Genomic DNA, 132,172 nt, shown 5'->3' on the forward strand with positions numbered 1-132,172 from the left:
AGTGACATCTGGCTAAAATTGTAAGACACAATTATCGTTGAAGACATGCACCCTGTTCAATGAAATATGGAAATAACTCAGTTCTACATCATTGTGGGTGTGATCCTGTCACTTTATAGAAGCCTGCATTAAATTTATACACTTTTGGCAATGGTCTCCCAGGCTTTTGGCTGCACATAATGACAGTGTCAGTGAGGTGCAGATCCTTAACTTGGTTTATCACTACCACTCTACTTCAAACTGTGAAGTACGAATAAGAACTGACAAAACCATAGGCCCTGCATAAATAAACACTAAAAGTCTAAAGTGCTGCGAGGTTTTAAAGTGATACTCCGGAGTAGATTCAACCTGGGGTCATTTGAACCGTGATATCCAGCCAAGTAGCCCACCCGCAGTTTTTTCGATATTGGCTGAACATCAGCTGAGTTACTGAGTTATCCCGAATAGCTTCGTACAAGGGTTAATGGATCCTGGCAGTATCTCCAAAATTACCACACTAAAATCACATGCCATGACATCAAACTTCTACAGTAGTACAAATATGGTCTGTACTCACAAAGCGATGCATTTGGAAGTTTGAAAATAGTCCAGGAGTTTATTATTATCAACACAAGCCTGATAGCTTCTCTGCAGCTAAAGCTGCGTCGACGTCACTTCAGGGAGCTGGGAGCTTCAAAGTAAGATGAGGGTTGATCTACTACTGTAGACAACAAAGTATATGCTATATTCTACATGTTTTTTTTATGAATTTTTATGTTGTAGAGTTGTGAAATTATTTTATCAATGGAGAAATTGAGCAGCCTTGCTTTGTTGTCTACAGTAGTAGATCAACCCTCATCTTACTTTGAAGCTCCCAGCTCCCTGAAGTGACGTCGACGCAGCTTTAGCTGCAGAGAAGCTATCAGGCTTGTGTTGATAATAATAAACTCCTGGACTATTTTCAAACTTCCAAATGCATCGTTTGGTGAGTACAGACCATATTTGTACTACTGTAGAAGTTTGGTGTCATGGCATGTGATTTTAGTGTAGTAATTTTGGAGATACAGACCAGGATCCATTAACCCTTGTACAAAGCTATTCGGGATAACTCAGTAACTCAGCTGATGTTCAGCCAATATCGAAAAAACTGTGGGTGGGCTACTTGGCTGGATATCACGGTTCAAATGACCCTAGGGTGAATCTACTCTGGAGTATCGCTTTAAGTCAAAAGAGGACCCAGAAAAACACTGTCTTAAAGCTCATTGACACTTAGATCCCCAAAAACTATTTATTCAGCTTGTCTTTAGTTTACTTTTAGCTTGAGCAAATTTTGAAGTGAAAGATGGGCATATATTTAACAAATATGAAATACATTAATCAGCCTTAGAGTACAATGGAGCATATGTTGGACTTATCCTTCATGCTGATTAAAAAAAACATTTCAAAGGTGAAGGAAAACTTTGACAGATTTACTGGACAACAAAGGATCTTATAGTTTTTTTTCACATGTTGACATGATTTTCTGAGGTGTTGTGACATGCTTTGTCACAATACAAACACAGTACAACAATACCTCTGTTCATAGCAGCTGGTTTTCAGAGATGAAATCGGTCACTTGACACGGCTTCATCCCAGTTTCCAGCAGGGTGGACCTTTTTCAAGATCAGTCATACAGCTTTGCTATCATGCAAACATGTATTTGGACACAAATTATGATGATGACAAAACATACTTGATAACTCACAGCTTGAGAACTCATCCACAACTAAATTTCAAACTGATGTAGAATTGACTGTAATTTTATTCTCATACTTACATTTATGTTGCCAGCTACAGTTGATCATTCATTCATGTGTTCAACTGGCTCAAGATGTGCAAACAATGCAGAGCAGACAGGACCGCTGAAATAATACAACAAGCAGCCAGACACACATCAGCTTAAAAAACACTGTTTGTCTCCTCCTGTGTGTTTTGTTTAGGATTATAGAGGCTGTTAAGATTTATTGCTTTCATGTGCACTTTTCACTGATGATTATCAGTTTTATAAAAGATATAAGATATAAAACATTTGTAGAACTGATTGAGGCATGATATGAAGTTGGGGAAGAATTAAAGATTAGAAAGATGAATAATTCTACCCTGAGCTCAAACACAACCCTACAAATCTGAATGGCAATAGTTTGACATACACTGTATGTCAAAAGTGCCAATAAGTTTCTTCTATTACTGCTGTTGTTATGTTCACGTGTGGGAAGACACCAAATGTGTACTGTTGCTAAACACAAAACAGCACGGCCTTTGTAGCTGGACTCCACAACTTTCCTAGTTTCATTGTTTGCCAAAATGAAGTGAAGCACACCTGTGTTATGAGAAGAGGAGTCTAAGTGGAAAGAACAGTGCAAGTATTCCAGTCCAATAAGAAAGGCCAGGCACCATGTTGAGCTCAGATCATGGGAGCAGACCCTCCGTGCAGACATGTGAGAAACATCACAGGGACGGGTCTTTTGCTTGTCAGCAGGGGCTGAATTGTGGGGGCGGTTGGAATCTAAACACACTGTGCTACCCCTTCCACATGGTAATATTTACAGGTCGTCTTTGTTGTTGAGAGATCAAAGCATGGGAGATGCATTTGAATAGATTTCATGACACATTTTAGCAAATTTGCAGTGGCAGACTAAATGCCCTGTAAAACTGTCCCACAGCATGCAAGACCACCCTATGAGGTCTAATATTTGCATGAATACAAAGGAAATCTCACAGAGCTTTGTCTCTATCTATTTTTCTTTTTTTGTTTTCTTAATCTGTGACGTGCATGAATTAGTCTCCGATCTAAAAAAAAAAAAAGAACCCAAGAGAGCAGGACACATAAATTTATTGTGAAAAAAAAGCAACGTAGGGAAGAAAAAGTTTACTCTGGCACATCATTCATTCTTATATTACAAAGAAGAGAAAGGGCTACAGAGCATGATAATTTATACAAATACAACAACTTTTAAAAAATACATTTTAATTTAGTAAACGCTCTGTGAACTCGTTTCTGCAATAGCCCACTGCTTGAGATCCCTGAGCAGAGACAGACTGAAAACTTTTTTTACATCGTCACTCAGCAATTTTCACTTTCTCACAAACACCATCTTACTTAACATCTCCCTATCGCCATTATAGTCAAAAACAGAACATTGTTGACAGCAATATGACTGCAACAGGTGACACATTGAATATCAAAGTCTTAACCTTCCATGTGCAGATGTTAATCTATTATAAACTAAAGTATAGTGGATCACAAACATATACACAACTTCCAACTTCCTTCTGACAAAGTTCCTTCATTTTACAGGTAAAAACACAGTGCCAGCTGGTTCTGTTGCTACGTAACACGGAGCAATAATTTACAACGTAATGAACTGATGACAAAGATAAATGACGGGGGATTGTGGCCAACTGCAAACAAATAATTACAAATATTGTTCAATCTCCAACTTGCAGGAAGGTGCTGTTTCGGCTACTGAATGATAGCAATTAACAAACAAACTGATGTTAACTACACAAAATATGTATGAATGAGACCTAAAGACAGAGTTTTGACAATATTGGAAATACCTGTAGTGTAATGGAACAAACTATACTTGCCCAGTAACTGAGCTCCCAATTTACTTGTGGCTACTTTTGCTGCAATATTTTCGGCATACTATAAACATTGTACATATATATTAGGATTAATTTATACAAACACAATGACAGAACTTTATTCCAAACCAAAGGCATTAAAATATTTCCCTTGAATTCACTGTGACTGGGCATTGTACTATAGTTAAACGTTTTGCATCAGTATAGCTATTGTTTTTGGCTAGAAGGACTCATCCATATCTGGTCTACACACTTCTTTATAAAAGCTTCAGGCTGAGGCTGTGAACCTGAAACTTAAACATCTGCCTTTTTTTTTTTTTGTCTGAAAGATAGCTTCATATTTCTAATGATAGCTTTATAATGCTGTTGCCCAAAAATATGACCATCGTGACTTCTTAAGAACTGCAGAACAGAAAGCAGCAGTGATAAAAACACAGCTTATATGCGCCTTGTATGCTATACCAACAAAGATTTCTCACCTTTTTAATGACTTAAAATGAGCACTTTAAGTCATTAAAATGATTGTTTTCTTTTGTTCTCTAAACATATGGCAAATATTCAGCCTTTTTAGAAGCTTTTAGGGGCTAATGTTGTGCAGGAATGGCTAACAAATTAAATTCCCTTTTTTCACTGAATATCAGGACATCCATTACAAATGCTTTTCTAATGGTTATAGTTATTTGTAACTTCACTATGAAGTGTGTGTAATCTCATGAGCAAATCAAAGTGACCCACTTAGGATGCGAAACAGTACAGAGACTGGAGATCAAAGTGATATTAAATGATTTGGGGATTTTGGGTAGTATTCAGGTCTCCAGATATTCTCTATTACCAAGATGGAACACCTGGTCAAATAACTGACAGAAACTACCCTTAGTGCAGTGCATGAGATTCTTTTAATAATTTTTGTGATATCTCAAACTGCTGGAAGGATGTACCTATTGTCTCACTTTGAGTTCAGGAGCTCGAAAAGGAACAAAAAAAGAAAAAAGGATTCTGTGAGAGCTCTCACTTTAAAGAGGGTTTTTAAGAGTCCAAATACCAAGTAGCGCCTGCCTAACTGTAAGCAATATTGAGGAAAGCTGCCTGAGGTGTTTGCAAAGCTCAGGAGTTATTAGGAGGGCTGTGCAGCACAGTCATGCCCTCTCTGTGCAAACATCTTTCCTCATTCTCATCCATCTCTCCTGGATGAAAAACCGGAATGAGCAGCGTGTAGGCTGTTCTTCCCTCGGGTCTGGCACGCAGATGGCAGGTAGGCGGACTGGGAGAATTCAGGGGCTTGTGGTCCTCAGGCCCTGTTTCTCCATGATGTTCCACAGCTTACGCAAATTCGACTGAGTAATAGTGTCATCCGGTTTCAGTTGAAGTGCTCGGAGGTAATTGGCTTCAGCTTCTTGCAGTTTCCCATTGAGGTGGAGGATGGCTCCGAGGTTCATCAAGGCTGCAGGGTACTGGAACAAAAAAAATAAAAAAGGAGATCATTTTAGGACACTGTCAGCTTGAAAATAAGACTTTAAGATAGTCTAAAGCTATGATCCAAAGATACATTCACTACTCTGCTCTGAAAAAAGAACCAAAGCAAAAGTCGTTCCCTGTTTTTGAGAAGTACATACAGTAAGTATAGACACATTGATTCAGTTCACTGGGACATGGCGAGAGTGAGCATACAAAGACATAACAGTCATTTGCTGACCTAAAATGGTTTGTTTGGACTGCAAACATAATTTGATTAAAAATTAAAATTTCACCACATCAGGGGGTTGATGAATAATGCAGCCTATCTATTCACACTTTGAGGGCATGAATAATTTAACAGGAAATGGAATTTGACTTGAGGTTTTTTACGACTGAGCACATGCAGGGATGAAGCTCCAAACAAATTTTGCATTATTTCTGAAAGCCGTAGCTATTGTTCCAAAAGTCCAAGAAAAACATCAAAGTTGCTGACTAAATAAAGTTATGCAGCAACATTTTTTCACTGTAATAAAACACTCTTTCATCATTTGAGTCTATAGAGCAAACCTGAAGTCAGATCACCCAGAATGTGTTTGGAGTTTGGTAACCAAGCCGCTTTGCGTGTCCCTGCGTCCGCTTTGTGGCCTTAGATGTCAGAGAGAGCAATCACCTCTTTGAAGTTGGTCTAGAATAATATAAAGTTTATTCTTGCTGGTGCCAAGGGGTAAAATCATCATCTGTGCAACGGATGAGTCATGAGGACATAAGTACAGGAAAAGTGCCTGGGGTGCAATCAAGTCAAGAACATGAAGTTTGCAAGCTAAGGGAGGGGTCACATCTGATCACCATTTTGGTTTGAAATGTGGAAAAAAAGCTCTAATCCTGCAGAGAAGCTTCTGTTTTACTTCTTAAGACTATTATAATTTATGAAACTGTAATTTATGGGCACAAAGGAATATTCAAAGAACACTGCTTTAATAAAATGACCAGTCGTGCTTTTCTCTCAATGCTTGAGACTTTTTCCTGTCATTATCACATGAGAGAGTGGCACATGACTATAGGATTTTGGCATTTTGATTAGTTGATTTTGTCATCTGACATAGTCAAAATCATTAGTCATAATTTCTAATTAAATTTAAAATTTAAATTAAGAATTTAAATCAAGAATAATTATCAAAGCAACATAATTTGACGATGAGAAAAGTGTATTTAATAAACTGTTTTGACATCCAGTATGGTGCAAAAGTCTCAATCTTCCCCTCTCTCTTTATATGTTTTTTTTCTTTGAATATTGGTTGCTTTTTCTCTTATTTTCAGTCCAGTCCTTACCACTCTCAGATGCATGGTTGTTTTTTTTTGTCTTTAGAGTCACTAAACACTAACAATCAAGTCATTCAAGCGCTTAAAATGTCGCTTAACTAAAGGAACGAGACAGTGTTTTTGTCTATACCTATCAGATAACTCAGCAAAGGACCAATTTTAATACTTTTTAAAAAAATAATTACAAAAGTTTGCATATATCAATAAGTCGGTGCCCTTATTTCCCATTTTTCTGACAAATTATAAAGAAATGAGGGCTGGCTCACGAGCAGTGCTCAGTACTGTTGCAAGCAGTTTGACCATGAGCACTTTGGTGAAGCTGGTGATGTTTACACTTTCTTCCCATTTATCTTACTTTTTGGACATTGCCCACTTTTTCTGGGCTGTTCCACCCAGTACACTTAGAAAACTTTCAAAACATTCCTCTGTTTATCCAATGTCAAGGTGGGATGAGTGATGTTCCATGCATGAGAAATTGAGTGGGAACAATATGACCAATTTTGCTGCTTTTCCTAGGCAGAATTACCTAGTTGCATAAATCAAGACAGCGATAGGTAATCAAATTGTCTCTTGGAGCCATATTTTCCTTCAACATGTAAAAGACATGCAATGGATGCCTTTCCTCAAGTTAAGACTGACAAAGACCAAACCTTCCACCATTTGTAATGCACATGATTGAAGTTTACATTTTAAGTTTTGAATTTACAACCCCTTGCTGCAAAACCCTCCTCCCCATTTTTCTGCCACAGTTCTTGAATTTAATGGCCGGGGTAATTCTGAGGCTGTTTATGCTATGAATTACCTTCTATTTGACCCCACCGTTTTAAGGTCAAGCCACAAAATAACGCTTGGGGATCAATTTGCAAGTTAGTGATTTCTACCAGTCAGAAAATTTCTGGCAAAAATATAACTGTTTATACATATGGATATAATTTAAAGTGGAGTGAGAGGGCCACACATGAAAACTGTATTCAAGATTTGTAGGTGAAAAGTAGGTGCATATTGGAAAATTATAGCTTACATACAATAATGTGGAGTTTGTGAAGATCCTATGTCAGGAGAGGTGAGGTTATTCCTTAGCCTCAGTCTGTGAGGTGAATGGGTTCATAATTTAACATAATTCATAACTCTGTGAGTCTTTGAAATAACTAACTGAGAGAATGGCCAAAAAAGTATCCTGCTTGGCTTTCTAAGACATTTTACTGTTGAGATTCTTCTGTTTTAGAGACAATGCAATCTTTTTTTTATTTTATTTTGCCCAGAGCGATACAGTGAACTTGTCATATCAAAAGACTAAACAAATGTTCCCTTAAGAGATTACACAGGTTGTAGGAAAGGCTAATAAACTATAAGCCGTTAGCTGGATTTCCATTCCTGTTTACCTACACAGGAGAATGGTCAGATTCTAAAGCAACTCATGTGATGATGTCTGAGAGTGTGGAAAGCTAGGTTAGAGACTGACCTGACTGTAATGACTTCAGATTGAATTCAAGCAAAGAATATTTATATTAAATGGGAAATGCTCAAAGGAGAAATGTCAAAGGTTGCAGAGAGCAATTCATTTGACCTGAGAATCAGGACAGGAAGACAGAAAGAGTATAAAAGGACGGAGGGACTTAATCTCTTAAATGGAGGAAATGGCTCTCTCTTAGTTAGACTGGGCAAACATATGTACTTTAATATAAAACACAAGTTCCTTTAGAGACGCAAGAGTCAAACTGTGGTAAAGCACAAAATGACAAATGAAGATAGACAGGGTACATGGCTTAAGGCAAGTAACATTGGATGGAACAAAGAATAATATTGAGAAATGGTATCTCAGCTATAAAATACAACTGGCACTGAAACAAAAGTGACCCTGTAAGAACAAAAAAACTCCCACTGTTTGGATGAGGACATCAGTGTGTGTGTGTGTGTGTGTGTGTGTGTAATTGATACTACAAAACAGTCATGTGAATGTGGCACTAATCTTGCCCTGAATATGAATTCTAGGGAAGGACAAAACATGCAACGCATGCATTTTATAGATCTAAATGTACTTGAAGTGGTGACTCTTAAATGGTTTAAGATGAAAAGAAAAAAAGGTCAACTTAATCAAATGAAGATTTACAACAAATCCAGAATCTGTACGTTCGTTATTAATGCATGCATTTGAGCTTGAGCCACAGAGAAAAATATTATTTTAATCTTCCATCTGTGTTTAATTATATCTTATAATGCACAATCTTTTGTCAATAGCTGAATTCCACATTGACGCTAAAAACAATAAATGCAATCGGAGCCCAACTCCATGGCTTCTGTGGAAATGTGAGGTCTTATCCCTCTCAAGTTTTTGTTTGTCTTGTTTGTCACTGTTTGTATATCTTATACCAGGGTTTGTGTGTGTGCAAAGCTAAATCATAAACTTTGCACAACATTCAGGATAAATTTGATCATTAATCCAAAATTGTTTTTTTCTAATCAAGACACAAGTACAAACAGGGTGACCATAAGTTAAACATACTTCCCCTCTCTGCGGCCCTCACTTAAACAACTTGACCCATCCTGTCAGAGCTCTTAAAGACCGAATCCTATTCATTTTCAAGATGTCACAGTCCCCTGGCTGTGTTATTATCATTATTCTTTCCAATCTGCTTACCCTGCTCTCTCCTTTGAAGTTGCTGATGGATGTTGCACAAGCAAAGCTCTGAGCTCAGTAAAAACCTAGTCCTCATTACTCTGAGCTCTGCTGACAAAAGGGCCGTTGTGAGTAGGCAGACCAGTCAGTAATGATATTGAAAAGCCACCCTGACGGTGATTGCAAAGTGTCCATCAGAGTAAATACTAATGGGGAAGAATAGCTTGTCACAGTGTTACTTACGTTTGGTCTTAGGCTTGCTGCTTGTCCATAATACTTCTCGGCTGCCTCATTTAGGCTGGCTTGTCTGAGAAGAGAAAACAGAGAGAGGCAATCATTACTCATTTTTATTACTCCTGGCCTCGGATGAAGCCTTGAACCCTGTGTGTTTACTGGTGCTCTGGGGTCAGTGAGCAAATAACATCAGAGGAAGAGCATGAGGGATGGGAAAAGCTGATCCAAACGCTTGTAGGTTTCTCTTTCGATAGCATCTTTCACCTGATAACATTTTTGCTGAGCAGAGCACAACAAGCACTTTCTGATCTAACAGAACCACGAGGCCAGGGCATTTGGTTTATTGGATGGTTGAAATAAAGCTATGAAACTTGCGTGAATGTGGAATATTCACGGTACATTTCTGTTTAGTCTGAAAGAACAAGGTTTGCCATGTTGGACTGATGCTGAGATAGCGAAGGTGTGCAAAAACTAAGGAAACACAAATCTAATAATCATCTCATTATAAAGAGTGGATACACCAAAACATGCCACGTATATGTGTCACTGTGACAAAAAGGATTTTCTGGCAAGATCACTTCAGCTGGAACCAAAGCATGTTGTTGAATATTACGCTCCTTATCTTCCTTCGTAATTCACAGTTCTGTTTATTGATACTGAATACACTGGCCTACAGCTACTCTATCGCCAAACACTTTCTCTAATGATCTGGTCTCTCAGAAATCACCTTAATGGTCCACAGCTTCAGGTGTTTAATTGATGGTAACATTTGTTACAATGGCAAATAACTCATCTTTGACAAAGTCAAGGACAGAGTCTTTGACGGCAGCCTTTGGAGCTACTTAAGTCGTAAAGATCAAAGGAAGCAAAGCCTTTAGAACCAGTTTAATTTTTGCTGTCAGAGTCATATAAGAGATCATCATCCATATGGTCCCAGATCAAAGTCAAAGTGACCTAAGAACACACATAGTGTTCCATTTTGGTTTCAATGGACGGTTTTGTGAAATCTTAATGTTTAGCTGTGTAATAGCTGGGTTTATCTCAATGACTTTCAGACAGAAAAGGCTAAAGGAAGTCAAAAATAAGTAGTATAAAATGCAAAGATGTGCTAATAATGAAGGTTTTTTCTTCTGTATTTTAATGATCTTTCTCAGTTTTTTGTGGCTACTTGATTAGGTGTAGGACACACAACTTTCCTTGGGTATGTGAAGTGTATAAAGAGTAACACGACACATTTTTATACTCATCAAATGATGTGGTGTGGCTCTTCTGCTGCTGTGAGTTCCCAGCTTAAGAGCCCACAGCCACACCAGAAACCCTGTGAGACTGGAAGCTACTTACACACAGAAGCTGAATCTGTCCTGAGATTAAAAATGTAGATTTCACAACCAACCACAACCATATGCTTGCTTTCCAGCAAGGTGTGTAGAAAAAAAAAAAAACATTCTGAACATTTTTTAATATTCTTATAATTTTATATTATGATAATCACATTCATACACACATCATCATAAGAGAACTGGAGATCTGACACACTAGCCGAGCGGCAGAGCAACAGGAACTCCCGGAGCTGTCTGGCTCCAGGTCATGACAACACTTATTGTTGGACAGTGGGGGCCTAATATGTAAACCACCGCCTCGCTGTCAACTGAGGAGTCGTGTGAGACTATCAGAGAATAAGAGAGCATAAATGAATGGGGGGAAAAATATCCCTTGAGGAAGCAAAACTTCTTGACGATATTTCAAATAAGCAGCTGAACTAGTGATCATCATGTCTTGTTGTCAAAGGATAGTTTATTAACCCCACACAAGGATAAATCACAACACTGACAGATATTGCCTGTAAGCATGCCATTGTTGGATACAAATGACTGCATGAGCAAATTGCATTTTCAACAAAAGCCAGATATTTGTGCTTAAACTGCAGCCTTCCCATCTGTCTTAAGCAGAGCATTACATCTTGTTAGAGTAAGAAGATAGAATGCTACACTAAGCACACACATCTTCCCTTGGGGCAGCACTACATGTGCAGTGCACCAAATCTAACTTGATACCAGTTTTCTTTTTTTTCCAGTTTAAGTTTATCATTATAAACCAATGTTACCACTTCCAGCCGTATATGTATAATTTGCATAACTTACATTATGACATGCTGGTACATATGGTGCATTATGTAATAATAAAGACATGGTTTAGAATGCATTTTATGGACTAAACTTTTAGGGCATAACCTACTTATTTGTGCTTTATATCACTTCCTTTCCATTTGGTTTTCTGTGTACAATATCTAAAGATTCTACTTCATTACTTTTCATTCACACACATTCATTATTTTTCACTTTCTTTGGAATTTGACTGATCAAAGAGAGGCATAGGCATATACCTAGTGGCCAACTTCTCCTGTCTTACACTCTCACCATAAACATCTACTATATTAAGAAAAATAAACTAACTGTTCAAAGGAGGCAGAGGGAAATGAATAGTTTGGAAGCCAAATGGTCAAAAACCAAAGGCCCAAGAGGGTAATAAATGACATGCGCACATTTGTAAGCTTCGGTTTCTTCTTGTAATCTCTTCCCTTCTCTGTGTAGATTCACTCGTGTCTCCATCAACCAAGGGCCTTTCCATGTCTGTGTCCAAGATAAACACATAAAGAACATGAGCTATGGAGGATAAGACCCCATGCCAAGCAGGCGGAGAACAGTTCAACCCAAGCACTGCTTGAAGCCCTCTTTAGCTGCCAGGGGTCTGGACCCTGGAAGTAGCTCTCTATACTGAAAACAGTTGGTGGTTTAGATCCTGTGTGATAGGGCTGGTGAGCGAAGAATGAATCTAAATGAAGCAAGTCAAGAATTTCAGAGCTGTGCAGCACAACTGTAATTGTAGGCAAAGCTCCAACAGTTTTCAGGCATTCGACTTAAAGATGACAATTTCTGAACAGCAGGCAGCTATAATCTCAATAAGAAAAAGCCCAGAGTCACCCATATGAGTTTAAACAAAGATCTCTACACTTGTTGATATGATATTGTAGGTTCATTCAGTCAGTTGAGCAGCGTTTGGTAAGCTGTCAAATTGCTTTATTTACTCATTTCCACTCGTGGCTCATGTTCACAAACATAACAGCTTGAGGGCTTTTTGGCTCAGGCTCATCAGCTGAACTTTGCCCTTATTTGAAAGCATACTTTCAAGTATTTGCAAGAACCCGATGCGGTTGAGTGAGACAGATGGAGAGATATGTGAAGTCCGAGATACAGCATTAGAACCTCTAGCGCTTATTGCAGTACAGCTGCAATAAGTGAAAAGACAAAGCGGCAGTTCAAGGGCTCTGACTGCTTGGAAAGAGAAGGATTACAAAGTACAGCCAAGTAAATCACTCAGGCTACGAAGCAGCGTAAGCCCCTGGATAAAGCGTGCAGACAGCAGACCTCCCTCTCTCACACATAGCCTCCTTTCTACCCAGCCATGGAAAACTGTAGCCCATCCATTTCATCTCCACAGAATAAAGTACACGCATTGTATGTGTTTGCACTTTGGAAATGAAAAACAATGAAAAAAAAAATCATATCAAATCAAAGACTTACCTGAGCATGTGGGCTGCACTGAAGACCACATCAAACTCTCCGCTGTCGAGGTGTGCAGCTTTCTTTGCCATCTCTGCTGCTTCCAGCAGCCGTGACTCTTCCAATAAAAACTGACCTACCAGGGCAGAAGAGAACGGCAGCACTATTAAAACACTAAAGGATCCTCACAGAGAAACAGAGGGATATGTGGTCTAATAATGTTACCTTTGGCTAAAGCACAGGGACAACTTGCTGAAACACTAGATGAGTGCAACAAACCATCCCTCCTGCAGCATTTCTCAGAGCCATTTGTTCAGATTTGCTAACCTTGATAGATCTGTGTCTGAAAAGTTTCTTGAAGGAGGTTTGTGTCTTGTTACAGGTGTGTCTGACTTGCAGTCAACCTTGTGGAGCTGCCTAATGAGATGGGATTATGGAAGCCTGACAAGGCCATGGACAAGAGGCAGAATCCTTGGTGAGAGCCAGAATAGAGAGAAATTAATACCCTGTTGATTTTGGTTAGCTCCACTACTGTATAAGAAAAGTATCCAGTGAACTTAAGCATAATTTCCTTAATAACCATGGATGAAACTGTAGCCCCTATTATAGGTCTGAAACAAGAGACAGGCTTAAAGTGAGCTCTAAAACTATGACTGAGTGTAAAATTGTTTTTAGGTTTTGATGGATTAAAACGAATCTGTAGGCAAAAAAGAAAGAGCCAAAAACATAAAAACCAGACACTGTCCTGGTTCTGGACAAATGTGTAAAATTTACTGTAGCTTTGGGTTTCTTTAGGGCACACTAAACAAAGTTTGAGAAACAGTACTGATAGTACAGACACTTGAGACTTTTAGAGGTATTGTCAAATATTCATCAGACGCAAAGCAATTCAAAACCAATAGAAACAGTCAGCACAGTTCATTCAAAGCTGAGTCGAGCTCCGTTTCCATGCATTTCAAATATCCAGTTTGGGTTAGACTAACCCAATCATTTGTTTTATTTCTCGTGTCATTAAAGGAATACATTGTATAATTGATTCCAGTACAACTATATTTCTTAACTTTAAAATTACAACTCTTTTACCTTACAAAGCAGCAGAAAATAGTTAGATGGACTGACTAGTTGAAAATGAAGTCATTTCATTATATTATTTAATTTCTTTAAGTTGTAATTGACACAAATTACATTCAATGATGATCAAAAAGGCACAACTCAGACAACCTAAGAAAATCATGTCTAACAGTACATAACACATGAATGTTGTATCATATATGCTATTGTGCTTAACTGCAAATATATAATATATATAACATGTTTATGAAAGGATCCGTCTTTGTGTAGATCAATGTGGTTCATTTCAAGATTAACTAATAAACTGATGGTCTGTAAAAATGACAAATTTGACACAATGCTTAAAAAAAAGAAATATTTTATGTACTGATCCTCTGAAAGTATACTTTCAACTTGGCATGATAGTGATAGTAAGCTGACACACCACTTTAAAACGCTGGTTCAGGCAGACAACGTTTTAGAGGCTTTTAATGGCAGAAGGTAATTAACTTAAGAGCTTATTCAAACCCAAGGTCACTATGACAGCAATTAAGTCTAAGAGATGGAGGTGCAGTACGTCTGCTGCACATGAAAATAATGGAAGACAAGAGCTATGCTGAAATTGTCACGTTCCACATATTCATAAAATCAAAGTGAACAATGTGAGGAAATCATCCTCTCTTCTTGTGACCCTCCTCTGACCACGTAGAGACGGCGATTTGGGATGTTTAGAGGAAGAAGTGGCAAAAGGGTCAGCAAACACTGTTGTCCAACCAAATCTGCCAAAATTGTACATTCCTGCCTTTGTGTGTACAAGTGCCGCAAGCATGTGTTAAATAGCCAAATCAAATATTTGAGAAAAGATAATAAAGTGAGGATATGTCTGAAAGAATTGAAAGAAGAAATACAAAACTCACCATAATGCATGTAACAGTTGCCTTTTGTTGGATCCAGCTGGATGGCCTTCAGGAAGTACCTCTCTGCTTCTGTTTTCTGCCCCTGAGAGAGGACGATTAAAAACAGTGTCATTACTGTTTCAACCACTCCTCAAAACTTCTTATAATAAAAACACAGCACTCAGCTCAACTGCTATAATATCTTTGTTTATACCTAATGTCCCTCTAACAACCGCAGACCTACTTAAGAATATATCTTAATAAACAGACATGAAAAATGTGGACCACGAGTGTTACTCCTTCAAGCTCATGTGTCATCCGTCAAAGTACACACTGATGTGTTTGGCATGGTGGGGCAGACGGGGCAAAGCCTCATTCATTACACACTTCTATCTGTACAAACAACACTTCCAGAGCATAACTGTCAACTGCCCGTGTGTGTGGCCTGACCGCTATAAAAAAAAAAATGAGTGGTGCATAGGGAATGAAATAGGGAAGTGTTGCAGAGGGAGGGACAGGAGAGGAGAGGGAAGCAACAGGAAGGCTCATTTGTCTAAAGACATTTTTAGGCTCACTGACAAATATGGCACACACATGCACTACGGTTTTATCTGTGTGTGTAATGCTGTTCCAGCTTTTAGAAATAAAATAATTCATACCAGGAGGGTGAGAACAACATGATGAGGAGAAGAAATATTTATGCCCTGCAGACCTAAAGAGCTCCCTTAAGCCCCTTGGGCTGCGACATGCAACCAATCACAGCTCAAACGGAACAGAGCAGCTGGCCAATAGAAGTGCCAGCTGGGACTGACAAATCCATGCTCTAAGTTAGGCACCAGATGCAATCTTACCAACAATTAACAATGTGCATTCATCAATAAAAGTGGATGCATCAATAATGTAAATATCTGTACGACTTTAGTCCAAGATATGTATAATTGCGTTTCATTATTAATATACATTATCAAATTTGTGTTTTATCGGTCCAAAGGCTTGAGGTAATATGCAAAAGCAGTGGGAAAAAAAGGGGGGGTTGGGGGTTATATAAAGAGTGTATAAGCCAGTAAAGATAATTTATACTCGTGTGAAATACGGCAAATTAGATTTGTCACATTGAAGAATGAGCTCAAATATATCCAGGATAGTGTAGCATTAATGACAGTATACTTAGTCAAACAACTACATTTTCAGTGAGCTGAGCTTTACTAAATACATACGTTTTCTAATGTAAATATTTCAGTGCAGTTTCCCTTGATGCAGCAGGAAATATAGCCTGTGCTAAGTATATGTTTAATAGAGCTGATGGTGTCCAAGCAGTGATTACAGTTCCCATCTGAAAAGCATCACTGCTGTGTATTTTTGTAGTTGTATTCACAGATGAAGGAATGTGTACATTTGAGGGCCAGCTGCTTTTATAATAACAGAGGCTCACATCTGTTTGTCAGAATGAGGCTTTCGCACTCACACTCGTGATTTGCAGATGTGACTGGATGCAAGATTTGGATTGAGACACATCTGAGTAGATTAATGGAGGCAATGCTCAAAGTAAGATATATGGCAGTTAGGATCTAAAAAAAAAGTCATAAGTGGCTCATTCTTCATTACTCCTTTTTAAAGTGATTTTATTGTAGGTCTTTTTGTCCCTAGAAAGGCAGTTTGGTACGTCACCTGTTCTGGTATTTCACAGTTGAACCTCCTTAAAGTGGCAATGACAATCTTTTCCAACTGAACTTTTTAGATTATAACTAATTGTGCTTCTTTGTATGGTGCTACGATTAATCATGAAATTCAATTAGCACCGTCTTTCTATTTTGCAATGTTTTCTTAGAGAAATCAAATTATGAGAATGCTTCTGCAACAGTGGGAGTTGACTCCACGTGGAGATTTTATCCGAAGATCCGAAGATTCTTTTGTCACACACATGTTGAGCTCATTTGTGCGTGCCTCACACCTCATATCTCCTGATAACATCAGACAAACTGCAGATGTTATTCTGGCTCTGTAGACATGATGGTGACTATGAATGAAGCCTGCATCAGTTGAGGAAATGACAAGAGGAAGGCCAAATTTAATACGCAAGCATCACAGTGGCTGAGAACATCCCTGACCAGTGGTGTTCACCTTAGCCTGAAACCCATGCTGCCCCACTGGGGCTTCAGGGAAGGTGTGGAGGGGTTGGCACAGAGGGGAAGCAATACTGATCTGTGTGATTAACTTTCTCTTCCTCCCCTACTTTGTCATCCATTTATCTACAAATCACAGTGACTCTTTCCTCTGCGCCAGCTACTAGCTCAGATCCACCATCCATACCTCACCCCTCCCTGATCCTGCTGTCAAGCCTTATCGTGGAGCCTCCCTACCTCTCGTTGGGATTTGAACCTCAAAACCCCCGAAAGTATCTGAAGTGTCTTCATTACTCAAAGTTGTTCCACAGGGAGGGTAAAGGAAGGGGATGATCGAGGGCTTGTGGGCAGGTCAACTTCCTGTACTGCTTTTGATCATGCTTAAATGCTGCTGAAACGAGGCAGAGGCAATAGACTCAGTGGTTAAGAGCATGCATTTAACAGTGGCCTGTAAAGATGGGTACGCGCTTTCTCATATGTTTCTATAAAAATAAATAAGTCTTTCTCTTTAAATGCCTCTCATGGTTCAAGAGACTGTAAGGTTCCCTACTTTGATGACATTTGCACTCAGAGGATCTCAACAACCAAGAATCTTTTAACATCCATCATGGAAAGGCATTTACTTCGACTTATCCCTGCAGGTTTGAACTCTTATTTTCCTCCCAAATCAATAATGCATTCTTTAAAAATGAGTTTCTCTTCACAGCCCACAGGTTTCTTCCCCAAGTCCACTTCAGCAAATCTTGACACTCCTCTCTAAAGAATTGTGTCAGACTGACTTTGCTGACAGGATTTGGCTTAATTTGATTTTGGATGTCCTACTGGCTTTTTTTTTTTGTTAACAAGAATCCATGTCAGTTTAACAAGTGACTTTTATCTGTATTGCCATCTGATCTATTCTTTCAGCTGACAAACAGCGTGCACAATGGAAAATCAATCTAGCATGGAGCTGGAGTTCAATTTAAATTAGGCACACACCGATTTACCACCACACAAGGATTTGTGAACTGTTAACAACACAGAGCCACAAAAGTGTGACACCTACTAAGAACAAAATGAGGACTACATTCAGATTATAGTCAGTTTGTTCAGCTTATTGCAAATACTGACAATGGATAAAAGCACTTATCCTGGTTCCATCCAAAAAATTTAATCTGCACAAAAGTGCAAATGACACATTCATTTCTAAAGGGGCTGTCAGCCAAACAATTTCTTGGCACATCAAGTTACTTCTGGCACATGAAACCCCATAATACTGCAATGTGTGGGTTTTTTTTACACTTCAGGGTCTTTATGAACTTGACAGCCAACATATAATGTGTTAATAAGTGATCCTTTGAGGTGCTGGTAGATGGGTTTTGTACCAGAAAGAGACATTTTTTCCCCATCCAATTCTAAACTGGGCTTGATGCCTGCTGGCAGAATGAGCGTATTTACTATAGATATGAGAAAGTGCTATCTGACTTTATTTTGGGTTTGTTAACCAAAATATAAACCACTTCTAAGAAGGGCTTCACATTTTCTTGATTCCAAAAAGCATAAAATGTAATTTAAAGAGTCTGGAAAACCAGTAAGATTTCTCCACCAATCAGTGAATAAAATAATAATTTTGAGAAAAGTATAAATAAAGAAAATAAAAAAGTGTTCTGTGTCAAGAGGGAAATGAAAAGGGACAGGGCCAAGGCCAGGAAGAGTTTAGCTTTGCTGTAGGAATCCAGATACCACCGCTCGAGGCTTTTGAACACATTTCTGTCCTTTCATTAGGACCCAGACAGCAGGAGAGAGGGGCGACAACTGAAGAGCGGGCCTCCACCCTTCTTTAGATTTTTTTCTCTAATTCGTATTCTTTTGCCTCCTCTGACAGCACTTTTTAGCTCTTACTGTTCTCCATAATCAGCTCTATTCCAAAGTGCAATTTATCATGGATGACTGCGTGACAACCAACTTATAAACTTGTTAACTGGATACAGGGGAGAGCAGATATAGAGTTGTTTCTTTTCAGGGTTTTATGATTTCAGCTCTTGTGTTTTTCTGTTCAGGGCATCACTAAACACATGCAAAATGTAGTGTTATGAGCAACCCTTTGAGGCATCATAAATAATGTAAGGATTTCTTTAAAAATCCAAGCCTTAACTTTTAGAAAGAGGAGTTTGAGGCCAAGATGAAAATGACACTGATTAGAGCAGTATCTATTTTCTTTTCTTTTTTTTTAATAAAAAACCTTTTTGAGACATGATAAAGTTTCTCAGAACAGGTTCTGAGAGGTATGTAATATAGACCTAATCATGATGGGTATACTAATGTGTACCTGAAATTAGTGGAGCACCCCATAAAGTGTGTCAGTTCAAGGCAGGCTGTAGCTCAAAAGGAGCACTGGTTTGAGTAGATCCCATGAAAAAGGCAGTCTTACCGTCATAGCTAAGAGTTTTCCATAAGTAAGGTGTGCAGGTATATGATCCGGCTTGGCTCTCAGTGACTCTCTGTACCAGTGTTCAGCTTCAGTCAGCTTGTTCAGTCTCATGTAGGCCTCTCCTGTGGGAGAAAAGTGAGGGTCAAATCAGAAGTCAAACTGTCAGAGGCTAAAACATCACAAAGCTTTTTATTGTTCATCCGAGAGCTTTAGATGGTAGAAGAGGCCAGGCACAAAAGTCCAGCGAGGTGAAAAATTCATTAGTAAGTCATATTCTACATTAACACAATGCTTACAATTATTACACAATGGTTAGGCTTAGTTTAAACTTGCCACAGTCATAATGCAGGTTATTTCTGCTCTTTCAGTCTCTATATCAAAGACTATAGACTATAGACAATTCTTGCAATTTAAGTTAGGTGTGTGAAAATATCACAGTCGGAAATGCACTCTTTTACTCCCCCAAATGTGTCAGACATCATCTGATACCTCCCCCGCAGCCAGAACTGACCCTCTCCCTGCTAACACCTGAAACAACAGTGACCTCTCTTTCAGCTATCCAATAACCCTTGTATTATTGGAGAAATCTGACAACATGGCTGAGTAACACAAAACAGATCAAATCCACATAGTAATGTTTTCAAGGGAAGAGTGTGAATCTAACCCAGTTGTAATATGGTTTATATTTCAATCTACATCGACCCTTACGAGCTGTCAAAGGACCGGACAAGTTGTTTAGACTAGTGCGGTCTGAGGTTGTAATTTCACTGGGATTACGACTAATCGCTTTTGTGGAAAGACTGCGATAAGCAACAGGTGACACAAGGCTAATCACAACTTGGGGATCTATTATAATTCTATGAAAACATGCCTTCTCGAATGAGGAATGAGACTGTGTAATGATATCTCTTAACACATTGGTATTTAAAAGGCATCACATTTTGGACTTAACCTTCCATTTGTTTTCAGAAAAAGCTAAAGGCTTTGCGCTTTTACATGTAAAAGTGAATAATGGGAATATGCTTTTCATCAGTGCAGCCTTATGTTTCAGAATTAAGTCTTGGAAATCCATGTTACTGTAGCAATATAGTGAAAACTAAGACAGCCATGGATCAGTGGGTGTATTGCCCCTAATCGCCCCCAATATGGTAATCGGCGTGTGATTCTAGGGGAAAAGTGGTTCATGTATACATTTAGGAGGAAGCTATTTTTCAGTTAGTGTGTATGAATGGGCGGTTTAGCCCTTTTTAGAAACTAAACGGGTTAAAAAAGGAACTACATGTCTCAATCGTTTACTAAATTACCATTACTGTTCTTGTTGCAACAGGGTGTCATGACTCTCAATCAAACTAATGCTCTCCTGTGTCCTTATGTAACCATTAACTGCTGTATCAACTCACATGGAATCTGAGGTAGTACCAAAGAAGGATGAGTCAGTCGTTGGTTACATGGTACTACAGTAATTATAATGAAAAACCAAAAGAAAACAAAAAGCTGAAAAGTACTGTATCATGTAATAGAAAAACGGCATCAGGGGATAAACCAGTCTATAATGATTCTGTCTAAATGTAGAAATATTCTTCCCTTCCTTTTATATTCTCCCATTTGACATACTGTTTTTTTTTTACTTTGTACTATTTGTCTTATTGATAGAATTGAGCGCTCTGTAGATAACTACAGATTACTAATAAAGTAATCTGTGTTTCATCAATGTGTTTACAGAGGCAATTATCAGTATTTACAACATATTTAGGGTTTTTACTGCTAAAAGTGCATGTGCATGCATGTGTACTGTAGGTCTAATTTGATATGACCTATTTTGCTACTTTACTCTCCTTCCTGGCAGCAGACCTGTGTGAGATTAGCACAAACATCCACATGCAATTAAAAGTGACATTGAGTCCAAGGAGTGGAAAACCGGCTTCGTGGAGAGGAACATTCCTGAGCCCACCAGAGAGTGTTGGAGTGAGACCAGCAGGGTGCAGATTACCACCCAGGTCTGCTTATGATGAAAGCTTCTGCTCGTTGGCGTCTGATAAACAGCCTGGGAGCAGCGCAGAAATAGATATGAGCAGGTGTGCCAAATGTGCAAATCAGTTCAGGGAGGAAACAACGCTAAGCAGCAGAAATCACAGATTTCTGGCTCAATGCCTCCATTATCGACGCAATGCTACTCCTTAATGGTGCCTTGAACTTTCATCAACATTTTGACATAATCTCAGAAACTCTGTTCTGTTGCATTTTGCCAACACGTAAGGAACCCATTGGCAATACCAAGTCTGGATTGAAGACGTCCCAGGTTTCAGGTGTGTGTGTGTGTGTAAGTAGCTGGATGTGTGTGTGTGTGTGTGTGTGTGTGTGTGTGTGTGTGTGTGTAAGTAGCTGGATGTGTGTGTGTGTGTGTAAGTAGCTGGATGTGTGTGTGTGTGTGTGTGTGTGTGTGTGCAGAAAAGAAAGCAGGAAGGGGCCGGGAAAAAAAAAGCAAAAAACAATGGTAAAAGCAGATATGAGGCTGAGAGCAGCTGTTGTACAGCTGTAACATAACAAGCTGGGTTGTTCTTGAAGTGAAAAGAAAAATTGACTCTGTTTAACGTGATATTGTAAATCTTTCTACTGCTTAGTCAAAACACTTGTTTCTCAAAATGAAAACAAAGTATCAAATAATGCATTTGCTAATATAAATTGGAATAAATGGCCATACATTGTCATGTCGTGTTAGTTTTGTCAGAGTCTTAGTCCCCGTTTAACCTAAACAGGAACTGCACTGCATGCTACGGTCTTGTAAGGCTCAAACCAGCACAGCTCTGCCATGACAATATCCCATCAACATGGGTGGGATGAGCTCTTTATCATCAAAGCATGTGTGAGGCTGCTGTGACAAAGAGACAAGGCACATAACTCTGCTGTGTGTAAATTTATTACATTACAGTGATTTAGTAGATCTAGTTTTATTAGTGTTTTTCACTAATGTTTGCGAACAGGCTTTCAGTTCAGAAGGGTTTTAAATCTTTTGGGTGTGACCATGTTCTATGGAGAAAAAGAGACTGATCTGTTGCAACTCAAGACTGATCATCATATTCATAAATCAGATTATTAGGCATGCACACAATAAGCTAAATGGATAATGGTGATTTTTGTTATAATTATGTGCTGGACTTTAAAACAACTTCACAGACTAAGGAAGTATCTTTCAGGATACACAAGGCGATATGAGATGCGTGATAATTATGTATTCATTCATTTGCTTTTTCATTTAAACGTTTGGAAACCATTGAATACACATTTTTTGTTGACTGCACAAAATAAAACCAGATTAGAGGACTGTTCAAAGAGGACTCTGAGTAGCAGGAATGATGACAACATCACATCATCCACTTATCGGTCTGGAACATGATAAACCTAGAATCATCAGAACACATGTTTTTTTCCCACATCACTCCAGAGTCTGTAGTTGGAGACTGAGACTTGGTTTCTTGGCTCAATTCCTTAAGTTGTCATTATGTTATTCTGAAATACATTTAATTACACTATAACAGCATTTCCACAAGTTTTACTGTTGGGTTTCTTCAAACGGCTAAATGATTTCCAATCATAAGAATGGCTTCTGACCACATTTCTAAACACCAACCAGACTTCCTTATTTTAACAATGTAGTGAAACATTATTTTTGGAAGTTTTTTGATTTTAGTTGTTAATGTTTTGTTATATGCTTTCTTGTTGCTTGATGCAGACAAATAATTATGTGTACATAATTAAGGTCAGCTTACTTTATTTGTATCCATGTGTAGACATGGATCAACATCCACACAACAAAAAAATCTACTAGAACATGTTATGAATCCAAATTAATGTTAAAAAGGTTGAAAATATTGAAACAATAAAACAATTTTAACAGTAAAATGATTAAGTGCTGAAGATGTTTATGTGCAGTTTTTGTGTGGAAAAGGAGTGTGTGGAAAAGGAGTGTGTGGAGCGGTATTCATCTGGCTGGAAGTTTAGAGCAAGATGTCCAAGATAAATCCTCAACATTTCTTCTTCAAGGAACCATGGAAAGTTTTGTTTATTTTGTTGCTGAAGTTTGACATAACAACTCTAAACTGTGAAAGTGGGAGTTATATCAAAGCCGCTGGAGCTTTAAGAACTCGCTTTACTCGAGGTTACTTCATAATACTTAGTGACAGTTGGATCATTTCAGGCTTATACAAAGGATTTATTTTCTGGAAAAACTGAAAATGTGCAAGAAAAAGAAAAATGAGTGATATCTAGCTGCCAAATCCTTCCAAGTAGTTCCAAAACTAACCCTTAACCATTAACCTATTACATTTGCTTTTATGCTCATGCTCTTGAAACAAAAGCTGCACTTACCCATCATGTTGTAGAGGCTCTGTGGTGCAAATTGTCTTGGCATTTTCTGTATTGCCTCTTTAAACACGGAGAGGGCCTCCTGTGAATGAAACAAACAGATGAAAGAAAGTGGGGGATGTTTGCATTAGAGAGCAGATCGACGCTGCCAGAGAATCTGGCTCTGGGGTAAGTAGTCATCGCTCCAATGCAGCTGAGGCCCTGACAATATGAATACACAGCGTGGAATTGAGGGTCGCTGGTTGGGTGGTTCATACAGAGCTGAAAACAAAGTGTCTATCCTCAGTGTCAAGGCTGTTAAGACAACTAGAGCAGTGTCACTTATTGACTCTCGTATGTATATTGTGTAGATTCAGCAATTCATCTCTGAGTCCACCAGAGTTTAAGTGGCAAAGGGACCTAAAACTGCTTTATTGCTGAACCAAATGTTGTGGTGAGAGGTCAGAGGAAGTGGGACTGGTCTGGGTCTCCAGCATGCCAACAATTTATAAAGGCCTTTATTGAATCAGCAGTAGCACTGCTTTGCTCTTGATTGAATCAGCAGCATCACTGCTTATACACAATATAAATGTGCAGCATTGGAAAACCAGTTACTTTAGCCAGCACTGTCGGTCTTTAGGGACATGAAATAGAGTGAATTTGTTAGAAACAGCCTGAGGATTATCTGCACAAACACTGTGTCCCCTATGACAGAGGCAATTTTGAAAAATGTATGTATTAAAGCAAGCCTTTTCTCAGTGTACCCAAAGGGCTGCTTGAGCAACCTCCTGCATGTTATCTCAACTCAGTTTGAAATTTTTCTTCTTTTACAGAATGTAAAGGAGCACTCTCTCAACTCACATTGCAGCAATGGGGCTGTTTGTTAGGCAAAATGTGCTTGAAAGTAATTTTTAAAACACATAACTACAAGACAGAATAATTTTACCTCAGTGTACATGCAATCAATATGTATATGACATTTTTAGGGGGAAAGATGTAAATGATAGGAAATAAAAATAACATTATTATGAGGGATTGTCATCTATATGTAGTTAACTTTATGGTGCCTGCATGTTCTGGTCTGCTAGGTCTACGTCACTGACAAATAACACCATCTATTAGGGTTTTTCTAAACACATTGACTATTCTAATGTTCATTTTTCGAGCTACTCATGAATAATTCTACACACTTAAATTAGGTATTTGTCAGTTATTAGCCAATATAAAGTTGTATATCTACTTTATGATGAACCCCGCATGTTGGTTTATTCTGATATATATATATTTATATACAGACTTTCTCTTTAAAGAAAAATGTGATGCGCATTTTTCTGTGTTTGAACTGTTACCTCCTGATGTCCCTGCTCATGGAGCAGCTTGCCCAGATTGTACAGGCAGCTGGTGACTGAGCTCTTGTGGGCATGGGGATCCTTCAGGTTTTCATCTGGGATGTCAGCACATGTCAGAAAGGTGCGCTTAGCCTCGTCTAGACGACCCTGATTCATCAGAACGATGCCTGTGTTCAAGTAGGCCGCTGTTGAGAGAAACAAGCAGAGTTTGGATGGATATCTTGTACAGTAGTCGTAGAGCATATTCCTTTTGATGGGATTGGTTAAATGTGCTTTCACACACAGACTGCCATTTTCATGATCATAATTCACATCTATATGACTGCCAGTGGACTAGTACTAGTGAATGGACACCTATGGAGAAGAACGATTGAGAACAACGTTTTTCCACTGTTGGTTTTTCAGGCTTTCCTGTGGGTTAACATCCTCGTGCATTCTGTGGGATACAGGGAAACCTTTTTTTAACTTCTCGAATGGCCAAAGACAAGATCTTAGGATCAATACATAGTTGAAGAGTAATTAGTCTCGGTGGACCTTCCTCTCTAAACAACTCCCTATCATGTCTGGTTGTTGGAATAAATTAACTTGATATAGTGGATCAATGTGAAAGACTCTTCAAGATAGGGCTCACATATAATGAAGTTGAAAAGAAGTGGCTGGGGAACCCAACCCTTCCCCTTGGCAAATACTATCTTGTTCCTCATATTCGATGCTTTTGGAATTTTCACTGCATGACATTGCTTTAAAATGGTCAAGAGATTCTTCTCCATGTTAAGATCTGCAGTAGATGAAGGACAGATAAATAAAACCTGGTAGAAAAAATTTAAAAAAGCAAGTCTCTTTCAATTTCATCAGTCTGCTCATTTCTGTATGCAAAAAACAATCAATGGTGTCCCATCACAGAACAAGCTGTGTACTGAATATAAGTGTGACTCAGGTTTGCTCAGGTTAGCTCATAATTAGGCAGTGAGTGACAGTGTAACCTTGAAGAAATACTGTAAATGTCACATTATCATTCCTGCTTCAAAGCCTCTGCTGCCTAGAGTAATTAATTAACTTTGTTATCAGCTATAACAGATTGGATAATTGCATGTTAAATGAGAATTTTCCAGTCTAACCATGAGCTTGATTAGATGTATAATTAATCTTGGAAGACAGGAAAAGACATTTAAGCTTATCCCTTAATCTGTCATTGACTGATGCCTCGAACAATCACCAGCAATTTGTACAGCTCAAGGGAGTGAACGTGCAGAAAAATGGCAGTGTATAGGAAGTTTAACATGAGTGTCACATCCCTTTCAAGTCTTTTTTAAATTGTATGCTCAAAAGATTCTGCAAGAGCTCATAATTTGTGTTACAAGCTGGCTCATTGAGTCCCCACTTAAAATGAAAACTCAATTTGTATTAAGAAAAGTAAGGGTTTTATTATAGTTAAACAGTTAAAGTAAGAAATCTAAGCAAAGAACTAAAAGCTGCTGCAAGACTCTTGATCTTCCAGCAAGCCTCACAAGGAATTAATCACATTCACACCTTCACAGGTGCAGCCATTAAAGCCACTAAAGGCGGTAGCATGGTTGCCGCGTCTGTCACGGCGGTGGTGGACCGTGACGTCAAAATGACGTTTCAGGCCTGGCGCTTCCCTTGAAAAGACGGCGCAGCGCGTTGTCGTGCACCAGTCGATTTTTGTAACTTGGCGGCGCCGAGCACAACGAACCGGATGGACCGATGTGAGACCAGGCTCAGTGAGGAGGTGCGTTTGTACAGGCAGCTGTACGAAACTGCAGTGAAACAGCACAGGGAGCACGTAAACTCCCCAAACTGGTGCACAGAGATGGGCAGAACTTTGGGGAAAGAGGGAGAGTTCTGTAAGAATGTGTGGAAGAAGCTACGGGACAGATACGTGAAGGAAAAGAAGAGGGCAGAGACTCTGTTGATGCCGGGGGCTTCAAACCTTCACCTCTTTTAACTGAATTAAAAAATTAAAATGATCCGAAAACTGCAGCAGTATCATTAATTACAGTATTCTTGCTCTTGACAGCGGCATTGTTTTCTTCTCCACTTTCGTGGTTGTAGAGTAGAGGTAACCTTCACGTAGCAGCGCCACCTCTGTGACGGAGAAAATTGCAACTACTGGCGCGCAACGACTTGCGCCACTATATAGGGTCCTATGGCGGGCACGAACTCGTGATGTCATCAACACCGCTCGCGCGAGCAGACGCGGCAACCATGCTAGAGCCTTTAGGGCAGTGAAGCCAATGCACCACCCAAAGACTCTTGCACTGCCACTGTAAGGCCAATGAAAATGCATAGAAGCAAAACAATGAGGAACCCATGGTAAGGAGGAGACAACAAGAAGAATGAGGCACAATAAAAAGTCAAATGAAGAAGTCAATATAGTGGCAGTAGAGAGAATAAAATAAATAGGAGCAGTGTGGTCTGAAATGACATCATACATCTGTTTGATCAGTTGACATAACTGGGCTTTGAAAGTCAGTCACACAGCTGTGCTTGAATATTTAATTCAGCCGTATACCCGCTGGCCTTTGTGATCCATTTCTTTTCCTTCACATAACCACAGCCTTTGTTCACTGTTGCCTGGACACAGCACAGCCAAAACCACAAGAGCTGGAGATTGTCAATAAAAAAAGAAGAGCTGTACTTACAAGCCAGAGTTGGCCGGCTCCCAATGGCCAGCTTATAGTAGTGGAGTGCCTCTGAGAACTTGTTGCTTTCTTGTAGCAGCAAACCCCTGAAGCAGACAAAAGAATGACAGGTGTGACAGCTCAAGAGAAGGTCTGTTTGAAGTTAAAAGCCGCTAGTAGGATTAAACAAGCACCCAAGCAGCTGATAAAAGTGAGAGCAAGATTTCCCAAACCACAGACATTTGAGCACGCTGTTAGTATTGGCTCATGTTTGTGTTTTTCTCCCGGACTAAAACAGCATCTTTAATACTACTGTTAGTGATCTGAGGCAAATCAACTGCATTCTTACAGAGAAAATCAAAGACAACACAGAAAAATGACAGAAATAAACTCACAGGTTATAGAGCATGTCAGCCATGTTGCTGCGGTAATAGAGAGCGTTTCTGTAAGCCTGTTCAGCCTTGTCCATCTTTCCCTGGCTCTTCAAGACATTTCCAAGATTGCCCCATGCTGACAGGTCACAAAAGGAAATGTTAATCAAATGATGAAGAAACAGAAAGAAATTGTGGCAAACCACTTTAACAAGTTTTTCTTTCAGAATCTTAAAAAGCTTGTGAATTATATCAGCAGGACATAACACTTTTGTACCAAGTAATAATTGTCTTTTGTTACGCAAAACCTCAAGCTGACACGGGTTGAGTGCTTTTAACCTCTAAAGAGGATGCAGTTCTGCTGCAGCTGGTATTCCCAGACAGAGAAATGGCGCACTGGGGGAGCTTTATGCATAACTGCCAGTGTTTCCGATGAGAATGTGTTTGAAAAGAAGAGCACCGCAGGGCTATTGAGGAACTAAGAAAGTTAGCGTAGTGCAGTAAGTGACAGGTGATGTAAGGTTGCTAGGAGCCTTTATGTAATTTGTAAAGAGACTGTGGAGCGGGAAAATACATTCAGAGGGAACGGACAAAACAAATTCATTGGGTGTAAAATCTAAGTAGATATGGTCAGAACAAAATAATTCTATGGTTAGTAACATGTCACCTCCAATTTGTTTTCTAAGTGACTTCTAAACTGAACTGACCTAATGATGATCACGATTCAAATGCCCACATTTCTAAAAAAAAACATCTTTAAATATACATTTACAGAACCATAAATGAAGAATGTACAAAGCATCATAAGACTTGTATGAATACAACTTTATATCTTTGCTACAAGCATCTCAACTAATCATAGGCTCATGTTTCTTTTGCTGACAAGTGTTCACAGGGCAAACGATTGCAGTCTGCCTTTGACCAACATACTTTCTGAACCTGAGTCCATGGAATCCCACCAGAGTATTTAGTTTTAATAAAGACGGCCAAAAGAAAAATTATTCAATGGTGCATTTACTTGTGACTGCTTTCTTAGCACACTGTGAGTTCTAAAATTTCCCAGTTTAAACAATCCGAGGAGCGTGTGCATTTGACGCTGGGCTCTTTTCAACTCTCATATTAGCTTTATTGAATGTGAGGCGGGGACATTGTTTCTACTGTGTTGGTCTGCCAAAACAAACAGCTGTCATGCCTCAGCTCTGCCGCAGAATCTGAAAGGGAAATTAGCTAACTCAACGTGTCCCTCTGCTGCTTTGTGAGGCCCTTCCCCATGTCTCGCCTCAGCAGCTCCACAAACTTCACTTTGGATAGAAATCTGTGTAACGACCTTGAATGTGAATGCTTCTGAATATTTCATCACGGAGTGAAGTTGCCAGTCAGCGATGGAAGGGTGCCCTTCCAAATGAGACAAGGCATGTGGTGCCATGAAACAGACTGCACACTGGGTATGACAAAAATCTTCCATCGAAACCCACATCTCTGCAAAAGATTTTGTGGATGCTTGTCTATTCTGTGATGGAGTTGAATGATGAAGACATTTCGAGGCGAATTTGTTAAAAAAAAATTCAAACAGACAAAATATAGGATCACATTCAAAACCTAAAGGCAAGGTAAAGTTATTCAAATAATCAAATAGTGTACTACTGCTGCTACTACTAATAACAATATCAATAAGAATAATAAAACAAAAGCAGATATCTCAGTTGAAGCTTACCTTTAGCAGGATTGACATAAATCCCTGACTTGTAGAGCATCTCTTCATTCTGCCAGTCCCGGTTCCTCAAAACTGTTTTGATGCCAAAAAGTAGAACCAGGACAGCACTGCAGTACAACAACAAAGTCCTGAACGATCTGCGTCGCACTCGGACGTACAGGGATCTCAGCCCTACTGCAACCAGTAGGCAGAAGCCCATACTAGGGATGTACAGTACTCGCTCTGCTATCACAAATCCCACGTAGAAAAACAAGTTTGTGGCAGGTAGAAAAGGGATAGCCAAAAGGCCAAGGGAGAACACCACAACATTTTCAGTGGTAGGCAGTGGAGTCCTGCTCTCATAGTGCTTTTTGGTGCCATTTTGTGCACTATCAATGTGAGAATCCATGTGAGAGTTAATCATGTGTTCATGACTGTTACAATGGTAACTGTGTCCATTACTGTTCCCATTTCTGCCATTAATGTAAAAATGCGCTTTTCCATTGGTTTCCTTACCCCTGGCTGTCTGGTGCATCCACAGGGCGAACCACGCAAGAGACAGCAGTCCAAGGTAGAAGGCTACAGTATAAAAGTTCCTCCAGTCAGCAAGGGTCCTGATTAAAGGCAAGGCATCCATTGACCAATCAAAACTGAGCCTATCTGGGCAGAGGAAGAGCCAAAAATTAATGGCAGGTAGGTAGAAAAAGGTTAGAGTCCTGGTGAGTAATGAGGGAGAGTCAGCCGCTGGGTTGTCAGAGTTGGAGAAGTTTGGCGGTTTGTTCCCCATCCAGTAGAGGCGGCCGGCCAACAAGAAAACTCCCCACGCTGCTAACAAAAACACATTCAGCAGCAGGTGGATGTTCTTTCTCTGTAAGACAAAGCAAACATAGAGATGGGGATCAAACCCACAATCTGGAAGGAAGAAAAGGAACAACTACATCACATCAATCCTGTTTAATTGGCAGAGGTAATATTCATGCTGTCTGAACTTTTGTTTTTCCATAACAGGCAATTATGAATGTCTGGTCTGGTTATATAACTCTTTGGCCCCATTAGTAAAGCTGTTCATAACAGCAGAACAAGAATGATTCAACCAGAATTTCCAAAGAATTGACTAATTTGAGAAGATCGAACATGTAGTTAATCAAACATTTGTTTTTAGTTTTGGCTGCTGTGATCTTCATGATGTGTACCAAAGCACCATTTTCTTCTTTTTCATTTTTTTTGGGAGAATTACTCTTTTAAAACACACCAAGGAAAAAAAAAAAAAAGAGACAGCATGTACACTTTTTTTTATTAAAGCCAGAAATAAACACTGAATCAATTCATCGATTGTTTAAAATGAAGTGTACCTTACAACAGAGCTTTCTATTCACACATCATTTTTCCTCTCAATTTCATGGCCTCGGAAGACATATCAAAACAAACACAGCTATATGAACACCATTCATCATATCATAGACCTGATATTCAACACTTTTCCAAATGTTGTATGGGAAATTCTTATGAAATATTTATAGAGTGTTTGGTTGTTTAATAAATTTTGGCTGGGCATTGAAAAATGACTGGACGTATTTCCCCATTAGCCTGTTCCAATGTTAGAACAAACTGACCTTTCTTAATGTGTTCATATTGCAATTGTAACTTAAAACAGCAGCAAAAAAATGCACAACACCGTCCATTTATGTCATGCAGTATTAATTTGTATGGTGCCTTTGAACTACACCAGAAAGGGGAATTTCATGTAACAATGAAAGAAGAAAGTATAGAATGCCAACACATAGATTGTTTGTATCATTTTACTCAGCATTCGGAATCCAAATCTCCTGGCATTATGATTTTAAATGTCTTCTGTGATGTAATCTAAATGGGAAACCAAGGCAATGCAGTCAAATGCAACATTATTTTCATCCCAGAAGACATGTTTTCTTTATGCTCTGTGTGTCATCTGTGATCACAAACATCATGGCACCACTGCTTTCGGGGTGTACAATTGATTACGTTGCCTGTCTGCTGTCATTTACAAATTGTATTTATGAAGAAGGTCTTCATTAGCCTCCGGGGACAGCTCGCGACTGCTAATGATCACTGCTAATGTTAAGATCTGCTGCCCGACAGGAAATTAGACCATGGAAGAATGAAAGGTTCATCTAATCATGTTGCTGCAGCAAAAGAAAAGATGTGCGATATTCTTGAGATGAATATTGGTATCCAATTTCCCTAACAATAGTGGAAAAAAACCACAAAGCATAAAGAAGATGAAAGGTCAAGTCCCCAAATCTTCAAGGAAACTTGACAATGACCTGCAGTCATGGGGCTGTGCCAGAACATGCCATGGCTGACGAAGTTGTTCGGTCTCCTGGCAACAAAAGGTCACCATTTCACTACAGATCACCATTTCTCATGAGTCTGAGCAAAGGCGGGAAAAATTATGGTAAGTTTGCTGTGGAAATCCAAGGGGAAAAAGTACTGTAGGCTGAAGAAAGGATAGAATGTGAAAAAAAAAAGATTGAATGCTGTTATATGACACTAAATTAAGAGTATATGATAATGGTACTGTGTAGGGGCATAATGAATAAACCACTGTTACCAAACACAGTGAATCTTTGAAGCTCACAGTGTTTTGGAAAGTTCAACATTAAACCAGAGCAGCAAAGCTAGGCGACTCACTACAGAACAATGGAGTTCATGCCATCACTTCAAGAATTCCAATTATTTCAGTGTTAACAAAAGCTAAAAGTGATAAGTGCTAACATCTGTCTAAGTGAGTTTACTTTGTACAAGAAGAAATAAATTGGTCCCACTGCCTGTAAAAGAGGGTAATTCTGTGCCTATCCACAATTTTAATAAGATTTTAGAAACACTGGAATGCAGCAAGCATGTCCCTGCTGTTTGTGAGATTACCAAGAAAGGTGTGAACAAAACAAATTAAACATATCAGCAATAAGATGACAGAGATTCTCCCCCCCTCTTTGCTTGTATACTTGCCCAGAGTTAGATGTAATATGAAACTGCAGCTAGCAGCCAGAAAGCTTAAGTAAGCTCTCAGATTTGGCACAGGAAAACCACAACACAGCATTCTGTGCAAGTTTTTTGTGGAGACTAAACAAATGGGATATAATATGGTAATATCATTAACCTGCAGCGTTAATAGAAGGCTGGTTTGTAGCCTTTGCAAACCATTTCTCCTCATTATGTCTTTACCTTGTTTGAAATTAATAATGTAATTGAGGCCACTCTAAAAACCACATCAGCTTCCGCGTCCACCTAATCTGATGACTTCATGTGTGCATAAGCCAATAATATGCAGGTAAAACTGAAGGTAAAACTGAAGATTTTGGTTTCTGACAAACAAAATTCTAAATGAGCAACATATACAGCTCAAATTTAAAAGCTGTCAACAGAACTCCATAAGAACTTGAAGGAAGGGTGGATGAATGTAAACCATCTTCTTCCAATTTCACCAGGTTTTAATAAACACTTTAAATCCATTCTTGTGATCTGAGAGGCACTGTGGCCACTTCTCATATTGAACAGGCTGAATTGGTCTGTGAGGACTGGGGCCTCTATGTGGAGACTTTGCCAGAGAGAGGCTTAGGGTGCAGTGTTAATACTCCGCAGTCACTGCTTCAGGGATATCCAGCTCAGATTTACGAGGATCTTCAGCAGTCTCTCAAGACAACTGCCTAGTCAAAACAAGAGCTTACAAGACACCACGTCGGCTGTAGCTTATAACACTCTGCAGGAGAGACTTATTTTTGATGAAAGCATTTCACTAAAAGCTGGATGTCTTATGGGCAGGGCACAATGCCAGGCTCCACACAGACAGCACCCTGGCCTCCTCTGTATTGTTTATGACTCATTTATGCTGTGCCTTTGATTTTACCAATCACTTTTCTCCTGCTGTGATAAGAACATGGTGCAAAGGGCAGTGATTTGGCATGTGCATTTCATTTGTGTGTGTGTTTACACCTCTGAGATGCTGAGAGTGCTGCTACTGGTGGAACTGCTCCCAAACATACTCATTCATACCTGGCACGATGACAAACAGATATGTCATCTTGACTCTTCCCAGACTCAGCACACACTCGTACAACACCACCTTAACCACATCCATATGTCAAGACTGTGGGCTGGGGGGGTGTTTCATTTACATTCTTGCGCTGTACATTTCCCTTTTTCTATGCAGGATTGTCTAAGGGCAATACCGAAAACATACAATTATCCTTCGAGTTCTCTTCAGTACACGTATCGTCTTAATGTTCCTCCTCATGGCCTACACTCGTATATAAACTCATGCATAAAAAATAAACAAATAAATAATAAAACAGAATGAATAATTACAGTATATGGGCAGCAAGCAAATGTTCAGTAGATGTTCTGGTGGACATAATGCAGTGGGACAACATGCGCCTCATGTCTATTATTTCTTGAATAAACAAACACGCATCCTCCAAACCATGCCTCCGGTTAAAATGTCTACTATTCAGAAGCATGAATTCAATTACCAGCTGGCCAATAGCTCCCTGGGTGCTGGAGCTCTATTGTTCAGAAAAACATAAGCTTTCCAGTTCTGTGTCTTTTGTCAATAATCTAGTTTAGTTTGAAATAAGTGGTTTAGCACAACCCCGTAGGAGGCATGAGGGCAGTGTTTCTCCCCCCCCCCCCCCCACCGTCTCTTTTGTGTTTCAGGCCCAATCAAGTTTGAAATGAAACAATTTAGTTTTTTTTAAGGTAGGCATGTGCAAATAAATATCCTTAGAGATGAAATACAAAACAGGCCAATTAAGGGAATCCTGGCTGCGCTGTGGCTGCCTTTTTTTACTCTGCACTTTGGTTTGATTAATTTCAGTGAGAAGAAAACATAATCTAAAAAGTTTTTTTTTTTATCTATTTATTTCTTTTGTAGAAAAAATAGAGTGGAAAGAGCTCAAAGGAAATTGTAATTAGTTTGGAGAAAGCTTTCAAGATGCACACTGTTTTGATGTAATTGGCTGGTGAGCACCATACATGTGCAATTTTTCAAATGCCCTTTCTAAGAATAATCCATCAACAACACGTCTAACAAGCTCGTCCAAGTGCAGGACCATAACTGGCTCACACTCCAGCGAGCACCTGAGAGAAAAATCCTGTGAAAGAAGTGACACGTCTGACCTATCCCCTCGTCTTTATCATTACTGAGATCAATTGTCTGCAGAGGGGCCTTTCATCAAGATCCTGCCTTACACTGATAGACTTGTAATGGAAGTGAAAATGAGCTCAGGGTACCAATCACAGAGCATTACCACCTTCAAAGCCTTTGCACACAGACACACATACACACACAAAAAATTCCCATTTGTTAAGCACACCAGATTCCCTTGAAAGCCTGCATAAATCTCTCTTCAGGTTTGATGGATGGATTTAAAGTTTCCTTATGTCCTTGATTCTTTACTGCAACTATTCAAACTTGAACCACAAATTCACCATCTTTCTCCTCTCCTTCTTATCTGTGACAGCTGTTGTGATCCTTTGAGACATTAAAGAACCTTTGGGTGTAGAACCAGATTATTAGCACACAAAACAAGATAAAAGCCTACTTATTCACTTCCCAAAAACATGTTGTGGATCAGCAACAGCTGGTGTCTGATAAGGAAATGTAAATAGGGACTCACTATTTGCTATCACGCACAGTATTTGAGCTGTTGCATTTGGTTTTATGGCTTATTTCATGGGTTGAGTTGAGTAGTGCAGAGACTGTTTTTAGGAAAATGTAGCTCAGATTATTATATCTTACTTTATGTCACATGCAGACTACACTAGATGCCTCAATATACCAATACTCCCTTAAGACCCAGCATAAAGGCAACGTATTGTTACAGAAGGAGAAAAACTCCCATCTTGTCCACATGTAGATGGTTGCCCTTCAAACACGGGTCCTCTAACAGAGGCCTTGGAGCCTTAGGGTTCTACGCAGTATCTTAGCTATTCTTCAGATGATGTTTTTTGGTATTTGTTGGAGCTATTCTCCAACTTTGGGGGTCACAGCCCCGAGAGCTCAGATTACCACTGGCACCACTGCTGCCTTAACGTTCTGCAGCAGTTTTTTTTTTTTAACCTCCTGTTTCAGCTTTTAATATTTTTCCATCTTTTCACGTGAGAGTATCTATACTTTATATAGCTTTGCCCACATTTCTCTGAAGTTTCCCAAGAGATTATTTGTGGTGGTTTCTGGCATGTGTATAATTCCCTGATGTTCCCTAAAGGCTTCATGTGCACGTAACCGATAGCCAAGGTATAAGAGAAAACAACTTTCAGCCAAAATGGGTTTAATAGAGTGCGACAAACAGTTTTCAGATTTTCGGCTAGCTTAACTGCTGCAACAACTTTTTGAACCAAGTTATAGGGACTAATATCTAACATGAGTTAAATCCCAATTTTTTGTGGTGTTTTTCTTTGTCTGTTGGGATGAACACAACAGATAAACAAAACATAATTTTCAATGTTTTTTTTTTTTTTAAACATCCATGGAAGCACATAAGAAAGAGTTTGATAAACGAGAAGCTAGAATGAATTAACACTCAAAAAGATCCTAGGCATTTAAACAAATTGCAATACATACATTACACAATAGTGCGATACTGATGCTACAGCAAACTGTAAATCATAAGGCACTTTCAATAAGCACAGTTCCAAAAGATTAGCTACATGGATACTGTGAACAGTTTCGAATTGATGGCTATAGATAGCTAGCCTGGGTGCCAGCCGAACTTAGCCCGGCTCATACAATTTTTGGTCGGGAAGTCCGGTCTGGCTCTGCTCAGTTGGGAAATCTCTATGCTCAACATCGCGACAGTCGACCCAATCAGATTGCCAGGGCAGGCTTTACACGATGATGGACAGATGATCAACAGGGACATATTCGACTACGTCACTAAAGAGCGCTTGGTTTGAATTCGTTTGAAACAAACATGGCTGCCGCTGGAGAGCTAGGGTGTGTAGATTCTGCCATCGAGTCTGTTCTACAGGATCTCCACATTGCATTCATTTTGAAAGACGAACAGAAGAACGCGATAAAGGCTTTTATCGATAGAAAAGATGTTTTTGCCGTCCTTCCTACAACAAGTGTGTGTCGCTTAATCTACGTCACATTATACGTTGCTCTGATTGGTTGTAGGTCTATCCAATTGAGCGAAGAGGCATTTTTTCTCCTGGTTCGGTTGAAACACGCCCCATACTCAAATCTCTATCCAGCGGTATCAGACTCACATTCTGACTAGAATCGTGAGTATGACGTAGTCAGACTAATATATAGCTATAGCTGCTCTCTTATTGCTGTATACCTATAGTCAAAAGAACCACTACTAGGTGGAGGGCCAAATAGAGGAATAACTATGAAGTCAAATCTCACAGCAGACCCTCCTCAAATTGTTCATGAATAAAGCTCTTGACCCATATGAACCCATCAGAGTCACCCTTACTGGTTGGTGGATATGCCATAGCACAAAAAAGAGTGCAGATCCGCCTCAAAAAGAATGCCAGTAATGAGCTGAAAGTTTTTGGAGATAAAAACACTGTTTTAATGATTGAGAAACATTAAAAGATAAATTGAAAACACGTCTAGTTCTTAGTGACAGAGACATATGAGACCACAAAGGAGGCAAGAGAAAGTGGTAAAGAGATAGACATCAAAGGAGGGAAATGCACATCATTGTAGGAAGTCTATTTAGATAAACTGATACAGATAGGCTAAATTTGGAAAAAGGGTTTTTTTAAGTACTACTGCCTATCTCATAAGACCGTATGTGGAAAAGAAGAGCAGACATTTAAATGTACATGAAGAAAGCAAATAAATTTGAGCAAGAAAATTTCCGACCAAGACGCTGTGGAACATGCCAGTTCATGCAATTTTTGGTCAGCTTTTATTAACCATAATCAGTGAACCAACATGGGATTCATTTCTTTCAAAACCATCACTCAACATTCCTGCTCGCCTCACTGCTTCACTGAAGTTCAAAGTCTTGAAACACACTCATTTCAGATGAGTGCTGGTTATACAAAATGCCCTCTTTTGTATGACTAAGCCAGATGACTTTAATTTAGTAGTCAGAAGAGGTTTTCCTCATATATGTGCCATAATCAGAAGAACCATAATAGTTATCTGTTGCAATTAGACATCTTTAGATCTATAAAGGCACAGGAAAGTAAGACACATCTATGCTGGGCTAGAGGATGTCTCTGGAGGGGAGAAAGGAGCGTTAAAGGAGAAATGTGTTATAGGTAGGCAAAGAAAAGATGGAGTGAGGCCTGAGAAAAAGAACAGCATCAGGTAATCAATGGAAAAAACCCTCCACTTTGCCAAATTCTGAGAGAAACTCAAATTTCCAAAAGTCAAGGCATGTGGTGCATGAGACGAATTTCAACACGACAAACTGGATAAATTGCTCCTCTGAGGTTTTAAAAAATGTGTCTCCTGGGTCACAAGGATTACAACAAATCCAAATATCAATGTTCACCAACTGAAACGCATTAAAAATAACACACAACACTAAATCTATCTTCATTAGTTCCAAGTCCAAACTATAGTCACATTCTGAAAAACCAAATGGGTCAAATGGACCAAACAATAACAATATAATGACAATGGAAAACCAAAGTCACCCCAAACCCTTAACATTTCAGAGGAGATATTTACCAAGTGAAACCACAGTAATGGTTTGAAAAATAAACCTAATGTTCCTTATTTCTGGTGTTTCGTTTCTCATATTTATTTGTACTGTGAGGGCCAACCAGACTGTGTGACCACTCCTGCAAATTTGCTGTGACAAGATGCTGATTCAAACTTGAAGGAGAGGGGAAGAATTTTTGGTGGAATCAAAGTATTTTGCGATCCACGCTGCTTGTGGACTCACAAGAAATAAACAGGAAAGAAACCAAAAGAATCCAGTTGTCTGCAAACTGGATTTGTCTTGCTCATGCATGGGTTTCCAGCCATGCATTTCAGAGGTAAAAGTCATTGTGCTGCTGAGTTTTGGGAGGCGGTGAGTTCTTACAGTACAGAACACAAAGCTGTACTGTAGCTAAGCAGATGGACTGTCAGAGGGAAGTCAGATTCTTTATATAGAAAACTGCTCTAATTGCATTTTTCTCCCTAAGCTACTTTTTGAAAATAGATCTCTGGTGTGTTACAGCGTACCATTTCATGCTGTTTATACTAGCTACTAACGAGCATGGGTGAAGCTTCGTGAGGAGGAGCTCGAGCAAAAAAAAAAATTTGATAATTTACAGAAAAACCGAGAAAAAAGTGTGAGATCAAAAACAAAAACTGAGATGTCATATGTATATTGTGGGCATGCCAGACATTGTTCTTTAAGTCTCCACATGCTGGCTTGACTTCACACAAAGGAATAATAACTCAATTCTACAGCAGCATGCCCCGAGATTACCAATCAGCCTGGGGATTCAGAGAAGAATCACCAGATGTGCCCACACAGAAATGGGGCACCTGTGTGTCTCATTTTGCTGTATAAAACTTTTTGATTAACATTTTTTAATTAGATTAGATTCACTGCAGATTTACATTTGTATAAATAATACATCAATAACTTTAAGTGTCTAGAAAAGATTAACAGAACAAAGCTTTGATCACACAGAATAAAGAGATACAATCATTGTGTGTCCTAATACAACAGGATTTTTACTTATAAGATCCTTTAACAAGGATTCTCAATCTACATCTTTGTTTACAACTGGTAGATTGTCCTGTGTGGCTTTGCTTTACCGCTGCGAAAATCATTCCAATGTGTCACAGTGGAGAAATTAGAACTGGGCGTGGGCCAGAGACAATTTAGTCCACGAAATTAACTAAATGTTTAAGGACAAAAACTGCAACCCAGCAGGTAAATAAAAAAAGAATAGGGGGGGGGGGGGGCAGCAGGGTAAAGTGTAAGCAGAAATAAGGGGAAAACAGCCACAGAAAAATACTTGGCAGCATTACAATTTCCAAAAATTTGCTTGTGCTTGACCGCAAAAGGTACTAAAAGTCAGTGCACTGCAAGAGAACTCCTCGGCTGCTCGTGAATCACTTTTTTTAAATGCCAGCCGAGCATGTAATCTGAGAGGGTAACAGCAGATCTAAAGTAACATGGAGAGTCTCAGAAATGATATGAATAATAAAAAATGAGGGAAAAAGAGATAGACTGAGTGGAACTGTGTCTTGGAGTAGTTTAAAAGTAAAATGGAGGATCTGATCTACTCTGGGTATGTTTTCTTTGTTCACTTGTCAGAGAGAGTACACTTCAAATAATTTCAAAATTTTAGAGGAGTAACATATACCTTCTTTGTTACTCTGTACTGAGTTCCAAAAATAATTCTCATCTGTCATGGATCCCTATGACTCTCCTGTTCGTGGTGTGCAGGTCCGCTGATACTCTGCAAAGTTTTTTGTTTTTGCAATTTGGACTTTTTTATCTGACTTTTTTGCCATCTTTTCCCAGGAGAATAGCAGTCACAAACTGATGGAAACAGGCGATATGATTTTGTTTAGAGTTTTATCTGGTGTACGTTAGGCAATTAATTCAATAACTTTGATAATCTTTGTTTTCACTGATATAACAATATGTTGCCTCAGCATCTTAAGCAAGGAAGAGAGTGTGACACGATGCAACCTAAGCGACCCTTCAGCTGCAGTCTAACTCGTATTTAATTAAGAGTAGTCCAATATCTGTGTCTGGATCAATGTTTATCACTGCCCAGTTCGGCCATGTCTCTCCTCTAGCAAAACTATGGTGCAAATCGTTCCATTACTTTTCAAGTAATCCTGCTGACAAACAAATAAGCAACAAACCAACACACAAACATAATGAACAAAGTCAGAGCTAAGAGTAAGAACGGACACATTAAACAATACAACTAGGCAATCTGTGGCCATAAAGAAGAACCTCCACAACCGATTGCCATCATGAAATATACAACACTTTGATATGTGGGTCCATTGCTTGATTGTGTTATTTAAAGTAGAGCATTCAGTTGCTTGTGGCCCATGAGGTGCAACAGACCATCTGACAGAAGCTCTTCATACAGAAGCTACCTCCTGAGAATATCTACAGCAGACTCTCTTTATCTCTGTGTCCCTTGGCTGCCCCCTCCAAAAATACCCCTCTACATCACCCTCTACATCACCCTTTTAACACATTTTTGCCTCATCCCTTTTAGCAAATGTGCTGTTTCTCTTCAATTATTTTCTTCTATGCTGGGAACGCCCACGCTGATGATAGGACTTCTCAAAAAAAAAAATGTAGGGGTGGTTCCTTTGTATGGGCATGCACAAGGGGATTCTGATGGGCCCCATTTAGTTAACAGATTGGACTATTCTCTGTCTTCAGATGTATGTAGCAGCAGAAATGATTTTCAATTCTTTCATTTGATTTGCTCTTTTTTTAGTTTGTGGACAGTGGCTGGCTGCTAATTAAGCATGTGAATGGTTTTATTCATGGCAGTTCATTGGGTATCTGATTGAGCTTCAGAGTAGGATTCAGGAAAGCAGTACTTACTTTGCTGAAAATCTTTTTTTAATGAAAAACATTAACTTATAATATCTCTGAAAATAAAGCATATTGTAAGCAACAGTTTCACAAGAGTATGGCAAAACAGGATAATTCAGAAAAGGAAAAAAAGCTAATGAAAATGAGATTTAGAAATTACACAAATGTCCGTTCAAAGATTTCCCTTTTTCTATTGATAGAGTAGCTTCAAATCTCATGTAATGCAGTTCATTTGTGTTGAAGTTCTAAACTACAGTTTGCTAAATTGTGACTTCTGGATGAATAAATTATCACCCATGAAAGCTTAATGATTTTAGGAAAACAAACTAACCAGCTAATTTATACACATCTCCATTAAAGTAACTCATGCTTGCACTAAAAACATACTGTAGGACATTGGTGCTGTGGAACATTTCTCTCCAGAACTAAAGTCTTACATAACGGCGCTATCGATTCACAGACATGCTGCTATAAAAAGAAAAACAACATTTTCAATGCAGAGAGAAACAAGGGACAATGTGGCAGTTTCTTCAAGCCTAATGCAGTATTTCACATAATCCCCTATACCATGGCTTTATTTTAGGGTTTTTTCATTCCTTCTCTTGGTTTCCATCTTCACTGGGAAGGCAGGTCAAGGCCAGGGGACTGGCTCTTGCTTGGAAACAGGCCTGTCAGCTTCACTTACGTCTGATGAATGGTATGCTGAAGCGAACCCAGCCCAAGTCACTTTCTATCATCATGGCTGCACTCGCACCATTTTACTCCAGAGCTAAGACATTCAGGCCCAGAAAGACCTGCTCAATCATCAGTATAGAGTGTCTCTACTAACTTGCTGCTTGTGTATATGCTAGGGGGAACTATAAAAATCCATAGATTCTTTCAAGCTAAATCTGAAAGAAAGGGTTTGATATTTAAATTATTGAAGTATACTTATTTGCTTAAGGTTAGAAGAAATGAGCATGGCTCCATAAATGGTACTTCTAAAGCTTATCTACCTAATTGACTGCAAAAGAATAGATTTATGTAGCCATAAAGACATCAACCCTAGTTGTTGAATTTATGATTTAAAGACAAGTTCAGTGTTCTGGCCATCAATATCTTTTTTTTTTTTAATTTTTTTTTTTATTATAGAAGTCAAGACATATCTGAGCCATGGAAATGATTTAATTATTAACAATTACAACATAGCCCCACCCCAAAGCATATCCGGCATTATCATCTATTTCACCCTTGACTTTCTTAAAAACTCATAAATTGCACTGTATTTCACAAAATGACCATTACACAAAATTATATAAATATATCAAATGAGATTTTAAACTAATAGAGACCATAAACATAACAAAATCTTATGGACTTTCATACAAACTTACAGACATAGCAATCACCACCTGCTGTTCAATTCAATCTAATTCATTCAGTTTTATTTAAAAAAAATGCCAGATGACAACAAATGTCATGTCAAGGTACTTCGAAGTTACAGTCCAATTCAAGCCAATTATAATAACTTGATAAATTATGATTAAATTTAAATTACCTCATTATTGCCTTAATTTTTTAAAAGGTCTATAAAGTCATGGTTGGGTGCGATTAACATTCCTTTGCCTGAAATTCAATACAGTGAACTATAAACTCCGTATGATCATATCAGATCATCTTACCTCTGAGTGAATATAGGGTGTCGATAGTGTGCATTACTACATCACTACCTGAGAGCTTTTTTGTCAGTTTAAAGTATGTTACCATAGTAACATAGTGTTGTTACAGAGAGACAGGTGGAGAAATCATGTGTCACTATTTCTGGCAGCAGGACAGACAATATAAGGGAAGCTCTTTCTGTAGCAAAGTGAGCATCAAGATGGTCAGGTGATCACAGGGACAACTCACTGCACCATATAAGTCAGAACTAAGATCTAAGGTTTTGGACATAATGAAGAATATCACATACTTCTTAAGCATACTCATGCTTAAGCATGAGCACATTTTTTTTCTGTTTGTCTTTGGTAGATGCAGTAAGTTCCTGGTGTCTTTGCTTTTTTGCCCGGCAACCTCACATGGCAGTTTAGTGGTATCAATTTTTTTGTTGAATCAGTTGATTCATTTTCCAAAATGGCCAGTTATTTCTGACACTGTATTGTATTACTTTACAGTGTTTCTATGAAAATGTCTACTTGATGCGAGCTTTGACTTTGCATTTCCCTATCTACACCAGAAGCAGTGGTCTGTATCCCCATGTGAGAAGCAGGTGGGTGAAGGCAGGGGGCACCAGCTGAGCCCACCAGCCTCAATCTATCACACAGTGACAGGAACCATTAGAGCATGGCGGAGCATCTGTGGAGCCCCAGGTAAGAATGTACGAGATGGGCTGGGTTCCCCTTTACTTCATCTAATACACAGCAAGGGTAGGTATGGATGTCACATTTTATGTGAGGGGTCTATAGCTCACACACACGCACACACCATGGTGTGTAAACATTCACTGTACATGTACATAGGTTGAACAGGACCCTCCAACTCACATCTGCCATTCGCATCAACTCCATTTCTGACATTCTTGAGGTCAGGCCTTGCTGGCCTCACCAGCTCCGCAACACCTGAGCTCTCAGCCCACGTAAACCCTCGGCTCCGTCACCCTCCAGACACACACACACATATGCCTTGAGCAGTGACCTTGCACTAACAGGAGAAGTGTGAACAGAAAACAGGAGGTGAGAAAAGATAAAGTGCGTAAGCTTGACATTCACTAAGGGCCAGCTGGGTCTCGTCCCAGATTTGGAAATCATTTTCCAGTTGCACTGTCAGATGTTGGATGAGAACAAAAGTGATTGTAGAGGAAAGTCTTGAGTTTCCCTGAGGATGTATTTGAGAACTTGTGTACTCAGGAGGTACTGACGGATGCAAGGCACTGACATGACACCACTGAGATAAATCTTCTTTATCCAGTGTACAGTTTCAAAGTATCTGATTTCAAAGGATTGTTCCCACTATAGTCGTGTAACAAGTGTCAGCCCTTCGGGGACTTGGACTCATGCAGTATTCTCCAGAATGTGAAAAAGTGCAGCACGGCTCCTTGTCCACATTTCACTCATTTATTTCAAACAAAGGAGCAGTGGGTGCCACAAAATAAAGAAATGCGAGGCAATCCGTGAGTGGGGATGTAGCGAAGATTTTTATACAGAATTATGTGGCTAAAAAGGTATAATTTCACCTTTTATGGAGCTTGTGTTCAGGCCAATCTTACTGTATTACAGCATTTATTTTAATGGTGAACAAACAAGGAAAGAGGACCAAGCCCTAAGTGCAAATTGCTTACAGCACTATACTATGGAGTAAACATCATCAGATCATATTAAATAGCATTCCATCCTCAACGAAATTACTCTAATTGTGTTTCAGTATCTCTCATTGAAAATGAGCGTATTAACTAACGCTGTGCAGGAAACGGTCTCGTAAAAAGTTTTTTCCACATAAATTGTGGTTATGCCACACATGCACCACTGCCAGCTATGTTACCTTTGAATTCTATCAACACATTGCTTCGACGCATGGCAACACATGGCTATAAAGGCTTTAATCAGGCTCAAAGCAACTGGAGAATATCAGTGCTGCAAAGGTCAGCTTGAGTAAACAACTTAATGACTTTTCTTTTTTTTCTTTTTTTTGGATTTTTCAAGACAGCACATGCTTCAGACAGAACTAATTAGAGCACAATGTAAACTGAAGGCTTGTTCTGGCACCACTTATCAACACCGTAGGTGCTGGTGGATTCAACACCAAACATACGGAATAATGACTGTAGAGAGAAAAGGAGGGAGGGGATTGATGTTGCTGAATGAGATGTAGGATATTTAAGGCCATAAAAAATTCCAACTACAACTAAATGCAAAGCGTTTGGTTTTAAAGAGAGGCTGCTTGAGCATATAAAGGTCCCTTAAGATCTCTTTATAAAAACTTTCCCCCACATAGCCAAGATCTCTGATTCACAGCTACAGCAACATGTGTTTATTCAGTTGCTGAGCGCTATTGTTTCCGTCATTTTCTTTAATGCTGAGAAGTTCCTGCATTCTAAAGTAATCCAGCATTTGTCCAATATGTCAAAAAATTATTATTCAGAATCTAAAACGTATATTACTTAGATAAGAAGAGACACATTACAAAAACTCGTCTATTGAAATGTAACAGTATTGTCTGGTCTTCTATAAAAATATGTCCCTAATTCCTTTCTTTGATTTATGAACAATCCTAAAAGAAAACCTGGTATTTATTATTTCCAAAAGTAACAAAAGTTTCTCCTGTTCCATGTTCTGTTATGCAAATTTTAACACATGAAGTGTCAGTCAATACCCATGCATTAACTCAGTCATCTGATTTGCATGCAGAGCCTGTAGTCAAGATCTTGATGGATGAGTTATAAAACAATGGACTTAGACTCAGCTCTCAACTGCCAGCAAACAGAAGCCATAATGACACAAAGGGAGATTTTCAGAGGATATAAAACCCTCCTGTAATTGACTGTGAGCCACAATCAGATAAGCAGGCCCATTTTCAGTGTTAAATGTCAAATGACTTGAGCTGAGTGGAGAGCTGAGTGATAAAACATACTGCTGGCTCATTACAGCTTGTCAGTCATGCAACAAGCTGGCCTCTTTATTCCAACTAGAAGATGGATTTTATGCTTTTAAACATGGAAAAAGCTAGCGCCAGGTGACTGCTGCCTTGCTTTCCTTTTTAATCACAGAACAGTATTAAATGCTGTTTTGGCAGGGTTAGTGGCCAAGTATTCAGCACCTGACAGAAAATTTAAGGGGAGAAATGTATTTATTTTAGTTGTGATAATTTCCATCACTGTATGCAATTTTATGCAAGGGTAGCTGAAGGCTCAATTTGCCCCGAGGAACAACTCCCTTTTGCATACCATTACTCAAACTGACTTTCCCCACAGAGACTGAGAAATAAATGCAGTGTATATGCTGCAGCACTGGACTGTTTGCCATTAGGGTAACAGATTGGGTCACAAACCTCATACATGCAGATAATCACAAAGCACTCTTCCATTCAGAGACAGACAAATCCCCAAAGAAAGAAACCTCCCAAGTTAGCATGATTGAAGTGATGATAAATCCTCTCTCTGTGCTGGCTTTTATGTTGTCTGTGGTGTGACTAAATGACACGCTGCGATGATGACAGTTGTCAGCTAAAGTTGCATGTTATGAAAATAAAGGCATGCATGGCAGACCCGATTCCAGAAAACTGTGCTGTTTTATAATCTTCTTCACCCACAGCAGTTAGTTGTTTTGCAAATGGGCATGACAACCCACACAGCTCCTTATTTGTCTCATCAATGCAACACAATCCACAGAAAGTGAGCCTCATTGTTCGTCTTTTTAAAACTGTTGAGCAAAAACCTTTTTTACGCTTTGATGAGAACAGGTCAGAATCAGAATCAGAATCAGAATTACTTTATTAATCCCTTGCATGAAATTCCTTTTCTGCAGTGAAAGCTAAGATATATTTTTGCTATAGTTGTTGAACACGGATGAAATTGCTTTATTCTGAGACTTTGTGTGCACAGTTAGACAAAGACATGTCCGTTTGTGACACAATTTTTGTAATTTCAGCTGTTAACCAAAACATATTGCAGTCAATAAAAGTGTAAACTCTTTAATTTGACGGCATTCACATCCAAATTAGTGCAGCGGTTAAGGAAACTGACGTTGAACCAGAGTCATCTTTTGCAAAAGTCTAATTGTATTTTGATGATCAAAATTTATAAGCTGGACAGGTTTGGATTATTCCTTTGAATTTCTTTCATCAGTGACAAAGGTGAAAGGTCTGGAGTTGATTTCTAGAGTGACGTGCATTTAAAGCTTTTAGTGTAAACCCACAGCATGCATTCAATGTATCTTTCAGTGCGAAATAGCGTAACTTTAGGCTCCAAAAGTGGTTGGGTTCAACAGTTTGGTACATCTTGAAAACAAACAAGAGCCAGAAAGACCTACAAACAAAAAGTTTTGTGCAATAGTTTATGTTTAACTGTTGTGTTCAAGACCTACCAAAGCATCACAAAGTAGGGAAGGTAGGACAGTCATTACCAGCAAGGAAATCTGGACAAATAAAACATTTTATAATAATTTGCATTTATTTAACATTTGAACTCTTGTAAAAGAGAGTTCTTCTGCTTTATAAGATGTAATCACCCTTTCTTTAATATAGATATAAATATCTTTAGATTCTTCACATTAAAGAACATAAAATAACAAAATAAAATGTCACTATTCAATGATCAGCTCTAACTATAATTAAAATCACTGTAAAAATCAATTCAGCACGTTGTCATGAAAAAAATGTTCAAACATAATGTTTCTACCTCAGAAATACACTTTCGACAAAAAAGGGCTTGATTAATGCTTTGTCCTTGACTTTTGCACTTTTTTTGCAACAAATGTGTACAAATGAAGCTTCCAGGACATATTAAACACATTTTAGCAGCATCAACATGGTTCATGCTATCCTATAGACTCAGATTTGAAATTTGATTAAATATTTTCATGGCTTTATATGGCTTATCACTCCTAGATTTAGTAAAGTGCTCCAGCTGCAGCAGTTTCACAGTTCCGCATTAACTGCTCCACTAACTGCAGTCTGCCACACAACATTTTAACTTCAACTGCAAATACGTTAAAGAAGAAAGAGCCTTTTTAATCTTGTTGTTATTCAGTTCCTTGCTACTTTAGAGTTTTAATAAAGAGTTTGACAATTATCTTAATTTTTGTTTGTATATTTTTTTTCCCTGTCTACATATTTTCATCATTTTATGTAATGAATTCATGCAGGAGTTTATGTATGAAATTTATAAAGAATTCAGATGCTACACTGGGTGTGCTGTGCAGTCGTGGAACACATCTGCCACTGGAGATTTTTGCCAAGTGAGTAAACCGCAATGGCGAACCATGAAAGAATACATGTACTTTGAGCCAGGACTCTAACCGTCCTACAGTCCGTTTTTCCGAAGACAATTGGATCAGCAGGGTGTGTGGGCTTTCAATCAAAGAGTAGAAAAACTGTCAGCTTTGAGCCATCATTTCCTTCAGCCCTTTGGCCCATTTTCCTTATAGTGTAGCCATGCCTGACAAGCCATTAGGAGGCTTGTCTTCCAGCAGCAATGGATGGGCCATACTCCAAAGGACAGGAGTCAGATAGAGCTTAAATCATGAGAGGACTGCATGGAGGGTAAAAAGGACATGATAGATTTCCTCTGAAATTAAACAAGTTTTTCCCTTCGTTATCTGTTTTTTTCTGCCCCTGCCTCTCTCTGGTTCTGCTTCTTTTCTTTTTGAACCCTTCCCCTCCTTGCTGTAACATTTCTTGTTTTTTGGGGGTTTTTTTGCAACCCATCTCATTAGATGATTTGGCGTTCTTTTGCAACGTTTGTGCATACATTTTGTGGGATTTGTTATGATGGGTCGAGATTTGTGGATGTCACATTCAACACACAGTAAGGCCTGCTGTTAGGGAAAAGGTCTACTTAGGGTTAGGGTTAGAAAATATAAAAGGCCATCACTTACTGTAATCACAGCAATTTTTTCTCCTTCAAACACGCACATATGTATACTGATGCAAAAGGATGAACCAACAAGCCTAACCTTAAACTTAAAAATCTGGACAAAACTAGCCATTTCAAGTGTTTCATGTAACGTGACAAACGGCACAATTTGTCCAACATGAAATAAAGAAGCAAAAACCACATCTGGCCTGATAAGCTATTGAGTATTCATTCTAACAGCAGATTCACTGTAGATAAGTTGGTTAAATGTACGGTATTGTTTCTTCAATTCTTGTTAGGGACAATTTAGGTATAATGTTTGTGATTATCCATCATAGACTTAAATGGGGGTCAGGCTTGTAATTTAACAGGTACAATGACCCGCAAGTTTAGTGGTCCGTGGTCAACATTTCTTTAGCCGAATAGATTAATTAATTTCCAACAGGTTTAAACATAATACAGGTATTTTTACTCTTTTTTTTAATACCATCTTCCACAATTTTAAATTAAACTGAAAATGAAAAGATTTAGAATTAAAAGTTTGGGCACCTGCATTACAGCAAACAAACACTTTTGGAGCCACCTGGGAGTCTTTCAGAAAGGCTTCTAATGCTGTGAATCTTTTTATACTTTTTTAAGCTTTTGTGAGGTATGTCAAAAGATTTTCAATTATGTATAGGTAAGAGACTGTGAGGGCCATGGGAAAACCTTAAGCCTGCTCCTCTTAAGGTGATCTGTTGTTTATGTTTGGGTGTTTTTCTTTTCTTCAATTTCCAGTTTTTTATAGAAGATGTTATGTTTGCTTCTACAACTGCCTTATACTTCATTCAAGCTCCTAAAAAGATCAGTCCACACCAACGTTTAACAATTAGAGAGATGATCTTTTTCATGAAATTCTCCACCTTTGTATGTCCAAACATGAATCTTTCATTTTTCATCCATAGGTTCCACTGTTGCTAAAGTTCTCTTGTGATGACTTTTCCGTGACAGTAATATGTGTGCAGGTGTTGCTGCACAGTAGACAGTACATCATCACCACAGTTCTTGCTGACGTTTTTACAGAGGCTTTGAATCACATGAGCTGTGGCTTCTGAAATATTTCTTCATCTTCAAACCTAAATTACAGTTTTGCCATTTCCTAATTATCATACTGAAGAAACAGCAACATGAAAACACATTGCTTTCTTGTTGCAGCCTTTGAACGGCAGTTGCTCATGGCTATACGCATATGTAAAGGTTTGAAATTTACAGTTCAGCTTCTGCTCACTTAATTACTCACACCGACATAATTTGCAACAGGGTGACTTGTGCAAGTCGTTTTGCACCTGAAGGGGTACATTTTCTGCATCAACCTTTGTTACAAATAATCCTAAGAGCTGGAGGCTGTTATAAATACAAGATTTATGATCATGCTTTCATTGCATCTCAAATTACACTCAAAATGATATTCACTTCAGATTACCAATCCAAAGATACATTTTGGCTGTAGCATGCCTGTAAAACATCATTAGAGTAGGAGCTTTGCTTTTGTTTCTTCATTTCTCCTTGCTTTTCTTTCTCATTCTTGTGTTTGTTCTGTTGGAAACACAACAGCTGTTCATTCCTAGGGAGATGTTTTTCAATTTAAACGGAGGTAATAAGCGAACAAAACATACATGCACTGACAGGCGAACAGTATGTATATATAAACCTCCCAATTCTGTTTGCCATTCTTGAAACAAGACCGACAGTTTACCTTATAGAGAAGCATGAGGATCTGGCGCAGTTTCAGCTTGTGGAAAACGCAGATGTCGTACAGCGCTGACACAGCCAGGACGGTCACTCCCAGCTCCTTCCACAGCATGCTGCAAGCAGCACAGCCCAAGCTACCCAGGAACCACGCCGCGAGCCGTAAGGACCCTGCATGCCCACGCAGCCTACAGTGATGCATGTAACACAGCAAGGACAGCAAGAAGAACAGGGCAGCGCCTTCATCAGCCCGTCCGACAATGCCTGCCACAGCCTCAGTGTGAATCGGATGAGAAGCAAACAGCAGGCCAGCCACCAGGCTCCACAGTCCTCCCCCGAGCAGCAGACGAGCCAAAGAGGTAAACAGGACGGTCACAGCGCCGTGGAGGGCCACATTAACCAGGTGGTAACCCCAAGGCTCCAGCCCACCCACAGCATGGTTAAGGCGGAAGGAGAGGGTGCAGAGGGGTCGGTAAGACTTATGGCTGCCACTGTGTGTGAGTAGAGTGCCCCAGAAGTCATCATAAAAGATGTTTGTCCAAGGGGTCTCTGGAAGCAGGTCCTGATTGGTCTTGATTGCACGGCTGTAAAGAGGGAAAAAAAAAGGTTAGAAAACTGAAGATGAAAAGATTTATAGAATATGAATAATGCTGGTATGTTTTTAAACTCAGTTAATCCCAGAGTCTCTGACAACTTTACTGCTCTGCTGCGTTTGACAAAAGTTTTGAAAACCGTTTTTAGTACACAGTGTGCCCATGGACAACGCACAGCACATTCCCTGATGAGGATGTCCTGCTTTTTTTAAACAGCAGAAAATTTAGGTTGCTATGAAATGGCACTTTGCATTTGCTTAGAGTTTCACCCTGAGAGTCTGGTCATATGGCATTCAGATACAGAAAATAAGAGGGTGAGCTTCAAGCTCTGGGCAGCTTAGCCACCACAGCCACAGCTCTCACAGCTGTGTACTCGTGGATTAAACCAGAGCGCCACACCCTCAGCCACAAATACATGCATGCAGGGGGAAGCTGCTGGCAAGATGCAGTATAAAGAAAAAATAGCCTATGGTGATTTTTAATAAATCAGCTCAGACACTAACTGTGCACAGGAAAAAGAGCCGAGGTGCAAAAGTGAGAGACGTGTCCATTTTTAAAGGCAATTGAAGATGCCAAATTTGTCATTCAAGCTTCTCTATTCAGGCAAAGACATTAAATAAGAGAACAATTAGACTTCCTCTTTGTCAGGGATGAACCAGTTTGACCTAACCTAATGTTGCTACATCAACCACAAGCTGCGTGTGTGTCAGTGTGTGGTGGGACAGCCAGCAGGGGTCAAGGAGGGAGGGTGGAAGGACGACCCATTTTTCTCTCCAGGAGTCCTTGTAAATGCTAACTGCTTTTTCTATCTCCTCTGTTCCACTACAAGGTCCCTGACAGAGCAACAGGCCTCTGCTGCTCGTCTCTGAGATGTTGGTGTTGATGATTTGCTTAATGAGCCCCCCAAGAGAGAAGGGCGAGTCCAAAAGCAGAGAAGAGTTGTTGTAATTGCAAGCGTGATAAATGACACATGAAAAGTGATAACAAACCATGTGCACCAGGTTGTAATGTGTCCTCACAGCAGTCGCAATTTACACACATAATTAGCTCAAAGCGATATGGGAGGAGAAAAGGCAGTGGTGGGGGTGAATTCTCATACAGAGACCAGAACAAAAAGCTTTTTTTAATCATTTGTGATAAAAGATAAACTTTGAAATGAGAAAGGTGAATCGAAGCACAGTTGACTTGAGAGTAATGCACCGCTTCTTTGGCTCTTTAGTGTAACACTTTATCTTGGCAAAGGGCTGCTGAACGACTGCAAACCCAGTACAATAAAGCTTGTGGGAAGTTTGGTGAGGTGCAGTGGGGACTGCAGCATTTATCCAATCACAAAATGAATCCCTTCTGAGAAAGGGGTGAGTTTGAATAGTCCTTCTTATGATGGATCTAAGGGAAATGCTGTAAACTATCCAGGCCTCAGGATGCTGGAAAGGACATACAAATAATCATAAGGGATATAATAGAACTCCCTTGGATGTCAGCACACAAGTGATTGGGTTTCTTTACCTCTTCTAGCCTGATTGATGGAGGCTCGAACCTTCCACCAGCAGGATCAGGAGACAGTAGCCCAACTCTGCACTTCATGATTCAGACATGCTTTTTTTTTTTATATATATATATCCCCAGCCTATTTGTCAAGTGAAATCTTCATCCCAACATGAGATGCTCACATAAGATGCATTATGGTTCAACGACATCTCAAAGCCATTTTAGAAACAAGTGCACTCTTTTTCCATCGCAATGGAGTTATTGAGGCCAGATACATTATAGACTGCCACAAAACCACACCAAAAATTTTCTGGCCGCAAAGGTCAGAGACAAACCAGTGTGAGGCATTCAAAATAGGGGTGGGTATTGGCAAAGAAGTCACGATTCGATTCGAATCACGATTCACATGCCACGATGCGATACTATCACGATGCATCACGATACTTGAATTATCGCAATATTTTCACTGAACATACTTAAAAAAAAATACAGCCATTACCAGTGGCTGACTGGCTGTGTATGATCTGGATAGTGTCTCCAATTGATACATAACTCAAAGCAAATCAATTCATAACAGTATTTATTGAAACAACTTTTGGAGGTATTGCCATTAAAAAAAATATTACTGGACACAAATATTACTATTACTGGACACAGTCATCACAAAAAGTGCATAGGATTTATAAAACTTAAATAACAAAATAGGGATGATCAGTACAGACAAAAAAAAAGTGCATAGGCTTTATAAAACTATAAAAAAATAAAATAAATATTGCAAACATCCCTTGCAGCGAAATGCATCAATTGCATGTGTCCTATCATTAAAGGCATAAAAAGCCCCCCCCCCCCAAAAAATAAAATAAATAGAAATAGAAATAAAAATAAAAATAAAAATCGATACTTGGCGTCAAGAATCGATGCAGTAGATCGCGAAAATTAGAATTGCGATGCATCGTCATGACGATTATTTTGCACACCCCTAATTCAAAAGGCTGCTTCATTTTCAACCTTGGCTCCAGGAGGTGCCATACATGTTTTTTACTCCTCAGATTGTCCGATATGTCTCAGATGCATGTGAGCACCTGACACGCTGTGATCAACAAGCCAGAAACTGAGGAATGCATAAAAATAGATGATGTAACTTCTTAACAGATTCTGCAACAACTACTCAGACTGGATGAATGAGATCCCAAAAGCTGAATAAAAACATTTGCATTATAATCCAAGAAGTCATGGTTGCTCTTGTCAGCCTATGGCAAATCCTCTGTGTGTGTTCATCATCATCATCAGACCATTCTCTTCTACCAGTAAAAAGCCCAGCTGGAGAGTTAGATCGAGTTTCTGCTGCAGGCTGGACCCAGTTTCTCAGTGGAGCTGGCAGCAGGGAGGACCTCTCTGTGCACTGCGAGCCTTTTCCATCCGGGAGCACATTCCTCCCTCAACCGCCAGCCTGTACACCAACTCACAGAGGAATGGGGGGATAATGTGGCCACTAACAAGAGAAGCCCCTGAAAACTCTTCTACCTCATATTACTCTTTCATGACAATCTACTTCTGGCTGCAACTCTCCATGGCTTGTCTGGATTTCATTCATGAACCCCAATCTGTCACTTCTTGTCTGCTTGTCACATTGAGGACTGACGCAGACAAGCAGTTTTATTCTTGTTGAGATTTTTGGATTTGTGTTATCCAAGGCTTGGATTATTTAAGTAAAGGTTGGTTTACTGACATAATATGGGACATTTTTCAAGAAGGATGAGGTTTTCTGTTCATGATAAAAAAAAAAAATAACAACCAAGAATAAAAATCTATTCAAAACCATTTCCATCAAATATTCCTGGAATTACCATGACATTGAAGGTGAGAAATAATCATGTGAGAGCTAACCACTTTAACAATGGAGAGGTTTCCCCAACAGAGTGAATTCAGCAATGTGATGAAGCTAAATAGCCAGATCAAATGACCAGAGAAGCCTATGTAAAGGGGCTATCTAAAATTGAAGATCGATTCAGTGCAGAGACCAAGCTGGCAGAGCGTATGGGAGATGAGGATGGATATTAGAAAGGAGATTGAAAACCAAGGACACGTTATCAGGATTTTCCTTCACAACAACTCAATGAATTTGAGATGAGGGAAATGAAGCTGTGTGACCAGACTAAATTATCCTTCAAAGGCTGGAGGAAAACTACATAAAAAAACAGCCAAACCAAGCTCATGCTGTGGGGCATCTGTTCAAAAATTTATACCCTGAAGGTGAATTATAGGTTTTGTTTTAAGTAACAGGCGATTTGCATGGCTGTAAATATAGGAGCAAACGGAGGGGCATTCAAGAAGTAATCTGTGTGTAGAGTTTATGAACAAAGAATTAAACAAAAGGTTTGAGAGAATGCTTAAAATATGACACCTTTTTTTTTTGACTAAAGGATTCTCACTGTGTCGGTGCAGTAGAACCCGATCATCTAAACTATTAATTTTAATTCAGTTTAATTCCCTTTATCTACATGGAGCCAGCTCACAACATGTGTCATCTCAAGGGACCTTAAACAGAGAATAAACAAGTCTGATTCAATCAAATTACAATCCAATTCATTTTGATCCAATCAGAATCCAATTCAATCTAATTCATTACATTCTAATTTAAAACAAATGAGCCAAATTCATTAGGACTGTATTCATATGATGTCAGTTCATAAAAAAATGCACTACATCTTCCCAGACTTAGTAAAATTCTCCTGATTTAGTGGAACACCATTTCCTTTTAAGCTTTCTTGAAGTCTGCTTCAGAACATGCAGCTTCAAATAAAACCAGGGAGTCAGCCTCCTCTGACTGATCGCCCTCTCTTTCAGAAGGGCAACATTGTCACCTGTTGTGCACATCAAAGCTGAAGCACTGTTAACAAGATAATGTAGGAACAAATTATCTCGTGTACTGGCAAAGTGCACTGAGGCAAGATTAATTAAATTGATTCTTTGAATTTGGTTACAATGTTTACTATGACACTTCCTGTCAGATGCTGCAGAGTCAATCAAAGGTTATTGGAAAATGATCTGAAACAGGGTTGTGAGGAATTACTCACAAGCCAATTGAGTCTAATAAAAGGTGATATTTAGGGTTTTGACATTTTCAATATTTACATGAATGTCAGACACAATAACTAACTCAGTACCAACTGGGATGAAAACTATGAAAGCACAGAGAAAATTCTTGATGGATGATACACGACAAACTTGTTTACAGTCTTGACACTGAAACAATGAAGGGAAAGTCAGCCCTTTAAAATACAAGCCATATAAAGATTTCCATTTGTGACAGCATGTGAAAAGAAAAATCAAGTCTAGAGGGAGTTTGGGGAAAGTGACAGAAGGTCTGCCAACTATATGTCATCAGCCAGATTCAATATCCCAAAGAAGCACAGTGGTATTTTTAGACTGCCTACAGAGACACTGGGGTAGCCCACTCAGTGTTTCCGGAAAGTTTTTGTCTAGTGTTTCTTCCCATGGACATGCTAGCAGGTCATTAATGCAAAACCTCCACTGCAATTGTCATATGCCGAACAGCATGCATTGTTCATCGTTTGTTCAGACTAAAAATGATTAAACTTCTTTTCTCACATTATGAAATGAGAGATATGATACTTGTGTGTTTTGTGGTCAGTCATTTTCCTATATAGTCTCAGAAATACTGACCCATGTATAACTTGTGATGAGTGAAAAATCAAGTGTTAGTTTATGGAGGCACTATTACAAATGTCAGGTGTTAAAATGTTAAGAATAATTCAGACAGGGAAAAATAAAGGCACGCATGTGTTTTGGCTATATTTCAAAACTAATTTCTGCATTTTCAAGCTAAAATGCAATCAATAACTCTCACCTCAAAATGTCACTGAATGTTTTGATATGTTTTGGATGAAAGAGTAGGACAGCTGGGGAGGACAAACAGAGAAAGCTGCTGGGGGTAGTTCCTGTGGCCAGCGCACCACTGAGGCCTCCATGAAATCCCTTTTGTCGACAATGAATGCCTTCTTTCTTCCATATGACATATGCGATTAGTGAGCGGATAGTAAAAGTTCTTGAGGAAACAGCTCCAGGGAACTTTGAGGAACATGTTTTATAAGGCATTTACTTTTCAAGTTTTGAATAGGATATATTTCTTATATTGTCTTATTCAGTTTAAATGATGAAATTTTAAAAAAGTGTTTAAGTGAGTTCAGGGAGGATAAACTGATATATTTTAGCTCCAGCTGAAAAAAAGCTAACATAGATTGGGAAAACTTGAATTGTTGTAAAGCTGTAAAGTGCAAGTCTGTTACGTTTTCACAAAATCTGAATCAAATGAGGAGAAATGGGCTGCTTGATCATCTGTGCCGATCTGATGCCACCCTCTATTAATTAAAAATAATGGAAGCCAAGACAATAGGATCAATGAGATAGTGGCTATGTACTTAGTCAAAGTAAAGGTTAAGCATCAGAGAAATAAGAGCTGATTTTCAGCCAATCAATATCATTGTTCCACCTATTACTCCATGATATGTTTTGCAGTGTCCATTTCTATTTTTGTAGTATCTACCTTTATGCTTCCTGACAGCGTTTAATTCATTTTCCGCCAATTTCCCCCTATTTCTAATTTTACAAGTCTTCTACATGTATCTATTAGTGCAAGATTTGATTAAATTGGGAAGAGTTTGAAACACACACAAAGACGCACACATGCACTTAAAAACATGCAAAACCATGTCCAACTCACCCATAAGTACTCTCAAGGATCTTCCCCCCAAGGATCGTATTTGCATTGCTCCACTGACACAATCATACATCCTTGCTCCATTTCATGGCGCAGTAGACAAGCAAACACAAGGACACTGAGACGCTCAGTCTGGAGCGAGGCAGGCTTGTCCAGTATTGCAGAGAGCTTGGTGAATACCCGTGCCTGCTGCCTAGCATCCCTGATCAGCCCTTTGTGCCGTACAAGATGGGCACAGTAGGGTGTGACCTGAATGCTGATCACCAGAGCTAACCAGCCAGCCAGCCAACCAACCAGTGAGCCACACTTCCATCCAACTAATCAGACTGGCACAGTTGGAAGTCATGAAAAAAACAGCTCTGAATCCCATGGGGTTGAGTTGCCAGGGGTCTGTATGAACCTCAATCCTCTCTAATATCCAGCTGGGGCCTGTAGTGCAACTGTCCTGCTTATGATGCTTTACTATCTGCTATCAACTGCCTATAAACAACACTTTGCAAGCAAGGAAACATTAGGATAAAATACTGTTCTCTTTCAAATGATAAAAGCATCCTCAATCACTGTGCAAAGCCTGGGTGCTAACAAAAAGAAATGAACACCATGGCCTAAAGTCCATATTTCAATGTCAATTCTTTAGTTTTGTGTACATTCTATAGTTGATATTAGGTGCAAGAGTCAATTACAGAGCCATGCTGTGCATAATAGAGCAGAGCAAAGGAATATAGATTCAGATAATTGTATCCGATAAATCTGTCAGCATGAGTAGGATGGTGGCAAGATGGTAAATTGGGTCACCCAGTAAGGCTTCTTTCTGAGACATGTCCCTCACTTTCTTCCATTCTTCAGCACCAGGTCTTTTATCTTTTGCATCTTGTGTCTAAAAAGAAAGATTTGCTTCTGAATCTATATCCATCTGTATAGAATAGAATACACGTTATTGTCATTGGTAAATATATATACACATATATATAAAACAAATGATTTAGTGATGCCTGATACTAAATAACCATTTAAAAATTCAGATAAAAAGGAAGATATAATTCTATTCCGACTACAAAATTAGGAAATGCCAACCAGACTGCCAGAAAATACAATTAATCACTTAGGATGATGACCCTGAGTGTCCGAGTGTCTATATGTTGTGTAAATTCTTATCAGTGATCACATAATGGTTTGCAAATTTAAGAATGACATTTTTAGCCGATTTAACAATAAATTGGAAAATTTGACCAAACTCGTTTTCATTTAGTAAATGTAACATCGACAAGAATAAAGGAGGTTTTTGTTCTCAAACTGGTTCTACCTTCATGTTTCCTGCTAGCCTGACCCATGTCGAATGCTCAGCTAGTCACGCAGGCTCTTCTTGGAGGGGGCCACTCCACAGCACTCCTCCTCACAACAGGAGGCTTTTGTCATGGTCTGACCTTTTTGGCCACATGGTAATAAATTTGTTTGATTCGTTCCTCCTCTCGTGTTCAGAGTGCTTCTCTTTCACATGGAGAGGAAGATCAATGTAGGGGAGGCTGCTCTTCCTGGGCTTGTGTTTGTGTTTCATTAAGACCCATCCGGCCTGGTCTACCACTGGGCCCTTTAAACATTCTGGTTTGGGTTCGGAGGATGTTGACCCATGGAGCGGTTCAACAAGACCGATACCAGATGGACGAAGCAGCAGAGTGGGATGGAAAAATCCAGTGCAAGCCAGAGGTAATAAGTCTGTGCAGAGAAGTAACACGTGAGCAAATGGCTCATCTATCCTGCATTTTGCCGTCCTTCGACCTGACCTTTTTTCAATGGAAAGGGTTTACGAGGCACAACAGCCCTGAACGATGAGCCTGAGTCATGGGGCATCACTGCAGAGGCCACTGCTCACTGATGTTTATTGCAGTGGGGCTGAAATGCAGGAAGGCCCTTTGAGAATGCCAGCGGAGCAGAAAGAGGAAGACATCTTTAGTGTCCCTAACATTGCTTAAGCATTTGAAACAGCTGTGTCTTGTCTCATTCTCCTTGCAGCTATGACTGTTTAAATATGAAGATACTGCCTTAGTGCAAGCAGAGTCAAGATACTCATGTGCCTGCAGACACATTCGAGGTTAGTTTCTATAAGCCTTGTGCAAACAAACTGAAACAAATATGAGCGTTAAAGGCCTTAAAAAAGAGACCGGGAGAAAGAGAGCGACATACTGTGACTGTCCTCACACATACGCTTACCCACAAGGCAATGACTTGTACGGGGCATGAAAGTTTATTTTGCGATTACCCTTATATACACAGATTCATTAAATTAACATATAAAGTTTGAAGATGCAGCTTTGACTGATTTCATTACATAGAATCACAACAGACCAGTGTTCGACTTCTCACTCTGTCATCCTAGCCTTTAAACTCTTGTTTTAAGAACCCAGTTCCAAGCCCTAATTGAAGTCATATGCAGCCGACAAGTAGAGATTAAGAGCCCCTATCGACAGCCATGTGAGGGTGTGGAGGCTGTCAGTGTTAATGTGTAGGGACAAGGCTTTGGTGTTCCTACAGGCTTCCACACAGAACTCTCTATGACAACCAACTTTCTAAGAGCTGATATTGCTGCCTCATTAACTTTTGCTTGCACTCAGATAATCAGGGCCAATGTGAAATGGTATAGAGGGAGGAAATTAATTTAAGGTGCAGCAGTAATGTGGTATTAATTTTTACTTAGGGGTGGGAACACAAATAAGAAAAAAGAAAGAAAGAAAGAAAAATAGGCTGCTTGTAGTTGATGCTCATTTGTTGCAAAAGGAGGTGAAATACTAACTGTATTTTCAAATGTGAGAATGAACTGTGAAAAAAGATTAACATAAGAGGAAAAAAAAGACAAAGTTAAACCTCAATTGCCTGAGGTATTTTATTAATACAAAAGGAAACTAAATATCTCCAGCACTGCTTGCCATTGCGTGAGACTGCAATGCCTTGTAAACCTATAAACATGTCCAAGAGGAAAACAAATAGTCTCTTACGTGTTTTTAAATGCTTTGTCTTCCACATGGTGTCAATTTGCATTTTTGCAAAGGATCTCATTTACGCATTTGAAATTTTACAGCCACCAAATCACAGAAACCGCATTGCCTCCTTAACCAGGGCCTATGCTATTTACAGACTTTGAATTCCCTCATTCAGCTTTTCATTTAGAAAGTGTCGAATCTCTCAGATTCATAAATCAACACAAGTAAACACACAGTTCTGAGACAAGTTGACTCCATATGTTCAAATCATTACTGAAGATCTTGAGCAATGCTTGTTTTTGTCACTCCCTTTTCATAGCGCACAAACATCTTTTCCTGCATTTCTGTTAAATACAGGAGAAACTTTTCAAACAAAATTCATATGACTTACATACGATTGGGTGAATTCAAACAATGTTAAATACCTCTCATCGACTTTTACTAATTCTGGAAAAAAAGACTAAACAAGCTCAAAAACATTCTAAGATGAGCAAGGCACACATTTTACAGTTGTGTATTAGACATACATGCATCTAATGGTACAGATCTTGAAGCCTTGAAATGGCAAAAATGAAACATCTTCCCGTTAACAGTAATGTTTCCTCCAGTCTCTTCCTCGTGTTTCCTCTGTATTGTATTGCCAATGTTGTCACCGCACCACAAAAGACTTTCCCCAAAGCGAATCTTTTTCTCTGAGTCAATAACATTCAGAGGCAATTTTCTTCTGTTCCCATTGTCGGTCTGAATTGAATTCCAGACTAAGATGCAGCATTTTACTGCGACAGTCAGCACTATTGGATTTTCTAAAACCAATTGCTTAACAAAGACAATCTGAGCTTACGAAATGCCACATTGTACAGTTCAAGAAACTAAAATAACATAAATATCAAAGTAACTGCTAGTCTTGATGAGACTGTATCATTAGCTTCAAATGACTGTGGAATGAACAAAACAGAATCAATTGGATAAAGGGAGAAGAAATCAATGTGTTTGGCTTGGTTTCACCATTTGAGAGCAGGTACCACACCACAGTAATCTATAGAAACTCTGGTCTGATTGTTAAACTGACAGCTGCTTGTTTTCTTATTCCTAAGTGGCTTATGTAAATGACAACAGTCATGTGATTTAATAAGGAGGGTTTCTCAATTTCAACATTTACTTGTGAGGCATGTGTGGAAAGAGAAAGACAGAGCCTTGGGCCTAACATGTACCGACATTAATGAGCTGAGGAGGCAACATAGCAGGATGTTTTTTATCTATTGTTGTACAAATACTTTAAAGAAGCAAAAGCATGTTTAAAAGTCTCTCTTTCATTGTGGAAGTCAGAGAAGCGCACACAGTTTAGAAGAAAAAGAGTTCTTAAAGTTTGGAATAGTGTAAATCTGGTGTTGCAGAAGATTGGCGGCAATAAAGTAACCGTCACTACAGTGGTTTGGAAGTATTACATGGATTACAAAGACGTGATGAAAAATTCACAAACACTTTTCAAAGTTTTTGGACTTCATTAAAACTGTGTCAAATACTACAGGCACCATAGTGACCTGAATGAGTGAAATGAGATTTTTTTTCCCCCAAAGCCTGTGTCTAGGCTACCCAGGAGGAAGCGGGTCCTCTTTGATGTTCCTCTGTACTGTATTCTTAGTTAGCGGCATAACAACAAAGGACCATGTGGTGCGGAGATCTGATGTTCCTATTACTTGAGCAGACCAGCACAAACAACTATATGATACAAAATCAGTACCATTTTCATTTGGGAAACCAGAGAAAAAAATCATTATAAAATACCTAAAATGACATACGCTTGACTGTTTAAAATGGTTACGATAAAATGTTAGTGATATGTAGATAATATAAGGGATTTCAATAAACTGGCATTAACATCCGGTAGGCCTCTTCTTAATAAAGTGTCAGGGTGGTACCATTACCACAGGCTTGACAGAAGTTTTTTGTATTAGTGAGGCCTCCTACATGATGAAAGAGGAAAGAAACCTCCCTGACATGTGTGTCAAACTTCAGAAAAAGCTTCACTCTAAAGATAAAAAGAAAAGAAGGAAACTTAATAAGCCTTGCACATAAAGATTTATGGTTGCAAGTAAGATAGAGGGAGACATAAGGCCACATTAATTTTTGAGTGTAAAACCTAGACATAGGCCGACGCCTGTTTCTTTGGCTATCCAATTCACTCAGCTGTGATATATGCGTCTACAGGTTTGATCAAAAACGCACTGCTGGGCTTAATGTGGTTTGTTAGGGAGGAATACCAAATGCTAAGGACTGCTGAGACTGTTGAGCTCTCTCAAATGCAAGCATACATGCGGTTTTAAATGGTTAATATACTGCTATTCTGTAAATATCTCAGGAAAAGTGGTAAAAATCCTTGTAAACTAGGATTTCTTTTACTAACTGGTTCCCAATGAATAATCCCCATCATCAGCTCAGCTCAATAAACTGCCCAAATCATCAGGAGAATCTTAAGAGAAACATGAAACCAAAAACCTCTTTTCTCTACGCTTTACTTTGGTACATTCAGAGGAACAGAAAGACCTGCATTCATTTAATTTCTGGAATACTTGTTGGTGGCATATTGTAGACGCAGTGAACAAAGCTGAGGGAGTGGACGCAGAGGCACTGGGCCCCCAGATAGCGGGACAAAGGGCTCTGCAGAGCTAAAGCAAAGTGAAAGGGCACAAACAAAAGGCTTAGAGGAGCTCTTTATTGGCCAGTTGAAGGAGGCAGAGTCGAGGACTCTAGGGCCTTTGCCCACGAACCAAGGCTCCAGGTCTTGGTGAGCTATTGGAGTATGACCATGTGTGGTCCATAATCACACCCAGCAAGCAGCAGGAACCACGCCTCCCTAAATGGGAAGACGGATGCCTCCTTGCTGATTGCTCCAAAACCTGGTAAGAAAAGCTCAAGGAACAAAGGCACCCTCCTTGTTGGGAGATGGTCATTGAAAAGGTCACAGCAGCATGCCTCCCTGGGTTTACTCTTCTCCTGCGGAGGACAATAGATTTGACAGGTGCAGGGGCACGAAACACAAGAGGACAGAGCCAGAGAAACGAGACGGATGGGTTTGAGTGAGGAGGTGGATGACGAGCTGAAAGAAAAAGAAGACCCACCTCAGGAGCAAATGGCTTCCTGAGGAGGACAAAAAGTTATGCCACGCATTTTTAATTGACATGTTGAACAATTGAACCCACTGATTGAAGACAGCAACATTGAATTGGTCAACAATAACAGACAGAAACGTCAGTGACGCTGTCTTCTATTCGAGTCCTTCCATTCCGAGCGTTGCCTGACGCAGTCATGCTTTAAGTTATTTTACAGGTATGTCAATATTTCCAACATCATGCGTTCAAGCAGAAACACTTGTCATAACATGAAAACAAAGACATGACTCATCCCTCTGTTTATTCATTTGTCTACATCCCATCTGACTGTGAATGCTGCAGCCCTCAGGAGGAGGAAACAGATGGAGCCATGTCCTTCATCAGAGAGGCAGTTTCGCCACTTCAGTGCCTTATATGCAGCCTCTGTCTGCGTCAGCTGCTATCTGCGCTGTTTCCAGGTCAGCCACCAAAAGCGGGAAGTGAACAGGCAATGTCTTTTCTCAGGAAACCTTTCCTTAAGGAATTAGGGTCAAGAGAGCAAAGCATCTGACCACTGAAGTGTTCAGGATCAGAAAACCAGGGAGCAGGGGGGGTGGAAGGAAGAACGAATAGACACTTGCGTCATTCTTCATCTCCTCCTGCCCCGCCTTTGTTGACCAGGTCTCTTACACAAGAGGCTTTAGAGCTGCATTATCTGCTGCGAACAGCAGATGAGACCGTGATTCAGAGAGCAGCAGGAGGGTGATTGCACTCATAAGACACAACAGTTCCTGTTCTAGATGTCCAATGGGCCATTTTTCACAACTGTCACTTCCGATCTGTCAGCGCTGAGCAAGAATAGCAAATAAACATTCACACTTCAAGCAACACTCAGCAGCTTGTTACAGTGTGTGTCATAGATGCCTGGAAGTGGCCTGGATGTGCTCAAGAAGCCTAAAAGTACTCTTGTTTCCATGCAGAGAGCCATTTAAACTCAGCTCAGATAAGGTAAAATAAATTACAGCACCGAGGGTGCCTTTTGTTCTTGGACAGAGTTGTGCCTCTCAGTGCTGTAATGAATGTTATCCAGCTGTCAAAGCTGCATTTTGTAAAATCCAGGCTACTCTCATGGTTGGATACAGCGACAAAATAAACAAGCGAGTCTAACAATGTATTCCTGCCGAAGATCAACAAATCACCAAAGGCTCTTTCATTTCTTATGGAGCATTAAGAAAGAAGGGAAACTCAAGCTTGTGAAAGAATCCAGCAGGTTGACAAAAGGGACCATGTCTGAGCCGTTCTCAAACACCAGCCAATTCACAGCAAATAAATCAGCCCAGCCAATACAGTACTTTAGCTAATATCATTTGCAGATATATCAGTGCATAAGTCAGCCAATAGTAAGGCAAGGTAGGTAGAAGTGAGAGCAACAATTTCTTGTTAAATTAACTAGAGATATATAGTTGTATTGATATAGTAGCACAGTTTTTTCTTTTCGGCCATTTTGTGACACAATATTGGACAAAAAGCACAATAATAACAGAATGATCATTAAATTTGATGTGTATCCTGTAAATTCTGAGTTCATTTTACTCACAGCAGCCTCTGAAGAGCTTTTAATGGGATAAAGCTGCAATATAGCAAACATCATAAACATCTTCAACATTTCTGCTGCAGAAATGAAAAGGGATCCGATTATCATAATGAAAAAAAGCTGAAAAAATATAGCTTGAGTGAACAAGTCTGACTGTTGTACTTAAAGAGTTCCTGTAAGGCCAAGTCTACACATAGACATTTGGGTAAAGTTCTAACTCCAATTGAAGCCATCAAGCAATTGAATCATCATTAATCACAATTTAATTACAATTTATTTTATTTCGAAATCTCTTGAAAACACATCTCTCCAAATGGAAAGATTTTTAATGCAAAAACATAAACATTGAATGTCTCACTGTAACAGTACAAAGGAAAAAAGTCTTTAAAACTGAAGACTTCTCTATGGATATGAAAAATCCCGATGTAGTTTTCTCGAGAGGACAAGTCTGACAAAGTGCTTCTTGTCAAAATGTAAATTCAGAAAGAATTCTGTTTGGTAAGGTGCGGCTTTCTTGTCATCAAAATCTTAAATTCTAGTCAAAGTGCATCCGAGGACATTCATCATGTCCTCGGATGCATTTTTTTGGACCACTCCTCTCCTTCCTCCAAGGAACAGAATGCATCTGGCTCACATTGTGAACCCACTGTAAAACGTAAGGTGGTGAAAGCTGATGAGACAGTCATAAAGACATCTGGAAAGAAAATATATCCATCATTTCCCAGCAGCTACATTTTTACAAATTGCGCGTTCAACTCATCAAATGTCAACACAAACAGTATTTAATTAACAAATAAAGCAAAAAAAAAGAGGTGGAAAACAGAAGTTGTGCAATACTGTTGAGGGTGTGACCACCTACGTCCAGCATCTGGGATTTAGTCTGCAAGCAAGTTAAACACTACCCAACTTTTTGCAACCCAAACTACCCACACGTCCTTCCTGTGGTGCAGCATCAAAGTTCTTTCCTCTAAGATAAACATAACTCAACAAAATATCAAACAATCTTTCATCATCAGGCCGGGTGTGGAGGGGGAACAATCATTTTCAAATGTCTGGAGATGTCTGATGAAGAACAATACAGTGATTATAGGCAAGGAGCTTTTGCTGTATTTGTTTCCAGTCACTCCAACAAGCTAACCTTTGCTGCAGAAAATCCCTTCGTTTATTTCTCTCCTGGATTTCTTAATTAGTTGGGAAGATGCCTTATGACACTATCAAGACAAGAGCATTTACACAATCCAGGCAGAGCCAACCACGATGAACTCTCCTACCCAAACTGTTTGGCTTAAAAGGAGGTGATGAGTTCATCTTTATTCAGTCTCCTTCACTCACTATCACTCCACTCCCAACTCACTGTCAGACAAAGACAAAACACCCATATATAAACTCAAAGAAAAGATCAAAGATGTTTGAAATGAACTGGCCAGAAATGCTATTTTGAGGCGAGAGCTGCTCTCCAAGTATTTGTTCAAGTAACAAACTGTCATTTTTGTTATGTGCTACTGAATATGATTGGCTGGGAAGCCCTTCAAAGGTATATTTTTTCATCTTGCAACACCTCCACATACAACTCTCAGACATATGCAGAATACTAATAAATCAAGACAAAATCATCCAGAGTGCTGCTTTTGGATGTTTCCTGCACACTCGGGAGTAATTTGTTATTGCAGGTGGCCCCTTACAAGCCCAGTGTTCCTTCTCAAGTATCCCAAATAAAGAAAACAAAGGCTTTCAGATTGGAACTGCAGCGCTTTCTTTCAATACCCCATTAAAAACGTATACACAATATAAAAAGTGCAGCTTTGGAAGCTGAAATAATTCTTTAAAATATTTTTTCCTTCGTTCTAACATTGTGCCTGGGCTTGTGTGGCAAACACTTTGCATAAGTAAATTCACACAATTAGATTAGTCTTTTTCTCCCAAAATCCCGCTGTTGCCTAAAGGAGGGGATTTGTCGGTCAAGCCTGAGGGGGTGGGTGAGTTCACACTGAGTACACGTATGGAGGGAGAAGCTACGATGCTTCACGAGACAAGGAGATGGCTTTCTAGCTCCCCCTCCCCCCACCCACACTCACCCAGACAGACATTCAGACACATGCACGTACCCGGTCTCAGACAAACCAGGAACAACCATAATGGCACAATGACCTACAAACACATCCCCATGGGAATTATTCACAAGCTTTCAAATCAGATTCCATTAAAAGTCCTCTGTGGCAGCACTGCAAGAGAAGGGAGGGTGGGGAGAATTAAGCCCAAGCCATCCCGAGCCCACGTCATTTAATGAGCTCAACATAAAACAATAGGCATGCTGTTGTCATGCTAAACATATGTTTTTGCTTTTGATATCCTGTACTGGTCCATCAGCAAATAGACTGAATGCAAAAGTTTTAGGCAGCACAAATAATGTTTATGAGGACAGAGGCAGATGGCATTTTAATCTTTTTATGCCAGTGAGGACGTTAATTTCTAGAAACAACATAAGCATCCATATGTGTTGTCTGCACAAAGGTTCTTTGAAAAATGAAAAATGCAAGAAATGGAACTAGACTGAATGGCAGCTAACAATGTACATGTATAAATAAAAGACCACTGGGTTTCAGTCTAATTGGCTGGAGCAATTAATAAGAGCTTAATAGAGCCTAATAACATGCAGATGATTCTTACATCATACATAGTCACCCAATGTTGTCTAGAATCACATAAACTGGACAAACAACTGGAAACAATTTACACTTATACCTCTTTTTTAGCCACATTTTCCAGTTCAGCTGTGTAAATTGTGCTTTGACAGGCCCCTACAAGTGGGATAAAACAATAAAGTTTTCATGGTATAAGTCAGACAGTGGAAACACAGTCAATAACCTTAAATCTGTCCACAAACTAAGACTAAAGTTCATCCACACATTTACACATGAGCAATTTAACTATGGCTTTGTCCTGTGGAAGCTTCAAGTGTGCTGGGGCCTGACCCAGCAAACATTGGCCAAGAGATGGGATATACTACGGACACGTCATTGGTTGTTCGCAGCCATTTAAGAATCAACAGTCAGCTGAACTTGCATGTTTTTGGGTTGTGGGAGCACCTGGAAAACATGCAACACCCAGACAGGAATGCGACAGCTGACCAGCAGGTTTGACTGAAGTCTGAACTTACAGTACCGAAGCCACAACTGATCCAGGATATTTTGTGTTTATGGTTAATTCTATCCACTGGATGGAGAAAGCATTAGGCTACCACTGATATATATAAAAATGGATTCTCCACACAGCAAAAAACTATTAATAGCCTAATTCCAGTGCTCTGATGGACCACCTGTTTGACACGATGCTCATTAGTCTAGAGACTGTGAGGTCGCAGTGGGGCTGTTCAATCAAACGGCCAGACTCATCCTGGAGGAATCCAGCTGTAAAACACACACTAACTGGGAAATCACTCTCTCAGATGTGCTCATAAAAAGCACACACAGGCTTTTACTCAGACACATAAACACACATAACACCAACATAGTCAAACGAACACACATTTATACATTTTGCTTGTTTTCCAATGAATGCAGAGGCAATGGTAATCACTATCCCTCAAAGATTCAAAGCTCCAATATCCAGCAAGTTGGGATCTCCTCAGGGAGAAGGAAAAAACTTCCATCAGCTCATAGTAGATAGTATCTTGAAAACATTTTGATCATTTTGATGGTGTTACTAGTTCCTTGCACTTAAGTAAGACTGTTGGATGGTCCTGAAAATCTAAAATTCCACACCACGACTGAGTTTCAATGCAACAAAATCTGAACATTTCATTCACATTATTTGACTCAATTCACTGAGGCAAATTTTTCACAAAGATGTCATAGCTGAATGTAAAAGTAGCTGCTTTTGTGTCACCATGACCCTGCCTACGTACAATCCAAAAATATTCTAAGCTAATACTACACATACAGGTGCTATGAGTGCACGCCTTTTCCTTTCACTGCCTGCTGGCCTTTTTCCTTTTAACGGAACCGATGTTGAGAAGCAGAATCGCCTCAACCAGACTGCCATGTTTCCCACATAATGTTTCAAGGTTCAGGTTGCACTGTTTTACATGAATACGGGAAGTTTTTCCAGGGGTAATGAGAATCTGTGCCAGCCCAGAAAAGTGCAAAGCCTACTCAGCGGGCCCCAGGGGCATACAAAACAGCATTAAGTATTAAGGTTGCTTAAATGGAGAGAAATCCACTGTGTCAACCCAATTTCCTCATGAAGGAGGGAAAAAGCCATAATCTCAAAAATAACATGTTGGCAGAAGGTATGCATTCATCCCGCTACCTGTGTTGTTGGAATGAACTGCTGGGGCTCTGGTTTGTGATACTGTGACTAACTTATAAATATTAGTGGGAGATATTCAAACCTAAATACATATATATGTATATCTATATCTATATCTATATATTCACCTAATCCATTGGTAAACTGACATATAGAAACCTAATTTACAAAACAAAACAAACTGTTTAATTCTGAATAATTATCTGACTGGCAGAAAATTCATGTAAGCTGCTTTGATAATCGACCGCCACTCAAATAATAAAAAATGTTTTTGCTTTTCCAAATTGTCAGATCAGAGGAAGCACAGCTGTTCAAGATTTTGTTTTGATTTAAACTGCTAAACTTTGAGACACCCTGTTGGACAAAGTTAGATGCTTTAATCTCAGGAAAAATGTAAGAAGTGTTTTTAACTGTTGACTCATAACGTATCGGTGAACTCTTTGTGTTCCCATCTCTTAATTTCACTAAACCCAGGCGCTACACTAATCCTCAACGGCCTCTCTAATCAGGCTCAGAAAGCTGCACGACCCTTTGTGTTTATGTGCTGTTTGCTGTAAGTACATGACAGAAAGGAGGGATGCAGTGGAGAGCAAAACATGTCAAAGTGAGAAGAGAAAAGGACCATGTAAGACACAGCTGTATGCAGCTGTGAACAAAGCAATGGGGTTTAATCACATAAACCTGCCAGAGTGTGAGATCCTTGATAACAGAGTTCAGAGGAGGACAGACTTTCTCAGGGAAAATGTTTTATTCTACTTTGACCTGAAATAAGTCAGTAAATTAAGAGTGGGAGGAAGGATTCCTTTCAGCCTTATAGCCATTTATAATACAAAATTATAGTTACACTCAAACATTTTTGGCTGCAGACTACATACTATAGTCCATCTCCCTTTTTGGATCTTAACTTATGACCCAGGTGCAAAGAATTCCATCCGTCTTTTTATTATTGTTACAATTTTTCTACTCATGGAAGTAGGGTGGCTGTATGACCAACAATGTCAGCAAGTTGATTTGTCTACAGTTTTGCTCCTCAACTGAAATATTCATAAATTGATTGTTATAAAATGCTGTCCAGACATTCCTTGTTTCCTGAGGTGAAGCCCAAATGCTTTAACCAACTACCCCCACTGCAAAGCTACTCCATCACTCCTTATTTGGTCTTAGCTGTATCTTTACATTTGGAGCATGCTTCTCTAATTGTCATCAGGCTTGTCCATAAAGATGTTTTAACCATTAGCATGCTCAAAGAGCCACGCTGCCAAACTGCAACCTTATAGAGTCGTAAACTCTTGCTCTTTGGTGCTTTGCAACAATGAGACCAAAGCCACAGACACTGACATCATGACTCTGTGCCAGTTCTGGTCTCTGATTTTCATCTCAGCTCAGATAATCAACACCATTATTGCCACAAGTTATGTCAGTTAAACAAAAGACTTTGACCACAGAGCTATTTTCAACACATCTGTTAGCAGCAATGACAAAATAACATTCTTATTTGACAGGTTATCCACTCCATTCATCCACTGAAGATCAGTTTGTACCTCAGCCTCCTATTGATGCCTAAATGCAGTGGTTAAAACAAAGTTTTTGAATCACAGCAAAAATAATAAAATAACTTAAAAGATGATAAAAATGTGAGACCCTGCTCCCTTTGCTGCGCCTGTTGTTCCAGCACAACAGTAGACAGCGAACATTCCTGGAGCTTGGCAGATGTAAAGTGGGTTGAAAATGCCACACAGCGCACACATTTAGTTAAACACAGAAGCCAGGGGTTCATGCCAAATCCTAGCCATTGTGGCTACAAAATACAGTTTTTGGTACTTCAGAGACTCAACTGGCAGTGTGGACACATAGAAGAGCCAGCAGGAAAGCACAGCTTCACAGTCTCAAAATGATAGGAATTAGATGATACAACAAAGTGTTTTCAGGCTAAAAGTGGACAAGCAGTAATGAGGCAGATATTGAAGCATCCTCTTAACTTCCTGCCTCTTTGCTTCTTAAATCCTTTGGGATTGTTTTTAAGGACGTCAACTGAGAAATTTTCAGCGAGAGGTCTTCAGAAGCAGTACTTGAGGTGAGCTCACTGGTCTTTATGAGGTGCAAAGTAAGGTATTATTCTATGAAACCCATCAGTTGCCTTCCAGGAGAGGGAGCGAATCTCTCTGAAATCCTAAGAAAATACTTGAATGTGGATTTTAATGACCTGAAAAGTGCACTTGCAATTGACCAATCGCCTTTATTGGATGGAAACCGTTGGCTTGGAAGGTGATGTTGCTGAATTCTGCACTAAATGGTAGCCCTGCTGGTTTCACAGCTAAAGACACAATGCATGCCAAAAAAAGTAACATGCTCACTCTGCCTCTGACTTGGTGTCCTTCGCTTGTATTATTCATGTAATATCAACAAATTATTTAGGCCTTGCCCCAAGCAAATGTCAGTATATGGTGGATTTAATGGACCTTATCTTCCTTACGCAGCAGATATTGTACACTAAAATCCAGTTTACATTCCAAACACATGAGCTCACCTCTTTGTAATGGAGCAGAATTGCAGTTTGTTGATTTTGTATGCGATGCCTTTGTTCATCTGCAGCAGGATTCAGTCATGGTATTGGCTATCCAAACCTTTGTTGGTAATCCACATTGTATTTTATGTCCCTGATATCACTTACAGTGATGGGCAATTAAAAAGAATTATTCTCTGCCTGTAGACAGGAAATCCAGACGGTCAACCACATGACCAGTAAAACCAAATGGCCTGTGTTTCTTGGATATGGTTTGTTTTTCATACTACCATTCAAAGTGTAGTGTGGCATAATGGTTGGTTGATAAAGGCTACATGAGAACAAAGCGCTGTAGCACCATTTCCACAGCCTTGTCATGTACTATTGATTTTCCTGTGGACCACGCACCACCTTTTTCCCCCCCTTTTCTCCTTTTACTAAACTATGCCTCAGGACTTTGCATGTCATCTCATTTCACAGAGCCAGGAGGAGCACTTTAACAGATCAGTTAATAATCTCTCACTCGTTCAGTCTTTTAGAGGCCACCACTGGCCCCTAATGTCAGTACACAACACCGTGTTTCCAGAAAAACTGCTCTGCACCTCTCATTACTCATTACCTCTGATTACTAACCTAAAATACTTTTTGTAAAACACATGATATTCTCATACAAAAGGCATACTTTTAAAGTAAAAGATTGTCCAAAACTATCCGTCTCAACAAAATTATGTCAGCTAAGAAAGTGGAATTGGATGACATGCTCCATCCAATTAGAATGGGCACAGTAGGTTTGTATATGTTCAATCCCAAACCCACCATACTGCAGCCTTAAATACTTGTGCATCAGTCCATGACTGAAGGTAGACCCAAGCGGTATACCGTTTATTTCTGCTTCAACAACACATTCATAAAACCATAAATATGAGAGCAGAGTTATTGCTCTGGTAATACAGAATGAGTACCACGAACACACAAAAAAAAGTTTAGCTAAAAGGAGAGCATTGCTGGCCTTCAACATTATTATATCAGAAGAGGCAAGAGGGCAGAAAAGAAATGGGGCTGTTTAACTCCATTTCCATAAAAGCAGGGCAAAAAGCAGTGAGGGAATTACACTGGACAAGTCGGTGTCAGTAATGTTTACAGGTCCATGCAATCATAGAAAAAATTAAAAGGTATCCTCTGCTCACTCTGAGTAAGACTCAGGCATTTCATTACTTCCTGGCAAAGAGCTATTATTTATGTATACCAAAGACAAAGTAAACACTCATGAACACTTAGAAGGTGTTTCATTCAAGTCAAGGACCTACTGTACAGCACAGAATCTGGTCCCAAATAAACACCCTCACACACAGTTACAGCAGCCATAAACACATCGCCAACTGAGTTAATAAATTAAACCTCGACTGCTGAAAATGATGTGGCAAATATGTGCTCTCAAACCCTGCAGATGTATTGTATATGAGGAAATGGAAGAGACTGTTTTTTGTGAACTGTTGCTGGAGCTTTGCCAGGTTTTTAATGAGATAAAGCCATGCCTGCAACAGAAACGTTATTTCTGCACCTGTATCACTGTCAGTCAACACGTCTCAGCATCAAGTATGATTTAATATCTTTTCCACTTAGAAAACACGCAATAATCAAAGGGTTCTACCCTGCTAAAAAGGGATCCACCTTCCAAGTGTTTGCTAATGAGAGAGTTAGAGGGCACATCGATTTGCATTCCAAGAAAAAAGAAAGTGGGAAAATGAGGAGAGCAGCTAAACAGATCAAATGTTTATGAAGTCTACCCGTGGAAAGCTAAGGCGGATTATATTATCAAATGCTGGCTACTACACAAAGCTGGCAGGGAGATGGACTCAGGATGGATCAGCCAAAGGTTGCACCACACATAGCTGAACTTGCATCACAGTGGTTTTATTAGACTGACAAGGTGAAAGCTCTCAGCTGTGCCACATCTTATATTATGATTTGTCATACTGCACTGTGCTTTCATGGATCATGTTTACTACGTGGATACAGGGAACTCTGGATTCATTATGAAACACAGAGTGCCACAATGCATTTATGTGGAGAGCAGTTGCACCATATTTGGGCGGTGTTGCCGTTTGTCCTCAACATGGCAACAAGAATACAACACACACACAAGCTCAAAAAATGATGTGGATGAATATGTAACTGGCTTCTGCTTCCAGGCTCAGAGCTGTCAAACAATGCAACTCTGCGTACATGTGCAGGAGAGCTGGTTTTCATCTTTGCTTCCCCAGCTGAGATCGAATCAACGTTCTCTTTTTTTCCAACAGAAGAACATAGTTTCTTACTAAAATTTAAAACACAATCAGAAAATCTATAGTCCAGATCAAATACACTTTATCTTCAAAGGGCATATTTATTTACTTTTCTTTATATCTGATAACTACAGCAAATGGTTTAAACAAAAATGCATTTAGAAAAAGACACGTATGCATTAATTAATGCAGATCTAACAGCCTTTTGACCAAAGATTAAAGATTTAAACACTAATCTGGTTAAGACGACTGTGGGTGTCTCGTGCCACAGCAGCTGACCCCTTGGTGTCCACTGATAATTACAGTACACGCAAGAAGTTTCCTAAGTCGAATAAATGTGCAAATACTAAACACTTTAAGAGACAATCGCCTGTTACAATAAATCTGTTTTGATGATGCGGCTGTTGAGATGTGAAAAACACGCAGTATCATCCATCTGCTTTAAAGTTTCAAAAAGAAAGTAAATAATGTAAGAAGAGGTCTTTTTGCCAACATTACTGTTCCAAATTTTTCTGCGGGGTTCGGATGAAGGTTTCGCACACACAAAAGAATCTGTTTTGGATTATTATGAACAGCAGGAGAACAATGCTCATTTTCAACTGTTCTGACTTTTTTTTCCACAAGGTCAACAGCACTAACTGCCATTCATATCAGATGTTAAATATATTTGAATAAATTAGTACTATCAATTTGGAGAGGCAATACTCTAAATAAACAATGCTGACAAGACATGAATCTTCAAAATGGTTAGTTTCTCTATCAATCAGATACTGAACATCATGTGAAACAGCAGTCTCTGGTTCTTGAAGAAAACCAGAGCTCTTCTTATGGATACCATGAAATCTGGCCTAATGCTGATTATGTGATTATGGCACCGGTTTGCATGTGTCCTTTCCAACAAAATAATCACTCAGATGGCGTGTTGAAAAACTATTAAGCCTTGGCAGCAAGTGAAATGACTGAATGATAAAAAAAAACTTGAGCAAGGTATTGAGGAAGTGCTTATTAAACCCCATTTGTACTTTAAATATTCTTATTTCCATGGAAAATATTGATTTTTGAATAACCACAACAGGAAAGGTTTGCCTCATTTTGAGTAGGCTTTGGACACCAAACATAGCTCAATCACAGCTCTCGAAAGGGTAATTGTAATTGCACAGAGTGAAAGCCAAGTTTGAAATTTAGTGTAAAACACAAAGTGCCCGTGAAAACAACAGCCAATTACACTGAAAAAAATAAACTTAATGTAAAGGCGTAGCCAAAATGTGAATGAGGGATCATTACAAAATGTGTGGTAACAAAGTCAACGAAATATAGATTAATAAACCAGCCGTGGAGGCAGTAATGAATTGTGTTTGATAACAGATTGAACAACAAGACAAAAGGGAACTTTGTTAGCTAATGTCTCACGTCAAACACATTTTTCCCTAATGCTATTTAACACTTTAACATGTTTTGTGCACTGTTAAAAGCCCTTTATTACTCATTGCCGTGACAAAAACTGTGCAAGTGTCCAAAAGCTAAAAAGTACTTTTATTAGGTGTCCTTTTCTTTTTTTTCTTTTTTTTTTTTTAAATCAGACAGCAGGAAGCAGTCTCTGAAAAATCTATTGCAGTGGCTGCATTTATTTGACAAAAGGGCCATTCAGAATTCTGAGCCCCATAAACACGGTTTCACTTGGAAATAATACTTGGAAATAAAGAGTAGTGCAATACAGGCAAAGTGTCTGTAGTCCAGAGCGACTTAAAATCCATCCACAAAATTCTTCTTTCATTTCCTTTACAGAGGTTTGATTCTCTGATTTCAAAGTAGCCCTAATACGCTGATGTCAAGTTGTTACCACAAATTAAACCCTTATTGAGCTGGCAAAAATCCCCAAACGTCTCCTGCCAACTCATCTGTTCATGGTGACAACCGACATCCATCATTCATCCACATGATTTACAGCCAAGCGTCTCCAACAGTGTGGTGTGAGATACACAGTAATCTTCTAAATACTATAGTTCTGATCTCAAATTGTTGTCCACATGTAATGCATCACATTTAAAAAGAAAAAAAACACGTACATAACTTTCTCATGTGGACGCATTACCCATACTACATCTGCCTTTTGGGAGAATAACCACATCTAAAGACTATATTTTAACATAAAAAAATGAAAGCCGCTGTGACACTGCAGGCAAAAGATATGCAAGTCATTCCTTTTCCATCACACTTCAGTGAATAAATGAGGTGGTTGCATGAAGAAATAAATGAAATCCTTATTCATCAAATAAGAGCCAGTCATCTATGTGCTTACAGGGAAACTATGATAGATAATACCCTTTCAAAAAGAGAAAAAAAAAAATCAATGATATCTCAATGAGCTGCTGAAAGTGCATGCAAGCTCCTGAGGAGAATGAAGTTTCCGAGCGTGCTGTTCAGGAGGTGACATAATGGTACCACCAATCAGGGTCTATTCTCTCTGAAGAACGGAGCCATGTCTCCAGAGAGTGGACAGCCTGTCAAGGAAGATACACTCCTGGGGGCTGCCTGCTTTGTATAAGCTATAACAAGAAAGAGTAACTAAAATCCTTCATTCAAGTGGAGTAATGGGCCCGCAGCATTAGCAAATGTTTCAGAGTAGTACTACATAAACAGCTGAGGAGAGGGGAGCACTGCAAAAGCCATTAGATTTAGTGTTTGGTGTGCTGATATGAATTTTCTTTGACACAAGCGAAGGGAATCTGCCAACAGGGTGTTTTAGACCATTTTTAGAATCATTCATTCTCCTCTGAGCTTGATTTGTCTTTCTCTGTGGTAATGAAGTTTGTTTATCAAAACATAATTACACTGAAAGACTTGCAAAGGTTTGCATGTGATGGTAGAAACACAGAAGACTTGAAGTGTATGAGTGACAGTTTATTTGAACAGATGAGCACAGGAGAGATGGTCTTCATCTGGGAGCCCAGCAGTCACTCACGTGAATAAAAATAAAGTTTCCAAGCCTTCAGTGCTGAGGATGAATTCCCCCCTTTAAACCGCCTTCTAATTAAAACAGCAACTAATGTTTCTGCCATGTGGTGCTGTGAAAAGTGTCGACCGTAAATGTTGGACATGCTCGGAGGAGCCACTTGGGGGATCTGGCGTGGTTATGATTTAGACCCTCTTAACATGTCATCAAGTAAAGGTTGTAAGGCTTTGTCCAGCTAGAGTTCATAATCAGGACAACACATATATAAATACTCAAACAGGCGTTTAAAACTGCAATTATTCAGAAATCAGATTTCCACCTAAGGCAACAATGCTCTGTCCTTCATTCTGGCCAGTTCCACTCTTCCGCCTTTTGCATATTGTCAACCTATTTCAGCTTAAAAAACTACTTTCCTGAGTGCATATTTAAGAAGTCTGATTACTCTGTCAGAGCAGCTGACAGCACTTCTTCCAGATTCTCAAACCTCAGCAGAAAAAGCAGTCGTGCTCACTTTCTCCCAACCTAAACTTCTCTCTAGGACCAAAAATAAACACGGGCCAATTGTGTTAATTCACCTCCTGACAAAGAGGAAAACCTCACTTTACCGTAAAGCCAGAAAGGGAAAGTCAGTCATCAAAAAGGTCACAGATGATGAGAAACGTTATAGCCACAGATACCAACGGTCAGTGCTCAGCCAAAATAAACCACTAAAATCAACCCTGTAAACAATCGTGATCCCATCAATCAGATGCTGGTTTGATTTTATTCATGGTGACAGAGAGAAAAAATAGAGCAAATGACAAGAGCTGGCTCAGTGTGTGAAATGCAATACAAAGCAAGCTGTTCTCCATCTGGAAATGTCAGACTCGTCTGCCTCACCGAGTCATGACAAGCTACATAAGAGGCAGTGGGTTTACACCGCGTTTGATTGGATTTAGTAAAGTCACATACACAACTCCAGTCAAAGAATATATAGATTCAAATCCGGAATTAATTCAAAGTAAAACAGTCATTTAATGCACAATCTTCAGTGGTAGCTGGTGAGGAAAAGTATGACTGGGAACAGAAGCAAAAGGCCAGAACGATCAAGAACACGATCTTAATATACATATCTGGTTTCATTCTTTCAAATTCCACACAACATTTAGTGAAAAGCCCCTTTGGGCTGAGATTCCAGCTCTGGACTGGACTCAACTTTTGCCCTCTTCCAGTGCAGCTATTTAATGAAAGCTTGGCAAGAGGGGTAGATTTTTGTTTTTATTTTTTTTTTTGCTTTTTTTAAAATTCTTAAATGTATTTAAATTAAACTATAAAAGAACCTGAAGCAGACTGGTCGTCTTGTTGTAAATGACCTGTTGTGTCCCAGAGGGTGGCAATCTGCAGGCTGTTGTGCTTTGCACGCATTTCGCAGAGGACTAAAACCACACTCTGCGTTCCAAAGGCTCAGCAGTATCAATTAGAGGCAGCTTGTGAAAAGATGTGCTTCCTCCGTTGCTGTGGTCTGGTAAGAGGTAGGAAGCGAGGGAAGAAAACGGGAGGAGGCAGCTCCTGCAGCTGGGTCCTCCAAGGTTTTCAATTCGCTCTGTTAGACATTTTTGCAAAGTGAGGAAAAGTATGCGACAATTCACAAACGACAAATCACTCCCAATTCCTAATTTCCTTTAATTTGAACTGAACAGTAGTCATCGCAGAGAACATACAGCACCAAAATAAATGCCAAAAGCAGAATAGCTTTATTTTTGTCTCAGTGTGTATGACGGGTGTCCTGTTAGATTAACTGGCCAGACCACAGGCCTTACAGTACTTTGTCTCACACATCTACCAAACATTTGAAACACCAGATACTATAATCAAATGGGAAAAACACAAAAACCACAATAACTACACAAGTCACAGATTGTCTGACATTTGGTTCTTTTAAGGAAAGAACCTGACATGAAACGGAAATTAAAATTACGGAAAATGTCTTCTTGCAATACAAGTCTTCTTGACATGACAGTAGTATTTGTGCAATTATCCTGGGCAACGTTTTACTGTCTAAAAATGGTCTCGGACTGAGCCATTTTGATTGGTGGAGAATCTTACATAACCTACGAGACAGTACTGTAGATAAACAACAAGCTATGAAGCGGGTCGAAACCTCAGATTTCAAGATGTATTGTGCAGCTGATCTTCCGCGTTGTACAGTCTACAGCAACAGTACACCACGAAGCTTCAGAATATGATCTCAGCAAATCAGATTACTTCACTACTGTCATTTTCAAAAAAGAATAATAAAAAAAAGTACAGGACATGTTCAAAAGCAGATGAATGATGTTCAATATGGAACTCACAAAGTGTTTTGACTGACAAAAGGTTTTCTGAACAAAACAACCCAGTCACCCCAAATTAACAAACTGTGCTGGCATATTCATGGTACAATTTCGCTTCCGTGAGCTCACAAACTGTGACTCCTCCGATCTCGTCCCTCTATGAGAGAGCCAGAGCTTTGAGAGCACGTACGACCGTGATGAGATTACCCAACTGGTTTTGACAGATTTGGCCCTAGATGCTGTAGAATCTTTCCGCTCTGTTCACCAACACTGAGGTCTTGATTTTTTTTTTTGTCCTCCATAAACAACAGGACAACACAATGAGGGAATAATTCCCCTCTATTTGGCGACAAATGGCCTCCTTCACTGAATCCAGGGAGAACAGAGGGACCACACAGCCCCTTCGTCTCACAATAGACAAAGGCACTGCCTCCGAATGGTCCAGCTTGTGTCATAACCTTATCGAAATGAGCCCGCGATCCTCAGTGAGGAGTAACACCACAGGGATGGAGGTGCAAACCAAGGCAGGGTCTTTTTGTTGGCCATTCTTAAAACGGCAGACTTCACCATCCCTGCTGGATTTTGGGGACAGGGGAGTTTTTGTTTCTAATGGATTGGGGTTCTCTGTTTACACGTCGTACTCCCTCTCATCCACAGTGCTGTTAATCCCATTAATATGAAGAGGGCCAAGAGCCTGAGAGTGGCCACAGCTTAAGAGCCATCAGCCAGCATTAGCTCTGGAAATCCAAACCCTTGTCTAGACCCATTAACAACTTAGCCTAACAGAGTCAAAGCATCTGAGACCCATGTCTAATGATAGCAGCATAACCTGGACCCAGCCTCAACTCATCAGTACACCAATTCCAAACATTGAATTAGGAGAACATATAGCTGACACAGCACATGTATAATGGTATTTAGCTTTGAATTTGTTGCTCAAACAGTCCAATCCATCCTTCATTTTTAACTCAATGTATTTCTTGGCAAGTTCAACGCCTTTCTCACATAATTGAACAGTTGTGTTGAATGTCTGCCATGAAAAACTGACCATGTGAAGGAAATGTGTACTGAATGATCCAGTCTGGTATAAAACATAATTCCCATTTAAGGCAATTATCATCTGTGTGTGTGTGTGTGTGTGCGCGTGTGTTTCTGCCTGTTTGCAGTGTGCCATCTGTGAGCGTGCTCTGCTATAACCACTTGATGCATTAAGTGAGTTAATCTCTTGGCTTTTAATTAAACAGCTAGGCAAGGAGCAATGAGAACTCTCAAAGAGGGCTAAGGTTAACATCTTGCAGTGCAGTGAAGACAATGTCTAATGCCTCAATCTACCACCAGGCAGCTAACGCGACAGCTACATATGGCCCATTTCTCATCCCACTGCATGCCAGTCGGTGATTATGAAGCATCAGAGCTTGATTAATGCAGCTTTAAAGCAGCTTGCCCTGGCCTTGCTCGAGCACAGTGGAGGCTTTGAAGGAAGGGTGGGCATGGTGACTGCTCACGATCAGCTTTCAGTCCCACAGTTGAACCAAAGGTCTACTGCTGTAGCATAGCACAAATAGCGGTCAGCTGAGGCGATTGTTCACTGGAGTCATTCAGCTGTCTGCACTGTGCCGTGCAAACTCAGAATCATGTTAGATGTGACAGCACTGTGTGATCAATTGCACGTCAGCTATCACAGGTTATTTAACACTTGTGTATGTTTCTACAAAGTCTAGACACCATCTGGACCTGGAGGTTACGGCTGTCCAGCATTGTGGAACGACCATGTTTCACAGTGTGAAATAACTGAAGGATTATTGTGATTAAGTGAAAAAGTTAGGGTATTAGTGGTACTTCCATGCTTAGCATTAAAACCTTAAACTGTTGACATACTAATCATGCACACGTGCACAATGACACCTAAATTCATTTTAGCTATATTCTTTATCTTGCTTTCACCGGAACAGATATTTATAAAAAGCTGTTCTGCTGACTCGTTTGTTGGTTGATGAGAAAACAAAGTCTGGCTCACAGTGACATTTTTTTCAAATTTAACCGGTCTGATGATTACCTCAAACAAATTCTCATTTTTATGGTCGTAGTACCATGCAAAAGAAAAATAGCTCCACAGTAAACCTGGTGAGTGGGATGATGGGATCTGTGTTAGTGATGAAGATGTAAAAGCTTTTTTCCTGATAATGATACAGGATGAAAAGTCAGGACTGCCCATATTATCTAAATGTATCCCCCTTGGGACCTGGAATAACCAAAACAAATTAAATTCCAGGTATTTGACTCTTAATCATAAGATTTGATATCGAAAGTCATCACCGTTCATGCGCTGGGGATCCGCTTTGTGCTCAAGATCAATTCAAATTCAATAAAGTTTTCTCACCTATTCTATGTGATATATTAAACTATAAATATATATTTTTAGAATAACAGAGATATTGTCAGAAACGCAAACGTTATACACAGAGGGGAACATCAAGTAAACTGACAAGTCTTTTGACCACTTCAACAAACAGTTTGGGGTGTAAAAAGGATCACAAAATGAAATTTCTCTGACACGTCAGCACAGAGACACAGCTGAACAAACTACAACAGAGCCACTGGTGTGCTTTAAGCAGGCCTGAGCAAAAGAAATGATTCGGAGCAAAACATCACACAAACCTATGCATGGTTCTGTGAGTGGAGAGAGAGCAGTGAATGCTCCATGCCTACACCTTGCAGAGCAATCTGTATTACTGAAATGGAGACCTTCTAGAGACCCAGAATTGAAAGGCAGAGAAGAGGAAGTCCCCAGTCAGGCAAAAGGAACACAGTGCTACAATGAGAGTATTCTCACACACTTTTTTCTTAACGTAGTTTTTAATGTTTTTAACGCACTTTCTCAAGTATAACCTCTATTGCACATTATTCAAATAAGCAGGTATTTCAGACTTTTTCCTTTCTGCTCTCACCACAGGGAACACAGCAAAATATCTAAAATGCACTGAGCAGCAAATTCAATGGCCAAGTTACAGAATAACGCAGTCATTTTCTGAGCCTGATGGCCGTCAGGAAGAAAAGGGCATGCTATCTACTCAGCTGTTTCCTATTAACCTAAATATGAACTCGCTTCATCCAAGACTGCGGCGGTTTGCGTAATTCTGTGGGGTTTTGTTGGTAAGCGAAGAAACGCACAGACACATTAAACCTTTCATTAATGGTATTTTTAGATACAAATTAAATTCTGCCAGACTAGCTTATCTTGCAATTGTGGCGAGGATGAAAATATTATTTTTTATCCTCACAGGCTATCTGTTGGAAAATGAGAGCTTAGCAAAATGGAGATCCAAAACTGTCTGTGGTTAAAACCAATCTGATCTTTCCAGTCTAGTGAAACTTAAGCGCAGATGATCACGCTGGAAGCACATTGCCATTGAGAATCCTCTTTTTCTATTTTCTGCACCAATTGTTTCAATCATCATACTGCATATAGGGAAAAGAATTGGAAATATTTGGGAATAAAGATTATTAAGATTTTTTCATGCTTTGTTTTCACATGAAATGGTTGCAAATTGGAATAACTTCACTCCTGGAATGCGAATGCTTTCATACGGGCACACAGTAAACAAGCAAAATGTGCAAATGATGTTATAAAATCGGAAACCCCCCTCTCCACCTCTGAGAAGATCTATTACATCCAATAATATTGGACAGGATGCCTCTCAGATATCCTCCTCCTCCTCTGCCAGAAGACTATACTCCCTGGAAATCTGAGGTAATGCAGTCGGAGGAGATACAGGAACAAAGGTTCCTCCTGTTGACGGCCGATTAACGATACATTGAAAAAAAACCTACGGCCACATTTAAGTCATTAACTTGAATCTGCAGATAATCCTCATTTCTGTACCAGCGGTGACAGACAAAACAAGCTCAAATATTCATGATAAATAAATAAATATAACAGACGTATGTCTGACGTGTCATGCATGGGCCAAATTAAATGACAGTTTAGCTGGTGGCAAACTGTTAGCTTGTTGAGCGGTACAGATGCACATTGTCTCTTGTATTAATTCATTGTTGTTACCAGCTTCTTCTTCTTATTTGTAATAGCGTACTTTGCAAGTTCCAGATTCAAAGCCAGGTGTAGAAACTGTGGGACATGCACAGAATACCGAAGCCAATTTAACTGTAATTAAGAGTGTATACGTGCAGGAGTGTTTCAACCCTTAATCACATTACGTGGGTGTGTTATCCCATTTTTGGGAGCCTTGATTTTTAGACAATTTCAGTCAGCATGCATTTTGAAAGGTCTAGTGTTGGCCTGAGTATTTAAATTATATGATTGTGCTTAGTGTAACAGACGTGAATGGCTTAAAATAGATCCTGTAACAATGTCTATCTCAAGTTAAAAACTTTATCTTATTACACAGGTATAAAGGAAACCTCCAGCTGAAATACAGTGCAGTGAAAGTTTATTTTCTTTATTTTATTTTTACTCATCATTATTTTCACGAGAATGGACCACGTATTCCTGAAAACGAGATCCAGCTTTTGTCAAATATTTTAGTTTAATCTTTGTTTTGAAACTTTTAATGAGAAAACAGCTTCCCTCTAGCGCTAAAAACTGCTACTACTAAAACTAATGTTAAATGCGCTTAAATGTTAAATCCAGTCTGTGGGTTTTTAACTACAAACATCACATACATTTGATTCATTTCAAATAATATATCCACTTTGAAAATACAGAAATGAGTGTAGGTTATTTTGTCAGAATCTTCACTTACTCTATTAAGAACTGTCTTCGTCAGCATCTCAGAAGTCTCAGTTTTGGCCAATATAAGCAAACAAAGCACCCAACATTTGAATCTATTTCAAACATTCCCCTTCAAACTGGTGAGGGGAGAAAAGCCATAAACTACTTCCCAACTGGGACCATCTGGAGGTAGTGGAAGATGGGTATTGGAGGCCTAAAAGGCTTCAGGGGGTGGTTGAAGGGGAGGCAGTCAGTAGAAGCTACATTCACGAGACCATGTCGTGAGCTCCCTGCAAGCAGGATGGTAATTACAGGGAGCAGACAGAGAAAGTTTGACTGGGGGAAAAAATATGGAGATACCCAGACTGCTGGGTTGCCGCCCTTGAGCGCTCAACACAACCATAGTAATACTGTGATACATGCTGTAAGAGCAAGGTTCCAGATCACTGAAAGAAGACACAGTCATGGGTAGAGACAGGTCCACAACAGGCCAGTTAGACCGTCTGGTGTCCATCTGATGTGGACCACACAGAGCCCTCGGTAACACGGGCTTTATGACAACTAGAACAGTGTTTTTGTTCTGCCCGTAAGTCATCTAATAAAGATTTCGTGGTATGGAGTAGTTTCGCCATTACCTTCTCTCTGAGCGTTATAAATCACTGCCCACGCCCAGGAAACCGCGTCCTTTATTTTGACACGCAACCTTCACACATCCTCACACAGTGAAATCAAACAACACCACACAATCACAGAGAAATGAGGGGGTCGAGTTCATCACATCCATCAGCCTCCTGGCTGGAAGTGATAATCCATAAAAGCAGTGTGCGTGGGCCGAGGTGAAACACAAGTTCAAAACAGTTCAATGTTGAATGGAGAAAGTGAGCAGGTTTCTACATACACTCTTGTTTAAATTGTGGCTCAACAGCATTCTTATTCAAAACAAATTAATGTTAGCCACCTCCAATTAAGCCAATAGTGTCTTCACTAGATTCTTCTCTTTATAGTGGGTGGACCTATAGTAAAGCACAAAATATTTTACCAGTATTTCCTCCGATGACACTATCTCTGCTCTCCCATTCCACCACTCAGTCCTAACTGTGGACTGCAGCTGCAGAGATATGAACTGCATGACTTATTACGACCATTTCCAGAGCAGGCGTCAAAGCTGTGTATGTGCTAATGATGAGTGTTTCCAGGGGAGGGAGAGGAGGAGTGTCCCTGGGGTGATTTGGCACGGTGGAGCAGGTCACTCTTCTAGTCATTTTTATCAAGAGAGAGGCCGTGACTGACTGCAAGCCCAGAAAACTGCCCTGCATCGAAATAAATTTTAGAGCCTGGAGGATTAAAATTCATCAAAGTTTGTTAACTTGTTTTATACTTCAATTTTGACCCACCGATGGTCTTGTTTTCTGTATATGGAAGGCATACATTTCCAAATAATCAATGGGTTACTGCTAAGAAGCAGGGGAAATTTATTTATTTATTTTTTATCAAATAGAAAGAATAACAAATTATTTGCTGTTCCACTGCCATAATAATACTGTCAGCCAATTGTGGAATTCCTCAGGTATCTTTTTTTTTGCCAACTTTATTGGCCTAACCATTTCCCAAACACTGCTTAATTTTGGATTTTAACTTCAGATCACTAGCTGAGTTACGTCTGTGCATTAGTCTCACAGCCAGAAGCTGGGGGGGGACATAATCTGTCTTCACAGAGAGGAATCAATTCTCTACTGTGACAAAGTATCCATAGCTATTTCCCGCTAAATTATTGATCAAAGAAAAATTCAATGAACAGTAGTTTTCTTCTTTTTTTTTTTTTTTTACTTAAATGCAACCATATTAAAACATCAGCAATTGATTTTCATTTTCAGGCATGACACGTTCCATTCTGCGTAACTGCTGCTTTGCGAACATCATGAACCTTGAGCTTCATAATTTACTGTCTGTCTCCAGTCTATGTGCTGCAGGGTGTTCAGTAATGGCAAGCTCAAAGTTTCATTAATGCATACTTTTGGTATTTATAGTATGACAGCTTCTTAAATATGACAAAGTTAGTTAAGGTTTTTTTTCCTTCACTCCCCAAGCAAGTTAGATATCCGTCTGCGTGTCAAAAAGGGTTTTACCCGTAAAAATTAAGTATCTCTGTCGCACCCATCCTTCCTTTTTCTCTCTTACTCCCCGAGTGCAGCCCAAGGGGACACGAGATGGCTGCTAATTGCAAGCATGAACACATGCTCTTAAAAACAGACACCTGCAATGAAAAAGCATGTCAGGGACAGAAAACTTCTGAGAAAATCTTTAGAAACCCCCTGGCTGGGACAGGCTAATTCTGTCATTTGTCTGTATCATAAGATGACTGCAAACACCTGGACCAAAAGATATATGTTGACTGATAAATAACATTCTGTTTTAACATCTTCTCGGACAGTGATTAGCATTTGGATTTATGTTTGATACTGAAACTATTAGAGGCGATCCAGCAGCCACACAGCAGCTGACTCTGAAGGAGCAGGAGCGGCAGTAGCTTCTCAGCCATGCACAGCTCTGCCACTCCCTGACAGCTTTATGGACGTGGACCACCAACTTTTTTGTGCACTAAAGCAGCTGAATCACTTGACCCAAGTACAAAGTGCAAACAGCAAAAAAAAGAAAAAAGAAAAGAACAGTATCAGTCTCTCCAAAAAAAAAAGATCTTTGGGGATGTGCTGAGCAGGAAGTGTTATTTATGCAGAGCGTTTAACGGAGATGCACAGGAAACGCACCACTTCTCAATGTGTTTGTTCAACAAGTTGTATGCTCTGGGTGTGCTTTACCAGTCCCACAACACCTGTTACACACTCATATACTGCTGATCCAAAGCAAGAATGAAGGCTTAGAGTGGATGCGTTTAATCCTACTATATTAAATGTTGGCTGAAGCGCGCTTACTAATCATGTTGGGAAGCTGATGAAACCAAGGCAGGAAGATATGGATGCCACTGACCTACATCAAGGCATGGTTGGTGAATAGAGCCTGAGGCACTGACAACCATTCAGCCATCAAATATCAAAAGGCCAGCTATGAGTAATGCATCACCCTGCATTACAGGAGCTCAACCCGAGCACTGATGCTCTATAGCAGAAAGGGTGACAACTTTGCCTATTTTTAGGAAAAATTAATAATAAAAGCCTTGGCTCAAAGTTTCAGCAGGCTGCACACAAGTTTGAAAGGGATTCTCCTCCAGAGATCAATTAATTCTTCAGCACAACTCAGGATTTTGAGCAAGTACAGACTCTGGAGGCTGCAGCACTTTGCAGGAGACACCCAAACATGCCACTTATCAACCCTGTTCATCCCATAGAAATCCATAATTTTGCTAGAAAGATATACTGCAGAGTACAGGGCGAATTAAATATATATTCCAGTCAGAGTTGTTTGTTTTCATTTGAAGTCAAATTAATCTGACTGTGATTTCGACCACTCAACAGCTCTTCAAAGCAACCTTCTCCATCAATACCTGAGACCTGCCCTGAGGCAGTCTGCCGGTTGTGCAAATGAAAAAGCTTAGCTGGGATGCCTTTGCAATGAAATGCTGCTCACTGGGAGTTATGGCAACATGAGGGGCAAATCTATCCCAATCTCTGCTGTGAAGTACTGCTGCGGTGCAGTTGAGGAAGTGTAGCCTGGAGCAGACAGTGTCGTTGGTACCATGGGTCTGGGTGTCATTCATTCACTGAAGTACCTGTCATCGTAGCAGAAATCAGCGCTCAGAGTGTTGACATACAGGACCAGAGCCACGGCGCCGCACAGCAATTCTGCAAACATCTCCGTCTCGAACACCCGCAGGGAAATGATGAAAGAAACACAACAAAACTGGAAAATGCGAACAAGAAAAAAAAAAAAAAGAAAAAAGAAAGAGCTGAAGAACGAGACAGAGGAGCAGCGAATCCTTGTCCGTACTCCCTCTCAGTCCCCGTCTTTGTCAGGATGTCTCTGCGAAAACAAGTCCTCTCTGCCCCCCCATCATCCTCGCTGAAGTGCACAAAGTGGATAATCCATAGGTGGTTTCTCTCTCTAACCCATGTTGGGTCTGAGCCCGACAGCTTCTGACCCTGCTGGGAGTTGGACAGAGAATAAAACACGAGCAGCGTTCAGTGGATCTGTGACAACATGCTGCACGCCTCCCGACACAGAGGAGGATCAGAACTCTGATGCTCAGCGGCCGCGGCTGGATGAACGTCGGCTTTGAGTCTGACGTCAGGTTAGACAGCATGACTTACGCAGCGTCCGGTTAGGCTTTCAATATAAAGCGTTATGTTACAAAAGCAGTCTCTCATAATTGCCACAAGTAGTACGAAGACAAGCCAGATTGCTTGCATTTAGTTCAAAAATCGCATCTAAAATTATTCATGATTAATTTGTGCAGATGTGTACAAATTAAGTTTATGTTTCTAGCAACAGAAAGTCATTTTTTCCTGGAGAATTCTTTTGCATATTGAAGTAAACACACTTTACTTCCGCTTCTACGTGTGATATCACTGTGCAGTTGACGCAGCTTTGATCCAAACGCATGTGGCTGGGAGAACTCTGGCGCATGCGCCGTCACCAAGAGACGGCGGGTATAACTCATTTTGCAAGATGCTGAGACGGGTTGGTAAGGGTCACTTACGACGACTAACAGTAGTTCATAATCAGGAGGTGGTCCTCAGAGTGAAGTTCAGGAATGTTCTTTTTAGTTTCACGATATATGATCTGCCACCATAATGACCACATATTCCTGGGATCTCCACCTTTCTATACCTGCAGTAGGTTGCAGAACAAAGCTGCTCACTCGTATTGCTTTCCTGGAAGAAATGATAATCAGAAAATATATCTGACTTGTTTTAGAAGAAGTTCAACAACTGTGATAATAAGCAGCCAGCCAACCTGGGTACAGTATCTCCTAAATATACTGCAAATGATCACAACCTCAGAAAACAGAAGCTGTAAAAGAGCGAGTTTTGTATTCTGAAGTTAGAAAACATTGGCCATGAGATTAAATTAGCAAAAGCCGCTCCCGTTTGTTCATTTAAAGAACAGGTGACATGTTCATCACAGACTCCACGTTGTTACCAGACTAATTGCTTTCTGAAGTGCATATCTGGCCCCACAATGACCACTAGAGGGCCCACAGTGTCTCACAATTCTCACTGGGGAGACTGGACAACTCATTCCAGTCTGTAATAAACAACTGAATGCATCATCTTGAAGTAAATCCAGAAATGGCGCCAGTGCCCAGTCCAATCATTATCTCATTACTGAAAAACGTACAGACAGAATTAAATAACTTGACTGGGTGTTTTTTTTATTTTTTATTCCCTGGTATGTAAGTTCAGTGTCTGGTTACTATTCATGTAGAATGGATCTGCGTCATCAATTTCCACACGAGCAACATGTTTTAATTTCCTAAAACAACAACATTTTGAAGTTAAAGGATTCTTTTACTCATCACTGAGCTAAATGTTCTAGGACTCTACTCCACCGAGGACATAAGACAACTTTTAAAAGTAAGAAACCAACAGAGAACGCAAAGAAGAGGAGAGTTGTCAGCATTTCACGAACAAAGCAGAAGGCCTGGCCCGCTGCATAATGAACCAGGATTGGCAGGGCAGCATTTGAATGTAGCCTTTAACAGGACAACAGCAAGACACTATGACATGACACATGCAAATAATTATGTAGACTTATAAGAGTGACTGACAGGCATGTGGTCTACATGTGGTTTTTGGTTATTCCAGTTCAGACTGATCACTCTTTCTAGGCATCTGCCACAGATCTCATTGTGTTAAATGGCAACAACGCACAAAAGCCTGGCTGTTTATCTGATAAAGCTATGAACATTTGATGATTTCTAATATTTCTGTGCTCTTTTTTTAATCGGAAAGTGTCTCATGAAATCAAAGATCTTTTTTGCTAGAGACTACTGGCCAAGATGGCAGCAACGGCAAGGTTACAGCACACTACACAGACATTTGTCAAAAGCACAGGAATCATGCAAAGTTTACATAAAAACTAAAAGAATGATGTAGTAAAACTTAAATGGACAAAGTTTGCACATAAAATGCTTATTAAAAACAACTCAGTTCAGAAATGTATAATTTTCTAAGTAGAATGTTCTTACATGTTGATATGAGAACAGCAGTTTACTGTTGTAGCCAGCTGAGGTGAAGCTGTCTATTAAAGCTAAAGGTACAGTGAATGAGGGTTTATATTGTTGTGTTTCCAGTTATTATTTTCTTTATTATTACAACAGTACATAATGACAAATGTCCATCGAATCACTTATTGCCTAAAATAGCGCCTTCAAATTCTTTCTTTTTTTTTTTTTTGCAATTTTAACCAATCTCTGATATTTCACAGAGTTATGGCATAAAATGGCATTAGAATTGTGTAAAGTAACCCAAGTTGAGTTTTTTTTACATGCAAAAATACCATGCAGATTAAGACTCACAACTGCTGTAACTGTATAGGTTTTATGCTAATGCTGTTATTCCATTAATTGAAAATATTTATATGGAAACACTGACATGAACCATTCTCCTCCATAATGATTTTTTTTTCCATTTTTTAATAGTAACCTACTTTCAGAGACTTAGCATCTTGTTATTGCTTTTTCCTATCAAGGAAATAATCTGAGATGATCACCAGATCAAGCATAAAGTGAGAATTGAACAGATAACTTCCGTGCTGTCATCCTACAAACAACCAAAATCAATGTGGGTCTTCAGTTCACAGTAGCACATGAATTAAGTTAAATTGTTCAAAGTTTGCCCAATCTGTTTGATAACTTCTCAACTTTACACATGTAAAACCTCCACGGGGTAAAAATATCTATGTGTGTAGGTGAATATGAGAAAGAAGAGAGTGCTGGAGCGGGTTCAGGGAGGGAGGTGTCGCCTGATGAGTGACACAGTATAAGACCTCTCTGAATGGATCATGTGCAATCAAAAGAGATTACAGGGACCCCTTTCTTGATGTTAGATAATTAAAGGTTCAGAAGTACCTCTGAGCCCCAAATCACTTCAGCATGGAAAAAGACTCGAAAGAAATGAGTGTGTGGTAGAACAAAAAGTAAAGCTCAATGCAGGCTTTTTAAAGTGTGGCTTTGCTTGAAGTCAAGTGGTTTAGTTGACTTTGTGTGCCTTAAGAGGGACTGTTCAGCAAAATATGAAACTCGTCAACATTTCAAATAATAATGACCTGGAAATGCACTCATGCACAGCGTCATTCAAATGTTTGGGCCCCCTTCGTCAAAATATGTTTTACTTAAAATAGTTAAGGGAGAAGAAGATGAAATGAAAAGTCACAACTGGAAATATCAAAGATTCTTGTCAATATTTTCAGCCAGATTATTAGTTTGGAATTGTGCAGCTCTAGGGTGAAAAGGTAATGGAGCACACAGATAATTTCTGTCCAGGTCTCAGATATTGACCAGCATTTTATGACTATGCCATCTTTACAGTCATCGTTAAGAGAGGTTTGTGCTGGAAATGTCTCAGATGCTTAGATGCATGAATATTCCGAGAGGCCCCTCGTAAATTGAAAATTAGAATAAGCTATGCTCATAAAGTAAGTAGTAGTAGTAGTAGTAGTAGTAGTATTGTTGTTTTATTGTTGTTAATTCAATCATTGTAAATATTTAAAAAAATGTTGAGCTACTTGACGAATTTGAATTGGGGGATAAATAAAGTATTTTTCTATTCTATTCTATTCTAAAGCTGAAAAGAAGATGGCTGCACATTCACAGGTATTAATTAAAATTTTATTTTAATGAAGACCCAGGCTGATCTTGACCCATTCCAGTTTGCCTATCGGCCATACAGGGGTGTTGAGGATGCAACTGTATCCTTAATGAATTTGCTTTTAAAACATTTAGAAGGCAAGGGAGCACACGCCCAACTATTATTTATTGACTTCTCCTCTGCGTTTAATACTATTCAGCCCCATGTTTTAATAGAAAGACTTTTGGAGCAATTTCACCTGAGCAGGAACCTTCTGGGCTGGGTGCTACATTTTTTAACTGACAGGACACAAAGAGTGCGGGTCAATGGAGTGCTGTCTGACCAGACTTGTACCTCCACTGGCTCCCCTCAAGGTTGTGTTCTGTCCCCTCTTTTGTTTATTCTTTACACCAACATGTGTCGCAGTAGCATGGAGGACCGATATATTCTTAAGTATGCAGATGACTCTGTTATTGTCAGTCTGCTAAAGGACAATGAGACAGGTCATGGTCCAATTGTCCAGGAGTTTGTAGATTGGTGTGAGCAGTTTTTTCTACAACTGAACATCTCAAAAACAAAAAACATGCATGTCGACTTCCGGAGACGCATCACTGATAAGGAATCAATTACCATAAAAGGTCAGGCAGTGGAATGTGTAGACAATTATAAATACCTTGGGACCATTATCGACAGTAGACTCACCTTTGTGGCACATTGTGAATCTGTATATAAAAAGGCAAACCAGCGCCTACACTGCCTAAGGAAGCTGTCATCCTTCCATATTGACAAAAAACTGCTAACCGTGTTTTACAGATGTTTTATTGAGTCTATACTTTCTTTTAGCCTTGTGTCCTGGTTCAGCAACCTACCCCTAAAAAATAAAAACTCCCTGAATCAGATTGTGAAGTGGGCTAGTAAATTAATTGGAGAATCACAGCTCAACATGGAATCTCTTCACAATAGGCAGTTACAGAGACTGGTGGGGTCCATCTTAAATGATGCATCCCACCCACTATATGGTGAATTCCAGCTTCTCCCCTCAGGTCGTAGGTTCCTAATGCCTGCCTGCAAAACCAAGAGGTATAGATGCAGTTTTATCCCCTCTGCTATTAAAACACTGAACAGTACATGAGTCCTAGTTTTAGGGTTTTAGCCGTGTTTTTATAGATCTATTTATATATTTATTTGTCTGTTTATTACTCTTTTCTATGTCCTTGTTTGGAGCACTTGTCTGCTTGTCATGTTCTGTTTTTGTTGTCCTTGTTTTTGCTTTGTTATTGTCCTTTGTCACTGTCATTAGTATTGTGTTGTTTGTGCAAGTTTTTATTGTTACTGATGTCAGTACTGTGTTGTCTGTCTGTGTAAGCTTTTGCTACTTTTACCTGCAACCAAATCTACCTTCGGGTACAAATAAAGTCACCTTACCTTACCTTACCTTTATATCATCTTAATGTTCTTAATAAATGTCAGAAATGAGGGAAAGTGAATTGAGATCTGTTAGACTAAGAAGACTTTCAGAGAATTGGGCATGTGATTGGTATAAAGGCAAATAAAAAATAAGACTTATTGGCTACTTGACTGTAATATGCTATGATATATTTGTAAAAAAAAAAGGGTGCAGACTCTAATAAAAATGAGCACCTCTGTAACAGTTGAGAGCAGGAGGGGCTCGATAATGCTTTTGAGAGTTGAGTTGCAGCCAAAGGCACAGGGAACACTTAACTGGTGGCACAGCCTGTTCTCACAGATACAGAGAAAATTAGCACAATTTACATGGTAAAGTCACATAAGAAATTAAGAGTTCATGTTTTTTCTCCACTGACTCTAGCAGTAGTTATAATGTCAACGCTTCTGTGGAAGATGAGAGATTCATTCATTCAAATAAAAGCAGAAACTTAGTTCTCTTGTTGTTTTCCAGGAAACAATAGGCTACACAAACTATTTATTTTTCTAAACCTTACCAAGTATTTTTGGTCTTTCGACCTAACCAAAGACTGACTGCGACCAAAAGTAAAAACGTTTTTACGTAAACAACTAAACTGTGAGTGAAAATGCATGTAACGCCAATTATTCCTTCATGGGTTTTGCATTTGTTCAGCACTAACACCATCCTGTTCTTCTCCCAAATGTTCTGTTGGTGTTGCTTCCGTGCTGCCAGGACATAATTACAACATATTAAGTGACATTGCTAAAGAGGTTGTTCTTACTTGACCCATATCTGTGAGATAAGCTTGTGGATGGACTAACTCGATTACTAGCTTATGGAAGCAAACATCACACAATGTGTAAAAAATTAGAAGGACCACAGATGTGTAAGCTGAAAATGCCGTACAAATGCTGTAATATTACCACATTTTGGTCCGAAAATGAGATTCCTTACACACTCCCCCACTTTCATCTGCATCTGAGAAGCTCATATCTCAGCTTCCAGCTGTCAGGGAAGACATAATAGCATTAGCATGAGAATGCCTCCAAAGATTCATCTTGATAAAGCTTACTCAGCAATAAACTACCATCAGCAAATTACTTTTGACTTCAGAGCAAATGATGCGGTCGGAGAGAATGTAACAATTTTAGAGGGAGAAAGTGTTCATCAAACAAGGAACTGTGGCATTTCCTCGACTATAAATTTGCTGTTTTTTTTAGTTTGTTAGAGGGTTTATTCACGTAGTTGACTTGTTTTTTGGACGTTATGTTAGAACAACATCGGCCTCTTTTTAACGGTTAGACCTTTAAAAGAGGCAGATGTTGTTTTGAGATCTGTTCTTTTGGAGATTTCAGAAACCTTACTAAACCTGTACTCAGTACATATGAGTGTAACTACAGTCTCACACACACATGCACACACACACACACACACACACCTCTGCTCTCCCGACCGCATCTCAGTGTGCACTGGTGCAGAGAAAACATTTCCAATTTAAAAAGCAATTACACTTTGATCAGAGAAGAAAGCACAAAATAGCACATTGTGATTATCTCTGGGATTATCTCACCCAAATATTAAATTATTTTTTTTTCTTTTAATGAACTTGTGTGAAGTACTAATGAGTGGTTGGTGTCTTCCGCACAGTAGATAGGAGTCAGCGTTCTCTCAATTTGGGGAATCAGGGAATAATTATCAGGGAGGTGCCGAGCTAGCTGCTGCTCAGATCAGAGCAAACAAAAAAGCAAGTTTTTGCCTTCTAAAACTACTCAAACAACAAGAATTTCAGATTGGTTCAGATGAATGTTATATAGGGATTTTTTTTTTAAACTGTGTAATTTTCACATCATTTTCCCTGGACCAGAAGCCATGGAAATGCGGTCTTTTCGTGGCTCTGGTCTTAGCATTGATCAGCTTGGCTCACCTGTCAGAATGAACTAACCTGATTATCCAAGCTGAAGATGCTCTGACTGCTGTCTACGATGGTGGAGACACAGACCACTCATAAGTACTTCATACAACCCCACTTTTTTTTTTAAAAGAAGAAAAAAAATCCCTTTAAGTTGTTTTAAAAGAACTTTGCTCATGGAGTAACCGCAACCATCTTAGGAGTCTATAAGCACTCTCCTTCTTGCTTTGAACCCTGAGGCCTCTGCAGCAGCAGCTGCCATGCTACTTGTCTTCCACTGAAGTCTAAGGAGTGAAGACAAGTCTTGATCTCGGCAAGGAAGGGAACGTAGTCTTTTATCCTCCCAAGTCATATGTTTCGAGGTAGAATCTTATTAATTGCCAGGTGGAATTAAAGCAAGCTGGATAGGCCAAGCCATGGTTGAGTAACTTTCAACTTGGCAAAGCTGGAGGTAGAACAGCATATATTTGCATTGTTGACCTGTCAAAGAACTCTTTCACAGCAGCAGAAATGGTTTTAACAGCTAGCAAGAGAGAATGAGTGATTATTTATGGCACCAATAAAGGGAGGAAGAAGAATTATAAAAAAATCGTCTACACGAACAAAACGCCAGCCAATCATTGGAAAAAACAGACTGTTTCCATGGAGTATTTCAGTACTTTGTCTGAAACATGTATCAAATGACTGCTTTATTTTTTTTTTCATCATTAGCAATGGAGGGGTCAGTAACTTCCAATTCTTTTTGTAAAGGTATCACATTCTCCACAGGCTAAAAATGCCAACAAAGTTGCAGCCTGCTAAAAATAATAAATACAATCAAGTGAAACTATAATGATTATAATACTACTATTATTAACAAGAAATACAATAGACTCTAAAGTAAAGTTAAACTAAGGCACAACACAGCCAGACCGCCCATCTGTTTATGCTATACAGACATGGGCATTGTCAGAGGAATGCTGTGGCTTTCTCTGAAGGCCATTTTTGTTTCTTCACTCAACCTAAGGACAGGGGATAACTGCAACTGATCAGTTGTAGTATCTGAATGATTGTGCCATACCTGTCCTGAACGCCTCACGCCGCCCTCTTAGCATAGGCACAGCAGCACTTATAGTCATCTGCACAGTGAAATTACCCATAAGTCTTTCCACGGATGAATTAACTTCTCAACTCCTGGGACAACCACTGAAAACACTCCTATTTCTAACCTTTAGCACCACAGCCCACACCGCTGGCACTGGATATGCTCTGCTGCACAAAGCAGGTGTGTGTGTATTGACTCTGAATCATCCTGTAACCATTAAAATCTGCAAATATAAGCAAAAGATAATTATCTGACTGCCATTCCACAGTACAAAAATGAAACTCTATTTTTCTATTTACTTCATAATATTTCTCCAATACTCAGTGCGGCCAGACATAATAATTGTCTAAGAAGCATTTGCAGAACCTCCACTAAAAGTAAAAGAAAATGTGCTCTGTTCTGTAAATAATAAAACAGAATAATTCAGGAAGATTCAAATTCAAACACAAAATGTGATCCCCCCCCCCCCCACCCTTTCATATTCTGATCTTTTCAATCAGGTCTTCTTAACACTAGTTGGCTTACCTGTTATCTAAAATAATCAGTTTAATGTAGGATTAACAATAAACAATGTTGTACCAGACACACAGGTTGTGAATGGACAGAAATAAATGTATTAGCTTTTAGTAGTGTATATTTATACACCAGCCTCAGTTGTTTTGTTTTGTTTTCCAAGTGTAACATTTGGGGCTCAGCCTAAATGTCTCTGATGAGAACCACAGCTGATCTGGGCTAATGCGTTGAGCAGAGGATTGAAGAGGAAAGCCAAGCGAAGAGATCCTTTAAACCGCAGCTCAGCATTCTTCTGCGCGCTCCCTCTATTCTCTGTGTCTAGAGAAGGCACATCAGATGAGGGTTAACTATGTATGAAAGTCTTACTGACATTAGGAGATTGTGAAATTTTTGATGCCATGCCTTGACATCCGCACAAAATTACATGCTTGCTGATCATGAGTCCAGATTTTGAGTCCAGATTTAGTAGTTGACAGCACTAAATGAATAATAAGGAAAGTAAGGGAATATGCTCATAAATACCACTCTTCTTTCAACCACTTTCTAATATATCTGAACCAATTCTTCAATTCTTAAAATGGATTTAAAGCATTGGCAACTGGAATAACAATACACCGAAACACTCAGAAATGGTACCAGTAAAAATTGACCAAATCGGGAAACATTGTCATGAGTGCCACAAAGTAAGAAAAAATTGTATCTCATTCTAAAATATTCTGAAATAATGGACAATATTTTCCAACTTGAGTGGAACTTTAAAATGCAAATTTCTCAATAAAAATGAGCCTCTCTGCAAATGTTTTTAGGATGGTCATCAAACCTTATACTGCAGTCACTACCAGTATAAGGCAACATTTTGCACAAATCCGGTGTGAATTGGCTGTTAACACTGTTCTCTTCTTTTTTTGGGTCTTGTGAGATGGATTTTTTTTTTTTTTAACTACATCATAATTTCCATCCTTGTGAGCTGTGGGATTGTATAGTTCATGGTTCATGTGGTACAAAGGTAGGCTAAACCTTTATAAACTCAAACTGTCCCTTTATTGCTGCTCACTGTTTATGCTACGTGGCTGCTCTTGTGTTTGATAATTACAGGATGGTGGAAACTTGTTGCTCAATTTCATTTACCTACCCATGACTCAAAGACTAGCATTTTAATTCTCTCTTTGAGAAAAAGCTGAAAATAGCCACAGACACACTCAGTATCACAAAAGCGTTTGTCAGAAACTCTGAGAACTTCAGTCAGATGATTTGAATTTGTTGGAGACATTCCTGGGAAAACCAGTTTTATTGTCTGTTGTCTATTTGTTGTTAGTCATATCAGTTTTGCCAAGATGTTCCTCCAAATGTTTTTGGCTGAGATATCGACTTTAGACTGTTAGATTTGCACATAAGATAAAAAAAATTTGATCTAAAGCACATAGAGAGGTCTCATTGTGTGCTTGCGCTCTCATGCTGTAAACATGCTGTTTAATTTATAGTGTTGTGAGCACATAGTGGAAACAAAAGTCACAGATTGCCAAAGTTAAGCATTGAATACAAATGTCTTCCCACTCTTGCCATTGCCAGCAGACTTCTCTTTCTTTGTTTCTTCTTTACCCACGTTCCTCCTCTTCATGTCACTCTGAGTTACTCTCTTGGGAGACAACAAGCAGATGACAAATGGTCTAGTGGCCAATATGATTTCTAGGTTTTTAGTTTCAAAGACAACGCACAAATCTAGTGGGGGCAAGTGGCTCCTATTCTTCCAAATCTTTCAGCCTTTCTTCTACTGCTCTCTCTTCAACATAGCTCCATAAGAGTGAAGTGGAACTACACACCAAGGCGTTAGAATGGCTTGATAAGAGGGACACAAACAGAAATCTTTGTTGCACCTAATGAAGCTACAAGGCTGTACTTTGTCCATGTGATATGGTTTAGGAGTAGGATTTTGTGTTATTGTAGGGAACACCAAAATCCTTTTTTTTCTGATAATGTCATTACATGTTTGATGTGCTTCGGGACAAACAAGACGTTTAAAAATCCTTGTAAATACTTAATGCGTTAGATGTGTCTTTGGCTCAAATTTGAGATTCAGTGACACTCTGCACTGATCTTTTCTTTTTGATGCTGGTTCATAGATCATCAATGTAGTTAATTTTACTCAAAGCCCTGACATCTAACTGAGACATTATACATTTGGATGTGCTGTTCGGGGATTAAAGAACAAAGTTGTGTCAAATTCAAATGAATGGGCAACGCGATGAGATGGCAGAATGCGAAACAGCCCAGCTACGTTGGTCCACATTACAAAATGTTTCATTTCACATTAAAGGCTTGAAAGTTGTGCATTTACTAGTTTTCCTTACTCTCTACCCCACACAGATAAAGCTTAAGTTTCATCTTGTCAGCACGTCAATGCGCTATGTCTCCATATATGTTCCTACATGATGACAATGTTCCACTTTTCATGTCTTACTAATGTTACTTTGCCACAAGCACTTTTCAGACGATGGAGTGGATGGTGCAAATAGCTGGTTTGAGACTCATCTTGCAGAATGTTTTGACATTGTCATCATACTTTTCATCTCTCCCTGTTCCACAATTCCTGTTTAGGGTTATGCATTAGAAGTACATGGTTAGGGTTAGAATTAATATACACAGTTATGTCTAAATGTTGAGAAATACATGTATTTCTGTAACCAAGTAGTTTAACTATGTATAGTTAAACTACTTGGTTACAGCTTACATATTTTTATCTTCACCTGTTGCAGTTCCCATCCTATCATATAAACTTTTCTCAACTGAAATGTTATTTCAACCTCCGATTGTGCAACTATCACGAATCAGAAAGAAAAATTCAATAGAAAAGTAGTTCTGATTAGACTGGGCTGAAATTGGAATGACATAATGCAGCGATGCTCTTCTTAAAGTGCCTGCACTTTTATTGTTTTATTGTCTTCCATGATGATGGATCTCAGTCAAAATGGATTTGTCCTATTATCCAGCAACAAAAAAATACGGAAGGAAGCAAATGTGACCTCTGCTGAAAACAAGATATATGTTTGATTTTAGATTTTTAGATTCTTTTTTAAGCCTCTTTGCATTTAAAAATATAAAAATTTTAAGTGCAAAACATCTAAGTTTATCGACGACATGAGTCCAGAGCACAATTTCTAAGAAAGAGAGGACAAAATCACATGGATTCTTATTGCAGTCATGTTACAATCTGAGGACAAGAGTTGACAGATACAGAACAAAGGCCGACTTTTCAAAAAACATCTTGATACCACTGGCAACTTTAACATATCTTCCATCAAATGTAAGTAAACTGGATTTAAATGCTGCAAAGACAAGAAAATCTGCTAGGCCCCATGTACATGGATTCTGGCTGTGAGATAATTTAGTGTGAGGGTCAGGAAAAAAAGAAGAAACAGTAGAAAAATAATAACTTTTTTCTCATAAGAATGTGTTAACTCAGCCCCTCTGTTTTTTGGCTTAGCCCATTACAGAGATGTGGCTGAATGCTACCACAGGCTGTTTTCTAATAAAATAGACTGAGGTGCAACTAAAGTTGTTAGCTGCTTTTTATCATTACTTCCACTTTTCAAAGCAATTCATCTTTAAGCTAATGCTTAAAAATGAGGAGTTGGATTCACAAATAATCCTAGATCAGATATTAGATTATTCTGTGTGTGCATCCAGCACACTAAAAGCATTTAGTCCATTTTTTCTAAATCAAGTGACACACAGCAACAGTCTACAGAGAGACTGTCTCTGAGGATGTACAGTGTACACACAAAGTTCTTCGATGTCAAAGACTGGGACATAATGAGAGGAGAAAAATATGTCCTGACTCCATCCATCTGAAATTACAGAGCATGCTCTGACACTGCAGCTCAACAGTCTGATATCAAAGTGAAATTCTTCCACAGGCATAATGATGTCTTTTGTCCTTCGCAGCACTGTGGATGCTGGAATACTTTAAACTGTTTATATCATCAAGGAGGATTACACAGCGCTGCAATTCCTCCGCACTCCCCTGTGATACAGGATACTGTGTCACTGAGGCTCTAATGGGCCCCTTAATCTGCACATCCTTTCAACGCAGTAGCCAGATGCAGAAAACATGGGCGGGGTCAGATGTGGAGGATGTCGGGGAAAATATTTTGACTGGTGATAAACAGTGGCTTGAAAATGTTTGGACATTTTTCCGCAACATTTCAATTTTGAAGGAGATTGTTGTGTGTTGAGCAGGTCTATGTTTAGTTGAGCTTATTTCTGTACTGAACATCTGGAAATGATTCAATGAAGAATCTCTGCTTTGTTGTGTACTCATAAGTGCTGTTAGTAAGTTGTTGCTTTTCTGTTTTTCATTGTCTTGATGTTATTGGCTTTTAGCATTTTTCTTTAAGTTGTATGGGCTATTTTGATCTCATACAGCACCCTACAGTTGTCTGTAAATGTTGTATTCTACTAAATAATCTTTTTTAAAGTTGTGACTTTTTAATGAGTCTCTGAAGATACACTTGGGATTTTCCATCTGGGGATTTCCCCGCTGCTCAGCAGGAACCATGCAGCCCATTTATCTTTTTTAAGAAGAGTAGATTCAATTTCTGTAGAATGTGCTGTTTTTTTCCTGATGTCTAGCATCTTAAACAAAGTTACAGTTGGGGACAATGGCTCCTTTTTTTATATCAAAGTCAGATAAGAGGAGATTAAGAAATGGCTGCTTAAAGTCGTCTGCTGCTCAAATTAAGAGTCACAGTTTGATAAATCATCCATCAGAATCCAATGAAAGACAGTATTCATATTTTGACCTTTTCAACCTGGTCTTTTCTGAGTCCCACAAGTTAACAGCAGTTCTCTATAAAGTTGTAGCAGCACTTCTCTGATATTGTGTTGTATGAGCTACAAAATTTGGCAATCAACTGCATTCTCTCCAGTCTTTCTGAGTAATAGACAGACTAATTTAATGTTTTTAACTTAAGTGAGCCTTTTAAAAAGGCTGAAACGTTCTCGTTGTAAAGGTCAGAGTCTTTCTAATTCATCTGCGAGTTTGCTGTGATGGCAGGCTTTGAATTCCAGTCTGTGCACGCATGGCGGCAATATCAGGTTAATGATGATGATGGTGATCACAGGGTGGATCAGCCTTGAATTTTTCATGCAATTTTCTGTCCCTTATGCAATCATTTGTACCGGTTACACAAAGTTCAGTTTTGCAGACTGTTTTCATAACAAAGGACAGTCATGAATCAGAACACTCTGCTCTACCTTCATCCAAAATCAATTTGGACTTTTAAACCTTGATTGGCTGAAACAGTTTACGGTTAAAGGTACGAGGACATTCTTTTTAGAAATATCTCATTGACAAAATAGAAAATAATAAAAGTGTGCTTTTGAAAAGCCTCATGAACATTGTATTTACCCTTTAACATCCTGCTCTACCAGTTGGTCGGGTACATTCAGTGGAACGAAGCTATTCTAGGTTAGTGGAAGTGAACCTATCTAAACCATCTCTAAAACTGGTTTTAGGTATGTAATTCTAAAAGAAAGTATGTCTTACGACATAGCATTTTCAAAATGTCATACTTCTATCATAATGCGTCACCTCAACCATTTATTTAAAAAAGCATTGATTCAGATTATTATTATTATTGAAAACATTTTTCCTTTGCTTTTTTTCAGTGCAGAAGTTAAAGGGTTAAAATTGTCTTTAGATATTTAGTATGATATCACACACAAGGACTCTTTAAAGCTTTATATTTTTCCACATGATAGGGACTAGGCACTACTTGATAAGGTTTAAAGGAGCCATGGCATGAAATTTTCACTTTTTAAGGTTGTTTAACATTAATATGAGTTCCCCTAGCCTGCCTGCGGTCCCCCAGTGGCTAAAAATGATGATAGACCTAAACCATGCAATGGAAATTATTCTCCGCCTTTGGTAATGTGACCATGCAGGTGGCCTGATCGGGAAAGCTGCCTCTAATGACGTGGCGCCTCATATGACGTCGAGGTTGTTTCCCCCAGAGCCCATATATGGCTATGCCAAAACTGCCTTTCCCCGCCCACAGCTCTTTGGCCAGCTCATTGCTCTGTACATGGATGTAAAAAATCTGTTTAGAGCTCCTGCATCAGAACCTCTAAAGACCCAGTGGACAGATTTAGTTTTTTCTGGGAAAGTGACGACAGAACCGAAGAGATATGTGTATGTGTGCACCAAATATTTCACCGACAAATGTTTCACTGACAAATTCAGTGCATTTCATCAGGATAATGATTCATTCATGGCTCCAGAGTCAAGACGGTCAGTCTGCCAGTGTCGTTAGCTCTGCAGCTAATAGCTCGGTCACTGTCGCTAATGTAACGGTAAATAGCATGAGGTATGCGAGTGGACACCTCATTTACTGTAACGCGAGTGTTGTGTACTTATTTGTTGTTTTGATAGCCGTCCTGCTGTTGGTGTTATGGCGCGCACGATATCTGCCTTTCCCCTGATTGAAATGACTCGCGCTACGTGCATCTTTGCAAACCAGAGCGATCAGATGAGAATGTCAAAATCCTCACTCCTGCTTTCCCCTTCACGCACACCTTTTTTGTCGTCTTGCTGTGTCTTGTGTAGCACTTGCTTGATGTTTGACTGTGTTAGGAAAGTTGTTCACTAACTAGTTCGTCATATGGTCAAAGTAAGCTCATTTCAACAGGTTTCGCTAGTTTTAGTCGCTAGCATCTTTGCCCCGCCTTTCTCCTCCTAATTTGCATTTAAAGCTGCAGACCCTAAACAGCTCATTCTGAAGATCCTAAGGAAAGCTCATTTTTGGGACTGGCTGTAATTCTGCACCAACTCAGATACAGTATTAGGGGACCACTAAAGCCTATAAAAATATATAAAAGCCTCCATTTATTTTCATGCCATGGCACCTTTAAGAAAAAATTGTGCCATGCCTTGAAGTAGATCCGCTTAAACTTGTGTATTAGAAGTCTACCTTTTATTGCTTTCTGGGTGAGAAATTCTGCTCCATTTGTACAAGACACATACACTGTGTCGAAATAAAGGTATTTTCCATTCAAAATCCATCACTTCAAAAGTCATGGTGGATGTCACAAAAAAGAAATGCACAGCATATGTCTGTACATGATTACCATGACTTTAATGTTATGTCTATTCATGATTCACCGTGAGAGTAGGCTGTGATATAATCATGAACCAATATTAACGCCACAACACTATAATTCAGTGCAACAGTTTTTCCACCAACCAAGTCCTTCTTTCTTTCGTGCCTATTCTGTCATCTCCTCATGTGACTGAGCTGCGTTCTCTAATGATCCCTTGATACACAATAACAAAGATGTCCATGGAGCTTTTTTATTGGCTCAAAGAGGAAAATGACCATTTTCTGCGCAGTCAAACTTTTTGGCAGCCCAGAAATGAGTTGACTGTTCTTACAGTTTAGAGTTAAAGTAAAGGGTTAATGTGTGCAGTGTAATGCTCTGCCTGCCTAAAATCAACTAAGCCAACTCCTGTTGTTCTGAACTATAACTCATTGTTTTCAAACCATGAATGAAATTCCTGCCATGAGCAAGTCATTTAGCTAATGCGTTTCAGGTTTTTAAAGACGATCTCTGGCAGGTGTGACTAATTTTCTACTCTATTTGTGCGACAAATTCTCCACTTTCCACTGCCCAGAAAGAGCCTTTATTTGGTTCCAGCAAAAATAGTTAAGTGCATCTATTCCAGTTCAGACATTTTCTTTCACTCACTGGAGTCACTGATGAAGTGTGTTTGCTGCTGCGAGACATATGATGACATTGTGGCTATTGTGCATTTGCATGTTTCTTTTTGTGAGTAGCAAGCAAAGCATGCAAAGACTGGGAGTGCACACAGCTTTACAAACAACAGGATGTGACAATGCAATGGCTCTGAGTGGCCCTCTCTCTTTCTCTCGGCTTTGAACCTACCAGTGAACATCTTGAAGTGCTTAATCACATCAAGGCAGTTTTTCCCCTCTCTCTTCATTTAGAAGTGGCAGGACACCCCACCCAAGTGCAGCATCCCAGGAAATTATGGACTGGGGCCTGCAAGAAACCATGAACCCCATGCTCCTGGCTTTTGAGGTTGAAGACCAGTGATTTGTCCACAGGACTGTAGCGGAGGAGGTATTCCTCAAAAAGATTTTAGCCAGAGTTGATAGTTCAGAGGAATATTTGCGGATTCTTCTGCCAAAAGTGAAAAACTTGTCTCTGAATACCAAAATTGTCAATATTAGGATGCATGATTTGTGTTTTTGGAAGTCATATTGTTCCAATAAACCAGTCTGTATTGCATCTAAACTGAGATGCAATACAGTATCCCCTGTATTTTAAACAACAACAGAGAACTATTCTTATTATTTAATGCTTCTTACACTCCCTGCTGCAATGCTTTTATTTTATGTGAAGCACTTTGGATTGTTTTGTACATGATATGTGCTATGCAAATAAATTTGATTTGATTTGATTTGATTTATTCGCTCATTGTCCTTTAATGAAATGACACATTTTGACTGCATTATCAGTTCCACATTCTGCTCAGATGGATTATTTGTTTTTTATTTGTTGTTTGTGTGGTTTAGAGCCTTCATCTTGCATACCTACTGGTTTTCATGATATGTGATCTAACTGGTGTTTGCTTCTTGGTAAGATTCAAGATTTTAGGTTTGGGAAAACCACATAAAATTATATGGGTCAAAGCATTTTTAGATATCTTTCCAGAGGGAATGTTTCAAGCAGAAAAAAACCAACCAAAAACCATGTCTCCTGCATTATCGAATCAGCAAGAGAGCAGGAACTTAGACTTCTGGAAAACTTGAAGTATTCCTGAACGAGAATCAAGGCTCCAGAGGAAAAGGTGCTCCACTGTGACGCAGTAAAATTCACACCAAAAATTTAAGTTGGACTAAAGAGGAAAGGATTTATTTCCCACTTGAATCATAATATGCCACAGAAGACCCCAGGAATCATCTCTACATTGTGGAAGCAGCAGCACTGATATCACAGATCACTCTATCATCCCTTACATTCAGATAACAAAACCATTGTTCATATATAATGCTTCCATCTGCAGCACATGTTCACACTCTGACATGCTTTCCTTTCCAACTCCTTTTGCAGGGAGCTTCATCACTTGCATATGACCTATGCGCGAGGCCCAATTATATCCCTTCTATTTGTCTCATTCTATAAACGCACCCTCATCTGTACACACAGATAAAATGTCTACAACCCACAGTGCAAACATGCATATACACACTCAATCCTGAGTGAAACTGAGAGGAGGGATTGTCGCATAGACACGGAAATGACTCAGTTGTGGACAGCTCTATGAAAGCCAGACATCACAATTGTAAACCTCAAACATTAGAAGAGTCTGACTCAGTGAGTTTAGTTCAGCATAGGCTGTGGGCTTTTGAGAAGCTTATAACTTTGTGTGCCAGGCAGATATTATATTACCATGGTTTGTCTTTTGCCAGTTACCTTTCACTCTGACAGCTGGCAGCTCACTCTTACATATTTTCAGGAAACAAACAGGTAAAGTTCTGGCACATGGCAAATGGAGCAGTGCTAGACTTTTCCATCCATCCATCCATCCATTTTTTTTTTTGGGGGGGGGGCTGGAGCCTATCCCCAGCTGTCATTTAGCGAGAGGTGGGGTACACCCTGGACAGGTCGCCAGTCAATCACAGGGCCACACAGAGACAAACAACCATGCATGCTCACTCCTAGGCTCAATTTACAGACACCAATTACCTTACATGCATGTTTTGGGGCAGTGGGAGGAAGCCGGGGTGGCTGGAGAGAAGCCACGCATACACGGGGAGAACATGCAAACTCTACACAGACTTTCGGGATTCAAACCAGTAAACCTCTTGCTGTGAGGTGACAGTGCTAACCACCACACCAACGTGCAGCCCAAGTGCTAGACTTGTGCCTTTTTCTCTCATGTTTATACAGTAGATATTGATCATTGAGACCCAGATGATGATGACTAAACGTTAAATGTAAATTTATGTAAAATCAGTGCAAAAATTCTACTCTTCTGAAATGAGCAGACCTTTCTGTCTTGCCTTTGGAAAAATGCTCTCAGGATTTAAAGATTCAGGCTACGCTACGAGGCTGTAGCGTTCAGACAAAACAGGCTCAGTGACATTTACAAAGGACATACAAAGATGAATGTCTTCTTAGCAGCAATCAAGCCATTACAGCAGGTTCTGTAATTACTGTAAAATGTTCTTCTGGGAGATGTATCACCTCTCCATTATCTCTGTGTTTGTATACGTGTGTGTTTTCACATTTGAGTGGATGTGCATTCCAACTGGCGCCAATGCAGTTCTTGCACAATCCCAGCCTCCAATTTTTGTCTTATAGTCCTCCAAAGGTTTCAAAAGTAAGCTGAGTTCAATAAAGTTTGGTCAATTTGAGCTCTCTTCTAATCTTTATTATTTTAGCGGTGATGAGTGACAAACAACAGATCTACAGAGGAGCAATGAAAGAAATGGACAACATCAAAATCTGTTGGCAGGACTTTATTACATTGCTTTTGAATGTCATTCATCAAATCATAAAATATCTACGTAACATCTGGATGAGCTGTAATTGTTGTTCTGCAATTTGCTACCATGCCCATATTTTTCTTTAAATATGTTCCTATTCCAGAGTACAATGCTTTATTCTAAAGATGAAAGAACAGTTGGGACAATGTGTTGAATGCTGATTTCTTCCCTCTGAAATAACTACATTGCTTGATACTGGAGGAAGTGGCCGGGGACAGGGACGTCTGGGTCTCTTTGCTCAAGCTGCTGCCCCCCGCGACCCGATCCCCGGACCAGCGGAAGATGATGGATGGATGGATGGATGGATGGATGCTTGATACACATACTACTGGGAAAGACAGTTGGATGCTGGACATGGAAGCAGGAGAGCTTCTTTTAGCTGTGAGCACTCAATCAACTGACATTGAAAAGGGCTTTATTAAAGGGCTTTTCTGTCATATCTGGTTGTCTCTTGGAAATATGGAAAAGAAGTCTTTTGGTGTTGATGAAATGCAGTAATGCAGATGCACTAAGGATATACGGGAGTGTTTGTCTTATGAACAAGTGTGGTTCAGGTTTTGTGGGAACATGAATTCCAGCTGAATTCCTAAAAAAGAAAAAGAAACTATTACATCACTGAAGACACTGACAGTTTGCCAAAAACAATTACCTTAATTACAGATACAGCATTTGTCAGTCTAATGAATTTTATTAATGTTGAGATGTTGAGCAGGCAAAGAAAACACGTTTTGTGAAGGGACTATGCACCATATTATCCCTCATGACAGTATGGTTGTACAATACTAAGAAGCCACAATGTGGTGCGGTAGAATGTTTAAACTATGTTTGTTCAGAAGATTGTTCACAGCATCTATTGGACAAAGCTAAAACAACAAAACTATTGGCCAAGATACACGTGGCTTTTAATTTGTTACCATAAAACATTACTCTCTCTGGTATGAGTACTGCTGTGTCTATATGACCTGGTCACAAGCACCCCAGCTATTGATTAATAATTTATCTCACTCAAAGATCAGATTATCATCAAACCTCGTGAATGAGCAACAGAGGATGTATGTGAAGACACGAGACACATGTGATAGTAAGTCCAGGGACCTTTGTTTATGAGCCTTGAGTTTAAAACATGAATGAGACAAAGGTATTTATCAGTTTTGCTATCACTTACTGTTTGGTTAGATGTATGCACCAAAACATCTAGGTCAGGTTTAGGTACCAGAGCTGGTTAAGTTTAAGCAGAAGGTTATTTGGTTATGGTTAGGAATATATCATGATTTGGCTTTTAATACTAACGCTAGTCACAAAGTTAAAAGCACACATTGACAAATGGTGCCCACGGATGCCCAAGGTTTTGAAATGTAACATTAAGCTGTTTATTTTTACTTATATTATTTTCAAAAAAAGATTTATAGTGAAAAAAAATTTTTTAAACTGAACTCTGTGTCAGCATGTATTGCTGCTATAGAGAGATACATCTATTGTGGCAACTGCTTGTGATATTCTAGTATCCACATGGAGAGAATCTGTGTAGAATGATAATGAATCATATAACTATAACCATCACTTGTTATGTATTCATTCACTTAAGCCTCAAAGGGATAAAGCTGAGAGATGTCGGCATGAAGTCCACATGTATATTTTCATCTGCGGTGATCTCTCCTCTAAGGCCTGCAGGTGTCACAGGCCCAAATAAGAGGATTATCTGACATGCAAATAATGAGGCAGACTGAGAAAGGACGTTAAATCACAGGCCATGTGGGAGCCATGAGCTCTATATGGGATTGCATCATGTCCATAATTCAACACTCATACACCCACACATAAGTGGACTCTCTTAGGGAACATGAAATGGAACAGAAGTTTCTTTAATTTCATTTTCATGGATACACAAGAATAGGTTCTTCTTTTGTCACACCAGGTTTGTGAGTGTTTGTGAGTCATAATGTGACAAATAGAAAACCTGGTGTACTGGCCTCCAAAGCAGCGAGCTCTGAATCAGAATTTGTTACAAATGATGTCTGTTGTTTTCCTGTGATTTGGGCTCTGAGTCAAGAAAAAAGTCATCACTAATCAATGCAACATGATTGAAGCTAAATATCATTTACAACAAGGATAATCCTTTTAAAAGTCAAAGTTGTGAAGTTAATTTGTTTCAGCTTAGCCATCTTCTCTGCATTACAGGAAATTCCACTGAAGGAGATCTGCTGGGCCATCAGCAGTAAAAATGAAAGATAGATCCACGGAAACATCTGATCTGATGATTTGAGGTTCTGCAGTCTGGTCTGAATGTACTATACCTAAATTAGAAACAACAAAGGTTATGTTGATCAGCATCAAACTGTTTTAAAAGGATCATAACCTGGAGCAACTTTGTACTGATATAATATCATGAGCTTGTGTGTCTTTGGTCGAGCAGTGGAATTATTTAACTGATAAGTGGCCAAAAGCAAACAAACCGACCGATCCACATGCAATATGCTCTTAAAACTATCAACACTGACTCCAAGACTGTCTTCCCCCCCCCCAAAATCACATATGGTAGAGCCTACTTGTTCAGTAAATCACTCAGCCTTTTGAACACAGTTTAGTAGTAGCAATGTGCTCTTGACTTCAGTACCTATGAAGTGGATTTCTTGGAAGAGTACAGCTGTTAGCATACTAACATGCTCATAATGTACATTTAAAATATGAAGATTTGAAGGTATGTGTGCTGTTATTCGCCCTCAAAATATGATGGTGATAGCATGTTGACATTCGCAGCATGTATGAATTCATTTGAAATGTTTACCTAATTAAACACAAGGTCATGTTTTTATAATTCAAATTTAGGGGGAAATCCCCGTAGCAGCTATGTTTTCACAACAATTCTTTCAATAGAATTTAATAATAGTTTCGTCAAATCTCCAAATTTACATTTTACAGACAATAAGAAAAGACATTAAGATCGATGGTTTTCTGACAGTCTAGCAATTAAAAGGTTTAGGCATTCCTCTGCTTTAGTGAGAACATGACATGAAAAAGCAAATGTGTTTTCAAGAGATCTATTCAAAGACAAACACTTCCAGTGAAGATTTTCTGAACCACAACTTCCATGAAAAAAAAACATGTAAATAATTACTGAATAAATTCAAATTACTGTGAGATTATCATTTAAAGACAACAGTGGTTATTCATTTACCCCGGAAAGGAAACCTCAGGGGTGTCGAGTAATTACAGACTCTCTATGGGAAGCTTAAACCCCAGAACTGACATTCACAGTTTCATTAGACACATTTTTGACACCATCCACCAAACTCTTGTGGAAAAGAATGTCATAATAATCCCTTCACAGTGTCAAAGAACAACATCTGGTAAAATGCTGTTGGCACCACATAGCATCCTCAGCTAAACAAGCTAAATTATAGTATGGAGGTTGTTTGTCTGATCTGATCTGCGTAGATGCACAGAGAATTTGTTTTGAGGACCCCAATCAGGGTTTATCTTCCATTAAAAAGAGGGGAGAACAACTTTAATAATTCTGTCTGTTGATATTTGGCAAAATGTTAGATTTAATTTGCACTTTGTCTCAATACAGCACTCACGGCTTTCCGCCCCCTGCAGAGCAGCATTTAAGAGTCTGTTCTCTTTTTTCCGTCATTAAATTCCCCCTTTTGACAACTGAATTATAGCACGTTCCTACTGTCCACCCTTACAGCACCCCACACGGACACCAAGCAGCCTACTCTCGGGATGGGTTTGCTGTGGTGGTTCTTTGGTTGAAAGCTCAATATGATCATTGTAGAAATATTGACAAAATAAAGTGCTCAACTGCCATTAAGCCTATTTTACCAAACCGAGTCTTTGATTTGTTTTGGATAGGATTTGACTAGTTATGTTTGTGGTTTTTAAAATATTGTGAATGAGTGAGAAAATGTCTTTCTGCTTTTGATACAGAATAAAGGGTATCAGTTTTGTCGACAACTGAGCTATGGCAATAGTAGAAATGCTTGTGTTAAGGGAGCAACAGGATGATCGTGCTACTTTTTGAACACGACAAGCTCTATGATGACCGGCCTCACAAATACAATTACAGTATGTTAAGTATGTCTTTGGGTATGCTGACACTTCCTGTGGATCACAGTTCAACTAAATTCATATCTAATTTAAGTGATATATCACTGTTTGACATATTACATGCCTGCTCTTTTAACTAGGCCTTCACGGACAGCGTGGGCTTGGAAACAAGGAGGTACAAGGTTTTTCAGATGAGATTAGAGGGCATTAACCTTTGAGCATGACAATGACTGTTTGATTTTCCACTGTTTCACATCATTTGCTTGGATTAGGCAGATTTTGAGTATTTAAGGAGGTTGTTAAAACTGCTACAACAGCAAAAACAGAATTACTATTGCAGTAAAAACAGCCTAAGTTATCATCCTAAACGGATTTCCAGTATAGTGAGGATGAAGAATATACACGTGAGGAATAACGCGACAGTTAAACTTACCAGATATTGTAAGATGGGACGCTGTGTAAAATATGAATAAAAACAGAATGCAATGACAAAAACTGACTTGAATTGGGGTTGTACATAAACAAAACGTGTTAGATTCAATCGTGTTTTTAAATTGAAAGGTCACGGACATCCACAAAACTTCTGAAATGAGACACAAATACCATCCGAGATGATTTTAATATTGCCTGCTTATAACACAGATTGAGTAATGCATTCCTAAAGCCTTTTTTATGTCGGATTCTGGGTGTGTTGTTTTGAAAACTAAAACCAAAAAAGCTCAATATACTCAACTAATATTGGGCCTGTCAGCAAGAGAAATTCTTGCCTGAGGGTTGTGTAGTGGTTTTGCACAATCAGGACAGACACAAACCCACACTCATATACATGGTTAACAACACTCACATGCTGAGCACTGATTTCATTTCAGCTACATGCAGCCTTCAGGTTGCAGTTTCTGGTGATTAAGCTTGCACACATGTTCAGTTTGTGGTCTCTGCATGTGCTGTGCATATGTTAAGAGTTTCATGATAGTAAAAGGATGACAGGAAATGGTCCTGTTTATCATCAATTTATTTGACTGTCATAGAGCGCCTGACACTATTTATTGTTTTATTTTTTAACCCTAACCCTCTGATTAGGTAAAGTTAAGTTCAAGAAAAAATGATAACCTTCAGAAAAATGGTTGTTCAGGAAGCAGCTGCCTGTACCTCAAACGTAGGCTGGTTAGAAGTATTGAATCAACTGCAAAAAAATGACACTTCCTAAAATCAGTGCAGGATTTTAAAAAAATGACTGCAGATATACAGCTCACCGACATCATCCATAACAATATGACTTTAATTTCTACTTATACATTTGCAAGGCAGTTAAGTTAAATTATATTAATCACTGCCTGATAAAACTTTCATTTTGGCAGTTATGTTACAGCTCTTAATGCCACAGTTCTGTTCACAAACTACAGCTGATTTTCAAAGTCCTCAACCACGACTGTAAGAACTTTCGGAGGTTTGTTGATGTTAATACATTCAATATTATTTAGTTTGAAATTTAAAACTTTCAAACACCAGGGAAGTCAGCATCAAGTTGATTTTATGTTTCTGAAAACTTTCTGTGTTAATAAAGTGTGGTAGACATTTCTTTCTCAAAAATGAAACCAGTATGTTAAATGATTTGTGCAATCAGCCATAGTACTGCATGTATACATCAGTACCACAACCTAAATCTGTTAGTGTGCTTAGTGTCAGACTTGAAGATCAGAGCTCACATGACTGCACTTGCAGAAAGAAAGCCATGACTCATAATCAGTTGCTCCCTCGCTCATTAGCTGTATGTGTAATACATCACAAGTTGAACTGTATATGTATGCATATTTAATGTAACCCAAATGGTGCAATTTCCTGTGTTTAGTGGAGTTTAATTTTTTATTAACCTTTGTATGTAACCGCCTTTTGGGGTTTATAGTGTCTGTGTTTCTCTTTTTAACTTTGCCTGTTGAGCCTAATTATAGTATGAGTGCATTTGTAAATGATGACCAGTTTATACTTAAATAAATCCAGGCTGAAGGCATAAAAAAGCTTCCATACACACAAGAATAGCATCCATGATACTGTGACACCATTAATACCTTTAGGAAAGAATAAAGAAAAACAGAAATAAATCTTGGATTTCGTGTGAAAACAATTCAACTGATGGTGGGAATTATTTGTGAAAAGCTCCTGTAGGCTGTGGAGCCTTGAGCAACTCAACATTTGCAACGTCCAAGAACTTGATTTATCTTTTCACCCTGTATGTCTGTTTGAGTGAGGATACACGAAAGGAGCATCTCATGAGCCAAGTTTTATTTCACTACACACCCAGATGTAACACGTATCAACCACTCTCATATTTTATCCCAGTGTTTACACATAACAGCCCACTTATCAGAAACTTTGGCCATAAGGCATACAGAAACTGTTCACACGCGATTGATTATCAAACTGGGCTTCAAGGTTTCAGTTTTGAGCAGATGACTGATAATGTGGTGTGGAAAAAACCCATATTTTCACTATTATTTTATATAGAGATGCATTCCATCCTTATCACTGATTGGGACATTATGAAAATATTATAAGTTGGAGAGTAATGAATCAACCATAAAATTGGCCTCCATCTCACAAAAACAACGGCAAAACAAAGAGATTAGTCATCCTATTTCGTGTTTTAGGTAATGAAATGCACATTGGATTATTGAAATGTGTTTTTCCTTTCATCTAAACCATTCTTCAAGCTAAATGCACCACAAGGATCCTGGTTTTCCAGGCAGTGTATTCATTGCACCTGAAAATTTTGAATCTCATTTGGGAGATTTTAGGAGATTCTCCTGCTGGTGCACAGAGTCAGGACTAAACAAGATGAGGCTGCGTTTCAGTTTTATGCTCCTAAAATCTGGAACAGCCTTCCAGAAGATGTGAGACAGGCCTCAACTCTGACAATGTTTAAATCCAGGCTGAAAACAGTTCTATTTAGCTGTGCATATGACACCTGAAAGTATTTTATCTGCACTCTTCACTTTTAAATGAATGAATTAAAGATTATTTTTTATGTTTTTTTTGTTTTTTTTAATGATTTTATTGCCTTCTTGTGATTTTATGTAGCTGTAAAGCACTTTGAATTGCCTCATGTACGAATTGTGCTCTACAAATGAAATTGCCTTGCCTTGCCTAGGAGTCTAAAGAGCAAAATAGCGTTCACAGATTTGTGTTCTCCCATTTCTAGATTCTGAGTACAAGATTTTCCAGTGAGATTTTTAATAGTAAAACATCTAAATTGAATTCTTATTTGCATATTGATTGGCTAATGTCACAGCTTTATAATTCCTCTTTGCTGGTGGATTTATGTAACAGCGTTTGAATGTCTAATGAGCAAGACCTCTCTCATCTCCATGTCTGGAGCATAGTTCATTAGACACTAACATGTTTACAATCTGTCATAACAGAGTACACTCATATTTAATATGATACACACAGATGATAATGATGGCCTTGAGTGAGACAACAACTGCTTGATATACGTATGTTGAGCATCACATCAGCAAATTAAATGCCACCTCTTACTGTGGTCAAAAATCCTGCTAACAACTGCTAACATCTGGCTATTGAGTGCAATGCGAACGTGTTTAATCTGCATTCGAATGACTCTAGATCTGGGTTTCAATCAGCTTCAGCTCGTCCACGCTCAATGTTAACGCAAGACCTGGCTGTACACGTTAACTTTCACTGAGGATGCTGTGGTGGGGGCAACAAAAATGGGCACCACTCAATAATTCTTTATTGAAACAAATGTTTACTGACTGCAACATCTCACTCATGTGGAGGCTCTGAAACTAAACGCTTCCAAACTAAGGTCTGAATTTATTTGTGTGTGAGCATAGTTTGCAAAGGAAATAATAATCTTTCTGTAATACTGAGCTATTAATCTCTGCAACGTGAAGTTGGGCTTTTAAATGAACTTCAAATTGTCACAGCTCTCACAACTGGTGCAACTGGAAGCCAATTTAAAAGATAAGCCACAAATTATTTACTGCTATAACCTAAATTGTTAGAAGAAGCTATGCAGAGGAAGCTAAAATAATAAGTGGGGGAAAAAACAGGGGCTCAGCACAGGAAATATAGAGATAGACTGGGAACAACTTATAGTGACTAATAAGTAGTAAAGTTTCCACTGCATCTACTATCAACAACTGGTGCATCTCAGTCTCCAATTTACACACACTCGATCCACCACTGTATTTCTCCATTTGTGTCTTTGTCCCTCCCATCTGAGAGGTGAGTATAAGAGGTGAAGCCAGACATGAGGAGAGAGGAAAGCAAGGTAACAGACATTTAAGAGAGCTGTCATTTTAAACCAACGTCAGTTAAATACGTCATGTGACACAAATGCATAATCTAATCCTTAGCAGCAATACACTTTATTTGATTATTTCTGTCAAATTAGTACTAAATCTGTCCGTGACAAAGTAGATATGTCTTTTTCATTCAATTTGAAATGCAGGATTGACATGCTATGCCCCTTCAGGTGTTGCAGATGCCAAAAAATACTTCCACAAAGGATAATTATCCTATTATCCTAGTTTATAGCTCCTCTGGCAAGGCTCCTGCCTCTTTGATTATCTTTCCTACATGTGCATTTAGGACTTGAAACATCTTTCAAAATATTTTGTTGCGAATGATTTCCAGGTCACAAGCACGAGAACAGAGAAGGAGACAAAGAGGCAAATGAGATGAGCTTCATGGCTGAATCCTGTGTTCCACCTTTTGCCAAATCACAGGAGGCTGTATACTGTTAAGCCACACACAAATGACAGACAACCTACTGTACCATTAGCCAAAGAGATGATACACATTGTCCTTGGGGAGAAGGCCAACAATTCATTTGACTGTGTGACACTTACAGAGACTAAAGGCCTTGACTGATAATGTAAAATTGAAAAGAAAAGAAAATGAGCCGAATAAACAGTTTTTCCATCGAACAACATGAAACTACTTTTGGCAATTGGCTTAATAAGTCAGATATGAATATGATGGTGAAGCTTAGCAAGTCTTTCATTTCTGCCAGTTGCCACAGATCAGAACTAAAGTAGAATGCGTGCAGTATTCCAGCTCCTGAACTTATTTGTCCAAGTGAACTCTAATTGATCCGAGGCAAGTCACAGCAGTGTAGCATCTTGTATTTGTCAGTCGGGGCCCGAGATTTGATGCTTTCACTGCAGAATTCAATAAAAGGTTTTGGCAGTGAATAAAATGCCAGAAGCGTTGAAATGCATGCTTGACACAGCTGTGAAGACTGTGAAACTTAGTAAGGCCCAACCAATGCATTTTTGCCTTTTCAATGTGCTCTGCAATGAAAAGCAAACCATTTGCTTCACAGAAAATGAAGGAGGCCTATCAAGTTCTTATGATAAACAGGCTTTTATGTGTTTATGTGTGCTTTTAACAGGAAGAAACACTCCTCTTTAATGATGTTTTGAAGATACCATATCGCCCAATCACCTGCAATACTGGAATATTTCTACATAATTGAGTTGGAGTGCTTTGGCTGCTTGGAAAATATTTTGACAATGACCTGACCTTGGATGATGGAGTTTGACAACCTGTCCTTGTGATGGCTGAGACCAATATCTGGATGGGAAAAAAATGCACAGCATCCAAACTTTCGACGTGGCCAAAAATTCAACATTTGGTGAACAGACGGGTTTAACAGAACTGTCCTGTGACCAAACACTGAAGAGTGCTTTCACCGCTCTTTGTGACAGTACAGCATAATACTGTTCAGATTTCACAGTAAATTTACCCCAAAGTTTAACACTGTTGTCCAAGTTGAGCTAAAAACCTTTTTTCCCCACCTAGACATTCATGTTTTCAGTCTGGCTCTTCTTCAGGACTTGCCTATGTGATTAACAGACATCAAGAGCAGATATTTTTGAGTTATTTGTATTCATTTTCATTACTTTCTGTCCCAACAATGCAGAATCCTCAAGGGGCCAATAATCCGAACTGTTGAACTGTTCATGAGGGTTTTAACAAGGACACATGTAGACAACTCATCACATCTAAAATAATAAATGTACAAATAAATAGATTTTTTCAAAAAAAGGACATATCTAACAGACATCTTTGGCCTATAAATCTACAGAGTCTGGGATGAATCACCCTACAGTAATTTGTTAGGCAGAGCAAAGGAGAATCGCAACAGTTATGTAAGCTTTAAGGAATGTGTTTTTTTGGGGGGGGTATATTTTTTGCATGATATTTGTATAACAAATCGTATGCTTCTTCTTATAAGACAATCCAAAGCATGGATTGCATGCAGAATACAGCTGAGCCTTTTCATCCAGGTACTGTCCGTGCAAGAGAATTTATCGGCCATGTGGTGTGCAGATTCAAACAATACTTTATCATACAGTCCCCTGGAAAAGAGGACATTTGATTCATGGCTTCTCGCTCAGCTTGATAGTTCATATCTTTTTCTGAGATCACTCTTTTTGCTTTTCAAAACCAAAACAATAAAACTGGAAAAATGTGGAAAGATGAAAGAAAATAAAAATGATCCAATGTGTTCTATCGGCTGAAACAATGCATTTGTTTTGTGTGCAGCTTGTTCTTATTCTAACTTTTTAATCAGTGAGTTGAATTCACGATTGATGTGATAAGAATTAAGTCATCTTTAGCAAATGGTAGATGACAGTCCAACAACAACCTAACAAGTGGTTGCCATAAAGTGAATAATGGAGGAATCTGGTTTAAATCTAGATTAGACAAGTGATTTACCGAATTTTGTTTTGATATTTGTCTTGTGTCAGTTTTTTACCGCAAACCCCCAGATTTCTAATAGTAGGTCCAGGTACTCTTGCCATAGACTTTCTTAAGCCATTACTTTTAGAAGTCTGCAAGAAAGCACTTCTAATCTTGAAAAAAAGGGAATATAATTTTGAAAAAAAACAAACAAACAATAACTATGGTTCTTGTTAAGTTTTCTCATAATCATAACTTTCTTTGTGTCATTTTAGCATTAAAAGATGCAATGAGGTGCAAATATGACCTGCAAAAATGAAGCCATTGTCTAAAAAGATACAATATTTGATATGAAGAAACATATCTGAGAAGAAATATAAGAGAATATGTTGTATGCTCTTTTTTTTATAGCAAAATAAATCAGTGTGTTTTTCAGCTGTTTGGAAAGGTTCGTGTGACCTGCTCATTGTGTGAGGAATGAAAAGAGAGAGAGAAGCCAGTTAAACAGTCATGATAATGATGTAATAAAATAGTTCAGAGCATCCTACTGAGAGATAACAACAAGTTCACCAACTTCACATAAGCCTGAAACATTCGCAAATTTGCGGCAGAAAAATCATGGTGGAATCGTTCTGCATGGTCAGCAGATTTTATTGAAATACAAGATTTCTGCTGATTGAAGCCAAAACAGTCTCCTTCACGGCCATCAGATTATCATTCCCAGCAGTGTTTTTCCTCAGTGTTTGCACTTCCTCTGCCAGAACTAGAGCTTATTCAAAGCCAGTTCCAAAAGCGTTCCCTGTACTAGCAACACTCAGAGATGATTAATATGCATAGAGGGGCCAGCACAACACAGCCATTAAGAAAACTACAGCAGCAGAAATAAAAGTCATGAGCTTGTCATCCATCATGGATTAAAAAAAAATGACTTCATTTTAGATGATTACTTGGAAGGGTGTTTTGCATATGTGCTCTGCATAGCTGGGTGTATCTCTCCTCTTATGACATTTGTACACTCATTTCTGTTTTCTTAAAGATCAAGTGTACACCATGTTTACAATATGACATCTGATATGTTGGACCCATGTGAAAGTACGAGGGGAGAATACAGTGGGTTTCAGAAGGTGAAACCACGGAATGGAAAATCATGAATGTCAAATTAGCAAGAGGCAGTTTACAAGCACACAAGAATTAAACTAATGTAGCCTATCAAGTTTTGGTCTCATCTACTGTTTTATCAGGATGGAGGAATTGGACATTAAAATATTTTTACTACAAACTGAACTGAAGTCGAATGAATATATTCAATTTTGGTCATTAGCAACAACTGACTTTGGAGAGCTTTAATTTTATTTTAGGGTCCAAAGAGGAAATGCAGAAAACTACATCAGCCTTAAAATCAACCTAAAATAAGGACCTGTTAAGCATATTGCTTAACACCATTGGGTTTTTTTTTCTATTGGCTGCATTACTGATGACAATATTCACTTTAATTTCTACTTCGGATTGCAAAATAAATAAACAAAATTCTTTAACTTCCCAATGGAAAAGGGCTGTGGTTGCATTTTCTATGACTTTGACCATGATATCTTTGCTTTTGAGAATTGCTCAGTGATAACTCACATGACACCTTGTTGTTTAGTCTGTAGAACAAATGAGTTTGCATATTGCGAGATTCCCACAGTACATTTCAAATTGACAATCCCTTGAGCAAACTGGAAGCAGCGATCAGAATCTTGTGTAAAACTTGCTGCTATGTAAATCCATGTTGACATCAACATTGCAATCTAGTCTCATAATCCATAACAAGTACCAGAATACACAGTCACACAAAGTCTATTCATTGGAACATCTGCAACAGCTCCAGAATGTGGGCTTCAGAAGGACCCTATAGTTAGATTTATTTCATGGCGGACTGGAATTGCAGCTAAGTGGCTTGGGCCTGAGATACAGCGATGTGACAGCTCCCATTTCACTTCACACTTTGACAGATGTGGAACTCATCAAACATTCAGCTTTGATTGGGCTCAGAATTCACAGGACAACATTGACCAAGAATGATATATTTCCCAATACATTTCTTAAGCTTTGAATATAATGCACTGAGGCAGTCCAAACCCCCAGAGGTAAAAAGGGCAAGCCATTTAAGTGTTATGTTTGAAAAACGCTTAAGCTGAAATAAACAAGCCACTCATGCAATACAAAATCCCTCACAGCAGCAGTACATTTCTCTTCCTATGGGTTGGATACAGGCATGTGATTGCCAAAATATTTTGTCCTTCCAACTACAGGCCTCCAAAGGCAACAGAAAGAATTCATCACAGCTACAAAGGATAACTCACACCAATTTAACAAGCTAACTAGCTAACTGTAAATAATATGAATAACAGGGTACTGTAAAATTGCTTTATGGACAAGCAATTTCAACTATTTGAAAGTCACTTGCCTGCTGTCTCACCAGCAGTTTGTTGAATGACTGGTATTCTTTTAGTGATAGCGGTGTTGTGGGATAATTTCAAGCCCACACAAATTATCCATGATCTCGCTGGAGTTGCAAACACAAAAAACAAGGGCAGTGCTTCTACTTAACTTGATAATAGGACACATTGTTTTACCTTTTTGAAGTAGAGTAGTCTAAGTAGGAAGGTGGGGTTTGGGGAGTTAAAGTGCTAGTTTGGATCAATACTAACATGTGTTTGGGTTCCAAAGTCAAGCAAAACACAAATTACCAACCGAGGCAGTGGTAGTTCACCTCGTCCTTCGCTCTGTGTGGTAAAATTAGTTTTTGTTGGTCGTCTGGTGGTTTTGAAAAGAGCATAGATATAATGGCTTCAATTCTCAGTCAGAAAAGGCTGCCTGGTACATAAAGCAAAGATCTAAATATGGTCATTTAAAATAGCACAAAAAATAGCATTATCTTAAAGTGATACACAACCAAGTTTGTAATCTCAGCACCGACAGCTGGTATGCTTGTCCTTCAAACATAATGGCAACTTTTTGAACCAAAATGCCCACATGTGTTCAAAGGCTCAGCTTTGTATAACTGGAATCAGTATCATCTTCAAACAGGATCGGGACACATACAGGGCCGTAGCCAGGATTTTGGAATAGGTGAGGTCCATGATGCGCGCTATGCGCCGAAATTTTTACAATATATATATATATTTTAAATTATATAGTTTTTAATATATAGCCTACATTTATGTATATGTACAATATATATTTAGATTTTTTAATGTATTTTTTAAATTACAGGTCACACAAGAGTTGTATTGTTTAAATGTCTTTTAATTGTATAAATAAACCAGCATTTATTTTTTTAAATGTAGGCCTACTGTACTAAATTTACATTTTTTTTTATAGTACACCACCATGTTTTTAAAGAATATAGGGGTAACTTTGAACTTGTTGAGCTGAATGATGAATGGTATTGATATTCCAAAATAAAAATAATATTCAAGTAGAAATAAATCATTGCAAATTACAGCCCCTAAAAGTACAAATGGCATCACCTAAAATCTCAACAATCTATGCTTTTACATGAGCCTATGTTTTTAATGTTCATATTTTATGCAGCTGATGGTGTCAGTCAGTCTTTTTTTTTCTCCACTAACCAAATGACGGCTTCTTAAAAACAGTGACTTATCAAATTGCTTCACAAAGTTGTCAAAGAAGACATCATAGCCAACTCATAACTCATTATGCATAGGCTACTGTTTTAAAACTGTTGGCTCTGTTGCGCCCAAGTGCTGTGCTGCGCAGGCTTAATCACTTGCGATCTCTGCTGAATTGCGTTCTCTCAAAAAACGAAAACAAAGCCCATGGATGTTAACCACAATCTGCAAAGCACGTTTCACAGAGGTTTTGAGTTTTTTTATGTTTGATTCAGTTGGGCATTTTTGGCGGTCCAAAAAAAAAAAAAAAACCTCGGATGAAATAAGGGAGGTCCAGACCTCGCTGTCCTCTAATGTCGCTACGGCCATGGACACATAGGCTGGCTCTGTGGCTGGAAATGCAGAGTTTGCATACCTCCAGCAACAGATATAAAAACCTAACTTCAAATGTTGTGTTTGGCTCACAATTAGAGGCCTCCCCTAACCCTAACACAACTCCTGGAAAAATGTAGTCACTAACTAAGTTACAGCTTGTCAGTGCGCTGCTTTTCTCAAACATTACTGTTACTTAAATGGTATTCTAAATGTGTGCTCTTTTTATCATTTTTATTTAGATTTTAATCTTACTATATAATATCTTGTGATTTTACATTGTGTTGCGTGAGTAAAATGCACATACAATACTCATCATACTTACATACATTAAACCATGGGTGAATTGCACAAAGCATGACAGCAAAAACATTTGATACGGAAAGGAGAAATGGCAATGATTTGAACAAAATAAAAAATAAAATAAAAAAATGAATAAACACTTCACAAAATACTGTGTGTAGTGGGTATACATCTAGTTTTGGGAGTCAGTGGAGGAAAAACTATGATGATGTTATTATTGTGAAATTATAACGAAAAGAATATAAAGTCACTACAACTGAAGCCTTCAAATCTATCACCAAAAGTTCCTAACCAGACATCAAAGATTAACTTTGTTTAAGCCATAGTAGTGTTTCCACAGTAATGATACATACATAATAATGAATTAATACGTGGATGGCGTACCTTCTTTTTCTTTAATCAAACATTATGCAAGACAGTTTGCAAAAACTTTTCTATTCTTCAGAGCACTTATTTTGGTCACTACCAATTTAAAAATCTTTAAAGAAAATCCTAACCATGGCACTTTCTTTGAGGACCCCTAAGGCTTGGACGTATTTAACTTAGTGAGGCATTCATGTTTTATTCTATATGGCACCTTAAATCAGCAGTAGAAAAGTTCCATTTTGAATAAATGTCAGCTTGTTTTACCAACTACATGGAAGAGAAATTGTTTAAATACAACTTCATGGCTCATGAAAATATAGAAATGCGTGATTTCAGTATTAATTTTGCTGATGAGTTTTATTTAATTAAACAATCCAATATTTAATTCTTAACACACAGTCTTTGCAATAATGGAAATGAAAAATGTGAAGCTATGTAAAATTTCACAAGTTTGTTGTAGCTTTATGCATACAGGTTATGAAACATAATCACCCCATGATCTCGGTCTAAGCCAAATCAGTGACCCAGATCTGGTGAGTAAAAGTGCACCACCATCTGCCAACCTAATAGGCCCTGGGTAAACATTTTGTTTAATAGGCAGGAGACTATCTCACTCAGGATTCAGCAGGACACGAAAAATGCCCCTTCAGGGTATTTAATAACAACAGAAAAGCAAAGATATCAGCCAGGAGAAATAGAAATGCTCACTCACCTCTAAAATACTGTGCGTCCCGTTACTGCCAAGCCCATCCAGAAAACATATTTGAGTTATGGCTCACTGGTTAACATTCACAGTTAATATCTAAAGCCAAAGTTAATCTACTTTCCAATTGTTTTAAATCATTTTTCAGACTCTCAGTTGAACCAATAGACACATATCCTAAATCATGACTTTGAATGAACTATGAATAACAGAATTTTTTGGTGCAAAAAAGTGCTCTGGAAAATAGACTGACCTCATTGAATGCCTTGCCGCCATCTATAACAGATCTTTGAGTGGGAAATCTATCAGTTCTCCAGTGCAGGAACGGTGCGCATAATGGATTACATAAGTGAAATTCAGCTCCAACTAGAATGACATCCATGAATTTACATTTGGAATTGGAAGAACTTTGATCAACTTTAAAGCAAAAATACTAGAGGGCAACATTTGTTTGAATCCAAATCTGACAGACCAATAAAATCATCCTGCGCCCAAGGATTCAATCCACCCGCAGAATGGACATAATAACAATCTGCTGTGCATCAGCCTCTGTGCTCAGCCTTATTTCTTTAGCCTGCACCTCAGTCTGACTAATGCCGTGGCCTTCAGAGGGCCTGGCCAAACACATGCCTGGCACTGCTGTGGTATTTGACTTCTGGTCAGAGCAGACATTTTACAAGATATGCCACCCAGTGAGAGTGCAGTGCCCACTCCAGCACGGTGATTATCAGTGGGAGGTCCAGTCTCTCTCTGTCTGTCTCATTATCTGCCTTTTCTGACACTGTACAGATATAAAATCCTTGTGTCTAAAAATGTTGAAGACATAATAATGGCAGCAAATCCATCAATGGGTGTAACTACTACACAACCTACAGTATGTACTCCATACCTCTTTGAGGTTGCTTAGCTATATATGATATGCTTTGCATTTAGACATACTTTCACCATGTGAACAAGACTGTGTTTTGCCAGGATCACTGACAGAAGGCCAGCAAAGAGTTGTAGCTATAAACTGAAGCATCCTTGATTCCTCAGGGAAAATATTGTCCACATCAAACTTTTATTTTACATAATGGTTATATTAAACCTAATGAGAGAGTTGTGAAACTCTCTGTGATTATTTGTGTGTAACTGCATTAAAGGCAACTGCAAATAGATAAAATTTACTTTAAACATTTTAATAATTACAAAACTTCTTATAAGAAAAATGAAAAAAGCCAAAAAACTTGGAATAGATTAAAAAAAATAATTTTTTAGGTTTGCTGGCATTGAGCAAAGTTGCTATAACTATCTGTAGCCAAATTCATTGTTATGTTGTTATAATGTTATATTGTTATAATGTGAACCTAAATAATAACAAGCCAGAAAACCTCTGCATACAATTCAAAGTGAATTCTTCCTTGTTTTGTCACTTACGCTAAAACCTAAAATACTAAATATATGTTCAAATTGAATTCAAATTAAATAAAAGTGCTCTTTTGGATCATCAGCACAACATACCTATATATGGGCTATTCCGCTGACCTGGCATGTTTTTTCCCCCTCTTTTCTTTTTCTTTTTTTTTTGTTTAATAACCAAATCATGTGTGTAAGAACCACACAACCTCAACTGTCATTCTGCTTACTATAGGGGAACATCTCAACAAATTCAAGATGTGCAATTTAGTGTGTGGTTCAGCATGCCATCCTGACATGTCATTTACCTAGTTTTATCCATCACTGAAAATGTTTCCTTTATATTGCATCAATGTGGTTTGGATCATATCATCTATCAAAGTCAAATTGAGTTTTGGAAACGGCAAGAAACCTTCTGCACCCCCCAAAGACAAAAATGTACCTTCTGGTACAGAACTTAAAGGTGCCTGGTGATTTAAAGGTGAAGCTTAGATTAAGTTGCTGTTATCCAACAGACGACCTAACATGTATGTTTTGCACTGTGGGAGAGTACACCAGAGAGTAACACATGAGCACAGTGGTGGTGGTGGTCTGGGGGGTTCTTTCAGGCAAATATGACTCATCATATCGAAGGAACTTAAACAACTCATAAGAGCAACTGCTTGTGAAATGTGAAAATGGCATCCACAGGGCTAACTATTAAGTTGTAAAAGTAATGCACATGAGCCCTTAACAATTACCCTCTAAATCTGCCCCTCTAGTTAAGATTATCAATCTAAACCAAGTGAAGTTATTTGCTAAACCTCAGAAAGTGAAGTGTGTTTACATGTACCCAAGGCATTGTAACAATTATCATATCTTGGTCTTGAACACTTGTCATGAGTGCATGAATGACTGATGGCGCTTCACATGAGATATCATCTAACCTCTCGTCTAACCTTGATGAGAATTTTGTGGCTTGTTCAAGGCAAGACTTAAGAATGATATATTATATGAGTCATGTTTCCTTCCTGCAGCTTGTAGGGGCGTTACTTTAACCGTATGAACAGATGACCCACATGTTTGTTTCGATCGGTTGACTTGTTGCAGGGGGAACGTGTAAACCAGAAAGAAAGGCGTCACCTAAAATTCAAACTGAGTAACAGTTAACCTTTGTATATAGTTCTGTATCCTCTGCGTTGATGCTTCACAAACATACATGTAGATGTTATAGTGCTTTGCCTTCACTTGGGGACAGGCTCAGAAATATGTGGAACAGTCTGAGGTGTGTGCTCTTGGTTTCGTTGTTGGTCCTTTAGCTCTGCTCTGCCACAGAACAAAAGGAGGTCAGAGTTGACAAAGGTCTGCTTTGTGGTGGAGTGAAACTAAGTGTTGAATAATGAAGATTGTCCAGCAGAACTGTTGTTTATGCTTTTTCACCTGTGCTTCTTTGTCGTTTATCATTTTCGGTGCTTTCTCCTCTTTGTGATGAAATCTGACGTTGTAGGCCCCTCCCAACTTGAGCTTCACCCAAACAGCAACAGCAACAGCAACACCTACCTTTTTGGCTATACCGTAAGGATATTAAAAGGTACAATTATGTACCCTTAGTTTTCATTGATTTTTAAGTTAAACAAAGATCCACATTATTTACTTAAAGGACAAACGAGTATTTTTTTTACGTGAAGTGACCTTTTGGCACAGAAATGGAACTAATATTTCTGTGTGTGTTGGCATAAAGAAGTTTAATGAGCGGATGCATGGCAAAATGTGTGAAAACTATTTAATTGCTTGACAACATCATTTTATTAAGCTTTCAGCAAACTCTTGATTTATACCTGTTTTATTATATCATTCAGCATAACTTATTGTTCTTGGGGCCTATAAGAATATCACATCAAAAAGGGAAACTGATTCAATCTTATTCTTTGACACAATGTCATCACCTTCCTACACAAACTGAAGAAATTGATCATAAATGATGGAAAAGTGGTTGAAAACATACTTGACATAAATGATTGCGGCAAGTGAGTCAGTCAAGACTGGATAAATGATTCCATAAGCTGAGGGTTTTTTTTTCCCTCTCTGCTCTTCTTTACTACGGTCCCACCACATTTGAAAACTGATCTTTTTCTAAGTGCCAGAAAAATGTATTCTTTGTAGAACTGCTGACTGAAATGAATATTTAAAAGGTGTGACAGACAAAAGAAAGTGCTAATCAAGCTCTTTATCTGCAAGTAGTGCACAATTCTTGTTGAGGTGCACAGTTAGAGAATGAACTAGATCATTTTACAGTGCAACACTAGAGACTTATCTGTGTCTATTCTTCGTTTAGACAATAAAAACATTTTCTGCTCAATCCACCTCAACTCAACTCAGTAAGTTTATGTTTAACAGCTCTATAACATGACTTAAATGATACCTGCAATTCATTTTTGCAAGTTGCATTTATCATGAATTTGTGTTGGCCAGAAAATGGGCCTTTTTCTTCCTTTGGGAACAGAATTTACTCCTGTGGGTTGTAAAATGGGAGGTGTGAAATCCTAAGCCAAATAAAAGACGAAAAAATGAAATAAATAAAAGATGTTTTCACATACACAGGTTATGAAAGTGGCTGAAAATAAATCAGCTGGGACATGTTTACATCACATACAGTAAAGTAATGATTTAGCAAGGCTCTGGTTTTCCTTTATCGCATAAATAGCATTTTATGATCAGTCTAAAATCAGTTTCATCTGTCAGATTATACTTTATCAGTCTCAGCTCTATCAGTTAAGAGAGAAAAACAGAAAGCGGAGTCTAAATCACTCGCCTAAGAATGAAATTTATGAGAAAAACCATAATTCAGTTCAATTCAATTCAATTCAATTCAATTCATGAATTTCATGAATTTGAATTGAATTGAATTGAATTGAATTGAACATACAAAGATAACTGCTATGAGGAGAGCAAACAAAACCCAAACACAAAATGTATAGAGAAAGCCCTTCAACTTCAAGCCTACTATTACTACTGCTTATTTTCATAAATATTGTCCCTTTCAGGTTATTAATTTTCAAGGCAAACCACAAAAGAGATAACATGCCTCAATGAGATAATGAAAAAATAAGTGTGGTCAGTGTGAACATGTATAGAAACCAATTATGAAATAGAAAACACATGTTCCTATGTTTCACTTTGGGAGGTACACATATGGCAAGAGGTACTTACATGTAATCATGTTGGAAGGCATGAATCCAATTTCAAGAAGGAATGGAAATCCCTGATGGAAACTCAGAGAGAGCTCGAGTGCAGAGTCTCAACACTGGCCACTTTCTATAATATATTGTTTGTATTATGCTCGTCATAGTGGAATCTAAAGAGGCCATGGTGATGCAGCAATGGTAGCCTTCAAAGCTTTCTGTTTTGTTACACATCAGACTATAAATTCAGCACCTCTTGCTATCATCACCCGCTTTGTAAATGGAGCACATAATAGCTTGTCTTGCACAATAGGACTCGTGATAAGAAACGATACCATTGGCTCTTGCTTCGCATGCTCACGATGCACTTCCAACTTGGCAACAGTCAGCGACCAGGTTGCCACATTACTGCACACCAACCATCACCACATTCTTGGAAAAGAAGTCCCATTGGTCACGTCTTTCACCACTGTAATGTAAAAATGTATGGGAATAGCAGAAGATATGGGGAGAGCATGAAGAATCGAGTTGTTTGTGACAGAATTCTGCCCAATGGGGTGTTTTGCTGTAACAGCAAATTAACTTGGCTATAGCTCCCAGACAACAACACATTAAAAACCAATTGGCTTTTCCACTTTATATTTACTTTCCCACTGAATGAAGCACTTGCATTTCCCCACAAAATAGTTGCTCTTCACATAATTACCTGGACTAAAAACAGCACCCTTTTATCCTTAAATTGCAAATTTGTGCACATGATAAACTGGAAAAGCTAATCTAATTATCTATTGATATAATAATTTCTACTATGTAGCAGTGATAAACTGTCCATAAACATAATTGTTTCCATATCCAGAGTAATTATTATAATTATTGATTTATAATGTATATTCTGACAGAAAAAATAAGCCTGCAGGGGCTGAGCCATATGCTTTCACCACATTCAGGCATATTTTGATTTAGGGTGACATCTACAGGTTCTCATTAGACACTGAAATTTGAGTGTTTTAAAGACAATGATATAAAAAAAAAAATGTTATAGTAATTTTATAGTAGAAAAAACAAAGGTGTTTGCACTGAAGATTTAAGTCATCAAGAGATTGTGACAATCCAAGTGAACCTTGGCAAGAGGTGTTGACGTACATAAAACTTGACTGCCAGTAGACTGACCCTGTGGAAAGAAACATGAACAAAAATATTGTATCATAGAACAGGAGTCAGAAATGGTTTGAATTTGGGGTCTGAAGACAATTATTTACCCAGACAGGAGACATAAAATGAAATTCTTTATAAAGTTGTACGCTACTTCTGGTGCAGCACAAAATGTGAATGAGTTTTCCCCTGGGCCAAAATCTGATATTGAAAAGAACAAAAAAGCACATCCAAAAGCCCAGACCCATGGCAACAAGAAAAACAGCAAAGGACTGGGCTTCAAATAAAAATGCCTGTCTACACGCAGAGCTGCATCTCCAGGCACGGTATATCTCTCCAATCATAGCCACATAGCATGATCCCAGAGGCACTGAGAGACCACGAAAGCAGTGGCACATATGACTCTAAGACCCCAACCACACACTTCCTTATGGTTTAAGATGCAGAACAGAATGAAACTCCAAGTGTGATGTCACTCCTTCCAAAGCCTTAACCCAGGGTAGTGCAGTGACACTAGCAGCACAAGCTTTCCTTTCTTTTTGCATCTCAACTTAGATTTCTTCTCTCCACTGCTGAAAATGACTTATGGGGTCATATAGTGGTAGATATTTGCACAGGTCTCTGTTAATCTGTTAAGCCTATATATATATATATATATATATATATATTTATATTATATATTTTATATTATATATATATATATATATATATATATATATATATATATATATATATATATATTTTTTTTTAAATCCCTCCAAAAACTGTTTTTGTTATTTATCTATATGCCCTCTAAAAGATTATGAGAAACTATTTATAGGTCCTGTCTGCTTCACTCATCCAGGGAATGCGTGCAATATTAATCATGATCCCTCAGTGCCTGCCCCCCCGTAAACACATCTGGCTTTAAAATCTCAACTGGAGTATCTCCTCGCTTACATCTGCTTGCTGCAAATCAGCCTTTCCAAAACAACTTGAAAAGAAGACAGTCAAAGCTCAAGGGCTCTCATTGCCACCACACATGTGGAACATCCTTGTAGTTTGAGTCCGTGAAATGGGAAAGTGTGACAAACGTGGCCTGCATGGGAGAGTGCTTTTACACCTGCTTGGCTGCTGTGCAGACACATTTTTATGGTACATTATGAATCTCTTCCCCTCTGCAAATTAGACTCACTATAGTTTTAAGACTAAGCCCAAGCTCATCTGTGGCATTTATTGGACTATAACTGGACAGATGGAGAGTCTAAAACGTGTTTCATATGCTGAAAGGTCAATAAGTATAATAATTACTTCTATAAAATCAGATTATAAAGCATACTTCTCCTGGTTTATGGAAGAAATGTGTGTTGAGAAGGTTTTTGTTTTCTGTTAATCTACAACGCATCCTATACCGCCCCCATCTGCGGCCAATTGGAATTACAACTTCACAACAATTTGCTGTTAACATTCAGGCGTTGTTTTACCTATTTGAAACTGTGCCTGTGTCTTTCTGATCAGTGCTTAAGGTTTTAAACATTTAAAGTTAATATCTTAAGACAAAAGTTAATCTACTTTGCAATTATCTTAAATAATCTCTCAGAGGACCACCAGACATGACCCAGATATGCACAGGGAGAACATGCAAAGGTAACACAGAAAGGCCCCAGCTGGGATTTGACTCAAGAACCGTCCTGCTGTGAGGTGACATTACAAACCACCACACCAACCATGAAACAGTGGCAGTTAAATGGAAGCTGCCCTGATTATATGTATTACATGTATATGTTCTTCCTGTGGTGACATGTTCAGGCTACTTGCAGTGGTGGACAGTAACGGACTACATTTACCTGCGTACTGTACATTTTTTGAGTGTCTGGACTTTACTTGAGTATTTGTTTTTTCGAAACTCATGACTTTCACTCCACTACATTTTAAAGACAAATATTGTACTTTCGACTCCACTACATTTCTAGGACGTTTGTTGTTACTCGTTCCTTTTAGGCTTTGTAATCTGTTGCTGTTTTTCTTTCCTAAAATGCAATTGGCCATTTTTGTAAAAAGATCTGGAGTCTCAGCAGAAAACTGGATTTGGCTGTAAGGCTGTTTTCTGCTGAGACTACGAGAGTGTTTTGTGAACTGAAGATCTTCATCAAAGCAGAGTTGTAGTGTGTTGGCTGTAATGGACTCAACAGTAGACTTCTATTCCATAGTGAATGTGTGGGGAGACAAAAAAAAGGCTCTCCTGCTTTTTGGGTGGGGATGTTTTAAATAAATATTGTTTTTATGAAAATAGCTGTCCTTTTGATTTTTTATTGCATTTTTATGCTGAAGTTTTTACAGGTGGTACAGACTTTTTGTAGAGTGGTGCAAAAAGTCCACATGTCAGTACATCATCAGGTTGTTTCAGAGAGTTACATGGTTCTGTAAAAGCACTCAGAGAACAATACGGCAATGTACTGATATTAGAAAATGTACTTTGTACTTTGAATACTTTTGAATAAAATTCTGACCGAGCAACTTTTACTTGTAGTTGAGTAAGATTTGACCATGAGTATCAATAATTTGACTCAAGTACTGGAGTTGAGTACTTTGTTCACCACTGGCTACTTGTGAATAAGACTCAAAGGCACTTTTATTTTGGCACATTTAGCTAATAACGGAGAATTTTTGATAATGAGTAGAATACACAGGATCACTATTATGTGTATACACAGTATCATAACATATTAGCATAACTGAATTCAATATCAGCCCTCTTGTGCAGTCTTTTTCACAATGATTTGCGGGGACAATAATCATGATTAGTGAGATTTGATACACTCCCCTGCTAAGTTAAAAATGTCTTCTGTAAAAATGGACAAATAGAGTGCAAGCTAAGAGTATTAGTATTTGCTCTTAAAACTTAACTTAAGTATCACCATTAGTGCTTTGTGTAGTTTTCCTGCCAGGGAAATGTGAATGATGTCAAAGACAAGTGAAATGAGATGATCATTTTCAAATATTTGTCCTGCTCAGTTAGTTAGAAATTAAGTCTATAATGCACCCTCAAAACCAAGTTATGCTAGAAATTCAACTTCCCAATGACACTTTG

At 38.9% G+C, this 132,172-nt stretch overlaps 1 protein-coding gene across 1 annotated transcript; it reads right to left on the minus strand.

Moving 5' to 3' along the window:
• Window positions 1–2,836: 2,836 nt before the first annotated feature.
• On the minus strand, window positions 2,837–88,218 carry tmtc2b (transmembrane O-mannosyltransferase targeting cadherins 2b). Its single transcript, XM_075469392.1, has 12 exons — window positions 87,755–88,218; window positions 50,468–51,044; window positions 29,689–30,535; window positions 27,999–28,113; window positions 27,625–27,710; window positions 24,962–25,146; window positions 23,637–23,715; window positions 19,272–19,393; window positions 14,760–14,841; window positions 12,814–12,928; window positions 9,242–9,305; window positions 2,837–5,057 (listed from the first exon to the last, which is right to left on the minus strand). The coding sequence occupies exons 1-12, from the start codon at window positions 87,835–87,837 to the stop codon at window positions 4,878–4,880; spliced, it is 2,535 nt and encodes an 844-aa protein (XP_075325507.1). The 5' UTR covers window positions 87,838–88,218; the 3' UTR covers window positions 2,837–4,877.
• Window positions 88,219–132,172: the final 43,954 nt, after the last annotated feature.

This window comes from Odontesthes bonariensis, chromosome 7 (assembly GCF_027942865.1).
Source record: "Odontesthes bonariensis isolate fOdoBon6 chromosome 7, fOdoBon6.hap1, whole genome shotgun sequence".
Classification (NCBI taxonomy): Eukaryota; Metazoa; Chordata; class Actinopteri; order Atheriniformes; family Atherinopsidae; genus Odontesthes; species Odontesthes bonariensis.

Coding starts and splice junctions, on each gene's coding strand:
- tmtc2b (XM_075469392.1), bottom strand. CDS start 87,837: ATGTTTGCAGAATTGCTGTGCGGCGCCGTGGCTCTGGTCCTGTATGTC. Junction 25,147..27,624: donor GAGCCGGCCAACTCTGGCTT/GTAAGTACAGCT, acceptor TTCTCTCAACAG/CGGCCTACTTGAACACAGGC. Junction 5,058..9,241: donor CAGCAAGCCTAAGACCAAAC/GTAAGTAACACT, acceptor TTTTTGTTCCAG/TACCCTGCAGCCTTGATGAA.